At 37.1% G+C, this 140,880-nt stretch overlaps 13 protein-coding genes across 20 annotated transcripts; 10 read left to right on the top strand and 3 right to left on the bottom strand.

Moving 5' to 3' along the window:
* Positions 1-11,911: 11,911 nt before the first annotated feature.
* Positions 11,912-16,190, top strand: LOC133871691 (neutral ceramidase 2-like). Its single transcript, XM_062309112.1, has 9 exons — positions 11,912-12,237; positions 12,392-12,600; positions 12,703-12,996; positions 13,107-13,368; positions 13,501-13,759; positions 14,410-14,535; positions 14,950-15,013; positions 15,277-15,446; positions 15,645-16,190. Exons 1-9 carry the CDS (start codon positions 11,912-11,914, stop codon positions 16,188-16,190), a joined length of 2,256 nt encoding a protein of 751 aa, XP_062165096.1.
* A 31-nt stretch (positions 16,191-16,221) lies between these two features.
* On the bottom strand, positions 16,222-22,997 carry LOC133871690 (alcohol dehydrogenase-like 7). Its single transcript, XM_062309111.1, has 10 exons — positions 22,619-22,997; positions 20,443-20,582; positions 20,277-20,323; positions 19,136-19,461; positions 18,618-18,700; positions 18,460-18,535; positions 18,048-18,112; positions 17,429-17,524; positions 16,932-17,099; positions 16,222-16,675 (listed from the first exon to the last, which is right to left on the bottom strand). The coding sequence occupies exons 1-10, from the start codon at positions 22,995-22,997 to the stop codon at positions 16,559-16,561; spliced, it is 1,497 nt and encodes a 498-aa protein (XP_062165095.1). The 3' UTR covers positions 16,222-16,558.
* A 1,552-nt stretch (positions 22,998-24,549) lies between these two features.
* LOC133871890 (alcohol dehydrogenase-like 7) lies at positions 24,550-28,712 on the bottom strand. Its single transcript, XM_062309345.1, has 10 exons — positions 28,555-28,712; positions 28,314-28,450; positions 28,190-28,236; positions 26,892-27,217; positions 26,596-26,678; positions 26,415-26,490; positions 26,159-26,223; positions 25,833-25,928; positions 25,048-25,212; positions 24,550-24,964 (listed from the first exon to the last, which is right to left on the bottom strand). Exons 1-10 carry the CDS (start codon positions 28,604-28,606, stop codon positions 24,848-24,850), a joined length of 1,164 nt encoding a protein of 387 aa, XP_062165329.1. The 5' UTR covers positions 28,607-28,712; the 3' UTR covers positions 24,550-24,847.
* Positions 28,713-47,710: 18,998 nt separating this feature from the next.
* LOC133870479 (ubiquitin-like domain-containing protein CIP73) lies at positions 47,711-61,696 on the top strand. Of its 3 annotated transcripts, none has more exons than XM_062307616.1 (18): positions 47,711-47,931; positions 49,097-49,243; positions 49,363-49,480; positions 50,277-50,384; positions 50,482-50,600; positions 50,698-50,781; positions 52,583-52,756; positions 52,841-52,910; positions 52,987-53,135; positions 56,635-56,799; positions 56,880-56,951; positions 57,493-57,613; positions 57,732-58,037; positions 58,149-58,309; positions 58,398-58,619; positions 59,747-60,382; positions 60,973-61,128; positions 61,304-61,696. In XM_062307616.1, exons 2-18 carry the CDS (start codon positions 49,115-49,117, stop codon positions 61,373-61,375), a joined length of 2,862 nt encoding a protein of 953 aa, XP_062163600.1. In that variant the 5' UTR covers positions 47,711-47,931; positions 49,097-49,114; the 3' UTR covers positions 61,376-61,696. The 3 variants fall into 3 exon arrangements, with proteins under 3 accessions (XP_062163600.1, XP_062163601.1, XP_062163599.1); XM_062307617.1 differs by having other exon boundaries at positions 50,479-50,600; positions 58,404-58,619; XM_062307615.1 differs by having other exon boundaries at positions 50,479-50,600.
* Positions 61,697-63,193: 1,497 nt separating this feature from the next.
* On the top strand, positions 63,194-68,624 carry LOC133870720 (cytoplasmic tRNA 2-thiolation protein 1). 2 transcript variants are annotated; one of them, XM_062307920.1, is made up of 10 exons: positions 63,196-63,560; positions 64,030-64,144; positions 64,966-65,108; positions 65,696-65,815; positions 66,069-66,181; positions 66,260-66,352; positions 66,456-66,496; positions 66,773-66,839; positions 66,950-67,061; positions 67,998-68,624. In XM_062307920.1, exons 1-10 carry the CDS (start codon positions 63,459-63,461, stop codon positions 68,160-68,162), a joined length of 1,071 nt encoding a protein of 356 aa, XP_062163904.1. In that variant the 5' UTR covers positions 63,196-63,458; the 3' UTR covers positions 68,163-68,624. The 2 variants fall into 2 exon arrangements, with proteins under 2 accessions (XP_062163905.1, XP_062163904.1); XM_062307921.1 differs by lacking the exon at positions 65,696-65,815 and having other exon boundaries at positions 63,194-63,560.
* A 345-nt stretch (positions 68,625-68,969) lies between these two features.
* LOC133870721 (uncharacterized) lies at positions 68,970-73,489 on the top strand. 3 transcript variants are annotated; one of them, XR_009900775.1, is made up of 3 exons: positions 68,971-69,387; positions 71,134-71,183; positions 73,363-73,489. XR_009900775.1 is itself a non-coding variant. In XM_062307923.1 (2 exons), exon 1 carries the CDS (start codon positions 69,031-69,033, stop codon positions 69,370-69,372), a length of 342 nt encoding a protein of 113 aa, XP_062163907.1. In that variant the 5' UTR covers positions 68,970-69,030; the 3' UTR covers positions 69,373-69,387; positions 70,639-71,022. The 3 variants fall into 3 exon arrangements, 1 of the variants encoding a protein (XP_062163907.1); XR_009900774.1 differs by having other exon boundaries at positions 73,353-73,489; XM_062307923.1 differs by lacking the exons at positions 71,134-71,183; positions 73,363-73,489 and adding an exon at positions 70,639-71,022 and having other exon boundaries at positions 68,970-69,387.
* Positions 73,490-75,984: 2,495 nt separating this feature from the next.
* Positions 75,985-82,145, top strand: LOC133870882 (L-ascorbate oxidase homolog). Its single transcript, XM_062308139.1, has 8 exons — positions 75,985-76,326; positions 76,415-76,524; positions 78,006-78,276; positions 79,278-79,380; positions 80,281-80,626; positions 80,783-81,148; positions 81,283-81,361; positions 81,656-82,145. Exons 1-8 carry the CDS (start codon positions 76,174-76,176, stop codon positions 81,866-81,868), a joined length of 1,641 nt encoding a protein of 546 aa, XP_062164123.1. The 5' UTR covers positions 75,985-76,173; the 3' UTR covers positions 81,869-82,145.
* A 1,745-nt stretch (positions 82,146-83,890) lies between these two features.
* On the top strand, positions 83,891-98,805 carry LOC133870509 (T-complex protein 1 subunit beta). 2 transcript variants are annotated; one of them, XM_062307668.1, is made up of 12 exons: positions 83,891-84,051; positions 84,356-84,413; positions 84,521-84,577; positions 84,769-84,834; positions 84,943-85,054; positions 85,333-85,461; positions 85,748-85,819; positions 86,126-86,241; positions 86,410-86,486; positions 86,833-87,318; positions 88,057-88,372; positions 98,503-98,805. In XM_062307668.1, exons 2-12 carry the CDS (start codon positions 84,408-84,410, stop codon positions 98,647-98,649), a joined length of 1,584 nt encoding a protein of 527 aa, XP_062163652.1. In that variant the 5' UTR covers positions 83,891-84,051; positions 84,356-84,407; the 3' UTR covers positions 98,650-98,805. The 2 variants fall into 2 exon arrangements, with proteins under 2 accessions (XP_062163652.1, XP_062163651.1); XM_062307667.1 differs by lacking the exon at positions 98,503-98,805 and adding an exon at positions 89,725-90,125 and having other exon boundaries at positions 83,893-84,051.
* On the top strand, positions 91,331-94,863 carry LOC133871949 (enoyl-CoA hydratase 2, peroxisomal-like). The gene is made up of 11 exons (XM_062309423.1): positions 91,331-91,523; positions 91,634-91,656; positions 91,747-91,852; positions 92,240-92,304; positions 92,467-92,539; positions 92,864-92,903; positions 93,215-93,287; positions 93,356-93,506; positions 93,672-93,742; positions 94,312-94,485; positions 94,626-94,863. The coding sequence occupies exons 1-11, from the start codon at positions 91,467-91,469 to the stop codon at positions 94,711-94,713; spliced, it is 921 nt and encodes a 306-aa protein (XP_062165407.1). The 5' UTR covers positions 91,331-91,466; the 3' UTR covers positions 94,714-94,863.
* A 9,923-nt stretch (positions 98,806-108,728) lies between the features above and the next one.
* On the top strand, positions 108,729-112,323 carry LOC133871236 (enoyl-CoA hydratase 2, peroxisomal-like). Its single transcript, XM_062308635.1, has 11 exons — positions 108,729-108,931; positions 109,043-109,065; positions 109,156-109,261; positions 109,649-109,713; positions 109,876-109,948; positions 110,273-110,312; positions 110,611-110,683; positions 110,752-110,902; positions 111,068-111,138; positions 111,708-111,881; positions 112,021-112,323. The coding sequence occupies exons 1-10, from the start codon at positions 108,875-108,877 to the stop codon at positions 111,841-111,843; spliced, it is 795 nt and encodes a 264-aa protein (XP_062164619.1). The 5' UTR covers positions 108,729-108,874; the 3' UTR covers positions 111,844-111,881; positions 112,021-112,323.
* A 2,886-nt stretch (positions 112,324-115,209) lies between these two features.
* Positions 115,210-124,496, top strand: LOC133871235 (uncharacterized). Of its 2 annotated transcripts, XM_062308633.1 has the most exons (16): positions 115,210-115,543; positions 115,972-116,315; positions 116,675-116,795; positions 116,910-117,027; positions 118,798-118,943; positions 119,423-119,494; positions 120,454-120,522; positions 120,613-120,693; positions 120,769-120,888; positions 120,970-121,044; positions 121,200-121,280; positions 122,263-122,336; positions 122,433-122,493; positions 122,963-123,018; positions 123,892-123,998; positions 124,058-124,496. In XM_062308633.1, exons 1-15 carry the CDS (start codon positions 115,361-115,363, stop codon positions 123,974-123,976), a joined length of 1,686 nt encoding a protein of 561 aa, XP_062164617.1. In that variant the 5' UTR covers positions 115,210-115,360; the 3' UTR covers positions 123,977-123,998; positions 124,058-124,496. The 2 variants fall into 2 exon arrangements, with proteins under 2 accessions (XP_062164617.1, XP_062164616.1); XM_062308632.1 differs by having other exon boundaries at positions 123,892-124,496.
* A 488-nt stretch (positions 124,497-124,984) lies between these two features.
* On the bottom strand, positions 124,985-130,508 carry LOC133871234 (uncharacterized). Its single transcript, XM_062308631.1, has 12 exons — positions 130,137-130,508; positions 129,618-129,837; positions 129,323-129,523; positions 129,132-129,202; positions 128,609-128,771; positions 127,267-127,860; positions 126,744-127,124; positions 126,561-126,636; positions 126,427-126,490; positions 125,744-125,879; positions 125,394-125,507; positions 124,985-125,258 (listed from the first exon to the last, which is right to left on the bottom strand). The coding sequence occupies exons 1-12, from the start codon at positions 130,439-130,441 to the stop codon at positions 125,193-125,195; spliced, it is 2,391 nt and encodes a 796-aa protein (XP_062164615.1). The 5' UTR covers positions 130,442-130,508; the 3' UTR covers positions 124,985-125,192.
* A 4,054-nt stretch (positions 130,509-134,562) lies between these two features.
* On the top strand, positions 134,563-135,627 carry LOC133871689 (uncharacterized). The gene has a single exon (XM_062309110.1). The coding sequence runs from the start codon at positions 134,563-134,565 to the stop codon at positions 135,625-135,627; it is 1,065 nt and encodes a 354-aa protein (XP_062165094.1).
* Positions 135,628-140,880: the final 5,253 nt, after the last annotated feature.

Raw genomic sequence — 140,880 nt, 5'->3', positions numbered from 1 at the left:
ATGCTATTTTTACAAATTTCATTAAATTCCGATCAACACTTTAAACCTAGTAATTTTTTTAATTTTTTTTTGGAGAACTTTACTTAAGGGTACTGAACTATCGGCCTATTTGATTTAAGGGTACTGAACTTCAAAACATCTAAAACTAATGTATCCAATTTTTCAAACATCTCAATTGCAAGTACTCCGTTAGATTTTGCTGTTAAATCATGCCAAAACTCAAAATACCCCTCATTTTTTTTTTAGGAAAAAAAAATTGCTAGGATTTAAGTGTTAGTCATAATTTAACAAAATTTGCAAAAATACCAATACCTAAATCTTTGAAATTTTTTATAATTTTTTTTTTTTTTTAAAAAAAAAACAAAACAAAAAACACATGGGTATTTTGAGAATTTTGACATGATTTAACGACAAATCCTAACAGAATACTTGTTATCGAGACGTTTTGAAAATATGATACTCTAGTTTAAAACGTTTTGAAGTTCAGTACCCTTAAGTCAAATAAGCTGATAGTTCGGTACCCTTAAGTAAAGTCCTTCCTTTTATTTTATTTTTTCCTAAAAAAAAGGAAGAATATTTTAAAAACTATGACAAGATTTAATAAAAAAATTTAACGGATTTGAAGTTGAAATTTTTTTTGAAAAATAGATTTTATAAATTGGCACGTTTTAAAGTTTATATACCCTTTTACAAAAATGATAAAAGATCATAAATTATAAATATAGTTTTTTTTTTAAAAAAAAAAAAAAAATTGTTTAACTTTAACGGAGCCTTCCGCTCTTCCATCCCCTGGAAGATAAGAGAGACGTGAAGAAGTCTTATGGCTGATTATTTGATGAAAGGGGCGGGCACATGAACATAGAGGATAACAATTTAATATACAGCTAAAAGAAAGGGACGAAGCAGCTGGAAGTTTCAGTCGGTTGAAGAGATCGAATCGACAAATAGAGGAAGAGTTGTTGCTGTACGTCTTTCAACATTATCATGGGACAAGGGCACGTGGGGTTGAAACTTTTGGGAAGGTTTACATAATCAAGCCGAAAGACACTAATCAACAAAGAGGAAAAATACAAACACTAACCCATCAACACCAAAATATGAACCTCCCAAGCCTTAGAGTGGTTCCGCCCCTGCTGTCAACAACTTCAATATTTAGCTTCTGTTCTAACAGTAACAGTAAATGACATTATCCATAAACAGACTGCTTTTTATTCTTTGTCACCATGCACATTATCGTGTTATTAAATTGATCGCCTTTTCTCATTGTTATGGAAGCATTTCTACTTTTCTATTCCTTTTTTTTCCTTCTATTGTTGAAAATTGTAAACCACACACATTAAGAGAGAGAATGAAAAGGAAGAGAGACAATAAATTGAGAGAATACTTTGTATTTTTTTATTAAACTTGATTAAAAATAACTTGCTTGTATGAGTATTTATAGGATACAAATGACCCTTGTAATTAAGTTCTTTACATTAACTCTATTCATTTACATCTCAAATAACTCTCATGTAATTCCTATGTAAAATAACTCTTGAAAACCCAAAAGACATAACATCTTCAAGTCACTTCTTAGTAACTTACAAGAATAACAAAGAACTCAAATAAATGTTATTAAAATTAAGTTTATTATTCAACACCCCCTTTTAAACTTAATTTCAAGTGACTCCAAGTTATTATCAATATTGTATCCGGCCCTTTCTCCGTATATCGTATACAATATTACAAAGAAAAAAAGAAGAAGAAGAAAATGACAAAAAAAAAAAAAAAAAAGTAACAAAAAGACCAAAAATCACCATCAAAATTCAAAAGGACCCATAAACCACCGACCTCTTCTCCATCACCGACGACGAAAACGAGCTTCTCCGGGTGTTGGTGATCGAGTCGTGCGTCTAGGTGGGGGTGAGTCGTCGTCTGCTAAGAAAAAAATACAAACAAAGTGAGAAATTTTTTTGATGAAAAATGGGGAGAGACGAGAGTAGAAAAAAATAAGAAAAAAAAAAAAAGAAAAAGAAAATGAGGAGAGACGAGAGATAGAGAGATTTCAAAAAAAAAAAAAAATTAAGAAGCCGGATTTGTCGCCTTTCCGACTTTTAAAAAGAAGCAAAAAAAAAAAAATTAAAAAATTGAAATCAAAGAGAAATTTAAAACAAACGAGAGGCACGGGACCCTTCCCCCCAAAACATGCAAATGGCAACGTGGTTTATTTCTCACGTGGCCTATTGGCCAGCAATGTGGTCATAAAGCACGTTGCTAAAATTTTAAATTTTAAAAATATTTTTAAAAAATTTTATTTCTTGAAAAAAATTATAAAAAATAAGATTATTTTAGCCATGTGGTTTATGTGCCACATGGCCAATTGGTGACATGGCCAATAAATTACATGACTAAAATTTTAAATTTTTTTAAAAAATAATAACAATAATTTTTTAATAAATAAAAAAAAATATGAATATTTTATCCACGTGTCTTATTTGCCACATAGCTAATTGGCGACGTGACTATTATACACGTGGTTAATTATACACATGTGTATTAATCTACGTAGCCATGTGGACACGTTTAATTAATACATGTTGCGAGATGGCCACGTGGATCTATTGCACGCGGCAATGTTGCCACGTGTACTAAATACACATGTCCACGTGGCTAATGTCTTGTTTTTTTTTTTTTTTTTGTGTTTCACTAGAACTTCCTCTCGAAGATGATGATGATGGTGTACTAAAATTTGTTGGTGATGGAGAAGGCGTAGCAAACTCTTCGTTTCTTGGCTCTTCTTCTTTTTTTTTCAAGAAAATGAAAGAAATCATATTTTTCTTCCTCTTGAGTGCTCCAATCCCAAAAGTCTTGTTCACCAAACTCCACATCTCTACTAATTACAATTTTGCCGAAATTTAGATTGTAAAGCTTGTAGCCTTTAGAACTTGAATCATAGCCGATGAAAATGTACCTCTTGCTTTTATCATCAAGCTTGGCCCGCTATTGATCTAGTACGTGTGTATATCCAATACTTCCAAAAACTCGTAAATGAGAAACACTTGGCTTTTTTCCGCTTCATGCTTCTTGTGGTGTTTTGTTCCATAGGCTTTTTGTAGGACAACGGTTTGATAAATTGACAGCACAATCAACAACCTCCGCCCAAAATTCTTTAAGCATTCTCTTTGTCTTCAACATGCTTCGAGCCATATTGAGAATTGTCATATTCTTTCTTTCAACAACACCATTTTGTTGTGGTGATCTCGGAATCGTTATTGGACGATGAATTCCATTTGCTTCACAAATTTTTTTAAATTCATTAGATGTAAATTCGCCTCCTCTATAAGATCTCAATGATTTAATACAATAAACACTTTGTTTTTCTACAAAGACTTTGAATTTTTTGAAAATTTCAAAGACTTGAGATTTTTCATTCAAAAAATGAACCCAAGTTTTTCGACTAAAGTCATCAATGAAAAGGAGGAAGTAACAGTTTTTTTCCGAATTGAGATGGCTTAATTGGTCCACAAACATCCGCATGAACAAGTTGAAGTGGCTCATTTGCTCTTGTAGTAGATTCTTTTGGAAAGCTTTTCCGGAATTGTTTGCCGACAAGACATCTCTCGCAAAGTTGATCCAGTTGATTAATTGAAAGCAAGCCATTCATCATCTTCTTTTGTGCCAATAATTTTAATCCGCCAAAATTTTCATATCCGAACCTCAAATGCCAAAGCCAAGATGAATCTTTCAAACAAGTCTTGAGACATTTAGCCACATCCGTTTGAATATTTAATAAAAACATTCTATTGCTTGTCATGGAAACTTTGGCTATCAAATTCTTCTTGTCATCTCTTAGTAAAATACTACGATTTTTCATGTGAATTTCATAGTCTTTTTTCAAGAGTTGTCCCAAGCTCAAAATATTACTTTTCATACTTTGAACAAAATAAATGTTTGTAATAAATTGATGTTCTCCATTTTTCAAGTGAATTAAGATTGTACATTTCCCTTTTATTAGAACTTTAGACAAGTCTCTAAAAGTAACATTCCCACTCACCGATTCAACAAGCTCCACAAAATTGTTTTTGTCTCCATACATATGGTTGCTTGCCACGTTATCCAGATACAACGAGTTCTTCTCTCCTCTTTCTTCTCCGTTATAAGTAAGCAACAAAGTGAGCTCCGCTTCCTCGTTTTCAGCATAATTAACTTTCTCTTTAACATTGTTAGTATGGCTTCCACACTCCCAAGCATAATGACCATGTTTTTGGCAATTATAACATTGAACTTAAGATTTATCATACTTTCTTCCACATTCCTTCAAATTATTTCCTTGTCCTCGTCCTCTTGATGCTTTATCTCTCTTTTCGTAATTGAAACTATTACGTTCGCCTCTTCCTATTCCTTTACCACGGCCACGACCTTGTCCATGTCCACATCCTTGTCCTCTTTGACTCATTTCTTGTTCTTCTTCCTTATCTTTGAAACAAATCTTTGTAGCTAGAACCTGTTATAATAGCTCTTATTTCTTCTTGTTGAGCCTTTCTTCATGAGCTTGAACAGATCCCATGACTTGATCAATACTCATGGTTTCTAAATCTTTTGACTCTTCAATAGCGACAACGATATAGTCAAATCTTTGTTGCAAGGAATAAATGATCTTTTCGATGACTCGAACATCCTCCAATCTTTCTCCATATCTCTTCATTTGATTTACCATGGCCAAAACCCTTGAAAAATAATCCGCGATCGACTCGGATTCTTTCATTCATAAAACTTCAAATTCGCCTCTTAATGTTTGAAGGCGAACTTTCTTCACTTTATCAACTCCTTGGTAATAGTTAGGAGAATCTCTCATGCTTGCTTGGAGGTGGTTGCATCCGCCACCTTCTCGAACATATCTTCATCCAAACATTGACAAATAAGAGTGAGAGCTTGTTGATCCTTCTTTCGAAGTTTCTGCAAAGTCTCTCTTTGATTCAAACTCAAAGGAGCTTCATCACTAGGCTCACCGTAGCCTTTTTCTACAATCTCTCAAGTATCTTGTGATCCAAGCAATGCCTTCATACGAATGCACCATTTATCAAAATTGTTTTTAAAAATGTGAGGGAATTGAAATGGAAAGGTTGAATTGGCCATTTCTCTAGGATCGATAAGCTGTGCTTTGATACCAGTTTGTTGGAAATTGGAAACCACATACACACTAAGAGAGAGAATGAAAAGGAAGAGAGACAATAAATTGATAGGGAACTTTGTATTCTTTTATTCAACTTAATTAAAAATAACTTGCTTAATTACATTAGTATTTATAGGATACAAATAACCCTTTTAAGTTCTTCACATTAACTCCATTCATTTACATCTTAAATAATTCTCATGTAACTCATATGTAAAATAATTCTTGAAAATCCAAAAGATATAACCTCTTCAAGTCACTTCTTAGTAACTTACAAGAATAACAAAATACTCAAATAAATGTTATTAAAATTAAGTTTATTATTCAACATCTATTTGGATCAAAAGTGGAAAAGACATCTTCTATTCCCCTTTTGCTTCCAAAAAAAAAAAAAAAACGTAGTTATAACATCAAGTCCATAAAAAGGTAATAAAATTGGAGGAATGCTGCATGCACTTTCAAGTCTACACTCCTTGACGTAGCAGTAAAAATTACTAATAATTTCAAAATTCGACGATGATACGACATCTAAAATCTAATTCTGAGTTTCCCTGTAACCACAGAAAATATGCACTTAAAAAAGGATATGGCATTCCTCATAAAATTGATTGTTCAAATTGCATTGAATTCGAGCTGCCATCATAGAAAGGGAAACTGCAGTGCCTTCCTGCGCCCAAGGTGGAGCATGTGAGCAACACATCATCCTCTTTGTGCCCTTGTGGGACTGCCTGTATTATGTGCAATGAAGACAGATAATTGTAGGGATCCCGATTTCCATAAAAGTCACAGTAATTAGTTATTTTCTGCACAATTTGCCACCGATGAGTACTGGCCTACAGGGAGGTCATGTAGAAAGGGCATAATTGGCTATTGAAGCTACATAATACCCATTGTTAATGGACAAAAACAAACCTAGTCCATCTCACATAGGGAGAAAACCTAAAAAGCTACATAATATATATACATTGGTAAAGAAAGAAGAAGGTAGAAGAACAACCAAGGTAAAAGCAAAACTACATTAATTTTGTCTTGTTTGTATTGCATACTTTGGTGAAGAACAAAAATCATGTTATACTCAAACCTTAAACAGTCTAAATCTATCATGATCAACAATTAAAATGTGTTAAATGACAAAATAAACATGAGCAATAGCTTCCGCGGGAGCAACGTAAATATTTAACGCAGTAAGGGCAGCAATGTAGAAACTGAACAAGCATGGCCGCGGCAGATCAATTTTTGCATGGGCAAGCCTTCAAGTACCTTTTCAATCTCCATTCCACTGATTTTTATTATTATTATTATTATTTTTTTAATCTAATATTCTGTCATGATATTTCCTAGTTTATGCGTTGAATTGAAGCCACACAGTCCACACCGGCCACTTTGTTCTAGCTGTAGGCCGGCTGTAATGACATTATGAGATTCGTGACACAATCACACCATTTTGTTTTACCCCATTTGCTTTTCTAAAAAACTGTTGATCGAGATATTTCGTAATAATATTCTTATTTGATAACTATAGTTGTTTGATTGCATATATACAAAAATATTGTTTTAATTTTTATTTGATAACTATAGTGGAGAGTAGTTTTTAGTTCATGAAAAACAATATTCAAACGAATTTATTTAGTTGCATTTGGTTTGTTGAAATATCATTTTAGGTCTATGCACTACAAAAAAAAAAGGGCTTTTATTGGCATTTATTATGTGTCAAGAAGTAAGTATTAAATGTCAAGAAACCATTCCTGACCTTTAATTCCTCACCTATTTCTAATGTCGCAGCTTTGTAGTCGAGAAAGTTTGTTTCCTGTCACATAACTTGTGTGACAGGAAAATTTCTTGACACATAAGTTATGTGTCAGGAAATATGATTTTTTGGCACATGATATATGTGCCACGAAATTTGGTTTCCTGGCACATATTGTATATGTAGGTTTCTATTTGTTTTTTGGCACATAATTTATGTGTCAGAAAACCTGTTTTCCAATTTAAAAAAAAAAAAAAATGATTATACTGGAATAATTCCAGCATAATCAAATTTTATGAAACTTGTTAATATATATATAACACGAAATTGACAAAAATCAAGGGAAAACATGTCATATGTTTAATTAAGATAACAAAAGAACAAAAAACAATCCTAACTAATAATTAAGAAACATCCAAGTACTATACTAGCTACTACAAAAAATTAAGGAGAAAATCCCATAGTCAAAAACAAGCTACAAAATCCCAGCATGTGAAGTCTCTGCCGTCCTGATGATGATGTATCACTAAATCTTCCCTGAATTTAGAAAGAAGAAAAAAAAAAAAAAAAAAAAAAAAAAGAAAAGAAAAGAATGAGACATATAGGAACAAGATATACTAATAATGCATCATCGTACTTCTGACAATGAAACTAAGACTTGCCTTCAGTACTGGACGTATCTTAGTATAAGCGTCGAATTTCTGCTGGTCAATAAAAACTGATAATTTACCTCACAAAACATGGCTTCCACTTGATGTACAAGCTAAACATGGGGAGACCATGTTTAATTTCAAATACCCAGTATAATATAAATTTCAAGCGTTAAAAAAAAATTTATAAGAAAAAGCTTGCCTTCATTATGTCAGGATTATTCCATGGGCCTTTATTAGATCTAAGGCACCCTCCTTCTGTGGAACAAGTATATGAACAACCCAAGAAGTCTAGAAACTGACTGAAACGAAAAGTGTAAGCAACTATTTAACAGATACTAACTTTAAACGAGGGCAGCGCTGCATCCCAGAGGAGAGAGAGAGAGAGATATAAGTGAGAGGGAGAGAGATGATCGTCTAATTATCATAGTAAAGAAAGATATAATGTCAGTTATTAAAAGAAAAGTGGGGCTAGTTAGAATATCAAGCGCCAAACAAAAATTAATTAGGCAGGATTTCAAATTTTGCAAAAATATTCCTGGCATATGTGTAAATGACAGGAATTTTAATTTATATGTCATTAAATTATAATATTCTGACACATATTTAAGTGTCAAAAAAAAATTTACAATTTTCTTGACACATAAAATTAAGTGTCAAGAAAATTAAATATTCTGGCACTTTGTAAAAGGTCAGGAATGATTTTTTTTGTTTCCTGACTTTTTTCAACAATGTGTCACAATAAAAAATAGGATACTGATCATCGATCAGTCTCATCTTTATAAACTAAGATTTTTCTTTAGAAAAACTTGGTGACTGATCGATCAGTAGTAAGAATTTTTCCTTATTCCTAATGTTCCATCCGGCCATCCCTCCACACTTTTGTATAATCCTATTAATTGTTTACTCAAAATTAAACACTACAAAGTTGAAACCCCTAGTGATCATTAATTGGTAAAAATTTATGAAATCTTAATCTTCGTAGCTCTCTCGCTAGCTCTCAAGCCAGCGCCACCCTAGTTTTGTGTTTTTCAAGTATCCACAGTCTAGTGTGATTATGTAAGAATTGGCATAACCAGTTACAAAAATCTAAATTAAACAAGGAGTATAATTTGTGATTTTTTTATTTTTTTTTTCCAATTCCTTCGGTTCACAAGTTTTGGCAGTCATTTAAAATGTATATGATGTGATCTAACAAAAACATTAAATGTATTTGCTTAGAAAAATAATAAATACATTTCACTTGATCACAACAAAATCATTCAAATAATATTTGATTCATATATGTATAAATATCTTGTAGTTTTATTGATAGATATGGTGAAAGTTTTACAATGCTAAATTTTATTTAGATAGTTTTTTGACACAAAATTTCTACTTACAAACTTGATTTATTGGAGGAAATCAAATGTTTGTATGGCAATTTCAATGCAAGAAAGTCATGAGCCAAAGATTCGAGAAGAAGTTGTAGAGTCAAGGGAAATATTTATAAAATCCTTATAGAGCTATATATACTCATCGGAGGATAGTCCCCTCCTATAAAAATTTATGGCTAATTTAGCGTCGCTTGTACAAACGATGCTAAATAGTGACGTTTAGTCCCAAACTACATTAAACTTAAGTGACGTTTAGTCCGAAATGACAATAATTTAAAATTTTAGTGACATTTAGTCCCAAATGTCACTAAAATCACTAAAATTTAGTGACTAAAGGTGAAGATGTCTGGCCTCTTCCAGCTACTCCAATTCTCCCTGGAACGCCTGCAAGTTTTAAGGAAATTAAAAATGCATGTCAGTCTTTGGGTGTGTTGGAGCCATCTCAATCCTCCAAAGGCATGTCCTTCAGCTCCATAAGGAATTGGATGCCACAAATGCGGACTTGATGCGCTATGCTTGCAATGAAATGCCTACATCAACGACATCCCAGTTTGGAAGAAGGATATAGGTCATGAAGGAGGTTCTTTTGGGAATTGTTAATGTGGAGGATAAGAGAAGAACCGGCATTCCTGTTGGGTAGATATACCGAACAAATCTCTACCTGAAATTGGACGACATTTTTATTTCTACTGTACACAACCTTACTCCTATGTGACTTACCAGGTTTTTCTGTTCATTTTTTAGGGGACATCCTATGTAATATTCATGTTAACTGACTTCCTCAAATGCATAGATTTGGCCGCTGTTTTGGAGGTGAAATTAGTTGGTGGTTAAGATTTGCAGAATATTGACCGTCATTGCTAGTCAAAGAATTCAATCCCACAAAAAGCAGCCTCTAGATTTTTATTTTTTTTTGGATTAACTTTCCAGTTTCCAATCAAGTTGTTCAACTTCATCATTCAAAACACATGCATACATCAGGGGTGAAGAAGAAGAAAAGGCAAAGGAAGAAAGGGAGAATTTTTTTTAAAAATAAAAAATGAAAGAGAGAATCTGAACATTTTTTTTTTTTTTTTTTTTTTTGAAATTACAGTTTAATGTCGTTTGACCCTTATCACAAATTCTCGACCGGCCCTACGTTTAGTGTCGTTTAATAAACGATAATATTCAAATGTCACCATACGGTTAGTGTCGTCTTTTTTTTTTTTTGCCATTTACAATACTATTCACTGTCACTAAATCTTGGTTTTTTTGTAATGTCAATTTAATTTGGCACACCGTCATACCACAGAGAGAACACAAAGCAAAAATGTAGATTTTGTCGCTAAATTTAACACAAAGTAATGCAATATGAACATACAGAAAAGCTTGAGAAAACTAAGTAAATTTAACACCTGCATGTGGTCCAAAGGGGTGGTTACTACATTTTTTTTTTTTTTTAAAAAAAAAAAAATCCTTAAAATTAAAAGAAAAGGAAAAAAAATTGTAGCCACATCAGTGCTGACGTGGCACTGACGTTGCATCTGAAGACAGGTATTGCATTATCACACCGACACTTGTCCGATGCCATGGCCAGACATTAGTTTTGAACGAAAAAATGAACGGAGGTACTATCTCCATCTTTTTCCATAGCACAAGTACTATCTGGTGACACAAATGAAAGCACATGGGACAAAAAATAAAATTATCAAACCATAGGTATGAATAAAGTGTTTAACCCATGTATTTAATTAGTAGGTGTATACTTAATGTGTTTAGTAGCTGTGGGTTAGGTAATTGGAGTTGATTGTTCCCGCCTACTGCCTCCAATTTTTTTTTATAAACTTTTTTTAGACTTTCATTCTCATTTTAATTTTTTTATACATTTATAGTTTTAATATTTTATATTTTTTATTATAAGGGACAAGTATCATATTTTTATTGGCTTTGACACAGTACACTAACTCATATAACCCGTCAAGTTTTTAACAAAATTTGACAATAATGAATAATTTGTTATTTACGCATGTAACAGAGAGCTCTTAAAACATTTTGATACCACGTGGAGTTTATTGCAAATCAAGTAAACTATATCGTCTGATTTTACATTTTTTTTCCCAATTTCTTTCTTTTTTTCTTTTCTTTTCTTTTCGGCATAATTTTCCACCAATGAGTGCCCTAAATGTAAAGAGCATTCGCATCTAGCTTCGCAAATTTGTTCTCAATTTTAGCTGAAAAATTACATATTTCTATTTTAGCTACCTAATTTTTCAAAGCACATATATCTATTCTCTATTTTAACTACTCATTTTCACTATTTTATTTAAATATTATTTTTTAATAATTTCTTTATTCTTTATTGATAGAAAAAAGAATGTTATAAATTAAAAAATAAATGTTTATCAAATATTTTTCTAATTAAATTGACTAGCTAGATGTAAACACTTTTAAAAATGATATTTTGCTATCCAAAAACACAACTATTGACTTTTATTGATTAATTTTTTAAAGAAAAAACATAAAATCAAACTCCAACCCATTTACATGATTTATGATTTATTGTTTAATAAAAAAGCTAATAATTATGTCACGAGAGGACAACATATCATGTCTCAAACGCTATGTGCTTCGATTTTAGCGTACGTCTTGACAAGCGGAAGGAGAATAAGGTCACGTGTAGAAACTTTTGTTTGTGAGGGCGTAAGCGATTGAAGCTACATAATACCCGTTGTTAATGGAGAAAAGCAAACCTAGTCCATCTCACGTACGGAGAAATCTAAGAAATGATGCACTTGTGCCAACTCAGACCCCTTGGCAAATAGACGAAACAATCCAAGAATTCTCCTTCAATTCTTTTCTTGGCCGGGTCCAACACATGCAAAGAATCTCGTCACTAAATCCTAAGAAACAACAACGTTAAAAATCACAAGAAGTTAGTTCAAACTTTACGCCGGCTTTGTATGCATCTTTGCCCCCAAATCAAATTTGTTGGACATCAAACAGGATGATGGGTAGCACAATGCATCATCAATGCCCACATTGTGCGTTACTTGTAATTGTTCTCGGCGTTTTTTGTGGCGTGTTTGGTGCCACAAATGGGGAATACTTGATAGGGGTGGGGAGCTACGACATGACTGGTCCTGCTGCCGGGGTGAACATGATGGGTTACGCTAACTTCGACCAAACCACCGCCGGTATCCATTTCAGGCTAAGAGCTAGGGCTTTTGTTATTGCCGAGAGTTCTCAAGGTCCAAGGTTCGCTTTTGTCAATCTTGACGCCGGCATGGCTTCACAGCTTGTCACCATAAAAGTGGTAGAGAGGCTAAAATCAAGGTAGACCAATTAAAGCCAAGCAAAGTGTAAGAGCACTAGCAACTGATGCTAGTGCACGGAATCCCCTACGATCTTCGACTCGAGGCCCGGAGTCGATCGTAACTGTTTGACTAATGCATATATGATATTTTTTTTTTGTTGGGTATTTTTGAAGGTTTGGAAATTTATACACGGAGGAAAATGTAGCAATCAGCGGCATCCATACTCATGCTGGACCAGGGGGTTACTTGCAGTACTTGGTTTACTCTGTTACTTCTCTAGGTTTCGTGCAACAATCATTTGACGCCATTGTTGACGCAATCGAGCAGAGCATTGTTCAGGCTCACAATAATCTCAAGCCTGGTTCAATTTTCATAAACAAAGGTTAGCACTTTCCCTACTGCAGTGGGAATATACACTATTCCGTAAATTTTTAACATGCATGACACGAACTTAGAATAAAATTAGTGCGTTAATGTTTTGTAGGGGACGTGGAAAACGCGGGGATAAACAGGAGCCCAAGTGCTTATTTGTTGAACCCAGCAGAGGAGAGAGCACGGTACCCAAACAACGTGGATACCCAAATGACTCTTCTCAAGTTTGTTGATGGTGCAAGTGGAAAGGACATTGGAGCCTTCAGTTGGCACGCAACGCATGGAACTTCCATGAGCAGAGACAACAAGCTCGTCAGTGGGGACAACAAAGGTGCGGCTGCCAGGTTCTTCGAGGACTGGTTCACTTCCAACGCTAAATCTTCCTCCACACCAATCACCAACCCCGCTAACACATCCAGTAAGTTCATCGATCTCTATATATGTATATAATCTCAAGTTTTATGATATGAATTTATGGTAGTCGTGATAAAAAAACTGTTTAATTATAATTCCCGTTTGAGATAGATACTGGCACACTAGTTGAGAAAGCACAAACAATCAAAGCCACGGGAGGAAAGCCTTGCAGCAAAACAAGCAGCCAAGGTTTTAAGGTGAAGAACGATGGGTCACTATTTGTTGGAGCATTTTGCCAATCAAATGTGGGAGATGTGACCCCAAATGTGCTAGGCGCCTTTTGCACTGACAGTGGGAAACCTTGTGATTTCAATCGCTCCTCATGCCACGGCAATGACCTGCTCTGTCTCGGCCGCGGCCCGGGGTATATATTGACACTGTAATTTAAGAAAAATGTTAAATTGACAATTCTTTTAGGACTTGCTGCTCATATGTCTAATAACATGCTAACAAGTGTATTTATTTCTTAAAATTGGCTTATCTTTTTGTGAAACAGATACCCAGATGAAATTGTAAGCACAAAAATCATAGGGGAGAGGCAGTTCCAAAAGGCTGTTGATCTATTTACGTCCCCCGCAGAGGAACTGACCGGGAAGATTGATTATCGCCACGTTTATCTAAATTTTACAAATATTGAAGTTGATTTAGATGGAAACAAGGTTGTCAAAACATGCCCTGCAGCCCTTGGTCCAGGTTTTGCTGCTGGAACCACAGATGGGCCTGGTGTCTTTGGTTTTCAACAAGGTGATACAAAGGTCAGCGTAATTTTTAGGGAAAATTTTCTGCCACCCCATATACGTGATTTTACTTCTAGACTCTAATTTTTAATTTGATGAATTTAAGGCTGCAGTTTACAAAAGTTTTAAATTTTTATTTATTTTTCTGCAAATAAATAACTAAAACAATATAAAAAATACATTATGTCCTTATTAAATATTTTAAAAATTAAATAAAGTAAATTTTTTTAAAAAAAAAAAAACAAAAAAACAAAAACAAAAAACAGAGCGGTGTGGCTAGAGGCCACCCAAATCTTTTTATTATTATTCTTTTTCAAAAAAAATTAATTGAAACGGTATTATTACATTTTTCATATAAATTTTAATTTATTTGAGAAAAAAAAAAAGGGGCGAAAGTATTAGATTTAAAATCCTTTTAAATTTGGAATTTAAATTGTTCAAATAAAAAAAGGCAAAATGGGATAACGTATATGGAGGTTTTGGAATAATTTCCCTTACATTAATACAGTACTATTATCTTTTCAAAAAAATAAAATAATAAATAAATACAGTACTATTATAATATTATTTTTTTAGCTTTATGCTTGGGCCTAATGGGCTTGTGCCTCACAGATCCAAGCCCATATGTGGCCCTGGACTCTGCCTCTCTGATGTCCCAATGTTTGCAGATCAACAAGTTATGGAAACAGTTGAGAGATTTGCTGAAAGAACCAAGCCAATATCAAGTGGACTGCCAACAGCCCAAAACTGTTTTGCTTGACACTGGCGAAATGTTTGAGCCATATGCATGGGCGGTAGGACTGAGTGCTCGTTAATATTGATATTATTATTGCTACTATTATGATTGAATTGAAATTCAATGCAATATCTAATGCAATACATTTTATTTGAGCCGTTAATTGAGATTCAATGCCACTTTGATGATCGGTTTAAGGGTGGCCGGTCTACTCTTTTAATCAAGAGAATAGTTCGGCCACCTTCAACTGTCGATTTTGAGTGTGGCTGAACCACTCAAATTTTAAGTACTTTTTTCTTTCAACTATCTTAACCATTCATTTAAAATGAACGACCCCAATAAAATAGTGAGATATCAATCCATTATGATTATTATTATTACTCATGGATCTATCACCATTTGGACCAAGTTATATCTTGCACGTACAGCAGATTTTTCTCATGGATGGTGTGTTTTGTGGATACAAATGCAGCCGGCAATTCTTCCAATTCAAATGCTAAGGTTGGGAAAGCTAATCATTCTTTCCGTACCTGGAGGTTTGTTTTTCTCTCACAATGCCTCATTTTGATTTGCTGATAGAAGATGCTCAATATTTAGTGTGCACGAGGGAAACTATGAAAGTATTAATTAAATGCATCATTTCTTACCTTGAGATAACTGATGATTCAACTGAAAACGAAGCCTAAAGGGAGCCTTACATATAAACTACTGAGTTCTTCGATCCTTTGTATGATTTACTAGGATAAAATCTAAACTAAGCATCAATAACGATCTCTAATTAAGCTAGTAAGAATTGCAGAGTTCACAACAATGGCGGGGCGGCGACTAAGGAAAGCAGTTAAGGAGACACTAATAAGTAATGGAAATGGAGAATTTGACGATTTCACAGATATTGTAATAGCAGGCCTCACAAATACTTACTCTCAATATGTTGCAACTTTTGAAGAATACAAGCAACAGCGATACGAGGTACGTGTATGATCAGCGATAACTTGCACGCAAAAGCTATGCTTTAGAATAGTACTTAAGGATATATATGTCAAAGTATTAATTAAATGATTAAATTCACTTTTTTCTATAAACTTAAGCTTTGATTTGAATCTGAGCATCGCTTAAGCTTAAGAATATTTAAGGAGCCAAAACATAAGATATTTGCGATGTGTGCAGGCTGCCTCAACCATCTATGGTCCATACACACTATCAGCATACATCCAAGAATTCAATAAATTAGCCAAAGCCATGGCAAAAGGAGAAAAGATCATAAACAAGGGTCCCTCACCACCAGATCTTTCCTCCGTACAGCTCAGGCTCGTACCTGACCCTTTTGGAGATTCGCCTCCTCCTGGCATAAACTTTGGAGACATGAAACAAGACATTATTGGTGGCACATTCAGAAAGGGAGACAGGCCAAGTGCCACATTTTGGAGTGCAAACCCAAGATATGACTTGCTCACAGAAGGCACATTTGCAGTGGTAGAGCTGCTTCAAGAGGAGCGATGGGTGCCTGTTTATGACGATGACGATTTCTCTCTGTATTTTAAGTGGAATTTAGACAACAGTAGTTTCTATGGCACGGCAACCACTGAGTGGAAAATACCTAAGGAGGCAAGTTCCGGGGTGTACAGGCTAAGACACTTTGGTTCTGCAAGGAAAACAAAGGACTCCCCCATCAACTACTTCACTGGGGCTTCTGCTGCGTTTGCAGTATCATAGAGAGAAGCATACAGTATTTCTTAGTGCATTTAACACAAAAATAATAAGAGCTGTCCACGATTTACATATGGTTAATTAGGGAACGTACAGACTTTATTTACATATGGTGCACTTAAAACTTGAATAGCCACACGCTAACATAAAAACAGTTTCCCACGAGGGTTAGCTCGAATGGTCGACTCGTTTGGTTAATATTACGAGATCGGTTGTTTGAGTCATCACTCAACCGATACACGGGTATTGCAGACGGAATTGTGTATTCGGAGTTTATCCAACAAGGATGGGTCATCATCAAAATAAAATAATAATAAATAAAAGCAATTGCTGTGAAGTTTAGCCAATCTGATAGTAAGAGCTCACACATTCGGTCATTTGTCCATCCAAATCACACATCGAAGACTCTGTCCTTCTATGAGTAAATCAAAAGCTTTGTTGATGTCTTCGAACTGAATTTCATGTGTGACAAATCCATCCAACTGCAGCTCCTGATGTTCATTAACAAAAAGAAAATTAGAAACAATAACAAAAAAAGAATGAACAAAGCTTTCCACCCATTTGGGCTCAACCCGTCTGTCATTAAGAACATATATCACATGTTCTGTTAATCCTATTAAAAATACATGTGATTTCGAATTTGGTGCATAAAATTCAATCCGGGTTTTGGTTTGCAAGCTAATTACCATCATCCAAATAAACGCTTGCAGATATATATATATATATATCTAGTAACTGTTAAATCACCTTGTCCAGGTAACGTTTAAGGAGAATAGGAATATCAGATTTAGGTTTGAGTCCTCCAAATATGGATCCCATGATGCTTTTCCCCCCGGCGTTAAGAACATCGTGAAAGCTAAGGCCCAATTCTGACCCTGGCCTGGCCACTCCTACCATAACAGTTTTGCCCCAACACTGAAGGTAAGGAGAAAAAGAAAGAAAGAAAAAAAGGTTATAATATATATCATTCATTGCTTTTAGTGCACCATAATGCATACATACAACCTGCAAATTTAATATCTGAAAAATTACACCAGGGCAGAGGATATTGTGGCACATAATAAGCAATCATTTAGTTCAATCTATGAACGACATATAATGTTAAAATATTAACTAAATAATTAAAAATTCACTTCTCTATCAACTTAAAGTTTTGAAATAACTGATAAATTCAATTAATAAACACATAATTAAGCTTATGCTCATCTGAAGTTCATTTATGGGAGGGAGAGAGAGAGAGAGACATTTCGGCAGCAAGCATATGCTTCATGCACCAAGGATGCCGATCCAATGCATTCAAAGCAATAGTCTGCACCCCCATTTGTCATCTCATTGATAACCTGCACAATGAGATAAAAAGAGGCTGAAATTGATTAAAAACAGATGGATGTAAATTTCTTCATCCTAATTTTTTTCCACCTTCCACCCCCCTTCCCCCTTCTTTGGCTTCATTCATCATTTCTTATCGGCTTAAGTTTTGAGGATAAACGGTAATTTAACATGATATCAATAATGGTCTTAAGTTCCAACCTTATTTTCATCAATTTACCTCACATTTAGATTAAATATTCCAACTTCCAAGGGGGTGAATTGACGAAGACAATATTCGAATTCATGGCATTTTGCTCCAATATTATGTTAAATCACCACTTATTCAAAAAGCTTAAGCTGATAAAAAAATGTAAATTTAATCATTTAATCTCTACTTTAACAATTATAAACCCATCTAAAGACAGAGTAATACATATATGGAGCTCCTTAGGCACAAGCCCATATGCCACCGAAAGGCATGAAGAATAGATAGAAGTATGAAATCAAATAACAGTGACTAAATAATTATCACGTAGGGATTAAGAGGAAAACCTGGCTCACAGATTTATCTCCACAATTTCCAGCATTGACAAAGTCTGTCACTCCAAATTTTTTCCCTGTTTTAACAACAAAAGAGGAACATCATCCATACCTCACTCATATTTTGATCACAACACAAGATTCTTTCAGTCAATTAGTTGACTGGAAATGAAGAATTTTTGCATTGATCACATATGCTCCTCATATAAGAAAGGGATGTCATTTATTTCATAAAGATAATTTCGGTATAACTAATACTATTTAATAGACTACTATATGTTTGCCATATAATTGGGATAGCGTGGCAGTGAAAATTAATCCATTTTTTTTAACAAATGTTGATTCTCACTGTCACATCGTCAAATTATATAACAGTCGTATAACAGTTAACTAACAAGTAACTCCAGATATAAAATATACTTACCGATTTCATATTTGTCAGGGTTAAGATCCACACCAATTATTGTAGTAGCTCCACATAGTCTAGCTCCCTCGGAAACCTAGAAAACCAACAAATAGCCATGAGCTTTTTCTAGGGTATCAAAGATTAAGTGAAGGAAGAAAAGTTGTGCAAGTTCATACAGCTAATCCAATAGACCCCAGCCCAAATATAGCAACAGTTGATCCTGCCTCCACATTTGCTGTTTTCCAAGCAGCGCCAACCCCTAAAACCCCAAAGTTAAACTGCATCAATATGTTTTCTGAGTCTAATGCAAGCTTCCAATCAATACTAAAATGCAGCATGAAATGTGCTTCCAAAAAATACAAAGGAGAAAGGTGCACAAAAGAGGTTATTGTTATATGAAAGGCCAACTTTCAACTAGTAGACCTGATACTCAAGTGTACGTTCTTCTGAAATGTGGGTTTTGAATAGTGTGTTTTTAAACAAAATCGCAAAACTTTTCTTGTTCGGGAATGAAAAATGGCAGTTGTAAGTTGTAACGTTTTCATAGAGTAAGTAAGAGTGTTTTTGAAAAACGTACGATTTTAAAGACCGAACCGCGTTTTCACACGACAGGTATCGTATATATTACAGATTTTATCAAACGTCTACCTGCATTTTTAAAAGTCATGTACTTTTCAAACAGTGACGGAATTACCTGTTGATACTCCGCAGCTGAAGAGGCATGCCCTATTTGGAGGAATTGAGGGATCAAATTTGGTCACATGGGCAACGTCTACCACTGTATACTCACTAAAGCTGGACACAAACATAAAGTGGTATATAACCTCTCCATTGAGGTCAGTGAATCTGCTGGTCTCATATCTAGGCATCCATTGAGATACAGTGAAAGGGAGTTTTGAACACAGATTGCTCTTCTTTGATCTGCAGTTTTCACATTCTCCACAATCTGAGACGAATGTAGGGATCACTGTATCTCCTTCAGTCACTTCATCTACATCCTCCCCTACGCTTTCCACAACTCTACACACACACAAAAAAAAAAAAAAAAAAAGACAAAAAGAAGAAGCTTGTAAATCATCACAACAAAATGATTAAATTATGTTTGCATTTTGTTAATATTTTAACATACGTGTGGGCTTATATTTTCTCTTAATAAGAGATTTACCCGTTTGAAATTTCCTTTCCTTTCCCCTCCCCTCCCCTCTCCTTTGGAATTTTTTTTAATAATTGAAAAATAAGATTGATGTGATATAAAGTTGAAATAATTTATATGGAAAAGTGAGAAAAAATTGTATTGTAGTGAGTTTTTTATTTAAAAAGTATTAAAAAATTGTTGATGTGATATAAAAAGTGAAAAAAAAATTAAAAATGTTTTGAAATTGATATTTTTTTTGAGAGAAATAAAAAGAATGGGAGGGGAGGAGAAAGGGGATTTCAAACAGGGCCTTAATAAGATATACACCGCACGTATGTTAAAGTATTGGCACCATTTGACAAACCATTTCAATTTTTTTTAAAAAAAGTCAAACTAAAAACATTCATATTTTTTATATCACATCAATTACTTTTTATTACTATTTAACCAAAAAAATATATTAAATAAATAACTTTTTCAATTACAAAATTAATTATTAAACATACCCATCATATTGTATGTGTTTTACTTGTTGAGAGCGTGTGAGTGAAAGTGTTAAAATATTAATTAAATTTACTCTTTTTTTATAAACTTAAAGTTTTGAGACAATTAGTAATTTAATAATGTGAAAGTCCCCAACAAAAAAAAAAAAAAAAAAAAAAATTAGTAGTCAATAGACAAAAATGTAACACGTACTAACCCGATAGCTTCATGACCAAAAATTCTTGGAAAAATTCCAGGAGGATCCTTCAAACATAAAAAAAAAAAAAAATTGGCATATATGTGTCAACAAATTTCAAGATTTTATGAACGTAAATCTAAAAATACCAAAAGTTTGAGTTCCATAAAGAGTGTTTTAAAATAACAACCTTCAATTTCCATATACTAACATCGGTGTGACAAAGAGAGCTGCATATGATTCGAATTCGAACCTCTCGAGGCATCGGCGGCGCCACCATGATCTCCTCAATCACTAGAGGCTCACCTGGTGCCCGACCAACCGCAGCTACATTGTATACAACATGAACATATCAGTTTCACTTCTAAAAAAGTAATAATAATAAAAAAAAAATAGTGCAAAAAGGTTTTATCAAACAGATTTTGGTGGCTGAGCAACCACCTGGCTCCTCCACTGAGGGAGGTTACACAGGTACACAAATATAGTTTTGCATCTGAATATAGGCCCTACCAAAAAATATTTCTCACCCACCAAAAAATTATTTTCACTTTTATATCATATCCTCGTTTAAAAAAAAAAAAAAACAATTTTCAAAACCACTATTAACCTATCCTTATTGAAAATATCATATTTACAAATTTTCATATATCTAAAAATAAATTTTAAAAAAAGTTTTTCCAAGATTATCCCAAGAGATACCTCTACATCGAATGGGCTTCCCACTAGTTGCCATTTTATCACCGTGCTACCACTGGTTTCCGTTTTATCACTCGTGCTACCAGGATTATGAGCCTGATTAAGATTGCGTTGAAAAATATAGCTTTTATCTATAGAAACAGCTTCATTTTCAAGCTTCTCCCAAAACCCAGTTTTGGACTTTTTAAGACCAAAAGAATGCTTTTTAATTTTTTTAGCAAAGGGACCAATTTTTTGCTTGTCACAATTTTTTTATGTACTAAAAGCACTTTGTAAGCTTCTTAACACAGTCTCAAACAGACTATCTCTCTCTTATTATCACTCAAACAAAGTGGCAATGTAGAACTCGTGACATGGTTGTTGGTGGGTGAGAAATGCTATTTATAAGGTGGGCAGAGAGACAGTTGCCTAATGAACTGCAATAGCGTCTACATGTAGGATTAGAGGATTATTAAGAGATTATAGAGACCAAAACACTACTATACATAGATGTTGATGAGCAGTCTGAGACATTCCATGAAAATTGGAAGATAAATTGTGGAACATTCTTTTCCGATTATATCTCACAAATCAATGCAATAATTAACTTATTTGATTGATGCTTATATGATTGATGCTTATATGTGGGGTCAAAGGCTATTTTTTAAGGGAATGATAAAAGAGATTAGGGATGACAGAAGATAGAAATAATATTATTTCAAATGAAATGGAACATATGAGATAAGTTATCTCTTAGCTTTTTGATTGGGCCAAGCTAGCTAAAGGATTATACTGGTTAACACACGAATAAACTCCGAACACTTGAATTATTCCTCATTGTTATGAGAAATTGAGGCTGTAAACTGAAATTGGTCATGGTTAACAAATGTTCACAAGTCAATTTCAACTAAAACCATGGCATGACTTACCTTAATGTTCTTGTCAAATACTTCTTTTTGTTTATATGTTTTATTTATTTATTTTGGTACATTAAGGGATATATGCGTATAATATAAATTTTAACAATAGCCACTCTAGTAGCATACCTTGTGTGTAGTTACTCAAAGCCTGGAAGCATGGTCTGGCAATCACCCAAAAACTCTTGTAATTGTTGCCTTGTTACTAATTAGGAACATTGAGTTTGTTTGTTAAAGTATTTGTCTTGAGGGAAAATAAATAAATAAATAAATCTTCATTTTCCTTCATTTTTTTTCTTTTTTTTTTGTTCTCTTTATTTATTTATTTATTAATTTTAATTAGTGAATCATATCCTCTTTTTCCCTACTAACATGGGTGTGAACTCTTAAAAACCCCCCATTTTCCACTATCAGCTATGATGCACCGCCTCACTCTTATAAACATTAATTTGTTGTAAAACATTTGGATGGTGCAAAAATTCTTGTTGATACTAAATAATATTAATAAAAAAAATTAATACATTTTCAAAATGATTGACCATATAATATCACTGCAATTGTCTTTAATCATTTTATTAATATTTTCACTTTTATATCATATCAAAATACATTTTCAAAAAAAGAAGAAGAAGAAGAAGAAGAGAGAGAGAGAGAGAGAGAATTTTCAAAACCATTATTAACCTATCCTTTTTAAAAATATCATATTTACAAATTTTCATATATCTAAAAAAAAAAAAAAAAAAAGTTTCACAAGATTATCCCAAGAGGTACCTTTGCATCGAATGGGCTTCCCATTGGTTGCCGTTTTATCACCCGTGCGATAACTGGCTGTTGTTTTATCACCCGTGCGATCACTGGTTGCAGTTTTATCACCCGTGCTATCACTGGTTGTCATTTTATCACCCGTGTTATCACTGGTTGCCATTTTGTCACCTGTACTATCACTGGTTGTCGTTTTATCACCAGTGCTATCACTGGTTGCCGTTTTATCACTTGTGCTAACAAGATTCTGAGCCTGTTTAGGATTGCGTTGAGAAATAGGGCTTTTGTCTATAGAAACAGCTTTATTTTCAAGCTTCTCCCAAAACTCAGTTTTGGACTTTGTAAGACCAAAAATATGTTTTTTAATTTTTTTAGCAAACGGACCCATTTTTGCTCGACACAACTTTTTTATACACTAAAAACACTTTATAAGCTCCTTAACGCAATCTCAAAACATGATATCTCTCACTTATTATCCCTCAAACAAAGTGGCAATGTGGGACTCGTGACATTGTTGTTAGTAGGTGCAAAATGTTATTTATAAGTGGGCAGACAGACAGTTGCCTAACAAACCGCGACAATTGGATTATTAATAGATTATACAGACATGACCCGTTTAGGACCAAAACATTACTATACATAGATATTGATGAGGTGTGAAGGCTTGCAAATTGCAATGTCGGAGGCATCCCATGAAAATTGGAAGATAAATTGTGGAACATTGTTTTTAGATATAATCGTTGAATGCTGTCTCACAAATCAATACAGTACTTAACTTCTTTGATTGATGCTTGTATGCACGGGTCAAAAGGCTTTTTTTAAGGGAAGGATAAAAGGGATTAGGGACGACAGAAGATAAAGATAAGGTTATTTCAAATGAAATGGAACATTTGAGATAAGGTTACTTATCTTATAGATTTTTGATTGGGCCAAATGAGCCAATCCAGCTAAAGTATTATACTGGTTAATGCATGGATAAACTCCGAACATTTAAATTGTTCCTCATCCGACTATTAAGAGTTGAGAAATGCTAGAACATCTCCCAGTGTTCTCCTGGAATGACATAAATGTAATTAAAAAATTATATCTATGTCATTTTGGATGGCACAAATGCAATTTTTTAATCAAAAAAAATTACATCTATGCCATTCCAGGAGAACACAAGAAGATGCTCTAGCATTCCTCATTAAGAGTTTATTTGGTTTTGCGATTTTAAAATGTGTGATTTTAAAAAGTGATTTTTAAAAACGCAGTTAAGTGTTGGGCAAAATCGTGGTTTAGCCTTTAAAATTCTGCGTTTTCAAAAAAGTATCATCTTACATGTGATTTGAAAAAACAGATTTTCTGCGTTTTCAAATCATAATTGTTAAAAATGTAACTCTCAAATAATTTATGTTCTACGATTTAGTTTAAAATTGCACTTATTGTCTACGAAATCACAATCTCAAATGTACCCCAAGTGAATCAAGGGATTTAAACTTCGGTCAATAATGTGAGACAGTCTCAAAAGACAGGTTTTACAAGTCAATATATGAGGTTTCTACATTTTACACAACTCTTCTTCTTTCTCATGGAAATAAATGATGTTGGGATTTAACTGGAACTGTGGGTTCCAGTTAAAGATGATGGATTTCTCATTGTATTCTAAGCAGAAATTAGATAACAGCAGCTTGTATGGATTAATTAGCAACCATTGAATGGGAAAAAACCAAAGGAGGCTCGCTAATCAATGCTTCTCTAATTGGTTTTTTTTTTTTTTCCTTTGGTTTTCTCTTCAAAAAAACAATTAAATTAAATTAACAAACAACCCAAATATAAAACACTCTTAAAAATACAAAAACAGTTTTTATCTTTATGTCACGTCAAAACACTTTTCCAAACTTAAAAAAAAAAAAAAAAAAAAAAGGCAAATACACACAAACAAAACACATTATCAAACATAGTCAAACTACTCCCCCAACAAATACTAGAGGCATCTACTGCATTTGCTGTGAAGCATTCAGTGCTCAATTGCACGTCATTCTTACAAGAAAAGGAAAGAGCTGTCCAATGTATAAGATATGTTTAGCAAACAAACGTGGCGACAGCTATTATTTGGTCGATAAGAATACAGCATGTGCTAAAAAAAAAAAAACCGGTTGGCGGTTGCTAGTGAAAGGCTAGCAAAGTCCATAGCAAATCAATAGTTTTATTGTTGTCATTGAGCCTTCACCACTATCAAATTCCATAGGAGCTTACTCATTTGTCCATCCAAATTACACAACGAAGACACTGTCCTTCAATGAGTAAATCAAAAGCTTTGTTGATGTCATCAAACCTTACCTCATGCGTGACAAATTCATCCAGCTGCAGTTCCTGACAGAAATCAAAATGAAAGAAGGCAATTAGAAAAAAGAAAGAAGAAATGAAAATATAATCATTAATAACCGTTAAATCACCTTGTCCAAGTAGCGTTGAAGGAGGACGGGAATATCAGATTTAGCTTTGAGTCCTCCAAATAAGGATCCCATGAGGGTTTTCCCGCTATGAAGAACATCAAAAGAGCTAAGGTTCACTTGTGAACCCGGCTTGGCCACTCCTAACACAATTGTTTTTCCCCAACCCTGGGAAAGAGAGATAAGATTACATTATCAATTATTATTCAGTGCACCATACCACACACACAAAAAACGAGATCTGAGACATTTTAAGGAAAAAGAATACAGGGGGCCATCGGTATGTGGTACAATAATCAATCACCCAATTGAATTATTCCTATGTGCTGCATGTTCTTTTGCTTCAATTTTCTCTTCAACACGCCACAACTTCAATCAGTGATTAGATAAGCGCAAGCGCATACCACAAAAAAATTCATCTAAGCTTGTCTTTTTACTTCTCTTACTTTTCACAATTCAAATCAATAATCTTTCATATGTGTGCTCAAGTTCACCAAGCTTGAGCCCATCTTGGGTCATCAGTCATGACCTCATTTCTAAGGTATGGGTATAAGATCGATTTTGACAAGCACTACTAGTGATACTTGGTTCATCTTGATGAAGATTTGAGATGTGTGATGCTGGGGCTAGATTTGATTAACTATGCCATAACTGAAGTCAAGTAAAGCAGTTAGACCACACAAGATCTCCATAATGTAGAGAAAATCCTTGAATTCAAAGTGAAATGGAGAAAGGTGATGCATCGCCAAGGGTGTTTGTGTGTGAGAGAGAGAGAGAGAGAGAGAGACCTTTCGGCAGCAGGCATATGCTTCCTGCACCAAGGATGGCAATCCGACACACTCAAAGCAATAGTCTGCACCTCCACCACTTATCTCATTGATCATCTGCCCAATGAGATGAAAAGAAACTGCAACAGTTAAAAAATAGGAGCATGTAATTCATGTATACATTAATCATTAATAACTTTGATACTACAAGATATTCGTGGGTAAATGTTCAAGCCACCAAAAAGCATGTTTACTTTACAAAGCATAAACAGTTTATCCCAAGGTTAACAAAGGATAGAAGTATAAAACTTAGTAATAGGAATCATTCAACAATTATAAGAGAAGACCTGGGTCACAGATTTATTCCCACAGTCTCCAGCATTGACAAAGTCTGTGACTCCAAATTTTTTACCTGTATTGAAAAAAAAAAAAGCAAAAGATAATCAAGAACCCAATTAGAGCTTACTCGGAATCTGATTACGATACAAGATTTTTTACACCGTTATATTAATCAATTTCTGCTTAATCTGACTTATAACTACCTGGAAACATAGATAACATTAGATTTATTAAATTACTGTACCTCGAATAAAATGTACTCACCGATTTCAAATTTGTTTTGGTTCACATCCACTCCAATGATTTTAGTAGCTCCACATAGTCTAGCTCCCTCTGCGACCTAGAAAATCAACGGATAACCATGAGCTTTTCTATACAGCCTGTCAAGGATGAATGCAAGGAAGAAGGTAAAACAATACTGATACTAAGTTCTGCAAGTTCGTACTGCTAATCCAATAGACCCCAGCCCAAAAATAGCAACAGTCGATCCTGCCTCCACATTTGCCGTTCTCCAAGCAGCCCCAAACCCTAAAACACAAGTATGACAGAAGTTACTATTATGTGGAAGGTCAACCTTTAATGAGTTGATCTGATGGGCTCATATGTTCTCCATACTATGGTTCTCAACTCTGATTCAAGCTCAACTGCAGTACTTCTCCACTATGATTGTTAAATTTGTTCAAGTTAATGAGCATCAAGTCAAGTGACACTTTCATATATAACAAAGTTCATGCCAATTACCTGTTGATACTCCACAACTAAGGAGGCATGCCCTGTTTGGAGGGATTGAGGAGTCAATTTTTGTTAAATGGGCAATGTCTACCACTGTATACTCGGTAAAGCTTGAGACAGAAAGAAAATGATATAAAACCTCTCCTTTGAGGTCAGTGAATCTGCTGGTCTCATATCTGGGCATCCAAGGAGAGACCTTGAAAGGGAGTTTTGAACATAGGTTGCTCTTTTTTGATCTGCAATCTGCACATTCTCCACAATCTGACAAGAATGTAGGGATGACAGTGTCTCCTTCAGTTACTTCATCTACATCCTCTCCCACACTTTCCACAACCCTTCAACACATAAAAATTGGTGGAACACATATCATTAATTCCAAAATAAAAATTATATTTGTCATACCTCCATCCCATGAAATAGGATCCTCTCCATTTTATGGTTAAGATTTAAATTTGGTTCATCTAACGGAGTATATGAAGTCAATGTTGGAACGTCTTTAAAAAATTTAAATAATGTGGAATCATGTACACCGCTAGATGCACTAACTTTGAATTCTGATCATGAAATAGATAGAAATGGAGAGGATCCAAATGCCAATGGTAGAACCAACAGCTGATAGGATGAGATTGCATTGATTAAGTTGATTTAGTCTCTTGCAGATGCAATACAGAGCATTATCTGCAAAAGTAGTTGGTCACTTCCATATTTGTGTGTCTCTACATGTTAATATTGCAATTCCTCGTTGGCATTATGTATAATGCAAGACAAAAACCGAGGAAACAAATTACTTGAGTTCAACTTTTCTAACTTTGACAACAAAGGTGAATGGTAAACAAAGTCACAATACACAGTCAACTTAATTTCAGTAACATTCCCTCAGAAGTAAGAACAAACCTCAAGAAATTTTACATCTCATGGAAACTAGTGGGTAACTCTTGTTATTCACAATAACCCCAAAAAGTTTTGGAATCCCACCATAAACATAACTGAATTCATCAGGAAAATCATCGGAAGCTAACAAGAAAACATAGAGAAACTCTCTTGATAAATTTTACTTAATAAACGACAATGAAAACAAATCCATAACATGGCTATGAATCCAAATTCTAAGACTATTATAAATCCTAACACAAATTAGATAAGGATAAGAATTCCTAATTATTACAAATAAAGCTAAAATACCCTTAAAACAACTAGCAAGACTCAACAAAATTCATGAAGGGTTGGTCTTTTGTCCTACGTCATGGAAAAATGGAAAAACAAAAGGAAAAGGCAGAGTAACAAACGGACAAGACTGTAACACTAACCCGATCGCTTCGTGACCGAGAATTCTTGGAAAAATCGCAGGAAAATCCTAACAAGAAAATCAAGAATTTATAAAAGTAACGTATAGTTTTGAGTTTCAGAAAGAATATGCTTTGAGATACCAACCTTCATTTTCCAGAAAGTGATATCGCTCTGACAGAGAGAGGTGCATATGATTCGAATCCGAACCTCACGATCCATCGGCGGCGCCACCATGATCTCCTCGATCACCAATGGCTCACCTGGTTTGCGACTTACCGCAGCTAATATGTATATATACACATACAAAACATTTAGAAATCAGTTTCAGACACTTCCAAGTGTCAAGATAGTTTAAGAAATTAGTTTCAGACTCTTCAAGAGCTACCTCTGCATCTAATGGGCTTCCCTCTAGTTTCGCTTGACGATTTCCCATCCATGGCGACCAAGACTCGCACTCTCTCTCTCTCTCTCTCTCTCTCTCTCTCTCTCTCTTACAATGTGAGAATCTGCGACAACAGGAGTTGGGTAGGAGTAAGGTCAAACGTGGCTCTGTTGGACAAATGTCAGCGTCTATAAATTTTTTTTTTTTTAAAAAAAAAAGGGGCATCCAAATGGATTGGATCGGATAACAATGCGATATTTCCAGGAGGGTCGCCGCCATATTCAAAAGGCGGGGTTGCTTTCTCGTCACAGAAAGTCAAAAGTGTTCGTTGTTCAGCTGAGAAGCTGTACCTGTACGTCAGGAGTTTCTCTTCTTATTTGATATATAAAACACAAGTATGCCCATCAAAGGGCCCTATTACCTTTCCATTTTTAAATAGGCTTCCGTTTTCGTTACTCCACTTTCTTCTCCCAGAGGCCAGTAGGAAAGGTTATCCCACTTTTGCTCCACAATTAAATTGTTCTTTTGGTTTTCTTTAGTCCACATTTTTTTGTTTGTTCTATATGTTATTCTCTATCTTATGTATTATATAGTTTCTTGCCCTTTATTTATTGTCTCTTTATAAATAAAGACCTATATAATATTATTATATGTATATTTTATTATAATAAAAATTTTGTTCATTCATCTCTTTACGTCATCACTCTCTTTTTTATCTTTCTCTTTCATATATTTTCTCCAATATAGTTAACAGCAACAAAGAAAAACAAAAAAAAATAACAATATCGTCTTGAAACGAAGAGAAAAACAGAGTTATCACTCTTCTCAGTAAAAGTGAATTTTATTTGTATTTTTTTCTTTTATTTTCACATTTGAATAACTCTTTTTATAAAAGTGAGATTTTAATGTATTAGGATTTTGAATTTTTTAGTGGTTTTCTATTTTTATACTTTTTTTTTATTAGTGAATTTATTTATGATTGTTAAATTATTATTTATTTTAAAATTTTAAACAAACAAAATATAATTAAGTTAATCATTTCATTAATATTCGATTCATCTCTCTGAATTCCTTGAAACATGCAAAAGTTAGCTGGATTATGGGTGGATAACTCTTATCACGGGTGATGTGGATCTAATGATTATTGCAATGCCACTCAGCAATAGTAATTTGGATGGTACCAACTACCAAGCATGTGATGAGCATTAAAACCATGTTTTCATTCGTTTCTCAAGATTAGGGTTTGTTTGGTAAATGTTTGTACTAAACATAGTAATAAATTGTTAATTTTAAAAGCAGTAAAAAGTAATAATGTGATATAAAATATAAAGAATTTATATAAAAAAAATTTATATTGTAGTGAATTTTTTTTTATTTAAATAATAATAATAAAATTATTAATGTAATATAAAAAGTAAAAAAATATGAATATTTTGATGTAAATTATTATTAAAAAATATAAAAAAGTGAGAAAAACAATGAGAATAATATGCCCCACTAGACCACTATCATGTAATAGTATGTTGTTTGTCAAGCGAGCCTTGCTACATAGGGAATACTCTTTGTGAATCTCTTTTTAATAAAAAAATGTTTTTTTATTATAAATGGGTGTTAGGGGACGAATAAGTGTTCCCCAGCAAGCATTTCCCTTGTCAAACATACCCTAGATGTTGCTCATGAGTTGCAGTTTTGAAAAGGCATTTTATTATGCTACTTTTTCAACTTTTGTCCAATTCTGATTTAACATTTACTTAAGTCGAAGCATTAAATGCATTTTCCTAAATAAATTATCTAGAAAAATGCTTAACTACGATAAGAACTTAGAAGCTCCCACAGGGAGAGTAGCACTCAGGAACGGGGTTGGGATAGCCAATAGGGACCATGACCTCTTAGTTCTTTTGAAAAAAAAAAGGAAATAAAAGAATAGTAAGTATAGTTTGATTTTCAGTATTTGGCCTTTATTTATTAAAAATTTTGGTCTTATCCGTTAAAAATTTTGGCCCATTTTTGTTGGTAAAGTGCAGAGGAATAAACCTTTTAGAACTTATCTGTGTCAATTGGTTCTTTGTGAAATTGTCTATAATTTATGGAGAAATTTAAATGAATTAAAGTACAGGTGCAGGCCGAAAACATATGAGCAAATTTCTCAGCATATTTTTTTGGAGGTTCATTCTTGAGTGCTGAAAACTTAAAAAGATGAAGATTAAAAAAAAAAATCTTAAGAATATTGATCTTTGCAGGAATTTGAATCTTAATGAATAAATTTTAGATTAATAGGCGGTTCAGCTACGCCGTGAAAAGCATCGATCACTTCACCATATTGTGACTGATATTACCTATTGAATAAAATGAAATATTAGTTTATGTTGTAGATGATATAGTGTAAAGTTGAAAAGAAATAAATAAGAAAATGTATTGTAGAAAATATGCATTTTTTTTTTCAAGCACACAAGAATGTGTTAACTTTCAGATAGTAAGCTATTACAGAAGTTGTAAATCAACAACAGAAGATGAAGAACAAAAGATATTTGGAGAGAAATTGAGAATTGCTTTCATTACGTAATTATGAAAAAGAAAACAGAATACAACTTATATACTGTATGATTACAAAGGTAGAGAAAGAAAAAGATCTACTAAGTTACATCTGTAATCCAGAAACAGTCTAGATATTAAACACGTGTTCTAACTTTCTAACAAGAAAATACAGCTCATATAAGCACGTGTAAAACATTTATGCTAATCATCTAACTGAACTTGCAAAAGTAACTGTGAAACCCCCCCTCAAGATGAACCGTATATATTTAAGAGGTTCATCTTGGAAGTGATTGCAGAAAACGGAGCAAAGCCAAGAGGCTTAGTGAAAATATCAGCAAGCTGATGATCAGATTTGACATGAAAAGTTCGAATAACACCCTTTTGAATCTGTTCACGAACGAGGTGGCAGTCGATGTCAATATGCTTTGTTCATTCGTGGAAAACGGGGTTGGCAGCAATGTGTAAGGCAGCTTGTGAGTCACAAAAGAGCAAAGCAGAGTGAGGAGAATAAACATGAAGATCCTTAAGCAAAGAGGAAATCCACATGATCTCACAACAAGCCACAGCCATGGCCCTATACTCAGATTCAGCAGATGACCGAGACACAGTCTGTTGCTTCTTGGACTTCTAAGAAATAAGAGAATCACCAAGGAATAGACAGAATCCAGTAACCGATCGCCTAGTGTCTGGACAGGCAACCCAATCAGCATCACAGAAAGATTTCAATTTGAAATCACATTGGGCAGAGAAGAAAAGACCTTGACTGGGAGCAGACTTAACATACCGAAGGACTCTAAGTGCTGCATCCAGATGAGGTTTCCGAGGAGTAGACATAAATTGACTTAATACTTGTACCAAGTAAGCCAAATCAGGTCTAGTAATCGTTAAGTAAATCAAGCGACCAACCAGGCGACGATAGACAGAAGGATCATCCAAAAGATCACCTTCAAGCTTTGAAAGTCTAAGGTTACTATCCATAGGAAAATTTACAGGTTTAGATGCAAGTAAACCTGAATCTTCCAAAATTTCCAGAGCATACTTCCTCTGACACACAGAAATTCCAGTGGACTTTCGAGCAACTTCTAAGCCCAAAAAATACTTCAAATCACCCAAATCCTTAAGTTTGAATTTCAGATTCAGTAATTGAATAAAAGATGCAATGTCTGCAGAATTGTTTCCGACCAATACTATGTCATCAACATAGACAAGAAGAATAATAAAAGAAGTACCAATATGTCTTGTGAATAGACTATAATCAGATTTGGATTGTAGAAAACCAAGGCTAAGTAAAGTGGAAGAGAATTTAGAGAACCACTGTCTAGATGCTTGTTTCAATCCATAAAGTGATTTGGTGAGCTGACATACTTGAGAACTCTTAGAAGAAAAACCAAGAGGCTCCATGTAAACCTCCTCATGCAAATCCCCATAGAGGAAAGCATTGTTAACATCCAATTGGTGTAAAAACCAGTTCTTTGCCGCAGCCACTGCAAGTAAGCATCTCACAGTTGTCAACTTAGCAACTGGAGAGAAAGTTTCATAGAAATCCAATCCTTCACTTTGGATATAACCCTTAGCAACTAACCGGGCCTTATATCTCTCAAGACTACCATCAGCTTTCAACTTAACCTTGTAAACCCACTTACAACCAATAGCATGCTTACCCGGAGGAAGATCAACCAATTTCCATGTATGGTTGGCAACCAATTTCCATGTATGGTTGGCAACCAATTTCCATGTATGGTTGGCCTCAAGGGCATCAATTTCAGCTCTCATGGCATCACAACAATGAGGAATCTTAGCCGCTTGATGATAAAACCAAGGCTCAAAGTAAGATGAAACAGATAAGCTAAAACATTTATGAGTAGAAGAGAGTTTATCATAAGAAAGATAAGATGATAAACCAAAAGAAGGAATACCTGAAGAAAGAACCGGAAGTGGCATGGTTGAAGATGGAACCGGGAAAGAAGTGGCAGTCAAATGACAATGATAATCCTGCAAATAACTTGGTTGACACTTAGACCTGGTAGATTTCCGAATAGGAATGGAAGGAACAAAATGAGAATTTGAAGGAGAAATAGATTGTTGTATGGTACTGCTAGGAAAATCAGTAGGAATATGAGATACAGAAGGAGAAGAGGAAGTAGGAGAAATAGTAGAAGATGGAAAAATATCAAAAGAAGAAATGGACTTAGGTAAAACAAGTTGATTAGAACAAGAAGGTGTTGAAGAAATTGAATGTGGAGAAGAATAAGGAAAAATTGTCTCATGAAATACAACATCCCGAGATATGAAAAATTGTTTAAGAGTAATATCATAGAGCCGGTAGCCTTTGACACCAGAAGGGTAACCAAGAAAAATACAAGCTCGGGCCCTAGGATCGAATTTGGTGCGATTTCTGGAAAGTGTGGAAGCATAGCACAAACATCCAAACACTTTAAGATGAGAATATGTGGGAACAATGGAATACAAACGTTCAAAAGGGGTTGTGTTATTGAGTAAGGGAGTTAGGGTGCGGTTGATGAGGTAGGCTGCTGTAAGAATACATTCACCCCAAAATTTAAGAGGCAAATGAGCCTGAAATCGAAGGGCACGGGCAACATTTAAAAGATGTTGATGCTTTCTCTCAGCCACTGCGTTTTGTTGAGGAGTTTCAACACAAGTGCATTGATGTATAACTCCTTTGGAAGAAAAGAAATCAGGCATATGAAACTCACTGCCATTATCAGATCTTAAACATTTGATTTTGACATTGAATTGAGTCTCTACTAAAGAAAAGAATGAAGTAAGAAGATATCGTGTCTGAGATTTATGAGACATTAAGAATACCCAAGTGAATCGGCTAAAATCATCAACAATAGTGAGAAAGAATCGGGAATTATTTGAAAAAGGTGTTGAAAAAGAGCCCCAAATATCACAATGAATGATATCAAAAATGCATGTGGAAGAAGTAGTGCTAATAGGAAAAGAAATGCGATGTTGTTTAGCTAAAGGACAAACTGAACAATTTTTATTTGAAGTACTAGACAAACCAGGAATTACATTGTGAAGCAAATGTAATCTTGAATCAGACAAGTGACCAAGCCTAGAGTGCCACACATTGGCAGAAATATGTACAGAATTATTTACAGAAGTAACTGAAGGTAAAGTGCTACCAATGTGTGATACAGGTGTTATTGAAACAGAATTCAAAGTAGGAACAGACAATGGTAAAAGGTCATCCAAGTTATGCCGGAGAAGATGATAGAGGCCACCAATTTCCTTACCCAGCCTAATCGTCTTCCAGCCGGACACTTGCTGAATGAAACAAAATTCAGACAAGAAAATGCAACAGCAGTTAAAGAACTTAACTAGCTTGCTTACAGAGATGAGATTAAAAGAAAAAGAGGGAACACACAAGACATTAGTCAAAATTAAACTGGCAGAAATTTTAACAGTGCCAATGTGTGTGACAACTGCAGAATTGCCATTTGGTAATCGGACCTTTTTAGTGACAAGAGAAGTAATAGACGTAAGAAGTGAAACTGAGCAAACAATATGATCTGTGGCACCCGTGTCAATGACCCACGGATACCTATGAGAATTATGCATAGCTAATTGAAAAAGAGATTGTGAAGAGAAAACCGAATGTTTTCCTTCAAGATTATGTGTTTGAAAAGAAGAAAAGCAAAAAGGAGTACCTGTCATCTCAGAGAACAAATGATCTTGATTATCATTTGGAGCAGGTGGAACCGAAGCATCATCAGCAACCTTAGCCCGCAGTAGTGCCAATAGTTGTTGACACTGATCAGAAGTGATAGGAAGCTGAGGCTGAGGCATGGAACATTCAGAAACTTGATTAGCTGAAAAAATTTGCTTGCCCTTTGTGAATTTATATCCAAGAGGATATCCATGCAACTTGTAGCATTTCTCAATTGTATGCCCAAGGAGACCACAATGAGTGCACATGGGACGCTCTTTACGAGGGTACTGTGTCCTTTGACCTTGGAAAGTTGATGGCTTCGAAGAATTGCATCTCGTCACCATAGCAGCTGGAGTAGCACTGATAGGTGCAAAGAATGTAGAGGTAATCTCTCTCTGCCTCTCCTCTTGAACAATCATGGAAAAAATTTTGTTTATGGATGGTAAGGGATCCATAAACAAAATTTGCCCACGGATAAGACTCATTGAGTCCCATTAAGAACTGCTACGCATATTCTTGCAGCTGAAATTCATGAATTATTCGGGAAGTCCCACAGGAACAGAGAGGCAAAGGACGATAATTGTTCAACTCGTCCCAAAGACCCTTGAGAGCAGTATAGTAAGAAGTAACAGAGTTGCTATTCTATGAAAGAGCAAATATAGCCTTCTGTAGTTGGAAAATGCGAGGTCCATTGGATTGAGAAAATCGCTCTTTGATATCGTTCCACATCTCATGAGCGGATTCCATGAAGATGATACTTGCAGAGATCTCTTGAGAAACAGAGTTGAGAATCCACGAAAGCACCATATTATTGCATCTATTCCAAGCAAAGTACTCAGGAGATTCGACATTAGGTTTTACCAAAGAACCGTCTATAAAACCTAACTTATTCTTGGCAGAAAGTGCCATTACCATTAATCGTTTCCAGGTATGATAATTGCTTCCAACCAAAGGCTGAGAAACAAGGAGAGTCCCTGGACTATCTCCGTGATGAAGATAATAGGGATTGGAAAATTCTGCAGCAAAAGGCGCAGAATTTGATGTAGAATTTGGTAGAACAAATTCCACGAATTCGACTTCATCATTAGAAGTTTGAGGATTAACAGAAGGCATTTTGAATCAGAATATTGAAAAGAAGATCAAGAAATTCAACTAAGAACAGTATGAATTGAATCAAAGAAAAACAGAGAATTCAATGAAGATCAATAAGAGAACATAGAACAATCAGAGAAGAACAGCGATGATCAATACCTGCTGCTCTGATACCATTTCAGATAGTAAGCTATTACAGAAGTTGTAAATCAACAACAGAAGATGAAGAACAAAAGATATTTGGAGAGAATTTGAGAATTGCTTTCATTACGTAATTATGAAAAAAGAAAACAGAATACAACTTATATACTGTATGATTACAAAGGTAAAGAAAGAAAAAGATCAACTAAGTTACATCTGTAATCCAGAAACAGTCTAGATATTAAACACGTGTTCTAACTTTCTAACAAGAAAATACAGCTCATATAAGCACGTGTAAAACATTTATGCTAATCATCTAACTGAACTTGCAAGAGTAACTGTGAACAACTTGAAGATGAAGAGATACTAATTAAACCTACTCAGTATATTTTGTATTTATATTTTAACTACATATTTTAATTTATTTTTTGTTTAGCCTCCTTTTAGCTAAATGTATGGCTCCGTCCCTAATAACACTTGTACGCAGTGGTACTGTGGTAGTGATCCACAAAGGGAACTGGAACTGTGGGTTAATTCCAGGCCAAAGAAAATAAAGACCCTCTCAACAAATCCCTGGGGGCATCTAGTGCATTTGCAGGGTCATAGAGAAGCATTCAGTATTCGATTGTACCCCATTCTTACAGGAAAAAAAAAAAAAACAACAAATAAATAAATAAATAAGAAGAAGAATAAAAAATATAAGAAAGAGCTGGCCAATGTATAAGATATGTTTAGCAAACAAACGTGTTGACAGCTATTATTTGATCAAACATTGGAACTTGCACAGATCGATTAGAATACTCAGCACATGCTTAAAAAAAGAAACAGGTTGCCAGTGAAGGCTAGGAAAGTGCATAGTAAATCAAAAGATAATGGGTGTGTGTGTGTGTGGGGGGGGGGGGGGGGGGGGCTCTTAATTCTTTTTCCTGCATCCAAATTACACAACGAAGACTGTGCCCTTCAACGAGTAAATCAAAGCCTTTGTTGATGTCATCAAACCTTGCCTCATGCGTAACAAAAAAAATTCATCCAGCTGCAGTTCCTGATAGAAATAAAAAAGAAAAATTAGAAACAAGAAAAAAGAAAAGAAAATTATCTATATATGTACATAATTATAGCAAGGCGGTCCGACTGTTAAATTCATATATGATATCGTGTATGATATTCTGTTGTTTTACTTTACAGCAGTACTTGAGGCATAAAATAAGATAGTCAGTCAAAGAATTTGAATATCTCTTATGTTTGTAATAAATGATAAGAAATAATGAATTTAATTATTTAACTAATATTTTGACACCTAGCCAAAAAGTTGATCATGCATGCATGCAAATATACTATTACTATTACTAATTACCATAATTATCAAAGAGCAGCACCTTCCAAATTCGGAAGGTATAGGCCATAAAATATATAATTGTTAGTAATCGTCAAATCACCTTGTCCAATAGGTAGTTCAATCGGCTGAAAATCATGCCCCATGAAGCTGAGGTTACTAGTTTGAATCCCCCCTCCTTCCTCTTGTGTGGACATGTTTTAAAAAAAAAAAAAAACCCACCTTGTCCAAGTAGCATTTACGGAGGATGCATGGGAATATCAAATTTTGATGGTATAGGCCATATATGCCCCCACCTTAATCTCTAGCATTGACAAAGTCGGTGACTCCAAGTTCTTGTTTTTTTTTTTTTTTTTTCAAGGTTTTCAGTTTTACCTATATAGCCTGGAAGTACTTTTGACTGCTGTCTCACATGAAGTGGTAGTCACTAAGCATAGCGGCTCAGTCAAAATCTACCATACTAATCTTCGGCCCAATACTCCATGCCCCTAAAGATATTGAGCCAAGATAAAAGTAGCATATAAGAAGTTTCAAACTCAAGACCATAAAGCCTCAAACACTGGGACAACCCTGCATGGGGACTCCAACTTCTGCAAGTCTAATCCAACAGACCCCAGCCCAAAAATAGCAACAGTTGACCCTGTCTCCACATTTGCTGTTCTCCAAGCAGCGCTAAACCCTGAAACCCAAATATAACATAGGCTATTTGTTATGTGAAAGGCCAACCCTCGTTGAGTTAACCTGATGGACTCATTTGTTTTTCAAACGATGGGTTTTTTTACTCTAATTCAAGCTTTCAAACTTAAATGCACAAACATCAACTCAAGTGACCCTTCCATATAGAAAAGAGTCCATACCAATACCTGTTGATACTCCGCACCGAAAAGCATTCTCAATCGCTTCCTTATAACTCATTATCTTCATTACATATACAAAAAAAAAAAATTCACAAAAAACCATTCACATCAAATACCTTATCGGTTCTTTAAGTATTGAGAATGCTACGGTTCTATCCATTGCGTAGGAAACTAAAAGAGCTTCCATATTCATTATTTTAATACAAAATATTTATCTCTCATTTCTTTGCCTTTCATTCGAGATAGTGTTAATGTGAGGATAAGTATGAACTTATATTTTGTAAATAAATAATATTTAATTGATATAAAAAAAAATGATAATGAAAACTATTGCGAACTGTATTTAGATATAGAAATAAAAAGTAGTTTAATTTGTTCTCTAAATTTTTAAAAAAATAATAAAAAAAAAATTGTTAGGAATGCTCTAAGGCGTGCCCGGTTCAGAGGGATTGAGGGATCAATTTTTGTTACATGGGCAATGTCTACAACTCTATATTCAGTAAAGCTTCATGAGGCATTTGCAAAACGATATACAACCTCTCCTTTGAGGTCAGTGAATCTGCTCGACTCATATCTTGGCATCCAAAGAGATACTTTAAAAGGGATTTTTGAACATAGGTTGCTCTTTCTTTATTTTCAATCTACACATTCTCCACAATCTGAGATGAATGTAGGGATGACAAGTGTCTCCCCGACACTTTCCACAACCCTACAACACAAAATTTGTTGGAACAAATACCAGCTCGATCTCACAACCTTAATGCTTGAACATTGAATAAGCTCAAACAATGAAACTATTTCATGGTTCATATCATTTTTTAAATTAATATAGATCATGGAATGAAATCTTTCCATTCCAAGTAAAATTGAGAAGATCTCATATTTTTTTATTACAATCATTTCACACCGACTATGATGCTCCTTTATTTTACTCATGAAAAAAAATTCATTTCACACCGACTGATGAGTAACGTAGCGTGTGTTAAGTAATCTTATTTTATTTTTTAATCAACTAATACGAGAAGTCACTTAAAATTTATTACGTCAGTAAATATGAAATGAGTATGATAAACGTGTATAAAGAGTAACTTCACTCGCCACAAAAACATTTAAAACTATTTTTATTTTAAATTGCATTAGAATACCTTTTCAAAAAAACAAAAAGTATAGAGCAATTTTTAAAAAATATTAAGGATCCGTTTGGGTTTGCGATTTTAATGTGCAATTTAAAAAATAATATTTAAAAACACAATTAAGCGTTTGACATTTAAAATCGTCGTTAGTTTAGCCTTTAAATTATGCGTTTATTAAAAAAAAACACCATATTGCTTTGCAATTTAAAAATGTAAATTTTATAAATTTTTAAATCATAATTTTTTAAAAGTATAATTTCAAACAATTTAATTTATTTTTTTTGCGATTAAGCTTAAAATCATCTTCTTTATCTACAAAATCACAATTTCTATTGCATTCTATCAATAACAAAGCTAATTGGTCACAGCTAGTCAAAAAGGATAAATAGGCCCGCGATGTGAAGGCCTGCAATATTGAGTACATTGAAATAGGTACCACATTTTAGAGAAATACGTGGAAAGGTTCGAATTCACACGTTTACTCTTACCTTATATTACCAAACAAATCATTAACTTATCTTCAAAATTATTGTTTGCTTGTGGGCCGTGCGTCCAAGAGGCCGCAAACGGATAAACTTTTAGTGACGCCATGCTGCAGAGCCGTCGCAATAGCTCTTATCCGCGAAATTATTTGAATTTACGAGGTGTCGAGCAAAAAAAAGTTTTCAATATTTATATATGATTAAAAAATAAAAAATAAAAAGTTCTGAAAACGTCTTCTTGCTCATTCTAATGACGTCATATTGTCGCGTAAATTCATATTATTTCCAAATTTATACACAACTCCAAGAACTTCAATAGTAAAAATATATGCTCCAAAAAAAATATATAATAAGATTAAAAATTATGCATTATTTACGAGTAGTTCACAAACTCCTAACTCTTACAATTCACAAAGAACGTTTATAATATTGAATTTATTAGATAGTTTGTTTTGTAGAATAAACTTTTAACTCTCCCAAGTCCCATGTAATGAAGGAATTGAAATTGCAAGGAAAAACTTTTTGCTCTGTAGCAGTTATTTTCTTAGAGAGAGCAAAGAGAAACAGTCTTGTTTGTTGAGGAGGAGGGAAGCACATGGTGTTTTGTATTTGCATTTTTAGATATTAGTAGGCTGTTTTCTCTCTTAGGACGACGTCGTCCCCTTGGAGGAGAAGGCAGCTAGTTTTGTCTTGTCCTTTTATGGAATGGAGATTTTGTTTTTATGTCTTTGTCTGTGGTTTTCTCTCCTTTGGAGTTGTTTTCTCGATGAAGATTGTATTGTGGAGAGAGATCGATGGTTTTATGTGGAGGACTCTGATTGCACGCTAGGAGGTATATGCGGTTTGACCATATCTGTGAATCAATTCTATTTGATCGATTGGAGTATTTTCCTCATATAGGAAAGCCCCGATTTCCAATGGCGCTGGCGACGAAGACAAGCAAAGTGGAGAAAAATCGATCCCAGCTTGCACCCGTCAACGGAGGACGCTATATGGTGGATCTGCTCCAGATCCACCTGGCTGTCGGGAAGCCATATCACAGGTACCGGTGCCGACAAATCCGGACCACCCATTTTGAGTAACCGTCGTGCTAGAATTTTGCAATGGGGTTCCACGATTTTCGACCTGATCTGTGCGTCCATTTCGGCGATGATCGTTCCTTGCAGTTCCATGGAGTGGGAATCCAATCTTGGACGCATGGCAATTTTGGGCAAGTGATGCGGTTAGTCACTTTAGGATGCATAACCAGTCGTTTCATCTTGGTGACGTGTCCTTCATGGAACAGTTCCCTTGAGTTTTGAAGATGGGCCTTGATTCCTACGCAACAATACTACAACAACTCCACAACACCCCCTCACATGGGGGTGGGGCCAGTGTGTGGGGTCCACCCCCATGTGAGGGGGTATTGTGCAGTTGTTGTAGTGTTGTTGTAAATTTATCATTTTCCTTTGAAGATATAACTGCTATGAGACATATCCAACGTGGCGATTTTTCGGGATATCAACAGACAAAGAGTCTTTTTCTTTTTTGTCTTGATTTGTTTGTTCTATTTTTTTTTAGCTCAAAATGTTTGCCCTCTCCTAGATCATGTAGAGGTTTATGTCACGTAGAGACACCATTCTGTTCTCTAGGTATAATTTATAGCAATTATAGTTTGTAATTGTTTGAGTCTGACTTTGTCTGGGTGGATTAAACTCTACTCTTGTGCCTCTAACTTGGTTTATTAGAGAATCTTTGTAACCTTGGAAATTTGACTGTTTGGTCTCTTTTATATATGTTGGAATGAACTTTAAATAATAATAATAATAATAATAAAAAATCCCATGTAATGAAGATGTATTCCATTAATAAGTACATTAGCAAATAAATGGTTATGATTTTCCATGAACAATTTACATCAAATGGAGGTTAAATGGGGTTGATGACTACCTCAAAATTAACCTTGAGGGATCCAATTGGAGGGAGAAACGGGGATCCAAAATTATATGCACTGAGATGGGAGTTGGCAGTGGATGAGCTTCAAAGTGGCTCGTGGATACTCTTTTCTACGGTCTATGATTCAGATTTGACAATGCTTTTACCGTTTTAGCTTTATTTCTGTTGGTACAGTTTCCGGTATGGTGTGAATCTGCACGTTCCTTTGATGTTCTTCACGCTTCTCAATAACTCTGCAAAACAACAAAACCTAGGGACCCTTCCGGGGGTCCCGCTCCGATGCCTAAGTTAGCTTCTGTGAGAAAATTATGCTTTGTGCATAAAATTGAGTCTTCTTTTATACCTGGGGTATGGGCTTATTTATAGGCATAGAGGTGGAGTCAAACCTGGATTAGGACTCCTGCTCCTTGTTGATCTAGAACTGCTGTCCGAGTTCTAATTGGACTTCAATCCTTTACTAGACTTCTAATTGGATATCTTCTTAGACTTCCAATCTGATATCTTCTTAGACTTCTGATCTGACATCTTCTTAGACTTCTGATCTGATATCTTCTTAGACCTCTGATATGATCATTATTCTTATCTGTTTGGACCTATTTGACTTTTGAATCTTCTCTTTGGATCGGGTTGAGTGGGATTTATCCCCAACAATTTCAATAATTGATGTTGTTTTCAAGTGAAGATCAGACATATTCGCTTTAATCTATGCATCGTTTGCTTTTATAACCATTCGCTTTAATCTATGCATCGTTTGCTTTTATAACCATTGTTTGCGGCCATATTGAGATAATCATGCTACTTGTTTATCTAATTTCTTATCGTTTGTTTGCATTTTTGTATTGTTGTTTTTGTTTTGAGTCTATTGTTTGAAGAGTTCACCCCTTTTTTAGTTTGTGTTTGTTTTTCTTTAGGATCATTCGTTCTCTATTCCTTTCAAATCAATAATGTAATGATCATTTCTTGTAATTTTTTTTTTTTTTTTTTGAATTCAATTAGAAAAAAGTAGGGCATGTAGATCTGGAGGAGTGCCTAGCATAAGGGCAGGTGAGCATATTTGGGTAAATGAGAGAATTGAATTTAAAAATGCTGATTGAAGAATCATTTTTCTGAAAGAAAAAAAAAAGAAAAGAAAGATACTTCAAATATCCCTTAGAGCACTATCATTAGTCTTCCAGCCATTTTTTTTATATTTATTGGGGTTAAATACCTTTAAGGTCCCTGAGTTTTGACAACTTTATTTTTTAGTCCTTCAGTTTCAATTCGCATCACAGATGATACATCAATTTTGGAAAATGACCAAATTAGTACCCTGGTTAACTTCTCCGTCCAAAAATTAACGGTCCGCCACGTGTCAACCTCAGAAGTTGACACGTGGCACTATATAAAAAAATAAAAAATAAAAAATCTTTAAAAATTAATTAAAAAATTTTTTTAAAAAAATGAAAAAACTAAAAAAAAAAAGGGGGTGGCTGGCCACCATGGGGGTGGCCGGCCACCCCCATTTTGGCCAAGGAGGTGGCCGGCCGGTCTGGGGTGGTCATGTGGTGGTTCGGCCACCCCCTGGACAAAAAAAAATTGGGTTTAGGGTTTTGCCCTTGGGGTGGCCGAACCACCCCCAAGCCCCTTGGGGGTGGTTCGGCCACCCCAAGGGCAAAACAGGAAAAATAAACCCTAAAAAAAAAATTTCCGTTTTGCCCTTGGGGTGGCCGAACCACCCCCGTGCCCCTTGGGGGTGGTTCGGCCACCCCAGACCGGCCGGCCACCCCCATGGTGGCCAAGAGCCACCCCCTTTTTTTTTTAGTTTTTTCAATTTTTTTTTAAATTTTTTAATTAATTTTTAAAGATTTTTTATTTTTTTATATAGTGCCACGTGTCAACTTCTGAGGTTGACACGTGGCGGACCGTTAATTTTTGGACGGAGAAGTTAACCAAGGTACTAATTTGGTCATTTCCCAAAATTGATGTATTATCTGTGATGCGAATTGAAGCTCAGAGATTAAAAAATAAAGTTGTCAAAACTCAGGGACCTTAAATGTATTTAACCCTATTTATTGAACAAAACTACTTTTTACTTACCTATAAAAAAACACACAACAGTAGATTCCCTTAATTTTCACTATATTAATTAAATATTCTTTTTTAGTCTTTTTTCTCTTTCCTTTTTTTTTTTTTTTTTTTTTTTTTTTTTGCGTTTTTTGTTTTTATCTTGATTCCAGAACCATCGTCTCTCTTCACCTTAGGTCCTCAGCCCAGTTCTCTCTCTCTGACACACACATACACACACACTCTCTCTCTCTATCTCTCTTTGGTTCTATAAAATCAAATGGCTATGAGGTAGTGATAGTGATTTTAGCATGTAGAATCAGGCACTGGAAAAACGACATCGTTTCTTGGCGGGGCGACTCCGAGCATCCTGTGTGAAAAATGACTGTTGGGAGGTGGGTATGGACCAGCAGTGGGAGATCTGGTGGGCGAGGAGGTGGTGGGGTGGATATGGCAGTGGCGGCGGGTATGGGCCGACGGTGGCAGTGGCGGGGCAACGAAAAATCCATCAACCTTGTCGTCGACGCTGCATCTTGCTCTATGTGGTTGTGTTGGGTTGCAGGACAAAGGAAAACAAGGGAGCTGGGAGGACGCGTGTGAAGGAGAGAGGAGAGACGTTTTTATTTATTTATTTATTAAAATAACAGGTTGAGAATCTACAGTAACCATGTATGTTTATATGGTTACTGTAAATTCCCAACCAATATATATATATATATATGGTGTATGATGTGGGGTGTTTTTGGATTTTTTTTTTATGAAATTTTCCCTATTTTATGGAAGAGAACCACTTATAGGGTACCTGCTACTAGTGCGCTTAATCATACATAGTGATGCAATTGCACTAAAATGCTCAGGATGGGTGCACCTTGTAACCTGTCCAAATATATGTGAGCAAACTAATTTTAATGAATCCTCGTCCCTAGCAAATACGAACAAACCAAATAGATCAATGCGGAACATATCTTCCCGTACTTTTTTACTTTTTTTGACAAGCTCTTAATATTTTTTAGATGGTGTTTTTTTGTTTGATAAAATGTTAGGATGTACGTTATGTAAAGATAAAAATAATTTGGAATAACTTCACATAAAGATATCAAACTATTGCGCGTCTTCAATTAAGGGTACCGAAGTAGCAAAACTGTTGATTGAGTGTATGCATTTATTAAAACCATGCAATGTCGGGTATTCCGTCAGGCTTTGATGTTAAATCCTAACGGAAGTGAAGTCATGTGACTTCCACGTGATTTTTAAGGGCGTTCTTCCTGTTATGCCCCTTAAGACAATTCTCAAATACACAAAACTACAAAAAGATATCCCATGTTCAAAACGTCATCATATCAAACTTCACTAAGGGTATCAGACTTGATGCTCCTTGTCAACCCGTCCAAGCCCCTGGACCCAAAAAGCCATCTTTGGTGGAACACCCTTCCATGACAACGAAGATTTTGATGGCGACGAAAATCTGCGAAGCGTCGGAGGACGGTGATGACGAAGATTTCGAGCTCCTCTGGAGGAAATATTTAAGGGACTTAGGGTTCGTGCTCGAAGAAGACGACCACGACGTCGTCTTGTGGCTCTCAATTTTGGGGTTAGTGTTATGGTATAGCCTATTCAGCCTTAAAAGCTCCTTCCAACCACTTGAACATCTCGGGGCTTTTGGACAGAACTGGTATGGGTCTATACCGAAGATTTTGGACGGGAGCATAGCGACCAAAACTTCAAGCCTGAACTTGAAATCTTCGGTCGGAGCTTCCGGATCTGGCTTCTTTGACGAGTAGTCGGCCACCAGAGAGGGCTTTTTTTTTTTGTAGGGTCCGGGGAGGTTGGACGAGTCTTCCTCCTGGCTGAAGGATGTGATCTATTAGCACAATGAAGACGTTAATTCTCGTCCGAAGAAGAGTTGGAAAAATATACCCCATTCTTAAAGCAACCAAATTAATAGAGTATATACAACGGAAATTAAGAATTTGAAGAATATTTTCCTGCTGAACAACGAAAATTAACAAGGTCTTCCTCGTGGTTGAAAGACGTTGTTGGCCGGAGGTTTTGACGGCAAAAATCTCTAATAAACCACTACCCAATTCCTAAATGGCAAAATCTCTAATCCCTAAACGGCCCAAAACAAAATCCCATAGATTTTGACGGCAAAAATCACAATCACGTTCTCTCCCTTTCTTCCTAACAAAGATTTTGACGGCAAAATCCCTAATCACGGTCTGTTCTCATTAGTTTTTAATAGATTATTAAAAGATTAATGAATATATATTTTTTAATAGATTTAAATGAATATTTTTTTAATAGAGGTGCATAAAGGGAAGATTTGTTTAAAAAATCACGTGACAGACACGTGATGGGGGTTCCGTCAAGAATTAACAGCGGAGCCTGATGGAATACTCGACATTGCACGGTTTTGATAAATGCATACACTCAATCGACAGTTTTGCAGTTTCGGCACCCTTAATTGAAAGCGCGCGATAGTTTAATACCCTTTTGTGAAGTTTTCCCAAATAATTTGTTATATTTTGGATTGTTTGTTAATACTTTAATTTATAAAAGAGAAAACAAAAATAAGAAGAAAATAGTTTTACCCAACAAAGTAATATTGATGCTCCGTTTGTTTCATCGTAAAATGTTTTCGACTTTTTTTGGTATTTGGTGGGGGAAAATAATGGTTAACATAAATTATTTTCAATTTGACTGTAAAAGCTTATTTGATTTTTAGAAAATGAAAACTGTAAATTATTTTATGGATTTAAACTATTCATTCTTGTACGCATGTTTGTGTGAATCCGCCACAGCCGGGCATTGGAGTTTGTTAGTAGCCCGACTCTACTGTTGAAGATCTCCGAATTTTGGTATCTGATTGCTAAAATTCGGCGGACCATATTCTAGCCAGTACAGCCGGATGGAGGCTGGAATCCGGCAATAATAGCCGGTGTAACGATCCAAGGAAAAACGCTAGCCACATCTGCGCTATTACCTCAAAAGGACTAGTCAATTTGAAGCTTCCTTAGAATCCATTATAAAACCCAGTTTCACCTAGTAATTAGGCAATGTGGGACTTAGCACCCATGAATATATATATAAACCACTCACTCTATGTGAACTATTCATCTCTTCCCAATATGGGATCGGGAAGTTAGAAACTCCCCCCTTAAACCTCTGACGTCATCGTCAGGGCCATGTTATGCGGTGCTCTAGTACCACATGACCTGGCGTTACTAGATGGCTCTGATACCATTTGTAACGACCCAAGGAAAAACGCTAGCCACATCTGCGCTATTACCTCAAAAGGACTAGTCAATTTGAAGCTTCCTTAGAATCCATTATAAAGTCCAGTTTCATCTAGTAACTAGGCAATGTGGGACTTAGCACCCATGAATATCTATATAAACCACTCACTCTATGTGAACTATTCATCTCTTCCCAATATGAGATCGGGGTGTTAGAGCCGGAATCCTGCCGTCAGTGACCGAATTTCGTTGCCGGTAATTTTTCGCTGGTAGTATTTTTTTGTAAGAGCCAAACGCTAAAAAATATTGAAGAGTGATTGGTGCACAACAGTTGCAATTGTTGGGCACCACTTTAGAGACATAAGATGTGTCTCACGTGGGACCCATGTGGTAGAACCCACCACATAAGACCCACCTCATGTCTTTAAGACCTTGCAAAACATGTTGTGCAAGAGTTATTTTCTAAAAATATTTTTAGAAAAAATATTTTTTTTTTGAAAAATGATTTTGTTGAAAAACATTTTGTTCTCTATCTCTCTCTCTCTCTCTCCCTCTCTCACAATATATATATATATATATATATATATATATATATATATATATATATATATATATATAAATTAATTATTGATATTAAGTACCCCCTTCATCTCTATATATATAAATTAATTATTGATATTAAGTACCCCCTTCATATAGAATCCTTCTGGAATTGCTTTCATAAAACAGACCAGACTACCCAGCCTAGCTCTGCGTGTGCACGAACCTCTAAAAACCTAATAAAAGTTCCCTCTTTGCTTACACACCAAGTCATCCGTACACTGCCTTTGCACTTTTTCGGCGACCAAATCAAATCCACACCCTCTCAAGTCTGCTCTCATCTCCTCTAATTCCCGGCCATCCGCGCGAACAAGGTTAGTTTACATCTCTCTCTCTCTCTCCCGCACACAAATTTTCTTTCTCTTCGAATTTTCCTAAAATCTCTAATTCGATTCTTGGATATATTTATCGCGACTGGCAGCGTGTTGACCTAGAAATGCTCGCAACAGTTGATTGTGGCTGAGATTTTCAGGATTCGTTTCCTTGATTTTATATTTGTTGAATTGATTATATTTTTGGATTTTTTTTTTATTGGATTGTTTTCGTACAAGCCCTGGCTCTTTAATGATAGGGTTGGGTTCTGGATTTGAGACAAACTTTAGGTCTGGAGTATGTGCATTCGCGTGGTTATTGAGCGTTAGGGTTTGATAATCTCATTTTGCTAGAAACACTTGGCAAAAATGTAGCTTTTGAGATTATCTAAATTCAACCGAAAGAGAGCGCAATCTAAGTGATATTTTGGAATTAAAACCCCTCTATTTTTTGGGCGGTTCCCTTCTCAAATGCATTGTGTTCTATGTGTTTGCGATCGTGATACCTATATGTGCTGAATGTGGTTGCGGTGGGGTTAGTGGAAAAGAGACATTTTATGAACCTGTAAGTCTCACTATATAGATGTGCCAGTTGCAGTTCCAAAATATGGGAGTTTAGTACGGGGAAGTGGGGCAATGAAGTTAATGTCCATTTTGAGTCGTGGGTTTGGTATGTGATTTCTTACTGTGATGTGTATGTTGTGAATCTTGATTATGTTTGTGCAAATGCATTATCAGGTTCAATGACTATTTTCTTGGCAAAGTCTGTTCGTTTTCACAAGTTAAGAGAAGAAAAGGACGTTTAGCTAGTAGCTATAAAATGGAGGTTAAAAGTTGGCATCTTAATGTATTTTCATATGCTGCTGTGCACCCCCCTTCATCTGCAAGAAATGTCATATAGCTGTGTTGCATTGGGTATTTTCTCCTTTTATGGACTAACAAGAGATGTGCATGCTATTCAGATTCTTTTTTATGGTGGGTCTCAATGTGAGACACCGGGGATTATGTTTTTCTTGAAAATATTTTTGCTTCCCTCAAAACTTCCTTTTTACCCATTAGTTGCCTAGTAAAGTCTTGTTTTTATATTATGCCACATATGCTATGTATTTTGCACTGATCCTATAAGAATTTTGTGGATAGCATTGACTGACTACATTCTGTGTTTTAGACTTACATTTGATATAGCATGGCGGGTCAGTACTCTAGTGAAGGTTCCAGTACTGGAAATGTTTCTGGGGAAAGCTCAGATTCGACTGTTCAGCTCAATATCAAGACTCTTGATTCCCATATTTACAGTTTTCAAGTGGATAAAAATGTGAGCTCCAGTCTACTTTATTCACAGTTATGTTTTGCTTTATGCAAGGCAGCATCGGTTTATTTGTGACTTGCATAAATTTTATGTCTAATTCTTTTGTCGTTATTGAGTTATTTCAGATGCCTGTTTCATCATTTAAGGAGAAAATAGCCAATGAAATTGGCATCCCAGTTGGTCAGCAACGGCTGATTTTCAGGGGAAGGGTCTTAAAGGATGATCATCTCCTCTCTGAGTATCGTATCCAAACACACTAACTTATCACATTGTGTGGTACTACCACAGGCATTTATTAATACCTCTTCATGTGTATTCGATTGAAATTGGTTGGATATTTACAACATATCATATTAATTTGCTATATTAATTTTTAACTTTCTATTTGTCTTCTTACGCAGAATTTTTTTAACTTTCTATATGGTTGGACTGCATTTTTTAACTCTCTATTTACACGGTTTTTTTTTTTTGGTTTTCAGAAGATGCAATATCAGTTATTACTAGGAGTTTATATGTGGTTGCTTGTTAAAAGAGCACTCGCTTCTGGAGACCCAAGCATTTAACATAAGGAGAACCATAATAAGTCAAAGTCAGTAGTTATATAGTTAATAGTTATAGCTATATATCTTATCAAAAATAGTTATAGCTATATATAAGCAAGTCCTAATTATATGGTTTATAAAGGGCTTGGATGATCACTGACACATGCCTGTGTTTGTGAATACTTGTTGGCTGACATTAATGTACTTGGAAAAACTTGGTCTGTTGTTCTTCTCCAAAATCCATTTATCAGCATTTAGTTTGGAATTGTTTATTTACCATATAATTTGTTAGAAGTATTCTACTGTTTAAAGAAATTATATGTTGTGATTTAGTTTAGTTTCTCTCTCATGTTTTAAGTTTTGAGCATACTGGGACTGTGTAAATCTGATAGTCTGTGGTTATGTTGCTGGTCTTCATTGTTTGTAGAATTGGTTCATTTTATGCAACCGAGCAATTTATCGCTTTGTTCCAGAAGTAGTTCCTTAATTGGTTGTAGATGTGGAAAATGGGCATACATTGCATTTGGTAGAAAGGCAGCCAGCGCAGTCACAACCTTCATCTGGTACAGGTTCTGGAGAGACTACTGGGAATAATGGAAATAGAGGTTGCTTGTGCAGTTCATTGGTTTTGGACCATTTCTAAAAAATGAAAATAGTCAATTGCAAGTTAAACTAATAGTGGTTTTTTACATGAGTTAGCAGGAAGTGATGCCAGTACTGGCAATCCTCGTAATCGTGTTGGGCAAATTTCACACAGTGTTGTTCTTGGGACCTTTAATGTAGGGGATCAAGGTGAAGGCATGGTTCCCGACCTTTCCCGGGTGAGTGTTTTGCTCTCAGAGTCTTGCTTTAATTTTTGTCTTAGTTTATGTCGATTAGTATGCCAGAAGGCAATATGCGTTTTTGTTTGAATTGTAGGTTATAGGTGCTGTTTTAAATTCTATAGGACTTGGTGGCCAGACTACAGCTGTTGGAACTGGTGGCACACAGTACTCTACTTTGGTAAGTAATGCATGTGTGTTGAAATTGTGATTGCATTTGTTTATTTATATGTTGTAAGCATTTTGTATCTCAGTTCTCACAGAGGTCATTTTTAACATTCTGTCTCTATAGACAGCTGCTATAATTACAACCTACGGCTTTTGGTTCATGAGTCATGTTAATGATATGACTCTTTTGAGGTTCATAGATGAATTTGTTTTTCTTGCTACCTTATTTTATCTCCTTTATGGTATTTTTACCTTCCTTGCAATCCCTGTTTGAACCACATTAATCCTGCCCACTGGCTGTAAATATTATTCATTGTCTCATTCATTAACTTATCTTAACATCTCAAATTCCTTTTTACTTGTTGACTGCGTAACACTTTGGTGAACTAAAAAAATGCTGAACTTATAGCTTTTGTATCACCTCCTCCCCCCTCCCCCTTTGTTTTAGTTTGATAGGTATAAATTGGATTACTCACCTTTTGTCTTATCTACTCCACATTAATATTGACTGTTGCATGCTCCTTAATCTTTCTTCCGCTTGCATGATAGGACCTTGATAATGGATCATCTGCTATTGGGCATATTCTCTCCTATTTTAGCCACTCCTAGTTTCGTATCCACCTTTAACTTAAGGCAATATATTAAACATATTTGGAGCCACATGATTTGGATGGCAACTAACATCTGATGAATGTTAGACTAGAGTTGCCTTGAGGTTCTTGAGAAGAAACTTTGATTTGGCAGCGGTTCTGACTAAGCTTGTCTTTCATTAGAGACTTTAGGGCATGGTCGGTTTGCAGAATAGACATTTGGTATGGAATTACTATTTTTTTTGTTTGGTTGCACATCATTCTTAAGAATAACTATTCCTATGGGAATAACTATTCCCCTACGAAGAGGCATGCCTATTCCTCTCCTTTTTGAGAGGAATAGCTATTCCTTGAGGAAATGATTGGGTTTTCCAAAAAACCCATTAATTTTACATTTTGTTTTTCTGCAAACCTAAATATGAAAAAAAATAAGAAAAAGAAAAAAAAGAAAATAAGAAAACATAGATTAGAAGCCTGAAAGACGTGCCGATTCCAATCGTCCCATCCCCAACACCACAAGTAAAGGACCCAGAATTCCTATCACCATTTTCCCACTGAACCACCACAGATTGAGCAGATTTCGAAGACTGATTCGGGCCATGGCTTGACCTTCTGTACATGGATAAGGTAATCAACCTGAAATGAAACACTTTTTCGACTCTTTGATCTTAGCCCAAGTACCATTGTACTGAAAAAACGCAGGCTTAGCCCTCAGCCGGTACGATCAGTCACAGTGCATCTATGCTTATGAAACCATAACACAATGAAAGATTACGATTAGAGCAAATCAAAAAGTGGAGCATGAATAGTTGAATCCAGGTGGTGCGGTCACCCTTTGGGATGGTCGGCCACCAAATAATTTTTTTTTAGTTTTTTTCCTTATATATATATATATATATATATATATATATATATATATATATATATATATATTGGGTATTTTAGTAATTTTGGTCAATTCCAATGAGAATAGATGTGTTGTCACCAAATTAAATAATATGAATAGTTACTCAATTCCATCTTCTTTCATTTCCACTAATAGCTATTTATTTTCTTAATGGAATAGCTATTCTGCATATCAAACGTGCCCTTAAAGTTAAAGAAAGTTTGACCCTATAAGGGTTAATTGACTTTTGTTCTCATGTAAAGTATATTACACACACATACATACACACTTTTTTTTTTTTTTTCTTTTTTTAAAAATGCCCAACTGCTCTTGGTCAGGCTCCCCAAGGAAACGAAGCAGAAGGGACGCAAGGTAATGTTGGAGGTCAGCCCCAGGTAGGAAATCAAGCACAGTCTGGGCAGGCATTTCCTAGTCAACCATTCCCATCTTTACCTCAAGTTGTGCAAATCCCTGTGGCTGCAGCAGCTGTACCTGTTCCTTCCCTTCATGTGGTAGTGACATATTCCATTGTTGATGGTCCACTTGCATTTTGCATTTAACTTCTCTTAAATATATACCTGTTTTTCCCATTTCAGCCTATTCCTGATTCTTTGAGCACTCTTTCCGAGTTTATGAATCGCATGGAGCATACACTCTCACAAAATGGTGATTATTCCAAAGCACCTTCTGATCTTGTAGTTGCAAATAACTCCAGAAAATTAACCAGTTCTCCTTGATGTAGGTTATCAGCCATCTTCAACCAACACTGGTAATCTACCGAGGGTGGAATTACCTACCAATGCACAAGGGTTGCGTACACCTGAATCATTGAGCATTGTCCTGCGTCATGCGGAACGGCTTCTCAGTGGTCATGCTGTTGCTGCACTATCTGTAATCACTATATCACATTGCTTACAATTTTGCTGGTTTTGTTTCCTTCCTCTTGGGGTTTTGACCTTTTATATTAAAGTCTTGCATCATAATTTTGTTTTGTGTATATTTGTTGTCTACCTCTTTTTGGGCTTTGTGTTAGATAATACTCATTATGTTTGGTAAGTGTTTTGATTTGAAAAGAGTTTTTGATGTGATAGAAAGTTGAGAAGTGTTTGCAATGGCGTCCACATTTGAAAAGTGTTGTCTGTGGGATCAAAATTGTTTGGTAAACTTTTTGAAAAGTGTGTTTTAGTGTTTCTGAAAAGCCAAAAAATTGAGAAATGTTTTCAAAACATAAAAGAAACAAAATCAAAAAATTATAAAATCATGGGTGGTCTAAATAGGAAAAAAAAAAAAACACTTATTTGGCCACTCATCTTGGCTACTGGTCACGTGGCCACCCCCCCTCCATCTTGTTTGGGGGTGGCTGTGCCTCCTCCATTGAGGATGGTCACACAGCCACCTTTCTAATTTTGTGTAATATTTTTAGTAGTTTTTATAAATAACAAATCAGCATTCACATCTGAAAAAATAAGCATTTGCATTTTCAAAACATTTTTAGGAAAATATCTAAAAATTGTTTATTTTTTATTTTTTTAAAATTGTTTTGTATTTTTGTTTGAAAAGTGTTTCATTTTATTCATAAAAAAAGTGTTTCGTTTGATAACTTATTTTCAAAGTAGTGTGTTTTTGTGTTTACAGAGAGCAAAGTCTTTTCAAACAAGTTACCAAACAAGCTTTTTTTCCTCTTTTGTGGATGCGATCAACTTTTTAGCTTTTGTGTTTGTCCGTAACTTTTGGAACATTTTATAATGAGGGAAAGAGAGAAGAGGCTTTCATTATTATTTTTTTGTTCAGTAGACCCACTCTGAAATTCTTTTTGGGAATATATGTCAACAATAAGAACTCTGAATGGATTCCCGAGTTTCTCTAATCTCCTTTTAGTCATGGGATAAAAGAGGAACATGGTTTTGCCTGCAGAATACATGTTTATAGTGAGAATGAAGAATGTAATATTATTTTTTTCTATAAGAAAGAATGTAATATTATACAGTCGATGACTTGAAATATATAAACCATGAAGGAGACATATGTACACTTCTAAAAATATGCAGCTGTATGATGGAACATGGCATTTTATTGTTCAACCCTTGATATATCCCTATGGTTATACTCTCTTGTGGATTCATCACTTTGACATATCATTATGACATTTTATTGTTTAACCTTTTGATATATCAAAAAAATATCATTATGGTCAGTCAGTGGCTATAGGTTAGAAATGTAAGGTTTTCTTGGACGGCAGCGCTTGGGAAAATCCTTACCTTGGACAATCTCAGAAAGAAGCGTGTCATTGTGATTGATAGATGTTGCATGTGCAAAATGAACGGGGAGACTGTGGATCACCTTCTTCTTCATTGCGAGGTTGCACGCGCTCTTTGGTATGCCATCCTTAGTCGCTTTAGTCTGTCTTGGGTGATGCCTCTTTGGGTGATAGACTTATTCGCCTGTTGGTGGACGGGTGGACGCTCTCGGAGTGCGGTCGTGTGGAAAATGGTTCCTTGTTGCCTTATGTGGTGCTTGTGGAGGGAACGCAACGATAGACAGTTTGAGGACAAAGAAAGAACCATAGAGGAGCTCATTTCCTTTTTTCTTCATTCTTTGTACTCTTGGACGGCTGCGTATCTCGCACCTCTAGTGATTAGCTATAACGATTTCCTTGTTTTGTTTTCTTCTTCTTCTTAATTGCCTTTCTTGTATACTCCCCTGTGTACTTGATTGCGCTTTGCGTTTTTTAATAAAACCTCTCTTACTTATCAAAAAAAAAAAAGTTATTAAATCTCATGATCCGAGTTTAGCGTAGAAATAAGAAACAAGAGTTAGAATTGGGGTTTAAAGAAGGTTAGAAAAGGCTGAGAGTTGGATTGTTCTGGGGTTATGAAGACTGCTGAGAACGGTAGCAACATTGTGTTGGGAATTTGTTGACAGTGTTGTGTGCTTGATGGGGGGATGTTATGGGTTATTCTTTCAGTGTTCCAAAAATTGCTGGAATATTGATCAGGAGTAGGAGACATGAGGACTCTCCTTTCTTGTTGACAGTCGCCGCGAGAGGTGCTTGGCTTTTCTGAATGAGATGGTAGCTCGCCAAAAGTCCAAGGCTAGAGGGAGCTTTCGAGGGTCTTGAGGTGTTTTGTTATAGGATTTTGGGTTTTCCTGTGGGTTGTTTTGTGGGTGTTCTTTTTGGGCCGTGGGTTTTAGCTTTTTTGGGCTTGTTTGTTTTATTTGGTTGCTTTGGCCGTTCCTTTGTATACTCCCGGTGTACTTAGGGGCGCCTTTTTACTCTTTTTTATAAATCTCTTTTACTTATAAAAAAAAATATATATATATTTTTTAAAAAATAAATGCTTAAATTCTCATTAGTAAAAGTGTCAAATTATTTGGAGCACCGTTGAACTCTTCCCTATTTTTTGGGAATAGTGTTTTAATTACAACCTACAATCTTTTAGAAAGTTTGAGCCAATTAAAGTTCTACATGATAGAGGCCTATTAGTATCTAATAGACCCTAGTTACACTCACGTAGCTGCTGCCCGGTTTTGCATAAATTACCAGATTACCCCTTACAAAATAAATTTAGAATCGTGTTTAGATAGGAACAAACTCTTAAATTACCTTGAGAACTTGTTCCTGGACCAAAAGGAGTAATGGTCTCAGGCTATAACCTGAGTTTTTGGCTTCGAAGGGGATATACTACTACACATGCTTGGTTGTGGCATCAAAACAACTGGCAATATGTAAAACCAACAAATGACTTGTCAAGTTTTAATCTCTGATTGTGAAATAGGTCCTCTTTTTACATAGTTTACATTGCATTTTAGGTTCTGTGAACAGAGAAATTATATTGCAATTCAAGTTTTAAACATATGAATGAAAGCAAGAGAAGGCCCTGGGCTGCATACTTTAATCCATAGGAGTCTCTTTCTGGTCTTGAGTCATCTGCCATGCCCCCACTGGGTCAATTTTAGTGTAGCCAATGATTGTGGCAAACATTATGAAGCATATTGTCGACCAGCTCATTGTATTGTGCCATACATGTTACATGTTCCATTGTGATGGAGACACATGATCCTTAATGAATTAGTGCACAAGCTTTTGATCCTTAATGATACTTACAGTTAAGTTGTGGAGAAAATTAATACATAGCTTTGGTTATATCACTGCACTTTCTGAGTAGAACATTTTAATGTGATGATACATTAATTATTCAATGATTGCTAAATGGCACATTTTGAAATCTGATGAATTCTGTCCTATTTTGTTTTGCATATATAATTCTTATTGCTTCAAAGTGTAACTCGACTCGACGAGTTTGGGGTTCGCTAAGATGTGCCAGTTTTACATTTGTTTACCTTATTATATCTGATTATGTGCTATTTGTAACATGCTGCAACTTCGTAGCATATTGCAGGGCGCTTGGAGCAAGAGGGATCTTCTTCTGATCCCGCCATAAGGGGCCAAATACAGACAGAATCAATGCAATTAGGGCTCGCAATGCAACATTTAGGTGCTCTTCTTCTTGAGCTTGGTCGCACAATTTTGACTCTGCGAATGGGACAGTCTCCTGTATGGGTCTTATCCTTCCTCTGTGCTTTAGTTCATTCATGACTAGAAAGCGTTTAGAATTCTAGTTTTTCAATTTGCAGGCAGAATATGTTTTAAATGCTGGACCTGCAGTTTATATATCTCCATCAGGACCGAATCCTATAATGGTTCAGGTTTGTCAATGACTGCACACTTTATCAATTCATTTACATAGCATTAAGCATTTCAAGTACCCGTTCATCTTGACTAGGTTAGGAAGTTGTGGAATTTGCAAGATATGCGTAAGGCTGATCATCAATAGATTATTGCAAAGTTATAGTGGCAACATTGTAAGTAACTTATTCACAATAGTTGTTGTGATAGGCCTGACTGAATCATTCCTCTCTAAATCATTTGTATTCAGCAATAATAGTATTTCTCCTGAAACTCTATAAGACCAGTTCATGCTGGCTGATGCTTTATGATGTCTAATTGAATTTCATTGATCTTAGTAAGTACATTCAAAGGCATATTCTAAGTCTCCAAGTGGAGAACAAATAGAATAATCTACTAGGTGCGGTGAAATAACTATAACAAGTAATAGACAGACTTATAAGAAAAAAACAAGCTAATAGACTTGGGGAAAAAAGTAGATTAGCTTGGTAGCTATGGCTTCTAAATGACTGCATTGGTTTTTATGTCAATTATGCATTGGCCATCTTGTACTATTTGCAGCCTTTTCCTCTTCAAACCAGCTCCCTCTTTGGTGGTGCTGTTCCTCAATCAAATCCTGTGACTTTTGGTCCTGTTGGTATTGGGAATGCTCCAAGGCACATAAACATTCATATACATGCTGGTAAGAAACTGTTTTCTCTAATAGAATTTTTTATTACTTATATAGAAAAACGATTTTTTTTTTTACTAACCTGCATCACGTACCTTCTATATGGTGATCTGATGCTATTAAATATCAGGTACTTCGCTCGCGCCAATTGTTTCAGCAGTTGGTGCAAGGGCAAGTAATGTGCAAGGAATGCAGGGAGAACATCGTAGTGCTGCTGGTTCTGGTGATTCAGGTGCAACAAGGGTGCCACCTTTGAGAAATGTAATTGCGGCAGGACATAGTGGCGTTGCAAGTTCCGGTGTAGCACAACCTGGTCTAGGTGTTTCTGTTTCACAGCAGGCTGCTGACCATCAACTATCCTCTGCTTTATCTGAACTCCAGTCACAGTTTAGAATTTTGGTTGGTAATATGCACGGAGAGGGCATGGTTTCATCCGGTAGTTAGTCATTTTTTTTTAATTGTTTAATTTATATTGAACCCATGTAGTGTTCAGATGTTAATAAACATAATGCTACTCAACTCACCAAGCTGTTCTTTCTGTATGCAGGTCAAGCAGAGTCAAGGGTTCAAAATTCATCTGTCGAATCTGGTGCACGTAGTGATGTAGGGATTGAACAGCCAAATACCATGACAGTCAACTCAGTCAGTAGAGTTGGGGAATCAGGTGCATCCGTACCTGGGTGCACACCTGGAAGTGAAGGTCAGAAGGTATATTTTGTGCACAATATGGGGATTGTATTCCTACTTATTTTTTAAATTGTTGTTTGAATCTTGTACTGATTTATTCATTAACCAGCACCAGCTTGGAGCTGACCAAGTAAGTAATAATGATGCTTCAAGTGGCTTGAAAGATGTTTCTGACTCCTCTGGAAGTTCCCTGAGTTGTTTAAGTGGAGGAACTGCAGCAAAGTCAGAATATGTACCGGAAAATGCTCTGAGATCTGATCAGAAGCATGATACAACTGAGGGTGCCAAAGCTATTCCAGTTGGATTAGGGCTGGGAGGTTTGGAACGTAAGGTAAGCTAACTGTGTATTTTTATTAATATTGTATACAATAATTTATTCAAAGTTATTTAATATGTCAAATCTCTCTGTAAAGTGTTGCTATATATTCAACTTTACACACATGGTTTAGTTGGTGTAATGTTTCAACACTTTATTGGAAGTGGACATCTGCGGCTTACAGTTGGATCGGTCCTCCGCTGTCTTTGACTGCAATGCTAGTAGTGTTGACAGAACTATGTGAATGATTATTTTTGTGCTAAATTGCAAGGTCAGGTAGTGTGCAGTTTTTGAGCTCGCGTGTAACTTCAAAATGCTTTGCTAGATGACAGGATATTTTACTCAAATTTGTTGTATTTTGTTTTTTTTTTGATAAGTTTTGTTGTATTTTGTTATTCCGAAAAGGAGGGAAATTAACAATCTATGTTCTTTATAGAATAGTTAAAACACTCATAATAACTGAAAATAAACTTTACATGTGAAACTTGCTATAGGGAATCTTAAAAATTTTCTTTCTTTATTCTTGGTCAATTGTGCCTTATATAACCCCAAGAGGTAGCTTAATCGGCTAGGGGCCACATCTCATGAAAAGGAGGCCACCAGTTCGAATCTTCCTTCCCCCCTCCTCTTAGGGTCAATTACTTATTAAAAAAAAAAAAAAATGTCTTATATAAGTTAGTTTGTCCTTTTGCTTTATTTGTGACATTTTTCTTCTTAATGTTAAGATAAATGCTTTTCTCTTGTTCTGGTTTTACTTGTTATGCTATTTTTATTAGTTTAATGTACAGAAAACATTGTAGGGTAGCATAAATTTTACAAAATGTAATGTCTTTATTTTCTAAATGTGTCGTAATTGTATTTTGTATTCTAGATGCCTGTTGTATACCGGGTCTTGATTGGTTTTGGTCAAATGTTAGACCTATTGGCTTGGGTTTGTATATTTTCAAATTAATACTTGCTGATTCTCCCTCGGGCTTGGTTCTCTGTATTGAATGACTGTCTACCATGTGCCACTTTGCTTAGTTTCTATTTAAGTAGTAAGCTATAGGTACATTGCTTAGTTTTCGGGTGCTTTAGGTGACATGATCGAGCATCATATGTTCCATAGTCTTACTAAATCCATTTATTGTTAATGCAATCAGAGACGAGGCATGCAACAAAGAAAGGTGACTGGTGGTGATAGTGGTACAACCAGTTCTTCTGTTGATCAAAATCAGCAGATTAGGACAAGTGGCCAACATATTTTGCAATCTCTAGCATCTCATAGCTCTGCTGTAAGTAGTATGAATGCAAATGAGCAGTCGCAGGGACAACTACCCTCTGCAGTTGGGCAGGTCATGGACAGTAGACCTCTGGGAGGGCAAGGTTCTGATGGCCAGATTGATATGGCAAATATAATGTCCCAGGTTCTGCAAAGTCCTGCTTTAAATGGTTTGGTGACAGGTGTTTCAGAGCAAACTGGGGTTGTCTCTCCTGATTTATTTAGGAATATGTTGCAACAGTTTTCTCAGAGCCCACAGATGAGGAATACGGTCAATCAAATTGTTCAACAGGTCGACACCCAAGATCTAGGAAACATGTTTTCAGGGCTCGGAAGAGGCCAAGGCGGTGGCCTTGATTTGCCTAGGATGTTCCAACAGATGATGCCCATTGTATCCCAAGCCCTCAGCGGTAGGTCAACCCCCTCTCAACTTTTTTCTGCTGTTGAAGCTGAACCGCAGTCACGGTATAATGAGAGGCTGAGCAGTGATGACAAACAAAATGAACAAAACTTCCAGGTTTGATATGCACACATTCACTAAAGAAATGTATTTTTTATTTTTGGCTCTTTTACATTCATTACTCCTTGGGGGCAGTCAGTGAAATCTACTGACTGTTCTTGTTTTGCATGTGAATCTAGTTCCATGGCTTTGTCAAAAAAAACTCTACTGCAATACCTTGATTTGATTTTAGACGGCTACCTCATTGAACTGCGTCAGGTCATTCATGGACGTGTTTCAGTTATGGAGCACTTCTATTTACATACGAAGTTTTGGAAATCAAATCTGTATAGTAATTGTTGTTAAACAAAGGACTAGTTAGATTATGTTAATACCATCACTTTTGATATTACTATTTGTTGTCATGATTATTGTTTTGTGGGCTTTGGTGCTTAATATTAAATTTCATACCTTTCCTATAAGAAATCTGTATTTTACAATGTCCTGTATTTCTGCATCGATTTGGATAATCTGTTACCATAACTGGTAGTTATATGGAACTAGTGTTTGGTGTTGCTATTTTCTTTGGCTGATAATTATTTCTGTAGATGCTTCTGTTTTATGTGTTAACATATTCCGCTGTAATTTTGTCTTTTTCTGTTTTTCAGATCGACCTTCAACAGGTGGCCCAGAGGATTGAGAATCTGAATCCACCAGGAGATGTTTTCCGCTCTGTAGTTGAAAATGCAGTTCAATTATCTGGTAGCGGAAGTGGTTCCAGAGATCTTGTGGATGAGTTGTGCAGCGATGAAGGTCTTGCTAATGTAAGCGTCCAAATGTTTTGATTTTGTGAACTCATAATCAATTTGAACTTGCATGTTTTTGCCTGTGTAAAGGGGAAGGCGAAGGTGGCTCGTCGTTTGACTGCTTTAAAAGCTATGAATCTCATTGTTTGTATATGTTGTACATATGCTCATGAGATTTTTGTGGTTTGTCCAGGAATATGCAGAGATGTTACGACGGGACATTTCTCAACGACTCCCGGGTGACTCTGGGCCGGACAACCGCTAACCAAAGCCCCCCCCCCCCCCCCAAAAAAAAAAATCCCAAGTGGGCATTATAGAATGGTTAGGTTTGCTGGTAATTGTTCACTTTTTCAGGGGTTTTTTCAGTTTGTTTTACAGTTACTCGGAAATCCTTGTACAATGTAGGTTTGCAAAACATGATGTGCTTTGAAATTATAGTTTATCTGCTTGTTACAGACTTGCATCTGGTTCGTAGTATGTGTATCAATTAACTTTTGAGGACCAAAGAGATATGATGCACGACTGTAACGGCGTTCCGTGTCTAATATCTCTAGCCTTTTTATACACGTTGGTCTTGAAGATTTTATTTTGTGCGCGCAAATGCCGCGTAGCAGCTGCCGCTTATTTCTAATACTTGCAACAGTTCAAAAGCAGAACATTCATATGAAAATGCAGGATAACAGTCTTTGATCGTATTTATGAAGGGTTAGGCAATTTTTGACACAAACTTTTGAATTTGACACGAGTTGAGCACAAAATAGCGGGTTAGGATTGATGGGTCTAATACGTTAATTAAATGGGTCGAGTTAAAATTGATTTATATAATTTTATATTTATGTCTTGATGTGACTTAAAATCTGATATATCAACAAGTACTGCAACTCTACGGCTCTTCTTTCTTGTTCTCTTAAAACAAGCTCTTACACGTATTTGCATGTATTCTCAAAGTTGGGAATCCATAGAGCTATTAAAAGAGTAGGAGCCTAGGAGGATTGCTAGTAATACCCAATCTATTGTTAGATAATGCTGTTTGTAGGGCTGATAATTTTAACACGACGAATTCGGTATGAATCTAATGCAAAATCAACGAATTAGAGTTGAGAGATCTTACGTAATTAAATGAGTTGAGTTGAGTTATAGTTGATCAATATAATCTTATATTTATGTTTTGACACAATCTAAATTCAATATATGACATTAGGGTTGTAATTTTTTACACAACCTGCAAACTCGATATTTATCTAATATGAAATTAGTGGGTTAATGTTAAGGGATTTTACTTGTTTAATTAAATATGCCAGGTTAAAATTGATTTATATAGTTTTGTGTCCATACTTCGCCACAACTTGAACTCATCACGCAAAACACAAATGTTTCACCCAACTGATCGTTTCCAATATTACCCGTGGTATGTTGTTATGTGCAACTCCAGTGATTATTTTTCACCCAACTAATTTGACGTTGTTCGATTAATAACGTGATTATTTTTTGTCAATAATTTTAACAGAACGAAAAATAGTTAATTAAAATGATCTGATATTATAAGATGTTATGGACCTGGTAATTTGAGTAACAGGCATGCAATTTTGAGAGTGATTTTTTAGTGTTTTCATCAAATTGGCTCACCAAAATAACAAAAAAACTATTTTGATGAGGCTACTATCTTCTGGACCTCAACTGACCCACTACTAAAACAACATAATTGACCAACTACTAAAATAACTACCCATACCCCATTACATGTAGCCCACTATCCCATTAATTCTAGAAAGCACTAAGGGTGCATTTAATATTACGATTTTGTAGAGAAAAAATACGATTTTAAACCAAATCGCGAAAAATAAGCTGTTTGAGAATTGCGTTTTTAAAAAATTGCAAATTGAAAACGCAGAAAACTGCCTTTTCAAATCGCAAGCGATGGGGTATTTTTTGAAAACGCAAAATTTTAAAAGACCAACTTACAATTTTAAAAGCCAAATTATAATTTTAAAAAACACATTTTAAAATTCGTTATTTTTAAATTACAGATCTTAAAATGGCAAACCCATTCGACCTAAGTCACTAACACTGCCTTGAGATACACATTGCACGACGCCACGACCATAACTGCAATCCATCACTGCACGTCTTCTGCTCCTATCGCGCACTTCTGGCTCTTCTTCCGCACGCACATAGTTCCTTCTTCCACGCCTCATTTCCTTCTCCTTCTTTTTAGCTTCCCACGCACCAGCGCCCATAACAATCAGGCTCATAACATAAGAAAACAAAAGCATCATCAGAATTGCGTTAAATCTATGCAAACCTAGCAGACCCTAAAAGAGCCGACGCGAACAACGGAAGTGGTTGAAATGGCGGCAGTGGAGGCGAAGCCCGTGAAGGCCGGTGGTCGTCTGTGCTGCGTCTGTAACAAGAGAAGGGCCGCCCTCAAAAGACCCAAAACCCTCGAGCAGGTGTCTCTGCCCCCTTATCTCTCTTCTATTGAATTCGCTGTTTATGGAAAGCTTTTGAATCAATTCACCAAAAACTGGTGAAGCTGAGTGTGAAGGCTGACCAGATTGCACGCGTTTTTTTATCAAAAAATAAAAATAAAAATTTGTATTTCTTAGATTTTTGAATTAAACTCGTTCCGAGTTACCATCAAAAGTTCACCAACAAAAGAATTTTGAAAATTTTGAGTTATAATTCTAATTCAGCTGCCTTTATTTGTTCTTCATTAATAATAATAATTCTGTAGTTGAAGGGAAGCCATATTTGAGCTCCGCTAATTGCTTCTTGCTCTCCACTTGGTTAGTGTCAATAGGGTTGAAGGTTTAGGGTGCATACATTTATGTGGATATGTTATTTCAAAAATTTGTACTCAAAATGGAATTGAAAAAGAAAGATTGATGGTAGGGCTGAAAGGTTTAAATCTCTGTGAAGATTTGCAGGGAGTGTTTCTATGAGGTCTTTGAGGAGGAGATCCATCAGGTGATTGTGGGGAACCAGTTATTCAAGCCCGGTGAACGCATTGCTATTGGTGCTTCTGGTGGAAAAGGTGAATGCTTTGCTTGTTTCTTATTCGATTCTTCTATAAAATTGCGGTGACTATGCTTGTTTCCTTATTGTATGTATGTTATGAATCAGGTCCCAGGAGGTACACTAGGTTTACTTCCTGTCAAAAGAAGCAAAAATAGTCACATATCTTATTTTAGCCGTGCAAAATGCAAAATGTTGTGAATAAATGTTTCATAATCAACATATACTAAGGGATGCATCGTATGGTCTATTCGAAAGAATGGAAATTTAATCATGTTTTAGCAGGTAAAATGCTAATGTGTGCATTGCGAGTGTTCCAAGAGCGACAATATTACTTGTTCATAAACAGTTGGGGTATATGAGGATTGATTGAATTGGTCAAGTGATCAACGGATACTCTCCTCCCCAGATTATGACAAGGAATAGACGTCATTGAGTTTTTCTGAACATGTTTTGAAATGGTTAAAATTTCCCTCATAGAAGAAAGAGATATTAGTTGAATCATTTAACCCACAGAATTTTACAATCGCAAGTAGCCCTAGGATAGGGGTAGAGCTGGATCAGAAGTAGAATTTAGTTATGCTTAATCTCTCCACTTTTGGTTCTAAGTAGATGTTCATGTTATAAGTTGTTTTCATGTCCTGTTTGATTATGTTTTCACTTCTTGGTTTCATGTTTTGTTGGTAGTCCATCTTTATCTCTTTTGGCATGTTGATTATACCATAGCAGAGGCTGTGGCACGTCCAGCCATCTTGGTTCAATAAGTTACATGTCAAGTTCAGGGAATTTTTTTTTATTTTTTTTAAGGTTTATTCTCATTATCTCTTCCCACTTTTGCAGACTCCACAGTCCTTGCTTGTGTATTATCAGAATTGAACCGGCGGCACAATTATGGCCTGGATCTCTTCCTCTTGTCAGTTGATGAAGGCATTACAGGATACAGGGACGACTCTCTTGAAACCGTCAAACGAAATGAAGTTCAGGTGAGCAGATATATATTTTTTTTTAATAAGCTCCTGTCATTTTTATTCATATTGTTCTCTCAGTAAGTTTTCACCACAATTTTCCAGGCAGCTTTTTTATTTATTTATTTATTTTTTTTTCCATTTAAATCTGGCTTCCATTTCATGTTTTTATGTTTAGAATGAGATACCTAATAAAGTTGTAATTCTCCAAAAAGATTGTGGTCATATTCTTCCTGAATTTTCGAGAAACATGATGAACAGCTTGTATAGTTCCAAGTATGTGTGCGTGTGTGTACTCGATCATGTGATATTTTTCAACTCATGGTTTATTTTTGCTTGCATCTGGATTTGGAGTTGATCTATAAAATCAATTACTTCTGTTTTTTCCAATGCTTGAGGGCTGTTGCAGTGCCAACCTCTTTGCTTGTTCATGATTGTTATTTGGTGTTGTATACGGTTTGAAGAGCATTCTAAAGCTTTAAGTGTTCGAATGTTTTGACTTGTTAATTTCCTTTCTTGGTGTTCTATATCTTTTTGGACTAGATTTGCTTTGATTTGTTCTATTAATTTGATGACTGGCTCTCATTCTAATTTTTCATTTTCAGTATGGACTACCGCTAAAAATTGTCTCATACAAGGATTTGTATGGATGGACAATGGATGAAATAGTGAAGATGATAGGTTTGAAGAATAATTGCACCTTTTGTGGTGTTTTCCGTCGCCAGGTATAGTACATTACATATATATATATATAATCACTTGTATGTTCATTATAATCGGATAGTCCTACCTTTTTTTGCTGTCGGTGGCTGGCACTTGGCACTGAGTATTAACACTTGGCATGCTTAGCATGATTTGATACTGAACCAAGCACTCTTCTGTATACTTATGTAGTCTTTAAGCACAAGGGTTTAAGTTTTATCAGTAGTGATAATTAAGGCAAAATGAGATGGTTGAATTGATGGGTTTCTTTATAAGGCCCTTGATCGAGGTGCTGCGTTGTTGAAAGTCGACAAGCTTGCTACTGGGCATAATGCGGATGATATTGCTGAAACAGTTCTTTTAAACATCTTACGAGGTGATATTGCTAGGTGAATGCATTTTCAACTCCTCTCTGTTGTTTCTTTTAAAGGTTTGTGCAGTAAACTTATTGGTGCTTTGCCTCGTAGATTGAGTAGATGCACTTCAATAATCACCGGTGAAGATGGACCAATTCCAAGATGCAAACCTTTTAAGTACACATATGAGAAGGAGATTGTTATATATCCTTATTTTGAAATTCTCAATGGTCGTGACAGTCTTCTAATGTGTTGTCATTTACTTAATTTGTTGGTATTACTTTTGAAACCTTAACCAGATGTCCACGTATGCATACTTTAAGCGGCTGGACTACTTCTCCACCGAATGTATGTTTGTTATTCCACTCTTTAATACTTTTTTAGTGACTTGTTGCTACTTTCTCCATTAGTTTCCTTGTGTAGTTCAAAGGGCCTAGGCTTATGCATAAAAAAGTTTTAGTGTATTTTAACAAGTTTGCAACTGGTCTTACCAATATAGAACTGCTTTGGTTAAAGTCAATCAATCACAGTCTCTTCCTTTTAGTGTCCTACTTTTTTTTTTTTGATTGGGTTCTTAGATTGTACTAATTACTGAGATTTTTTTTCCTGTTTTTGAAATTTCAGGCATTTACTCTCCAAATGCATATCGTGGTTTTGCTCGTGAGTTCATAAAGGATTTGGAAAGGATCAGGTTCTTATCTAGTTGAGAATGCTTCGTCAGTGGTTGGCATTTTAGTTGTTTATTAGTTAGTTCAATTATATTCTAAGTCTGGCATATTATCTGTCGTCTTACTGAGGCAGACCTAGGGCCATACTTGACATCATCCAATCAGGGGAGAATTTCAGGATTTCCACTTCTACAAAAATGCCAGAACAAGGGACTTGTGAACGCTGTGGCTACATTTCAAGCCAGGTAAGCTTTGCTTCTACTTCCTTCTGAAATAAAACTTTAAAATATAAAATTAAAAATTGGAGACTTATATCTGATTGAAATTAGTTATGATTTGGACTTATTTACTGCATTTACAAGTATATTCCATGACCTTATGTGTTTAACCCAAACTCAGTTGTACGTTATTACTGCTAATGTCAACTATAGAACCTGTGCTTTTGTCCCCTAATGCAAAATTTTAAGCTTCACTTGAACTTCCCAATTACGAAGAGATCATACAAAAAGATTTACTATTGATGGCCCAAATTAATAATCTGCTTATTAGACAATCATGTTTATTATTGCCTAGGGTTAGAAGGGCATCTGCACTTGCAATATTTTGGGTGACAGTGTGCTCTGGTTTTGTTAGGCTATCTTGCCTTAAGTTAGACTGCCCCATGTTTAGCAGGAAACGATCAATCATTCATCCTATGAAAACATGTCTGCTCCTCTCGCTGGCGTGATGGTTTTATGAGATCAAGTACCACATTTGCTTGTAATTTTCTTCTGAAAACTAGCACTAGTTTTAGAAGTTTTAGGGGAATCTATTTCGTAAGGGCTTAATTCTGAGATTGGACTTGGCTAAATCAAATTGTTGTCATCATCATTATCTGACATTGCCAGCCCCTCCCCTTCTTCTGTGTTCGACTGTTTTTGTGCATGTGTCGGGGTGTTTTGCATGCATATGATTACGAGCACGACATGGGCCCCTGAACCCCTGAAAATTTGTTAAAAAAAAATATGATTTATAGGGATTTTTTAAACCTTTATTAATGATGGCACCCTTCAAAAAAATTCAGTGCAATCCCCTCCACCACCAAAATTAAATTGCTTGTTTTGTCCGTGTGCTCATGCACACGTGTGTGATAACCTAGTAGAGCATCCGAGTATTCATGTTCCTTTTGTTTTATTGTGCAGAAATGGTGTAAAGCTTGTGTTTTGCTTGAGGGACTGAATCGGGGTTTGCCAAAGCTGGGAATTGGGCGGAGTCGAGGTCTTAATAATGATCGTAAGAAGGGAACAAAAGAAAGTAATGCAACAAAAAGTATTGAAAGCAAGCAATGTGGAACTTTGGACTTCTGATGTAGCACCTGTGCATCACTTCTGCCTTTGTGAACTCCCGGGACTGGGTCTCAATGCACATCGTAACAATGGAATTTACTGCCTCCTCAACGCTCTTGGAAGGGTATAATCCATCCAAACATCATGGATTGAATTGAGACTAGTGATTTCATAGGAACTAAAACAGATGGCAAGGTAAAAGAAAAACAAGCCAATTAGAGGAAAGGAGCTCCTCTTTTTTTGTAGAGTTAAAGATGTGGGGGGAGTCTCTTCCATGGAGAAACTTGCTTCAGCTATAGCGACGGCGGAAGTAGCCAGTTGCTGTGTCTTTTCTTTCAGTACAAACCTATTTGTTTTCAGGGGATCAATGGTGGAGGATGATGTCTACTATTGTAGATGGTTATTGTAGTTGTTTTGTAGGTAACTTCGATTGAGTTTTTAATTTTTTTAAGTTTTATTGTTAATTAAATAATTTAGATTTTATCGATAGAACATATATAAATTAAGGAAAAGCTAGAGTGGTTCTAAAAAAAAAAAATGTTTATTGATATGGTGGTGACGTGGCAGTGTCTTGTCGGCCCAAAAAGTTTGCCCTTCCTCTTCAATGGGTTGCAACCGCCCCAACCGAAATTTTGGAAGCGGTGGTGACCGCCTCCCCTGATAGGATGGTTGCAACTAGAGATGGAGGACAATATTTTATGTTAGGGAGTGAAAGAGGGAGGAAAATGGGAGTGTATTACTCGTTAACAAATCCAAAAAATCGGTTAGCACAGCCGGCTCAAAACTCACCGTTTTCAGTTGAAATGACTGTTTACGTTAGAGCCAAATGAGTCTAAAAAACGCTGAAAGCCTAAAATCAGTTCAGTTGGGGTCTTGCAGTCTTTAATCCATGGCTTCCTCAGCGCCACAAAGCTCAGCCACAGGCGCACAAAACCCTAAGAAATCGCTACCCTTCTTTGCGAACGCAAGGAAGCACAAGCACAGCTTCATACAGTTCTTCGCGATGACGGGGATTTTGCTCCTGAGCGTCAGATCGTTGGGCCAGAAGTACCGAATCCACGACCTCCGAGAGGACACGTCGGATCTGAAAGAGGAGCGAGAAACCCTAGCCGAGCGCATGAGGAACATCAAGCGCGACCTCCTCCACGAGGCCTCGCGCGAGCCTACCGGCCGCTTCGCTTCCAGGCTTCGCCTTCTCTTCGGCGAGGAAGATTTGATTGAACCGAAGTGACTGTTGACTGTCCCTGTGAGTTCTTGATTTTCGCGTTTTCTGCATTTAGGGCTTTTGTGAGTTCTTGAGCGTAATGTGGTCATTTTGACCGTAATTTGGACGAAGAGAAACTTGAATTTTGAAAGGCTTTGGTGAGGTGGTTCATAATCTCATGGTTTTTTTTTTTAAGTGTTTTTTTTCCTCTTTTCAAGTCGGTTAATGTGGCATGTCATAGGAAATTTACGTAATTTTTAGGGTTCTTGTACATGTTTCGTGTTCTTCGATTAAGGCAATTTGTATTTTGCTTCAATTCAGGGTTTAGGTTTTGTTGACTCCCTGGTTGGGTTGACAATGACGACGAATCGTTGGTTTGAGTGAGTCTCCCATTATTCTGGTTGAGTTAGGGTTATAGAATTTTATTTAATTTGTGTTCAGATTGATATAGGGCTTTTGAGTATTGGTTCTAATATCAAATTGTAGAATTGTTTTTATAGTGAAAATTACCAGGGAAAAACAGTCTGATGAACTATCCACTAGTAGCTGAATTTTCTGCCCGACTCATTAACTAAGTGGTTAGTTAAATAGGAAAAAGGATATTGCAAGATGGTTGGAGATTTTCCTGCAGGTTCTTTATGAGATACCTGTGCTCCCCGACCAGTTCTCTTCTGGTAGGTCTTAAAGAGTTAGTTGGAGATGAGAAGTTGATGGGGATTGGAGATGGCTCTTTTCAGCGGATTGGTGTGTGTGGGGGTATGTAGTATCTCTTTTTTATTTAACTTGGGTAATAGTTAGACCTACTTTGCAGATATGGCTTCAAATGAAGGCTGATTTGGTTATAAAATAACAGTTTGATTTGTTTCTCATGGTGGCTTTCTGGTTTAATTGCCTGATTGTTTCCCAAGCTTTCTCTGCCCTCACTTTAAATTTCATTTCAGAATGAGTACTAATCTGCGAAAATTGACAAACAGTAATTAAGGGTAGGGCAATTTTAGTGACATTTTTTATTGAATGCTTACAACTAAAGCCGGGGCCTCATGATCACGGTTTATATTGTATCGAGCAATGCTACATTTACAACACTTTTACAACTTGCTAGCACTTGTCAGCATGTGATTGTAGCCACGTCATCCACCAAAAAAATAAAAATTAATACTGTACAATCACATACTGACACTTGTTAACAAGTTGTAAAAGAATTGTAGCTCTAGCATTTTTATATTCTATTAGCTGTTTTAGTACAATTTGTCATCTAACTGGGACCATCAACTTCTTGATTCTATATTGTAGAGTTGGAACCTTAACACTTATTTTATGGGGGGGAAATACCTGGCATTGGGGCATTGCCATGAGAGATAGAAAAGAATCCATTAGTTTTCAGTGAAAATTGAATTTGGATTTTGAAGAAAAAGCAGAGAAGAGTGTATGGGTGTGAAAAAGGTGTCTACGTGAAGAAGGGTCTAATGGGATTGCGGAACGCGTGGACTTGAGTAACTTCCTTGAGCCCATCACCCAACTCTAGTTACATGCACACGACAGTATAATAGAATGGATTAGAGGAAAAACTTTGTTATCGCAAGTTTGTTTTTTTTTTTTCCCCTTTCCTTTTACGAGCAAATGCCTAGCAGGGAAGGGGGAGTTATCACAAGTTGGTATTTCACATTTTTAGATATTTTTTTTATGAAATGATTAAGCTGCAGCATATTTATGTCTGAACAGCTATGTAACGTGATCATTGCTTACCTACCATGTGTGATTTTAGTGTAACATGCCCATTGATTGCAGTGGAAGGATCCTGTGAACCAGCAGCAGACACACCTAACTATACCAGGCAGGTACGTATGTAATTCAATTTTTGGAGCGCGTTAAAAGACATTTTAATATTTGGCAGTCCTTGATATGTCGCGTTTTAGGTCAATATGGCTCCCGAATTTCATGATTTTAAATTGAATATTAAATCATTCATCTAACAAGGCCTTCCAATGATGGCACATGTAATAGAGATGTGATTATTAACCCACCAACTATGAGACCCCCAGGGTGCATGTAATATTTGATTACGTCTAAGCCTATTATTGAAAAATACAATCACAGGAAGGCAGAGGATCCTATTCCATTAGCTAGGCTCTGTGGGATTTCATTTCATTAGTGTCATAATGAAATATGAACAAGTCGTGCATAAATTACATCATGTTCATGCTCATGTCCTTTTCAGTATGTAATGCACGAAAATGGCATGTCAAATCCTACAGAAAACTAAGATCGTGTTGATCGAGGAAGGTCAAACGTGATATTAGGCGTAAGGTTAAAGGATAATGATTAATTGTTGTCTATACTTATTGCTTATTAGTGTGTCCAGTTCATCAGAAACAAAAGAACAAAAGTGATAGGTTTGGCGGTTTCTAGGGAGTCATAGTTTTTTTTTTAATAATATTTAGGGTATTCTACCTAATAAATTTCTTGAAGAGGAATGCTATATGCTATACAAACATCTTACACTTACAAATATCTCATGAAGCTGATGTGACAAGGTGTAATAACCATCGGATAACTCTTGTTAAATATGTATAGATATATATCCAATGGCCCTACTAAACATTGTAACATTAGCTTTATAAGATGTTTTTTAGATGTTTGTTTTAAAATTATCATTAGATCAAATTTAAGAGTGATTTATCTTAAATTTAATGGTAATTTTAAATGCCACGTCAATTTTAGAGAATAAAAAGATGGTTATAACATTACTCTTTGGCCGACATGGACGTTTGTAATAAGTGGGACGTCGATAGTGTCAAATGTCAAGGTCTTTAGTATTGGTTACTGACTTACTACGTGTAGTGTTCGATTCTCTCACATTTGATGGATCGGATCTTGCTCTTTTACCCACTCGTAAATTAGGATTTACTACGTGTAGTGTTCAATTCTCTCACATTTGATTGATTGGATCTTGCTCTCTTACCCACTCGTAAATTAAGATTTATCACGTGTAGTGTTCAATTCTTTCACATTTAATGGATTGGATCTTGCACTTTTACCCACTTGTAAATTAGGATTTGAGATCGCCATGCACCAATAAATTATGAGTTGGGGATTAAGATCCATTAATTTTTTTTAAAAATAAAATAAAATAAAATTCAACCATTATTTTGAAATTCAATGGTTGAGATTTTGTCATATTAGTGATTACCATCAATTATCACTTTTAACAACTCAACAATTACTATCTCAATAGCTACTATATTTACTTATATTTTAATAGTGATAATTGCTGATATGGTAAAATCTTAATAATTGAATTCCAAACAAATGATTGAGGTTTAAAGAAGGGAGTAATATTAAAGACCATCTTTTTATCATTTTAAGTTAATATGACTTTTAAAATTACTATTAGATTTTAGATGGATTATTCTTGGATTTTGATCTAATAGTGATTTTAAAAGCTTCATCAACTTTTGAATGATAAAAATATGATTCCTAGCATTACTTGTCGGCCCGATAGTAAAGACTTACAAAAAAAATGTTATTTTTTATGCATATTTATTACATCTATTTTATATTGTAATGTGTTTGAAGTGACTTTTTTTTATTGCCACTTACAATGTCACGTAGAGTCATCGACCTATGTAATATGGGTGTAGTAAATGTATGTGAAGAGTAGCATTACTCATTGCATAGAGATAATTAGTCTATTAATTGATATTTATTTTTATTTTTGTATGTATTTTTAATAGAATTAAGAGATTTAACATTTAATAGATTGAGTTGAAATTTTTTCTACAATTCAATTTAAAAAGTTTAAAACCGAGTGCAAGACATTATTTTTTTCTAGCTTTCAAAGTCATGGCACCATATTTGCTCTATTGCTGTGTTAAAGAATTGGTTTAATTGAACTCGAGTCTTCTTAGTTCTGAGTCCTGCACCGACTGTTCTATAATATTAAAAGTTTCTGAAAATTCTATTAAATTTCTCATTGAGGATCTAATATGTATTTTCCTTGAAATTAGATGACAACAGAGGTCAGGGAGGAGCTCTATGGAACTGAACCTTTACTTTTTCTGTTTCTTTATTTATTTGTCCTTATTATCTCACGATGTCATCTGTACCTCCATGTGACAGCCAAAAGAATCCTTTATCTTTCTTTTCTTTTCTCTTTTTTCTCTTTCCTATTCAACTTGGAAAAAAGGTTACAATGGGTGCTTTACACAATTTTTTTTTTTTTTAAATACATGAAAAGAAATTATAGCAACAAGGCCGGGCAACCTAAAATAAAAATTAAGTAGGTAAATACGTGATGTCAATACTTCTAAATATGCGGGTAAAATGATTCTTAGCACAGATGCCAAGAATTTAAGGTAGTTTGTGGTGCATAAAGAGTCTGGAGAACCAAAATACCAAGACAGAGACAAACACGAAAAAGTTGCAGAAATAGAAAAGCCTAGAAATACAACGAAAATTAAAACAAATACAGGTACATAAACAACAACACAGATTCGATGGAGGAGAGGAATTGTTAGCTGCTAGAGGCGGCACGCAAAGGCCATGCGCCGTCCCTGAAAAGCCTCTTTCCAGTGGGTATCGCAAGGAACCACTGAGATCCGTCGAAAATCGGAGTGCGTGGCCACACGTGCCAAAAAGGGAGACAAACTCCTTAGCGCGTGCACGCTACGCTCCGATGTGTGGACAGCGGATGGAGACACGGCGAAGCAGAATACACTGGTGAATCTACTGGTGAGGTGCGTGTCGTGCAATATTGGACAGATGAGCGTAGATCTAGATTTAAAGATTTCGATCCTACAACTTATCCAAAAATCACAGAAAACACGGTGGAGGAAGATGGTGGAAGTTGGTGAACACTTTGTTATGGAGACGAAAAGCATAAAAAGCAAATAAATTGCCTCCAATGAGGCGGATAGGGCTAGAAAGAGTTATAGCATGATAGGGACCTCATAGGAAGTGTAAGCAACGAGAGGGGGAAGGAAAAGGAAATAGAAAAGGGGGTAGGGAAGCCTCATGGCTTTTGGTGCAAAAAGGAGAGTAGTGATTTGTAAAGAGAAGGAACCTTATTAACTGATGTGGAATTTATTCATTGGAAATGATCAAAACAATTAATAAAAAAAAATGTTACGGGTACCAATAAATAAGCTACACTTCATCTTAGTAAGACTCTATTTGTAAAAGTTTAAGTACATGTAATATTTTTCAAAACATATATGCCATTATGCCTCTCAATAATTAAAATGTGTTAAAAAAACAAAATAGATTTCAAGTTTTGAATAAGAAAAAAGGTTATATGGGAGGATCATTTCCACTTCTGATCCGAAAGGAAGAATGAGTGGACGATCCTATAAACGAAAAAAGGGGTGGGCTCCCAAAAAATAGACTCAAAACAAATTAAATTAGTACTGAAATAATTACAAAAAGTAAAAAAAAAAGGTTAAATAAGTGACTCGGTCCTCTTAAGGGGTCACACAAAACGATTACAGAAGCTAAATGAGCACGAATTAAGGCGAACCTATCTGAACCCTCACTTGGGAACAATGACAACTACCAAAAAGAGGCTGAAGCAGTAGAAGTACCGTTAAAATCTGAATCCAAGATTACAGAAGAGAGATACTAACACAAATTCAGTTACAAAAGTTTATATTAAAAGATAAAATCACATAAGAACTTAGAGGCAATAACCCATAATGCTGCTGAGCATGTTGACATTAGGCAGCAGCACAACGATTGGCGGTAGAAAGCAGAGAGGTTGAGGAAGGATGCAGGATGGAGTGTGTGAAGACGGGAGTGGCAGAAATGAGCATATCTGGCTTGGAAGAATGAGGTGATGCTGGGCTGGGTTATGCTATGCCGTGGAAGAGACGATGATGAACGAAGGACCAGGATGATGGCATAGATTGATAGTGGTGGAGGTGCGGAGGAGAAAGGCTGGATGGGCGGCAATGTCATAGAGGGAGGAACAACACAAAAACAGTAGATGAAAAATAAAAAAATAAAAGAAAGAGAATGGAGGAAGGCCTCCTCCCCCGAAAAACCCACTAGAAGCGGTGGAAAGCCTCACGAGGGAGGGGGAGTTTTCTCAACCGGAGAGAAGTAGTTTCTAACCCTTCATTTGAATCTTGGAAATAATGGGAAATATAAAAGAAAATCTGTATTACCAGGAAACCAAAATACCTTATCCATGAATTACGATAAAATTTTGAATCTAATAATACTATTCACTCCCATACAAAAAGAAAAGAAAAGAAAAGAAAAGAAAAAAAGAAAAAGAAAAAGAAAAAGGTGTGTATTTACTATTTGAGCACAACAAACATTGAATTGGACAGGAATAAAAGTGAATTCTGTAACAAAGTGAGGGCCGTGCGTGTTAAAACTCGTCACATGCACTCAACGACTCAAGAGTCAAGTCTGGAACTTTCGCGTCCAAACAAAAGCACCCCCTCTCAGTTGCAAAACCCAAAACAAAACGTCAAAAACCCATGTGAGATGTGGGAGACACGCATAGAGGCACGGTTCAAATGTGAAACCATTCCAGTATGCTGGACCCCACCACCGACACCCCCCCCCCCCCCCCCCCCCCCCCCCAAATACATTTTTCATTTCCATTTTCCCATCTATTTATTTTCCCTCCCTTTCGATCTTTACGGCTACGCATCACCACCACCTCTGTACCGCACTTAAATAAGCGCCATCTCTCTCATCATCTCCTTGCCTCATCATCATTCATCACTTCTTCTTTAAAACTCCTTCAAGTCTCTTTCACACTCTCCCAACTATAATACACAAGACGGAGCCCAACCTAGTCTTCAACTCTCTCGTTGGAAAATGCCGCTAAACTTCGCGGCAGGAGCTGCTCTTACTGTCCTGCTATGTCTCGCCGTTTCTCTCTTTGCATTCGTTGGGGCTGAAGATCCCTACAGGTTCTTCGACTGGAATGTCACTTACGGTGACATATACCCACTCGGTCTTCGCCAGCAGGTTTGTAAATTCAGATCTGATCAGATTTTGGTTCAATTTTCATCATCCTCTTCGATCTAATCAAAAAATTACACTAATGCCGTTGTAGGGAATACTCATCAACGGCCAATTCCCTGGCCCGGATATTCACTCCGTCACCAATGACAACCTCATTATCAACGTGTTTAACAGCTTGGACGAGCCCTTCCTCCTTTCCTGGTACACATCCCCCCTTCTCTCTCTCTCTCTAAAGTAGAAAATATCACGTTCAGTGATTTGCGCGCCCTTCGTAAAAAGACAAATCTGCCCAAGTCACCTTAAGGGTACATTTTAATTCTTTGTCCTACTGTAATGGCATATATATATATATATTTTTATATTAAGAGACAAATTTGCTCATGTGCTGGACATTTATTTAGTTTAGATCTGGCTACTTTGGTCGGATCAGATCATTATTTTTCATGTGTTAGCTTCATCGGAGCGGTACTTAAAACGGTAAAACCCCGTGACACAGTTTGTTACTGGAGGTTATAAACATTAGCTTAGCACTGAGGTTTCTATAAACAGAAAGCGACACGTTTATGCTTGACTGACGGGAATAGATGAGCGGATTAATCGGAAACATTTAAATGTTCATAAACCTACTTTATTTAGACTACACAATTTTGTGGTCGGTTCTATTCTATATTTAGCTGTCTTCCACTAGAGGACTTTTAGGATAGACCACCGACTCGAGGAAGGGATTTTGAGTCTCTGACCTTTGTCGATCTATGGGTTAAGCTGTGAAGGAAGCTCCAATTAATTTTTTACTATTTTTTGGTTTTGTTTTTTAAATATTAATTAAATTATTAAAGTTATCACTTTTTATCGGCTTAAAATTTTAGAACAAGTGATGATTAACACAATGTGAGTGTTAAAATAAGAATTAAATGATTAAATTTACAACTTTTTACCGCTTCAACTTTTAGAACAAGTGTTGATTTAATATATTTTATGTTTTCTTTGACACTGTTGGTTTGGGGCGTTTGATGTGGATTAAGATTTCTACAATTATTTGCTCGAATTTGAGAGAATTTAAGCATGTGATTGTGAGAGACCAGTTATAAGACACATCTGACCCAATAAAAATTGAGTTGTCTAACTATTTATTCGGTTAGGTAGTCTCATAAGTAATTTCTCACAATCACCAGTCCGAATTCTCTCAAATTTAAATATATAATTATAAAAAATCCTGATCCGTTTGATATTGGGCTCCCACTCCCTCTACCGCTACCTCTCCCTTCTCTTCGAATTTAATTTCTTGTAATTTTACACTACCTACTTTTAAAAAAAAAAAAAAAAAAAAAAAAGCTCGGGAAATGTCACTCAAAAGAGTGAGACAATCAGACAAAGACCTTTTCCCCTTTAATGTTGATTAGTTATTTTCTTTTATAGGTCATCTTAGGCCAAATTCCCAAGGCAATCACGCATGATTGGGAAGCAACCGGCCCCATTCATTACCCTGCACATGAAAAATCAGTGCTCATTGAACTTGGGCATGTGCAAAAAGTTAACTTTGAATGCACGCAAAAAATATACTCCTTTTTTGTGTTGCCGCATTCATTATTGTAAGAATAATAGTTAGTGATTTGCAAAAGAAATGATCGTTTTCTTGGTTATAATTGTAAATTTATTTCTGTTTTTGTTGGTGGAAAATATAGGAACGGGATTCAAAATAGGAGGAACTCGTTTGAGGATGGCGTGTATGGAACAACATGCCCAATTCCCCCAGGGAAGAACTTCACATACATTCTCCAAGTGAAGGATCAGATTGGGAGCTTTTACTACTTCCCTTCTCTTAAATTCCACAAGGCTGCCGGTGGTTTTGGGGGAATCAGGATCCTTAGCAGGCCAAGGATTCCTGTCCCCTTCCCAGATCCCGCTGGTGATTACACTGTTCTCATTGGAGATTGGTACAAGGCTAATCACACGGTAATTGGCTTCTTCCTTACAAAAAATCAAAAGATAATTTATTCGCAATACATAATTTATTAAAAATACTTGTAAATATCATGTGCTTTAAAAATATAGTCATTTTAAGAAACAGAATTGAGAGAAATTAGTCCGACCCATTTTTTTTTTTTTAAATAAAAAATGTGCTAAACTATTATAATGAAATGACGGCATTTTTTATTAGGAGGCTTTAATGCGATCAGCCACATGGGGCGGGCGATTTGCTGGGATTGTGACCATGAATGATAAACATTTTGACTTTTTAGTCATACTTCTGCACTTGCCAGCTGTTTTCCGGACCCTTCTTGTTGGAAAAACAGCTCAGGATAGGCAGTCGCAATACAGAATGACCCACTATTGATTTTTTGTTCAAAATATCATAGAACATACAGGGATGAGTTTTAACCTCTTGACCATATATGCTTGAAAATTATTCACTGATAGCCTTTTATTTTGATAAGTTTCTCTTTCTTTTTTCTTTTTTTCTTTTTCTTTTTATAAATCACAAGTTGGTATGCGAACCTATTAATGACTAAGCTCTTTATTTTGGACCATATTTACATGCTACTTTTCATAAATGTCTAGCCCACTATGACATGGCTTGCTACTTGCTTCCTGTAAGAGCCCATGTTTTGTGGACCGGAATTTCTAGCAATTGATTATCTTTTGCAACTGTCTGTCTCTAATTGACCGGCAGTTGAGAGAAGCTTCATCGAACAGGTGCAATCCAGACCCAATTCCGATCCATGTTTTGTGGGTCACAATCTCACACATGCTGTCTCCCTAGGTGAAAAAGACCAAAATGGTACTCTTTTGGAAATGGGAATGTTCAAGCGGGGCCTCATAGAACGTGTAGTTCCGTTCCATATATGTCCAACTTGTTGGCCACGTTCAGGACCAGCACGTATATATTATCATTTTGCAATAGAAGCCCAATCTTGTTCGTTTATTGATGGATTTGTGCATGTTTATTCATGCAGAACTTGACGGCTATTCTGGATCGCGGTAAGAAGCTGCCTTTTCCTGATGGAATTCTTATCAACGGTCGCGGGCCTGGTGGTGCCTATTTCAACGTGGAACAAGGTACCATCTCATTCCAAATCTACCAAATCTTGTCATATATGGGAAATTTCTGCTTCACTATTTCATTTTCTACCTTTGTCCAATTGCATTTATTTGCCCTTTTGTAGAAAAAAAAATAAAAAAAAAAATTTGGGACATGCTCTTTGGACTTGGTAAGACTTGCATTCTGCGATATGTGCACACGGGAGGCAAGTTAGGGTTTTAAAAGAAAATGATTCTTGCACAATTCATATATACAACTCTTACATAACCCAAGACATAACGGTGGGACTCATGCATGTTGGGACCACAGGTCCCACCAATGTGTTTTGGGTTGTGTAAGTGGGTTGTGCAACAAACACATCCCGGTTTTATTTAAGTAATTAAAGATGCGTGACACTCTCAACTTGCATTTGACACAAACCAAAGCCATACTGTGCAAGGCTTGGGTAAATCTATGCCAGATTTTGCAATTATAGTTAGATTAGGATTTTTTTCATGGACTTGATTTGGAGGGTTTGTTTGGTAAAAATATTTAGACTTTTTTTTTGGGAGGGTAATATGATATAAAGGTGGAACCGTGGAAGTAGTTTGTGAGTGTTTGTGTTTTGAGTTGTTTGTTAATTTTTTTTTTATTAAAAAATAAAAATAAAGTTCGCTTAAAAAGTGTTGCCAAACAAGCCCATTGATACTTTTGCATTCAGAATGTCCTAAATCACCTTCATTTTATTTGATCCAACAACTTACCCAATTTTTTTTTTTTTTAATTAAAAAAAAAAAAATTCCAACAATTGATCAACAACGCTTGCACCAAATTAATATAATAAGTTTTCTTTGATGAAAATTTATTTTGGCTCATTAGAGATCCATTAAACCCTATTCACGCCTGACCATACATTCTGCTATGATCTCTATTTACAGGAAAAACTTACAGGCTTAGAATTTCAAATGTTGGGTTGCAAAATTCCCTCAATTTCCGCATTCAAGGCCACACGTTGAAGTTGGTGGAAGTAGAAGGAACTCACACCCTTCAGACTACTTACTCCTCGCTTGACGTTCATGCTGGCCAATCTTACTCCGTTCTAGTTACGGCGGATCAGCCTGCACATGACTATTATGTTGTGGTTTCCTCTCGATTCACATCTCAAATCCTCACCACCACTGGTGTTCTTCATTACAGCAACTCCGCCGGCCAAGTCTCAGGCCCACCCCCCGGTGGACCTACCATCCAGATTGACTGGTCTCTGAACCAGGCCCGCTCTATCAGGTACTGTAATGACTTAAGAAAAACGTTTATCATATCACTTTGATTACCCTCTTTAAGAGTACAAAAGAGCACAAATTATTATTTTTTCCTCCAAGCAAATTGTCACAAACTATTTGCTTTTCATGTATATGAACCTAACGAACACATAAATTCCAGGACTAATCTTACTGCAAGTGGACCAAGGCCGAACCCACAAGGCTCATACCACTATGGCCTCATTAACACGACCAGAACTATCAGGCTACAAAATTCCGCTGGTCAGGTCAACGGCAAGCAAAGATACGCAGTTAACAGTGTATCATTTACCCCAGCAGACACGCCCCTAAAGCTTGCCGATTACTTCCAAATTGGAGGAGTTTACCGCGTTGGGAGTATATCTGACAACCCTACTGGTGGTGGAATCTACCTTGACACATCTGTGATGAATGCTGACTACAGAGCGTTCATTGAGATTGTGTTTGAAAACCCAGAGGATTTGATTCAGAGCTGGCACCTTGATGGCTACTCTTTCTGGGTTGTTGGGTAAGCTCACTATCCATGCTTGAGTTTTTGTGTTATATGGTCTTATCTTTTGTGTATGCTTCATGAGGTTGATTTGCGAATCATTTCTTGCCTTTTTCTTGCATTGATTAATATCCAAAAACTTCGTAATGCAGTATGGATGGAGGACAGTGGACTTCAGCTAGTAGAAATCAGTACAATCTCCGAGATGCAGTTGCACGTTGCACCACTCAGGTGAGGTTCAGCACCATTTTTGCTTGGAAAATGTAGCCAGAGAGCCACATTCTCTTGAGTGGCCGTGTCGCGTCAGCTTAAAAAAAATATGTTAAACCTCTTTCTTAGGATGCTCGGTCACTCCAACCAAACTTTTGGATGGTCAAAGCATCCTTGGAGCCATTTGAGATGGTTGCGACCACCTCCAATGAGCCATCACGACCACAACCGACATGCAATTTAGTGGTTGGGAGTGGCGCCAACAAGGAGGAGAGAAAAATTAATATAATAATGTTTGTTGCTTTGTGATTGCAGGTATATCCCAAGTCATGGACAGCTATATACTTGGCGCTCGATAATGTAGGAATGTGGAACTTGAGATCTGAGTTCTGGGCACGACAGTATTTGGGACAACAATTTTATTTACGGGTTTATACTACATCAACTTCACTTAGGGATGAATTCCCCATTCCAAAGAATGCACTTCTTTGTGGTAGGGCTCAGGGCCGACACACACGACCCCTCTGAGCTAGTTGAGCTAACAATAGAAGGATCCACATGCAGTTGGGAAGGGATGGCCCGTCTACCTTTAGTTGGAGTAAGAGTACGGTGTTGCTTGCAATATTATTATTATTATTATTATTATTGGGTTATTTAATGTGATAATGCAAAAGTGTAATTAGGACTCTAAATGACCTTAGCTCAAGGTCACATTCTTTTCTAGAAGTACTGTATCCCCTTTGTTCTCATTCAATTTTCATTCCAACATTATAATTATATTAAGTGAGACAATTCTCTTGTTGCCTTTCTAGTTTTTTCATAATTTGTTCCTACCTTTGGATTGTTAAATCTCCTAAAAGTTTAAATTGATAGGAAATATTTTTTCTTAACAAATGAGGCTTAATACGTAAAATTAATATTTGAACTCAAGACTTATATTCTGATGTCGTATTAAATCACCACTTGTCTTAAAACTTTAAGATCATACAAAATTGTAAATTTGATTATTTAATTAATATTCTAACACAAATATGATGTAAATAATGAAGTATAAAAACTAAGCAAAATATTTGTTATATTTAGTTCATTACAAATAACCTCACCGATTCTCATATTGGAACACGATTTTAATTTCAAATTTTAACCTCGTGAATTTTGGTTTAGTTATATCAATCACTTATTTTGTAATTATATTTTTAAGCTTAACCAATCACGCCATATATGTATTCCAACAATCGATATGAAAAGGTAAAATGTTGTTTTTTTAAACCACCCGGTTAAGTTGTTAGAATGTGACAAAACTTGGGAACTAGATCATTTCCATTTCAAGTAAAATAGTGATGAAACATTTTATGACCAATGTTTTATTTTGTTGCATTTAACAGTATACATTATATCACGTAATGAATATGTTGTTACGTCATTTAAAATTGTAAAATGATACACCGTTAGATGCCAAGATAAATAAATAAATTCCAACCATCAAATGGCTACTCCCTATTTTTATTTGAAATTAAGAAAATCATTTTCCCAAAACTTGGTACTATGTAGCCTTCTCATCCAATTGACATTAGACAGCAAAACAGGAAATTTTGTTTTTAGTCATTTGATTTTTGTTAGATTGAAGGCTTATTTGATGGCATTTAAAAATTGTTAAATCCCCAATTATCTTAAAAATTTAAGTTGATAAGAAATAATAAATTTAATATATTAACGGTTTATTTCATGTGTTAGCTCAAATTTATTTTAAATAAGTAAGACTTAACACATGAAATATTTTAACTAAAATGATAGATAAATTGTAGAGGCAGGGTTCAAAGACTTTTTCTCTAATACTTTGTTAAATTACAAATTCACTCAAAAACTTAAATCGATCAAAAAGTAAATTTAAATTTTTAATTAATATATCAGGTTGAAAAAAGCGAAAGCTTGGAGAAAGGAAGTTAAAAATAATAAGTATAATGCTAGATACCATCCAATATCCCACCACTATTTCAATATGCTAACGTTGCATTGTCAATCTACCATTGATTGTTTGTTTAACAAAAGTTGATCCAAAGGTAAATTGAAAATGAAATAGTGGTGGAATAATAACATAGTATATAGCGTTAGGCTAAAAATAATATTAACGTCTAGAGGAAAAGTTAAAAGGAAAAGAGAATTGCTAGGTGTATTAAATCATTTACCAATAGATGATACCAAGATGATGTGGAGCTTATTAATTGGAGATGATCAAAACAATTAATAAAAATAAATGCTATGGGTACCAATGAATAAGTTCCACGTCATTTTAATACTCATTTATTGGTGAAAGATTTAGTACCTCTAACATTTCTTTAAAAAAAAAAAAAGAAAAAAAAAAGGGAAATCCTTGGAAATAAAATAAAATAAAATAAGTAGGCCCATTTAAGGGGAAATTGGCGAGAAGAGCTCAGATAACATACTTCTCGGCCCACCTTGCGCTTGTCTAGCCCACAGCAATCACACGGTTATTTGTGCGGTTATTTTTTATCAGATGGCCCAGAGATTGGAAGTGGAGCAACGGAGCGAAGATTAACGTAGAGTCCATCAAGATTCAAGACTATTTTACCACCAGAACCCCATAGAACCTAGTGCTTGTTAGTCTTTACTAGAGAGAATCCCCGTGCGACGCCGTACTTAGTTTCGGCGGGATCGAGTCCTCTCCAACCTTCGCTATTCTTCGAGATCAGGTAATGGCGTGACTCAACTTTAGGGTTTCGTTGGGTTTTCTGAAAGTTAGGGTTTTTAGTTCGTTTTTCGTTTCTATTTGCAGCATCGAAAACAAGCTTTAACTGCTAATCTCACTCTTAAATCCATAATAGTAGTGTGGTTTGAGGAGAACTTTCTTTGGTCCTTTTTCGTTTGTTTGTTTCTTGAGAAAATGAAAGAAAGAAAAAGAAAATGCTGAAAATCATCATATATTATCATATGAAAAATTGTATGCTTGTTTGCAAAGTGTTCAAGTGCCGATTAATTGTGTTAATCTTGTTTCAGATAAATTACTTGAGCATTTCGGTTCCAGCTAACATCATTTACAGCCCTTTCCATGGCGGTATGTTAAATGCTGCTAACTCGTTAAACTAATGTTTTTTTTTAGTTATGATTTTGGTATTATTGTTTGTTTTCAATATCTTTGACTTGCTTGGCCAATGTTTGTAGCTCGACAGAATTTTTAAAGATGAAGCTAGTGAAGAAAAGGGGGAGCGTGCCAGAATGGTGAGTAGAATGGGAAAGTGATAGGTGTTCACCTTCTTTTTTTTTTGGAGCTATAATATTGGTTTATGTGTTTAAATTTACTTGGGTAAATTTGGATAAACGTTTTTGTACTCTGAACCATGTGAATCTGTCTTTTGTTTGATGTGTTCAATATGAACAAAATGTCTAAATTGATTTCTTTTTGTATTTAGGCATCATTTATTGGTGCAATGGCGGTTGCCGACTTGGTCAAGACAACCTTGGGGCCAAAGGGCATGGTAAATTTTTTCATACTTGAGTGTTTTGTCAAATGAGATGATGCTGTTCTTTTAGGCCATTAGCTCAGTTTTTAATTTATGGCCTGCTTGTTGATTTGTATTTTTCAGGATAAAATTTTGCAATCAACTGGTAGGGGACGTGAAGTCACCGTTACAAATGATGGTGCCACGATTTTGAAGTCCCTTCATATTGACAACCCAGCTGCTAAAGTTCTTGTTGGTATCCTTGCATTTGTTCTTTTGCTAGATGACATGGCTTGTGATTGTCATGGTTCGGAATTTTTTTTTTTTTTTTTTTTTTTTAGGTTATGATAAATAATCTTTTATGTGTTTGATAAAGATCTTTGTTTGAGCAAATGGTGTGTTTTGTACAAGTATCTGTTGATGGAACTTTTACTAGTGTGATTTACCTTGTCTACATTGAATATGGTAATGTGACAAGTGGGAGTTTATTGATTAAGATATCACTCGTTGGTCATCCTTAATTCAAGCCTCTAGACATTTCAAAAGTTCAAGATGATGAAGTTGGTGATGGGACAACTTCTGTTGTTGTTTTGGCTGGGGAACTCTTAAGGGAGGCGGAAAAGCTTGTTGCAGCAAAGATACACCCAATGACAATCATATCAGGTCTGGGCCAATTGAGGCATGCCCTCATTCTATAGTCTAACTTGCTTTCCAGCTGATTTTTTTCATAAGTGTAAAAATGTTATATTCGGAGAATATTTTGGAAGTTACTTCACTCTGCTGCTAGCTGTGAAAGAAATGCTGCCAAGCTGATCAATCGTTCTCTTTTGTCTCAACTTCTGTTTCTATATTGAACCCTTTTGCATACATTTTTCCATTTCTTCATTTGTTCTTATCATAATAAATATGTCCGGTACCAGAGTTTCTAATAATGTATTTTCTTATTTAGGTTACCGAATGGCAGCAGAATGTGCACGCAATGCTTTGTTGCTGAAAGTCATGGATAATAAAGAGGATGCAGGTACTTTTTATTGTTCTATGTACACTTCTTATACCATTTTGTTTTACCTTCAATGGTTCCTTTATTGTGGCAACTGCTGTATTAGTTATCCTGTTTCCTTGAATCAACTTTTTGTTTTTATTGGGAACTTTTTGATAATATGAACTGTTCTGGACGAGGATGGTTACTTACAGACTAAGCTAGATGTATAAATATGGCGCTTTAAACAGGGACTAGAACTTCTAACTTGTGTGACCAGGCCTTACGTTTCTGCACCCTTCTGTGCATAATTGTATGCTTAATACATTTCCATACTGGATTATGCAGAGAAATTCAAGTCAGACTTGATGAAGATAGCAATGACTACTTTGAGTTCCAAGATTCTCTCTCAGGATAAGGAACATTTTGCGAAACTTGCTGTAGATGCTGTTATGAGGCTAAAGGTAATTATGAGGCTTATGTTGTAGGGAATAGCTCTAAGTTTGTGATCCAAGTCATCCTTTTTTTAAGTTATCCTTGTTGAGTTCTTTTGACTATCTGGTCACATAATATGGTGGCTTTGTCTTTCTATTTTTTATTATTCTTTCTGATATTGCTGTTGGAAATGGCAGGGTAGCACAAACTTAGAGTCCATCCAAATTATTAAGAAGCCTGGAGGATCACTAAAGGATTCCTTTTTAGATGAAGGGTGAGGCATCTAAACTTGCAAGCTTCTCATATTGTAATTATAGCATGTGCTGAGATAAATAGGCATCTTTTGCCTTTGCTAGGCAATTGGCATAAGTTTCCTTATTTTAAGGCTAACACAGGGTTTTATATACCTTTAAGTGATGTAGAAGTTCTGCAAATATCTTTTTTATGGGAAGTTGCTACACTTTATGTTAGAATCCATTTTTCTCTTGTTAATCAACTAATGATACGTTCTGCCACTTTAAAGGGGATGAGTTACTTCCCTTTATCATTTCTTCTTGATGCTACGTTGTAGGTTTTCCCATGAAATGTTTGTTCTGAACGGGAGTTGTATGTTTTTTCAGGTTTATTCTTGACAAGAAAATTGGTATTGGACAACCGAAACGCATAGAAAATGCAAAGATTTTGGTGGCAAACACTGCGATGGACACAGATAAAGTGAAGATCTATGGGGCTCGTGTCCGTGTTGATTCAATGGCCAAGGTTGCCGAGATTGAAGTGGCTGAGAAGGAAAAGATGAGAGAAAAAGTGCAAAAGATTATAGCTCATGGCATAAACTGCTTTGTCAACAGACAGTTAATTTACAATTTTCCTGAAGAACTCTTTGCAGATGCGGGTATACTCGCGATTGAGCATGCAGATTTTGATGGCATTGAGCGCCTTGCTTTAGTTACTGGTGGTGAAATTGCATCAACTTTCGACAATCCAGAATCAGTCAAGCTTGGGCATTGCAAGCTCATTGAGGAAATCATGATTGGCGAGGACAAGTTGATCCACTTTTCTGGTGTTGAATTGGGTCAGGCGTGCACAATAGTACTTAGAGGTGCAAGGTATGTTATTTGAATTACATAGTTTACATTTTGATTATGCGGCTATGTCGTCAAAATTTTGTTTTGGTGTTTCTGTGCATGTTGCTGTGATGAGACATGCACATTATATGGAATGCAATACTTCAGTCACTGGTTTGAGTTATTGTACAAATATTTCAGCATTCATTTACCTACTCCGTTATTTAAGTCTGGAACTTTATTATCAAAGTTCAAACCATAAACTTTCAAGAAACCCCTTCATTAAAGCGGCATGTTGCGTATTCAATTCTGGCAGAGCTACCAGGAAATGGGTGTTCAGTATAAGGGATTTAAGCTGCAAGTAGTTGCACTTGAAGTTGGGTCATGTTTTCCCATGACTTCACCATGAAGCGAATAGAATGCATGCATGCTTCTATTAGTGTGTGCCACTGGTCTAGCTATTCTTTGCTTAGCTTAATGGTTTGTGAGGCAGATATACACTGTTCTTCTGTATTGGTAGATCTTCTTTTATCCTGACCGAGTTCCAGTCTTGGTATTGGTAGTCTAGCATTTTCAACAAGACTAAATTTACTTAAAAAAAGAAGAAGGTAGTCTAGCATTCACACGATTGTTTTCTCCATCAACCTTGTTATTATGTTTTTCTTTGGCGTATTATAGATTAAATTTTGTTTTGACATAGTTGCTGAGAGCCTGAGACTGCTGTTCTTTTGATTTAGTTTATGAATAATATATCCTGTATCGTTATAAACTGTTTTGCAGCCACCATGTGCTTGACGAGGCTGAAAGGTCACTGCATGATGCCTTGTGTGTGCTGTCTCAGACTGTCAATGACAGTAGGGTTTTGCTTGGAGGTGGGTGGCCTGAGATGGTGATGGCAAAGGATGTGGATGAGCTGGCACGGAAGACTCCTGGGAAGAGGTCTCATGCTATTGAAGCTTTTTCACGGGCACTTGTGGCCATTCCAACAACCATCGCTGACAATGCTGGTTTGGACAGTGCTGAGTTGGTTGCTCAGCTCCGTGCAGAGCACCAGAAGGAGGGATGCACTGCTGGGATTGATGTCATCTCTGGATCTGTGAGTATCTAAAATGGAAATTTTTGTTGGATTGTGTGTTGTGCCTATCTGGTATGACGTTTTAATATGGTCTAGCTTGGAAAGTCACGTACATTATGCACTATTGATTGATTCACGAGGGGAACTATTCATTACTTGCTACTCAGGGTTTTTTTTTTCTATTTTTTTTTTGTTTGGGGGGGGGGGGGGGGGGGTGGTTGGGACATTGCTAGGGGTGTGCAAAACCCGCAATCCCCGCCCCGCCCCGCAGCACCCGCCCCACCCCGCCCCGCAGAGGACCGGGTTTTCGAATTTTTTTGCGGGTTAGGATCTTAATTTGAGAAATTTATGCGGGGCGGGGCGGGTTGCGGGTTTAGCCTTTTAAAAAACGCGGGTCCCCGCACCGCCCCGCCCCGCACCGCACAAAGGGGAAGAAAAAAAAAAAAAAAAAAAAACTAGCTCTATAGTTTAATTTCATTGTGTGAGAAATATAATTTTTATGGTTCAATTTCATAGGATGTTAAAGTGTACACATTTTTATTGTATTGTTATTTGAAATAATATTTTCATTACTTTTGGAAAAGACAAGAAAATTGATTACATGGAATAGTGAAATATTATAACTTTTTATTCTTTACATTTATTCAATTATGCTTTGTTGATTGGAGAAAATAGAAATCATGTTTCTTAGAATTTTATCTTATAATTAATAGGGCTTTTAGTTTAAAAGGCTAATTCCATGAAAAATATTCTTGAATGGAAATATAAATTTAATTTTTTATTTAAAAAACTAGTATTTTGTTTGAATTTTTATTTTTTACAAAATAAAATCAAAATTACGTAAATGCCACTTCAAATACCCGCCCCGCCCCGCAATACCCGCAATCCCCGCCCCGCACAAACCCACCCCGCAGTGATCCGCCCCGCACAGTTAGTATTTATCAAGTGCGGTTTGCGGGTTGGAAATTTCCAACCCGCAAAGGTGCGGGGCGGGGCCAAAAAAGGCGGAAACCCGCACCGCCCCGCCCCATGCACACCCCTAGACATTGCCATAGTCATTAGGATATATTGTGAGATTGGCTGCAAGGGATCTGTAACTCCACTTTTTTCGTCTCTTTTTCTAAATGAAAGATTACAAAGGCCGAGACTGATTGAGATTCTAGCAATTACTTCTCTAGTCATAGATCCACAATATTCGATTTCTGGAATTCCCTCTGATCTACAATATTCGATTTCTGATGTGATTAGTACACCATGGTTTTGGCCTATGTTTTCGTTTCTAATTGCTTGGAAAGGTATTGATTGTTGCTTGCTTATCTATGAAGTTGCTTCTTCTTTTTTTTAACTCCCGGTGGCAATTGATGTCATGACAGGTCGGAGATATGGTACAACTAGGAATCTCTGAAGCATTCAAAGTCAAGCAGGCCGTATTGCTCTCTGCCACCGAAGCTGCTGAGATGATTCTCAGAGTTGATGAAATCATCACTTGTGCTCCTCGGAAGAGAGAAGACAGAATGTGAAGATCCAGTGGATCATTTGGCTAATTAAGGACATCTGTGATTTGAATACTGTATTGCTTTGGTGGATGGGACGGTTGTGGAAAAACTGGTTTGCAATACGGCCTGGTTTTTTTTTTGGTCTTTTTCGTTTGCAGGGTTTGAGGGAATTGTTGGAAAGGCTATAATCATCTGGGATGTTTTCGTTTTGTCGGTGAATTTCTCCTTTCTGTTGCTTTGTTAAGCTAATGGCAGTTATATGTGCAATTTTGATGCAATTCTCATTTTGGGAAGGGCCGTGAAATGGGGCTCCTGAGTTCTGTGTTTGAGAATCCAACATCTTAATAGACAATGTTATGCATGCCTCTACTAATGTGATTTAGCCGTCTTAAATGTTGGAATCTTTTGAAGCCTGCGAATTGATAAGAAACCTTTCTCGAAGTTCAGAAGTTCTCTAAGGAGACTCTCCAATGCTTGCTGTAATTCTCCTTGGTTGTTCCATGGTTTGTCTTCGATACCGTAAACCAGCCTGAAAACGGTTTTCCCAATATCCTAACAGGTGACTGCTCTTCTGTATGAATTGCGGACCCTTTTGTTGGAGTTAGAATCTAAGAACTGATCAACTCTCTCTCCCTTTCTAGTTAGGCAAACATGGGTGTGTTAATCTCAGTCACTATCAAATTTAATTGTGTAGTGATTAATATGGTCAATGTTATATGAGCTTATGCGAGAGTTCACTTGATACTTTTATGTCAAATACAAATTAAATTTAATTATTTAATGGCTGATGTTGTAAGTATCACATGTATTTAATCATTCTCTTGTGATGTACCGATTTACAATAAGCTTCATAGGGTTTAAAAAATAGTTTAAAATTCTACGTAGTAAGCATAAATGACAAATAACTTTCCATCCCAAACTTTCATTTAATTTTTTTACCAAAAATTGTCATAATGCCACATTAACAACAATAATAATACATGTGTTCCCTCTACTAAAGAATAATATATATATATATTGAAAAGTTTGTAGGTGGTCGGACCACCCAAATTAGCCAAAGGGAGTAGTCGAATCTTCAATAACTATTTCGGTCAAAATTTCAAATGGAAGTTTGAGACAGTTATTTGTTATTTATGCTTATTACCACGTAGAGTTTTAAGTTGTTTTTTAAACCTTACAGAGCTTCTTGTAAATTAGTGCAATTATGTGAACTGATTTTTTTTATTTTTTATTTTTATTTTTTTTCTGAATTCGTTTGTAAGAAATTTATAATAAAAAATTGTAATATTTCTGACGATCAAATCAATAACCCTATGTGGGCAGCACCGGCCCAGCTTCAGTCTAAGCCCAACACGGGGCAAGTGCCAAGGCCAGGCTGGCTCCGGTGCATATGTTAAGCCCAAATACAAGCTTACGGCCTACACTGTCCAGCAAATAAAATAAAAAAAGAGCAAAAACAAATACACCTCGATGGTCGTTCCGTCAACTTGTCTATCCAAAACCGATAGGAGTACTTTTTTATTCTTATTAGTTTTTGGGAATCCAAACTGAAATTCCATCTGGATACATTTAGCTTTTGCAGCGGTTGGGAGGACTGAAGCACCATCTAACGGCCACCGATGGCGGACACTTCAGAAATTGATCCCGACCTTGTTCGTTCGTACAAATTCCCTGAGGTATGTCTCTTCTCGATCCCTCCTAATTGGTTTGGTTTTCTTGAAGATTGTTTGCTTGTTGCTTAATATTCTTTTTACTTTGTTGCACATGCGGGATCGATGGACCTCAGACGACATTCACCTACACCGAAAGGTGAAGTTCAACTGTAACAGTTCTAAGCGTCTGTGATGTTTATCATTTCTTTGCGATTGGCATGTTAATGGTATATTTGTTTGTGATCAGAGATGTAGTGCTCTATGCGTTGGGCGTTGGAGCGTGCGCACGGGACGCCGTTGATGCGGACGAGCTTAAGTATGTTTACCATGAAGATGGGCAACAATTTGTTCAGGTATTGTTAATTTATCCACTATTGAACTAAACTAGTGCTTTCTAGTTATTTTCCTATGAAATTGAATATATATTATTGTTATTATCACGACTATCATAGATTGATTTTGTTGCTAAGTTATGAAGAGTGTGTTTGGCCCAGGATTTCGCAGGTCTTTTTTTAAACAAAATCGCGAAAAGTGTTTCTACTGGGAGTCCATTAAAAAAATTATATGTATTTTCAAAATCGCGTGATTTTAAATGCCGAACTCTTATCAAACGTTTAATTGTATTTTGAAAAATTGCGTTTTCAATAACTGCGTTTTGAAATCGTTATTTTTTAAAACCAAACAGACACTTAGCATGTTGTTGGTTATTATATAGTTATGATATATATCTTTCTTTGTAGGTCTTGCCAACATTTGCTGCTCTATTTTCGCAAGGATCAATTGGTTTTGAACTGCCAGGCTTGCAGTAAGTACTAATGGCATCTGAGACATTGGAAGGTTTCGCTTTACATGTTTCGAATGTAAAATCAACTTTTTGAGTGATTCAGTATTCTCCTTGTACAGTTTCTAGCGTTTTTGGTACGTGGAGGAAAACTAATGGGCATTTCTGGTTTTTCCTTGCTACCAGATTCAATCCACGTCTTCTACTGCATGGACAGCAATACATCGAATTACACAAGCCGTTTCCTTCAAGTGGTTGTGTATGATTTCTGACTATGACTTGAAGCTGTTAATGATGCTTCATAATATTCCTGAATGTGTAGTACTTTTGGCTTCCTTCTGTCTGGTCCCATGTGATCCGACTCTAGAATTTGGTATAATACAGAATTTGGTGGAAATTAAGCCTCTCTCGTTCCTGTTGGGTCTATATAGTGTGTCCACACAAAATGTTGATAGTTTGTCTTTTATTAGCTATCTACTATAAATTGTAAAATCTTCATTAGTTTTTTTTCCTTGTTATTTCTTTTCCGGTTGTTTCCTTAAGATTATATTGAATTTCGTACGTTACTATATTGTTGATGCAGATATACAATAAAGTCAGTCTTGCAGGATTGCATGATAAAGGTCTGTATGTTAGCGGAAACATTACTAATTTAGCAAGTTTCTGTGTTATACATATATATTTGTGTGTGTGTGTGTGTGGTTTGTATGAATAAGGAGTTGGCCATCTTAAATATGCTTCGGTGCTGTTTATCAGAATTCTTCTATATGAAGTGAGAAATAAAGGTGTGCTTGAGAGAATGGCTGATACTTTTTGTAGCTTCTCTCTTCCTCCCCCCCCCCCCCCCCCCCCTCTTTTATTTTGGTTAAAGAATGTAGTGGTGGTTTCGTAAGTAGTGATCCAGGGACTTCTTCCTTGTTTTAATTCTGTTTAGGTAAAGCAGCCATTCTTGAGATCGAGGCAAAAAGCTATGAGAAAGATTCTGGTGAATTATTGTGCATGAACCGGTAAGTTCTCTTTAAACATCCGGTCAACTCTCCTGTGCAAGTGACTCAGCTAGAATATTTCTTTGCAGGATGACTGTTTTTCTGCGGGGTGCTGGTGGCTTCTCAAAATCATCTCAGCCGTATTCCTACACAAACTATTCATCCAACAAGGTTTCAGCTGTTGAAATCCCAAAAAGTCAACCATTTACGGTGTTTGAAGATTGTACTCAACCATCTCAGGCATGTATCTTTGATTTCATTATTGCTGGAACTGGAGCTGCATAATGGCTGATTATTAATACCTTGGTTTTGTTTTAGTTTATATGCTATAAATTTTGTCAAATCCATTATTCTGAATGTGGAGAGAGATTTATATAATAATGCTATTTTAGTTTTGTTATGCAGGCATTGCTGTATAGGCTCGCTGGTGACTATAATCCTTTGCATTCAGATCCTATGGTTGCAAAAATTGCAGGGTTGGTACTTCGATAGTCCCCTTAATTGCATAACTGATCTTTTATTCAAGTTTTGCTTTCAATTTGGAACTGGTTTTTACACTCACCATTATGATCTTGTTTTTGTCTTTTTGGCTGGGTTTGGACTTCAAAGAAAGCAAATTAACAACGAAATATTTGTTATCTTTATTAGCCAGAAAATCTAGCTGGACTTCAATCTTCAATCACATGAATCAAACCTGCGAAGTTGGTCTCAACCACTCCAGGGACCATTTACGCAGTCAACTAGTGTTCTACATTTATAACTTATTGAAAGACATTAGGTCTATATCAATAGGAACTAAGTTCACTATTTGCTTGTTCGAATCCAATTTTGTCTACCTGATCATTAAAGAGTGTGATTGGAGAAATTATGCATCCACATCGCATTTGAATGAGCCTGTTTCTGTTGTACACTTGAGGGTTTTATTGGGATTTATGAAATGACTTTCTAGCGTGGTTCACCGTCATTTTGTGGTCACGCAAAATATCCAAATGAACCCTGAAGTGTTGTGTTTACCTAACTTCTTTCGTTCTAACATTTTGTGTAGATTCTCACGCCCAATATTGCATGGGTTATGCACACTCGGGTTTGCAGTAAGGGCAATCATTAAATGTATCTGCCGAGGAGACCCAAACTTGGTCAAAAGCATATCAGCACGGTTCCTTTTACATGTATACCCTGGAGAAACTTTGATCACTGAAATGTGGCTTGAAGACTTACGGTAGAACCTTTTTTGTGCCATTCATGAGAACATGATTTTTTTTTTTCCTCTTTTGGTAACCAGCATGGATTCAAATATTAACTTCTATGAGTCTTCTATCTAAATGCATGGGAAAGTGAGATCATTGTTGAAATCTGCAGGGTTATATATCAGGTGAAGGTGAAAGAAAGAAACCGGGCTGTGCTATCTGGCTCTGTGGATGTCCATCGTTTAACTTCAGCATTGTAAATTAGTTTAGTGGATAATAAACATACAGACCTTTGATTCTATTTCCATGTGGTCAAAATAATATGTTCTGGAGTTTGCTGTCGGGATACGAGCGGGATAAAAGCCTAATACTGTTGTTTATAATAGTATGCAAGAAAGAGCTTTTGATAATCTGAGGGCACTCATTTGTCATGAGTTTTTCTCATCTCTTAAAATTAGTGTTTAAAGTTCAATTCCGATCCTCTTTCACAAGTGGCTACGCAAATCATGTCTGTATTTGATCTGTTCATGCCCTTACTGATTTGATTGTATAATCTTCATTTTCGTGTGAAAAATGCTACATGTACTTAAACTTTTACAAAGGGTATCCGTAGCATTTCTTTTTATTAATTGTTTTGATTATCTCAAATGAATAAGCTTCACATCCGTTGATAAGATTTCTTTTGTAAAAGTTTAAAGTACATGTAATATTTCTCTTTTTGTATATGATTGATCCAACTACAACCCTCTCAAGTCCAAGTCATACACGGGGCTTGGATTAAAAGGCCCATCCACATAAGGCCTTCTCGGTGATAAGGCCCACAATGCATGCCCGTTTCGGCTTAATATTTCTGGGGTCCTCTTCTCCATTTGCGGGCCCTCAAAGTAGGAGCTTTGATCCTGTCAAAATATCACATGAGAAATTCCATCCGCAAGTATGAAACTCATTTTGGCTAAAGCTTATAAAACGTACAAGATTTTGGGCAAACAACTTAATTCTATTGAACATCATGGTGAGTGTGTGGTGAGAAACTTCCCGTGCTTGATATGGTCGGGAAAAATAAAAAATAAAAAAAAAAACTCAACTTTTTCAAAATAAAACGTTTTTCATTGTAAAGTTATTTTAATAAATCTAGTGAATTTGATTCTTATCACGAATGTTATAAATCTAGTGGTTCGATACCTTGGTGTTCCCTTATCACCAAAAGGTTGACAACTGCAGATTGTGAGGGTCTAGTTGCTAGGATTTCTGGCTGAATCGATCCTTGGTTGGTCAAGAATTTATCTTTTGCAGGCTGGCTTCAACTCATCAATTCAGTTCTTTTGTAGCCTTCGAGTGTATTGGTCCAGAATTTTCATTCTTCCAAAGAAAATCATTCATTTTTTGGAGCAGAAATTTAATAGATTTCGTTGGAATGGAAAATATGTAAAAGTTAAGGCCAAAGTTTCTTGGGACAAGGTGTGTGCTCCTAAGAAGGAATGGGGCTTAGGTATCAAAAAATTGGAGGTGTGGAATCAAGCTTCTATGCTGGTTCATATTTGGAACTTGTTTGCTAGAGCCGGATCCATTTGGGTGGCTTGGGTGGAAAATGTGTGGTTGAGAGGAAAAAGTATTTGGCAAATACCTATTCCCCATACTAGTTCTTGGAGTTGGAGGAAGATACTTAAGCTAAGGCCTATTGCTAAGAAATTTCTCAGTTTCAAGGTTGGTGATGGCTGCAAAATTTTCCTATGGTATGATTCATGGCACCCGGTTGGTTGCCTTCTAGATAACTACAGATCCAAAGTAGTGTATGATGCAGTCCCTACTATTGGTCCTAAATTGTCCTCTATTATTAGGCATGGTGAGTGGTATTGGTCCAATGGCTGATCTGACAATTTGGTGGAGATTCAAAGTAGATTACATGAAGTTAATCTTGGGTCTGAAAATGTTCCTATATGGAATTCCAGAAGTGGTATTTTTTCTTGCTCTGAAACTTGGGAAAGGTTAAGGGTGAAGTTCCCTACTGTGGATTGGCATGGCATAGTTTGGTTCCCCTTAGCTATTCCGAGACACTCTTTCATTCTTTGGTTGGCATTTGGAGAAGCTCTCACCACCAGAGAAAAGCTGATGATGTGGGGCTTTAATTGCTCTAGTGGTTGTTTATTTTGTCATGGTCACATGGAAAATAAAGAGCACATGTTCTTTAGGTGCAGCTTTAGTCGCTGAATTTGGCGTGCTCTCATGCACGATTCTTGGGTTGTCAATCCGTGAAGTGGTTTCAAGCCGAAGTTAGTGGAAAAAGCTTGTTTTCTGTTATTTGTAAACTTTGTTTTGGGGCTACTGTGTACCACTTTTGGAGACATAGGAATGATCTTCTTCATGGAAACATTCCTCGATCTGAAGAAGGCATTATTGCTAAGATCAAGTGGCATGTGAGGGGTAGACTCTTGGCTAAAGGGAAAGTGAAGATTGTGGGGAGCAATATTGGGATTGTTCATTCCTGGAATCTGCAGAATTTGATTTAGTAGTGTTTGTTTTAGTTGCTGGTCTGTGTGGTTGTGTTTTTGTGTTAGTAGCAGATTATGTTTTTTTTTTTTTTTTTTTTTTTTTTTTTTTTTTTTTTCTGATTGCTGATGTGGTATTTTGTAGATTGTGTAATCTGCTCTTTTGGGTATTCTTTTCGAGGGGCTCTTGTCCTTGTCTAAATTCTGGAATCTAGATTTTTCTGGAGTGTATTGACTCTTTGTTTGGGCTATGAAGGCTTTTATTCATTAAAAAAAAAAAAAGTTATAAATTATCGTCCTATCCATAGAAAACAACTGTATTTTATTTTTACTTTTTTGGGTTTACTTTTTTCCCGAGTATATGGAAAAAAGAAAAAAAAGAAAAAAGAAGAATAGGGGATTGGAAAGGGAGGTGTTGGATGGAGATTCTTGCAATTTTTAAAAAAGTAATTCTATATACTATATCATTATTTTACCAAGATGATGTAATAGTATTCATTATTCTTTGATTTTTTTTCTTTTAGTAGGGTTGATTTAAGCGTTGTTGAACACTGTAATTTCAGTCTAATGGAACCATATTTTTATCTCACAACTATTTTACCCAATTAACGTATGATTTTTAGCACTACTCCTTAAAATTCCAACAATTTGTGTTTAATGAACAACGAATAAAAAGGTCAAGTCATGAAGAAATAAGAGAGTCTCATCAAACTCCAAAAAAAAAAAAAAGAATAAGAAAAAGAAGAAAGAGAAAGAAAGAACAGAGGCAAAATATTTTCGTGCCGTTACCTATAATATGATTGAGAGTAATAGAACCATTTCAATCATGAATTACTCCCAGAACCTTTTTATGAGTAGTTAACCACCTTCTCAGAGTGGCCAAACCACTTTAAGGGGTAGTTGACTACTTTTGATTATCTTTAAAAATCTTAATTAATGTTGATTATCAAATAATGTGTCAATTATAATTGAAATTTACTATTTAAAAAAATGTGTCAGCTCATAGGCCGTCGATATAAGGCTTGAGAATCATTTTGAAAATGAAAAAAATAAAAATAAAAATTGAAAAGTAGAGTATTTTCCATATTTTTATTAGTTATTTCTCTTATGATTAATGATGTGGCTCTTTTTCACTATTGATTGATTCACGAGGGGCACTATTCATTACTTGCTACTCGGTTTTTTTTTCTATTTTTTTTTTGTTTGGGGGGGGGGGGGGGTGGTGGTGGTTGGGACATTGCCATAGTCATTAGGATCTATTGTGAGATTGGCTGCAAGGGATCTGTAACTCCACTTTTTTCGTCTCTTTTTCTAAATGAAAGATTACAAAGGCCAAGACTGATTGAGATTCTAGCAATTACTTCTCTAGTAATAGATCCACAATATTCGATTTCTGGAATTGCCTCTGATCTACAATATTCGATTTCTGATGTGATTAGTACACCATGGTTTTGGCCTATGTTTTCGTTTCTGATTGCTTGGAAAGGTGTTGATTGTTGCTTGCTTGTCTATGAAGTTGCTTCTTCTTTTTTTAACTCCCGGTGGCAATTGATGTCATGACAGGTCGGAGATATGGTACAGCTAGGAATCTCTGAAGCATTCAAAGTCAAGCAGGCCGTATTGCTCTCTGCCACCGAAGCTGCTGAGATGATTCTCAGAGTTGATGAAATCATCACTTGTGCTCCTCGGAAGAGAGAAGACAGAATGTGAAGATCCAGTGGATCATTTGGCTAATTAAGGACATCTGTGATTTGAATACTGTATTGCTTTGGTGGATGGGACGATTGTGGAAAAACTGGTTTGCAATACGGCCTGGTTTTTTTTTTGGTCTTTTTCATTTGCAGGGTTTGAGGGAATTGTTGGAAAGGCTATGGCCCGGTTTGGCAACATCTTTTCCCCAAACCCCCCCTCCCCTCTACAGTAAAACTGTACTAATGTAGGATTTCAAAAGCGACTGTCTGGCACTTGGATTTTCCCATTTTACCCTTTTTCTTTTTTTGCCCTCACTCTTCTTTTGGCAAAAACTGAAACGAATTCAGTGTCTCAGTCGATGACCTTCTTTCCCCCATCCCCCCTGATTTTCCCCCTTCTTCACTGTAGTAATGCCGTATGGAACTCCATTGTCCCATTTGTCCCCGAAATACTGAAGCCCTCACTCACATTTTCAAGAATTCTTTCATCCATATCCCTAATTTCTCCCTAAACAGTGATGTAGCAGATGTCTCCTTTCCGTAAGCATCTCCACTGGGTCCTGATTGCTGCGGTCGAGGAGGGCGCACCATGTGGGTGTGCAGCCGCCCCATCAATGTCCAGCAGTCATCACCTACTCCTTACAGAATGCAGTAGGTTTGCCCTCACTCTTCCTTTTGCAAAAACTGAAACGAATTCCAACTTCACAGTCGAGCATTTCTTCTTTCCCCCATCCCCCCTGATTTTCCCTCTTCTTCACTGTAGTAATGCCGTATAGAACTCCATTGTCCCATTTGTCCCCGAAATACTGAAGCCCTCACTCACATTTTCAAAAATTCTTTCATCAATATGCCTAATTTCTCCGTAAACAGTGATGTAGCAGATGGCTCCTTTCCGTAAGCATCTTCGCTGGGTCCTGATTGCTACGGTCGAGGAGGGCGCACCATGTGGGTGTTAAGCCGCCCCATCAATGTACAGCAGTCATCACCTACTCCTTTCAGAATGCTATAGGTCTGCTCAGTATATCAACCGTGCGATACGGTTCAGCACTTTCTTCGCACCCATCGTCCCACCCATCCCCTCAACCTCTGGGATTTCGATCCTCAGAAGCCTACATCACTGCCCTATAAAGGAACCCATCGTCTTCCAAAAAAAAACAACGACCGATGGTACATAGCTCTTTCAAGGGTTTTCTCCCTGAAATTGCGCCCAGTCGACCCAAGAGCTTTGCCTCCGGTGGTGCATTTCGAGTCAAGCACTCCACGACGCAGACGACAACGGGTCCAGCAACTAGATCACGGTCAAAGGTTAATTTTCACATTCTTCGGTTATTACTTTGATCTCCCTCTTTTAGTGTGTTCATTAGTTTATAAATTTCTTTCTTAAGTTTCGGTGGCTGTATATTTGATGGGATCTGTGATAATCAGTTATTCTACACCTTATTTGCTGGCTTTGATGATGGGTTCGAGTTATTTAGCCTCAAGAGAGGCATTTAATTGTGGGTTTACTTGATTCAGTGGGTTTGGGTTGAAACTTATTTTGTCCTGGAATTGTTTTACGTTTGGATTTGTGTTTCATCAGTAATGTTCTCTCATCATTTCTATTTGTCATATTTATGTATATTCTATGGCTCGGATGGGACCTTGTGGTTGTTGATTGTCTGGATTTTCTGCAATTTGATGGTCAGTTAGTATCACATACAGTACATATCATGTCATGGTCTTCTGCATGTGATTTTGATATATAAACATAACTATTCTGCAACGGTTCTTTTTGGGCTGTTGCCTCATATTGTAGTTTTTTCGGATTTTCACGCTTTTTTTAGATCGTTTTTTCCTCTACTTGCTAGGCTTCTCTCTTGTATACTTCTTGTGAACTTAGGTTGTGCCTTTGCACTTTTTATTGAATTTGTGATTACTTTATATATATAGAGATATAAATAAAAAAAAAATAAAAAAAAATATTATACAACAGTTGTGGTGATGAGCATGTTCACTTCCTTAATGATTCTGGTTTTGTGAAGTCATTCTTCATCACTTTTACTTCATTTCTTTACATTATTGCACTTGATATATCTGCCATCAAATTTGCAAAAGCATTCTATGAAGATCTTTAAAAATACACTTAAAAAGAGAAGAAATTTCGTTAGAAATATATTCTTTGTATTTCTCCTTAAAATTCAATCTATGTTAACATGGGTTTGTCATTCTTGTGTCTCTGTTGACCTGTAGATATGCATTTTCCTGTGTTGTTTGGCTTTTTTATGGTTCTGTTTCTATTCTAATCATGGTTGAGGTTATTGGCTCTGATTTAGTTTTGGAATGTCCCAAATTCATCTTGATCATAAAACAGTTTATCAGTTTCTACCTTTTCAATATTATAAATAACAATTCACCAGTGTTTTGAAGATTTAACAATGGGTGGCATATGGATTTGCATATTTTCACTCAATAATGAATTGCCCAGTCTCAAGTTAGGCCTTTTCAACTACAACAAAACTTGCTTGTTGCTTGCCCTATATGTTCTAACTGTAATTTTTTTTTCTTGCTTTCCCCTAGTCCAACCCAAAAAAGGGTTTTTCTTCTTCTTAGTATATCTTGCTTTTGTAATACAGAAAGGATAACTGCTATATTAAAGCTGTCATGTATTAATGTATTGTTATTCAATATATTGTAGCGAGAGTTCCTTTTATGCCAATAAACCCCCTCAGGGGAGTGGGGGGTCATTTATATTTCACATTGTTAATTTGTGAAAAGGAATTTATTTTTGCTGCAGGGATCGATGTGATTTTTTCTAACATTATTCATTTACATAAGCAGACAGCGTGTTTATAGTTTTAGAGATATTCTTTTGGCATTCCAGTTAAAGAACATTATTGTTTTCGCAACTTGCTCCTTTTTTTTTCTATGCTAATTATAAATGGGGTTAAATACTGTAACCTAATATTGTCATTGTACACTGCAGCACCATCGGTACTTCCTGCGGTCACAATCGACGAACTGCAAGGTATGGAGCTTGTTAAAACCTCTAATCTCTACAGTCGTTCCCTATATTCATGTTGTTACATATTTTTATTCTGAATATTCCTACAATTGCTCAAACTGTTTATAATTAAATAGATGTCGTTTTTCACATCCCCACGGAAGTCTCCTCGAAAACACCCAGAACCCTCCCCGTCCCTTTATAAGCCCCCCAAAGCGATATGGACCCCCGATACAGAGTTGGCTTTGGTGTGCTCCCTCATGGAACTTACCCAAAAAGGGATTTGGCCGTCTTACGCGAGACATCTGGGCACCATCACTGAGCATTTTAACAATGTCATTCAAATGGAAGGGTTCCATTACACCCAGAAACAAGTTGGCAAGAAGATAGATAAATTCAAGGCCGACTGGAAGGATTTCAGTGAACTCCTCGATGGCAGTGTCGTCACCGGAGCTGGTTGGGACGATGTGAAGAATACGTTGTCACTAGAGGAACACCAATGGGACCAACTGAAAGCGGTATATCTCTCGATTTCATATATATAATTACAATCACTAGAGATATTGAAAAATGAAAATATTGTCATTTTCGTATATTACTTACCAATGCAGTTCAATTATACTTACCACGTTAATAAAATTCTGTTGTTTGAATAATATATTTATGAACTTTAATTGTTGTTGTATCTTCTGTTGTTTGAATAATCTGTCTAATTTTCAAGAAAATAAAAATAAAAACAAAAGACAAAACAAAAAAATCAGTATGTATTCTGATGCGGTAGCTATGGATGAAAAATTGGGTTCAATTGATTTGAACAGAAATTATAAATGAGTTTTAATTTATCAATGTTTCATTTTATTTCTGTTTTATATAACGTATTAATTATGTTTAGGTAATTTTTTATTACTATTTTAAACTTTTGACAACCTCAATTACCATGTTCTGCAGCAACACGGGCCTCACAAGTTTTTCAGATTCAAGAAGGGTGGACCCCCAAACTACGCCAAACTGAATCTCCTCTTCACGGGGACTCGGGCTACAGGGCAGTTTAGGCACGCTAGCACCATGGAACCGTCGGACGATCGCAATGTCACTGTCATTGACCTCAATAACATCTCACCGGCTGTAATTGACCTGACAGGGCCGCAAAGGCTTCCACCGCGTGTTCACCGGAGCAAAGGTAAGAGGGCAGCGTCCCCGACAAGCAATTCACCAATGTCGAGCAAGAGGGGGTCCAAGGGTGAAGAAATTATGGTTGGTCTGACGAACACTTTCTATCAGATCAGGGACCAACTTCAGAGTACTATGATCAGAAGCTCGACATCCAGTTCTATTGCGAACGCCGGTCTCAACACCGGCGAACCTCGAGATTGGGTGGTTGAGGCAATGACCCTGATAAACACACTGTCCGCTGATATGGCTTTGTCTACACATGCGGTCCGCAATGCGTGTACAGCATTGAAGACACCTCATGAGGCGAAGATCTTTGTCCTCATGTCCGAACCAGTTCAGAGGGACTGACTGATGGGTTTCGTTTCTAATGATGACGATTGATAGTGGACTGTATTAATGTTTTCTAGTACTAGACCTCGGATATTTAAGTTTACATTTATGAACGAACTTCTGACTGTTTTTAAATATGATATTAAAATTAAATGTTTGCAGTGTAAGGATGAATAGGTTCATCATAACTAGTTTTTAGAGCTCTAACGCAGGTGATATAATCCAACGAAATTGTATTCAACATGGATGGCGGTGGAACCTCTGGTATGAACTCAGACAACGAGAACTGGGGTGATACACCCGACTACCCTCAATATTGCGCATCTAAGGTACCTGACCATGAGGATGACGAGGAAACAAACATGGGTCCATACTATGCTGAGATCTTGGATCTTCTCGATAGGCTGTTCAGAGTGATTGAAGAACTTCACTTTAACATACAACAAGCTTCTCAAGTTGTGCGTATTCCGCAGCGAACGTCCCTTCTGACGGGCCATATGTGGGTGCATTGGGTCTTGACGAACCCCAACCCCAATACATGCTATGAGCGATTCCGGATGTTCCCCTGCACCTTCATGAAACTATGCAGCACATTAAAAAATAATTGTTATTTGGGAAATAGCCGATATGTTAAGATCACAGAGAAAGTAGCCGCCTTTCTCTTAGTTATTTGCCAGGCGCACTCGCAGAGGAGTGTGGCAGACAGGCTGCAAAGATCGACTCACACCATCAGCACATACGTTGGGCAAGTATGCAAAGCCCTATGTAGATTGGGCAATACGCTAATACAACCATGTGCCACAAAGATGCCTCACCCCTACGTCGCCCGTGACAGGCGATACTACCCTTGGTTTAAGGTACGCAACCTTCTCAGGTTTTTCGCTAAGTATATTCCTACATTTGCTCCAATTGATGTTATTCCTCTGTCCATTTTTATTTTAATTTCAGGACTGCATAGGTGCCATTGATGGCACACATGTAATGGCATGCGTAACCAATCACAACGTAGTGCCATTTATTAGTCGTAAAAAAACCCCAACACAGAATGTTATGTGCGTTACGGACTTTGACCTTTGCTTCACGTTCGTATGTAGTGGGTGGGAGGGCAGTGCGCACGACTCCCGAGTTTTCACTTCCACTATAAACGATCCTGTGATGCGCTTCCCAACACCGACGGAAGGTTCTATTAAATCATCACAACTTGTTCATCCAAATTTAATCCTAATGTACTTTTTATATAACGGAATGCTCAAATTGCTCGGCTAACTGTGCAGGCTATTATTATCTGGTGGATTCTGGATATGCTTGCTCGAAGGGGTTCTTGCCCCCGTATCGCAACGAATGATACCACCTACAAAACTTTCGTGACAGTGGAGCCCGACCTCGGGGCCAAAAGGAGATGTTTAACCATAGACACTCGTCACTACGATCAGTGGTTGAACGTACTTTTGAGATTTGGAAGAATCGGTTCCGGATTTTAGATAACATGCCACATTACGAAATCCCGGCTCAACGTTTAATTGTGATTGCATGTTGCACAGTCAACAACTTTATCCGCAAGGACTGTGCAGACATTGATCCATTATTTAGAACTGCTTTGCAAGAGATGTATGGTGAACGTTGGATCGATGTATCGCAAAGAGCCGTTATGCCAGGACTATCGTACGTATCACCTGGACAACGCCCTGATCAATCACAGGCAGGCGCAACGTATATGGGGATGTACCGGAATTCAATGTGTTATGACATGTGGCGCGCGGTTAATGGCGATTAAACCAATATTGTAACTTTGTATCTTATATTGAACTGTCAACTACTACTTTTATTTATATTTGTATGGGGCTGCATTAATGGAAATGATGGTTATTAAAAATTTCAAAGTCGGTAAATTTCAGTGGTATGTTTGGTGTAAGCTGATATATCACATTTTGATTAATGTGAGTTAAATGTATGCATGTGTATCACATTAATGTAATTACCAAACTTCATTAAAAAGATAACCCTAAATACATAATAAAACGTTTTACAGCATAATTTTTTTGTAGTTCAAAAGCCGATACATGTTGCACTACGGGTTTACATTTTATACATTTTGTTTCTATTAACATCATTTTAGCATTAAGTAACTAACTCTCGAACCACTGAAACCACTGATATACAGTACAAGGACGAAAACAATCACGAAGAAGGCAGCCCAAAACATCTTCCTGTTGCTGTCACACAGACCCAACTCAGACCGAATCTTAGCATATAGTTCCTGGTTTCTGGATAGCATCAAGTTCTCAAGTCTGACCATATCAACCGATATCCTATTCTCAAGTCTCCCTATGTCGGCCTGCCTCCCATCCTCCATGCGTTTCAAATATTCCACAAAGTTCTTCTCGTACGTACTCATCTCGTTGTCAGCCCACTGGAAAAAATCACAGTCCCCATCTTCCTGCGTGGACTTTTAAGAATTAGTCGTAAAACTAGTAACGCACAAATAAAACACAAAATAACATAATAGCACTTACCTTATACTTAACACCTCCATACCACTTTCTTGTGGGGTTCGAACTAGTCCATGAGTGCCTTACACGTGCACGCACTCCACAGTAGCACAACGGAGGTGGTTTCGACGCAGAACTATTGGCCGACATATTTTCTGGGCCTACGCAAGAGATGGGTTTAAAATATAAATAGACTGTAGCAAATTCCACAAGTGAACAGATAGAGGATTCCCTATATTTGTTTGACTTGACATTTTGAATGGCCTATATATATATATATATATATATATATATATATATATATATAAAAGCGAGGTTGCACTTAGATTAATTTTTTGGAAGTGGTGTTTGTGTATATAATCTGTTTTCCAGTTTGTCAGGAATCTAAACTCATAGACATAGTACAGTTGTCGTTCTAATAGCAGTTCGAGGGTAATTAGGACGTTGTATCAAACGTTGACAAGCTTTAGTTATGAGTTATAATTGGCATCGGCTAGAGAAAGGGATGAGGTTAGCATCTTCTACTTCTTTGTTCTTATGTTCTAACTTATCTGTATAAATATGTAGTCCATCTCTTGTTATAGATACTGTTATTATCATCGTAAACATATTTCTCAAGCTCAAAGGATTTTGTATGTGTCTGGAAGGCACTATTTCCGCATCTTGCAAATATTTTGTTGCTTAATTACGGGACCTAATTAACTAGATTTGTCATCAAAATTTACAAACCTTCTTTATCATGGTACTTACTGTGATTTTAACCACTATTTATATATATATAGATAGTTCAAATCCAAATCCATCCGGAAAAGGCCCAATTAACTTATATTGGGAAAAAGCCCCTGCAACCTCGGAAAATTACAAAAATTCCCAAACAGCAACAACCACGAATTCGGTTCGGCAGTTCTGAAACAAACTCTAGGCTTCAACAAAACCCAACCTTCAATTGTCACTCGGAAGAGAGAAATAGACTTATCCAGTTCCTTAGCTACCAACCGCTCAAACAAGAAATAGGACAAATAGGAACAAACCAATAATCCAAAAACAAGAGAGTGAAAATACAAATTACCAACCCAGAAGCAAAAACAGCCAAGCAAATTAGGGGAAAAAAGAAACGCATTTATAACAATTTGAAGACAACCCAGAAGCAAATCAGCAAATAAAATAAATGCCCATCCCAAAACACGAATCACAGGAAGAAAAATACTGTATGAGGAGCTCGATCATCAAAGGGAAAACCACAAAAGCCCAAATCAACCTTCAATATTCGGGGACGAAGCCTAGGAAAACAACGCATTCGGTAGATCTGAAACTAAGGAGAATACGATATCGAACCAGTATTTGAGGAAAGTATAGAAGCTTACCTCGACGTTCTTGGTGCTGTCTTACGGGCTATCGCCAACCGGGACCTTGTGGGGGACGTGGATGGAGTGTCGGAATGAGTTGTTGAAACGGAATATCGGCTTGGCGCTGGTGAGGGATGCTCGGCAGTTCACGGGCTTTTCCACGGGGAGTGTTAGGGTTTCAAGTGGTAGAGCATCTTAGGTTTTAGGGCTTGAAGAAGAGGAATCCCTTTCAGAGGGAGATGCCCGTGAAGAGTGGAAGAAGAAATGGTCGTCGACTGAGACACTGAATTCGTTTAAGTTTTTGCCAAAAGAAGAGTGAGGGCAAAAAAAGAAAAAGGGTAAAATGGGAAAATCCAAGTGCCAGACAGTCGCTTTTGAAATCCTGCATTAGTACAGTTTTACTGTAGAGGGGAGGGGGGGTTTGGGGAAAAGATGTTGCCAAACCGGGCCAATCATCTGGGATGTTTTCGTTTTGTCGGTGAATTTCTCATTTCTGTTGCTTTCTTAAGCTAATGGCAGTTATATGTGCAATTTTGATGCAATTCTCTTTTTGGGAAGGGCCGTGAAATGGGGCTCCTGAGTTCTGTGTTTGAGAATCCAACATCTTAATAGACAATGTTATGCATGCCTCTACTAATGTGATTTAGCCGTCTTAAATGTTGGAATCTTTTGAAGCCTGCGAATTGATAAGAAACCTTTCTCGAAGTTCAGAAGTTCTCTAACGAGACTCTCCAATGCTTGCTGTAATTCTCCTTGGTTGTTCCATGGTTTGTCTTCGATACCGTAAACCAGCCCGAAAACGGTTTTCCCAATATCCTAACAAGTGACTGCACTTCTGTATGAATTGCGGGCCCTTTTGTTGGAGTTAGAATCTAAGAACTGATCAACTCTCTCTCCCTCTCTAGTTAGGCAAACATGGGTGTGTTAATCTCAGTCACTATCAAATTTAATTGTGTAGTAGTGAGTAATGTGGTCAATGTTATATGAGCTTATGTGGTAGTTCACTTAATACTTTTATGTCAAATACAAATTAAATTTAATTATTTAATGGTTGATGTAGTAAGTATCATATGTATTTAATCATTCTCTTGTGGATGTACCGATTTACAATAAGCTTCATAAGGTTTAAAAAATGGTTTAAAACTCTACGTAGTAGTAAGCATAAATGACAAACAACTTTCCATCCCAAACTTTCATTTAATTTTTTTACCAAAAATTGTCATAATGCCACATTAACAACAATAATAATACATGTGTTCCCTCCACTATATATATATATATATATATATATATATATATATATATATATATATATATTGAAAAGTTTGTAGGTGGTCGGACCATCCAAATTAGTCAAAGGGAGTAGTCGAATCTTCAATAACTATTTCGGTCAAAATTTCAAATGGAAGTTTGAGACAGTTATTTGTTATTTATGCTTATTACCACGTAGAGTTTTAAGTTGTTTTTTAAACCTTACAGAGCTTCTTGTAAATTAGTGCAATTATGTGAACTGATTTTTTTTATTTTTTTTTTTATTTTATTTATTTTTTTTCTGAATTCGTTTGTAAGAAATTTATAATAAAAAATTGTAATATTTCTGACGATCAAATCAATAACCCTATGTGGGCAGCACCGGCCCAGCTTCAGTCTAAGCCCAATACAGGGCAAGTGCCAAGGCCAGGCTGGCTCCGGTGCATATGTTAAGCCCAAATACAAGCTTACGGCCTACACTGTCCAGCAAATAAAATAAAAAAAGAGCAAAAACAAATACACCTCGATGGTCGTTCCGTCAACTTGTCTATCCAAAACCGATAGGAGTACTTTTTTATTCTTATTAGTTTTTGGGAATCCAAACTGAAATTCCATCTGGATACATTTAGCTTTTGCAGCGGTTGGGAGGACTGAAGCACCATCTAACGGCCACCGATGGCGGACACTTCAGAAATTGATCCCGACCTTGTTCGTTCGTACAAATTCCCTGAGGTATGTCTCTTCTCGATCCCTCCGAATTGGTTTGGTTTTCTTGAAGATTGTTTGCTTGTTGCTTAATATTTCTTTTTACTTTGTTGCACATGTGGGATCGATGGACCTCAGACGACATTCACCTACACCGAAAGGTGAAGTTCAACTGTAACAGTTCTAAGCGTTTGTGATGTTTATCATTTCTTTGCGATTGGCATGTTGATGGTATATTTCTTTGTGATCAGAGATGTAGTGCTCTATGCGTTGGGCGTTGGAGCGTGCGCACGGGACGCCGTTGATGCGGACGAGCTTAAGTATGTTCACCATGAAGATGGGCAACAATTTGTTCAGGTATTGTTAATTTATCCACTATTGAACTAAACTAGTGCTTTCCAGTTATTTTCCTATGAAATTGAATATATATTATTGTTATTATCACGACTATCATAGATTGATTTTGTTGCTAAGTTATGAAGAGTGTGTTTGGCCCAGGATTTCGCAGGTCTTTTTTTAAACAAAATCGCGAAAAGTGTTTCTACTGGGAGTCCATTAAAAAAATTATATGTATTTTCAAAATCGCGTGATTTTAAATGCCGAACTCTTATCAAACGTTTAATTGTATTTTGAAAAATTACGTTTTCAATAACTGCGTTTTGAAATCGTTATTTTTTAAAACCAAACAGACACTTAGCATGTTGTTGGTTATTATATAGTTATGATATATATCTTTCTTTGTAGGTCTTGCCAACATTTGCTGCTCTACTTTCGCAAGGATCAATTGGTTTTGATCTGCCAGGCTTGCAGTAAGTACTAATTGCATCTGAGAAATTGGAAGGTTTCGCTTTACATGTTTCGAATGTAAAATCAACTTTTTGAGTGATTCAGTATTCTCCTTGTACAGTTTCTAGCGTTTTTGGTACGTGGAGGAAAACTAATGGACATTTCTGGTTTTTCCTTGCTACCAGATTCAATCCACGTCTTCTACTGCATGGACAGCAATACATCGAATTACACAAGCCGTTTCCTTCAAGTGGTTGTGTATGATTTCTGACTATGACTTGAAGCTGTTAATGATGCTTCATAATATTCCTGAATGTGTAGTACTTTTGGCTTCCTTCTGTCTGGTCCCATGTGATCCGACTCTAGAATTTGGTATAATACGGAATTTGGTGGAAATTAAGCCTCTCTCGTTCCTGTTGGGTCTAGATAGTGTGTCCACACAAAATGTTGATAGTTTGTCTTTTATTAGCTATCTACTACAAATTGTAAAATCTTCATTAGTTTTTTTTCCTTGTTATTTCTTTTCCGGTTGTTTCCTTAAGATTATATTGAATTTCGTACGTTACTATATTATTGATGCAGATATACAATAAAGTCAGTCTTGCAGGATTGCATGATAAAGGTCTGTATGTTAGCGGAAACATTACTAATTTAGCAAGTGTGTGTGTGTGTGTGGTTTGTATGAATAAGGAGTTGGCCATCTTAAATATGCTCCCGTGCTGTTTATCAGAATTCTTCTATATGAAGTGAGAAATAAAGGTGTGCTTGAGAGAATAGCTGATACTTTTTGTAGCTTCTCTCTTCCTCCCCCTCCCCCCCCCCCCCCCCCCCCCCCCCCTCTTTTATTTTGGTTAAAGAATGTAGTGGTGGTTTCGTAAGTAGTGATCTAGGGACTTCTTCCTTGTTTTAATTCTGTTTAGGTAAAGCAGCCATTCTTGAGATCGAGGCAAAAAGCTATGAGAAAGAGTCTGGTGAATTATTTTGCATGAACCGGTAAGTTCTCTTTAAACATCCGGTCAACTCTCCTGTGCAAGTGACTCAGCTAGAATATTCCTTTGCAGGATGACTTTTTTTCTGCGGGGTGCTGGTGGCTTCTCAAAATCATCTCAGCCGTATTCCTACACAAACTATTCATCCAACAAGGTTTCAGCTGTTGAAATCCCAAAAAGTCAACCATTTATGGTGTTTGAAGATTGTACTCAACCATCTCAGGCATGTATCTTTGATTTCATTATTGCTGGAACTGGAGCTGCATAATGGCTGATTATTAATACCTTGGTTTTGTTTTAGTTTATATGCTATAAATTTTGTCAAATCCATTATTCTGAATGTGGAGAGAGATTTATATAATAATGCTATTTTAGTTTTGTTATGCAGGCATTGCTGTATAGGCTCGCTGGTGACTATAATCCTTTGCATTCAGATCCTATGGTTGCAAAAATTGCAGGGTTGGTACTTCGATAGTCCCCTTAATTGCATAACTGATCTTTTATTCAAGTTTTGCTTTCAATTTGGAACTGGTTTTTACACTCACCATTATGATCTTGTTTTTGTCTTTTTGGCTGGGTTTGGACTTCAAAGAAAGCAAATTAACAACGAAATATTTGTTATCTTTATTAGCCAGAAAATCTAGCTGGACTTCAATCTTCAATCACATGAATCAAACCTGCGAAGTTGGTCTCAACCACTCCAGGGACCATTTACGCAGTCAACTAGTGTTCTACATTTATAACTTATTGAAAGACATTAGGTCTATATCAATAGGAACTAAGTTCACTATTTACTTGTTCGAATCCAATTTTGTCTACCTGATCATTAAAGAGTGTGATTGGAGAAATTATGCATCCACATGGCATTTGAATGAGCCTGTTTCTGTTGTACACTTGAGGGTTTTATTGGGATTTATGAGTTGACTTTCTAGCGTGGTTCACCGTCATTTTGTGGTCACGCAAAATATCCAAATGAACCCTGAAGTGTTGTGTTTACCTAACTTCTTTCGTTCTAACATTTTGTGTAGATTCTCACGCCCAATATTGCATGGGTTATGCACACTCGGGTTTGCAGTAAGGGCAATCATTAAATGTATCTGCCGAGGAGACCCAAACTTGGTCAAAAGCATATCAGCACGGTTCCTTTTACATGTGTACCCTTGAGAAACTTTGATCACTGAAATGTGGCTTGAAGACTTAAGGTAGAACCTTTTTTGTGCCATTCATGAGAACATGATTTTTTTTTTCCTCTTTTGGTAACCAGCATGGATTCAAATATTAACTTCTATGAGTCTTCTATCTAAATGCATGGGGAAGTGTGATCATTGTTGAAATCTGCAGGGTTATATATCAGGTGAAGGTGAAAGAAAGAAACCGGGCTGTGCTATCTGGCTATGTGGATGTCCATCGTTTAACTCCAGCATTGTAAATTAGTTTAGTGGATAATAAACATACAGACCTTTGATTCTATTTCCATGTGGTCAAAATAATATGTTCTGGAGTTTGCTGTCGGGATACGAGCGGGATAAAAGCCTAATACTGTTGTTTATAATAGTATGCAAGAAAGAGCCTTTGATAATCTGAGGGCACTCATTTGTCATGAGTTTTTCTCATCTCTTAAAATTAGTGTTTAAAGTTCAATTCCGATCCTCTTCCACAAGTGGCTACGCAAATCATGTCTGTATTTGATCTGTTCATGCCCTTACTGATTTGATTATATAATCTTCATTTTCGTGTGAAAAATGCTACATGTATTTAAACTTTTACAAAGGGTATCCGTAGCATTTCTTTTTATTAATTGTTTTGATTATCTCAAATGAATAAGCTCCACATCAGTTGATAAGATTTCTTTTGTAAAAGTTTAAAGTACATGTAATATTTCTCTTTTTGTATATGATTGATCCAACTACAACCCTCTCAAGTCCAAGTCATACACGGGGCTTGGATTAAAAGGCCCATCCACAAAAGGCCTTCTCGGTGATAAGGCCCACAATGCATGCCCGTTTCGGCTTAATATTTCTGGGGTCCTCTTCTCCATTTGCGGGCCCTCAAAGTAGGAGCTTTGATCCTGTCAAAATATCACATGAGAAATTCCATCCTCAAGTATGAAACTCATTTTGGCTAAAGCTTATAAAACGTACAAGATTTTGGGCAAACAACTTAATTCTATTGAACATCATGGTGAGTGTGTGGTGAGATACTTCCCGTGCTTGATATGGTCGGGAAAAATAAAAAATTAAAAAAAACTCAACTTTTACAAAATAAAACGTTTTTCATTGTAAAGTTATTTTAATAAATCTAGTGAATTTGATTCTTATCACGAATGTTATAAATCTAGTGGTTCGATACCTTGGTGTTCCCTTATCACCAAAAGGTTGACAACTGCAGATTGTGAGAGTCTAGTTGCTAGGATTTCTGGCCGAATCGACTTCTGGCTTCAACTCATCAATTCAATTCTTTTGTAGCCTTCAAGTGTATTGGTCCAAAATTTTCATTCTTCCAAAGAAAGTCATTCATTTGTTGGAGCAGAAATTTAATAGATTTCGTTGGAATGGAAAATATGTAAAAGTTAAGGCCAAAGTTTCTTGGGACAAGGTGTGTGCTCCTAAGAAGAATAGGGCTTAGGTATCAAAAAATTGGAGGTGTGGAATCAAGCTTTTATGCTGGTTCATATTTGGAACTTGTTTGCTAGAGCCGGATCCATTTGGGTGGCTTGGGTTGAGAGGAAAAAGTATTTGGCAAATACCTATTCCCCATACTAGTTCTTGGAGTTGGAGGAAGATACTTAAGCTAAGGCCTATTGCTAAGAAATTTCTCAGTTTCAAGGTTGGTGATGGCTACAAAATTTTCCTATGGTATGATTCATGGCACCCGGTTGGTTACTATTGGTCCTAAATTGTCCTCTATTATTAGGCATGGTGAGTGGTATTGGTCCAATGGCCGATCTGACAGTTTGGTGGAGATTCAAAGTAGATTGCATGAAGTTAATCTTGGGTCTGAAAATGTTCTTATATGGAATTCCAGAAGTAGTATTTTTTCTTGCTCTGAAACTTGGGAAAGGTTAAGGGTGAAGCTTCCTATTGTGGATTGGCATGACATAGTTTGGTTCCCCTTAGCTATTCCGAGACACTCTTTCATTCTTTGGTTGGCATTTGGAGAAGCTCTCACCACCAGAGAAAAGCTGATGATGTGGGGCTTTAATTGCTCTAGTGGTTGTTTATTTTGTCATGGTCACATGGAAAATAAAGAGCACATGTTCTTTAGGTGCAGCTTTAGTCGCTGAATTTGGCGTGCTCTTATGCACGATTCCTGGGTTGTCAATCCGTGAAGTGGTTTCAAGCTGAAGTTAGTGGAAAAAGCTTGTTTTCTGTTATTTGTAAACTTTGTTTTGGGGCTACTGTGTACCACTTTTGGAGACATAGGAATGATCTTCTTCATGGAAACATTCCTCGATCTGAAGAAGGCATTATTGCTCAGATCAAGTGGCAAGTGAGGACTAGACTCTTGGCTAAAGGGAAAGTAAAGATTGTGGGGAGCAATATTGGGACTGTTCATTCTTGGAATCTGCAGAATTTGATTTAGTAGTGTTTGTTTTAGCTGCTGGTCTGTGTGGTTGTGTTTCTGTCTAGTAGCAGATTGTGTATTGTGTTTGTAGTTTGTTTGTTTGTTTGTTTATTATTGATGTGGTATTTTGCAAATTGTGTAATCTGCTTTTTTGGATATTCTTTTCGCGAGGGGGGGGGGGTCTTGTCCTCATCTAGATTCTGGAATCCAGATTTTTCTTAGAGTGTATTGTCGTATTGACTCTTTGTTTGGGCTATAAAGGCTTTAATTCATTTTTTTAAAAAAAAAGTTATAAATTATGGTCCTATCCATAATAAATAAATAAATAACTGTATTTATTTTTACTTTTTTGGGTTTTCTTTCTTCCAGAGTATATGGAAAAAATAAAAAAGAAAAATAGAAGAAGAGGGGAGTGGAAGAGGGGGGGAGGTGGTGTTGGATCGAGATTCTTGCAATTTTTAAAGAGTAATTCTATATACTATATTATTATTTTATCGAGCTGATGTAATAGTACTTATTATTCTTTGATTTTTTATTTTTTTAGTAGGGTTGATCTAAGCGTTGTTGAACATTGTAATTTCAGTCCAATGAAATCATACTTTTATTTCACAACTATTTCACCTACTAGTGGAAGATTTTTAGCACTACTCTCCTTAAAATTCCAACCATTTGTGTCTAATGAACACAGAATAAAAAGGTCAAGTCATGAAGAAATAAAAGTAGAGTATGATTTGAGAACCATTTTGAAAATGAAAAAATAAAATAAAATAAAATAAAATTGAAAAGTAGAGTATTTTCCATATTTTTATTAGTTATTTCTCTTATGATTAATGATGCGGCTCTTTTTCAGCCGTTCATTACATACAAACGGCTTCAATTTTAAGAATTGCAAAAAAAAATTAATATCAGCCTTGTTTGTTGTACTATATTGCATGTGCAGCATACATTACTCTTTTAAGGCTTGCAAAGAATCTTAATCGAACGACTTAGGAAAAAAGAAAAGTACGCGAATGATCAAGATCCTGTGGTCCCATACAACACCTAAGACTTCCCCATCCACTCTCCTCGACTAAGCTCAGCCGCCATTGCCCTCTGGGAGAGCCGTTGTGAAAGTGGAATGGCGAACGACACCGAAACGGCGCAGGTTAGCCTCGACCCTCACCCTGACTCTGAGGCAGCGAATGCAATCTCCACCATCGTGGAATGCCAGGAAAGCACCAGCGATAGACATGCGCGGGCTCTCCACGGCGTCGGACAAGGCTTGCCTTCACACGTCGTGAAGGACTTGGTGTCCATTGGGGTTCGTTCTTTTACGATTCTTAGGGTTTCTGAGTTTTCGTGATCGATTTTTGAATTTGTTTTCCTTCTTTGAAGCTACTCATAAAAGTTTTGTTGGATTGCTTTGAAGAGAAAATAAATTTGTAGAATTTAATTATTGAGCATACTTATATGGTTATGAAAGCCCTGATACTTAATGTCGTTGTCTACATAATAGCTTTAATGCTCAACAGAAACTTTACGAATGTGAAATTACTCGGTGAAATTGATGACAGTCGGTTTTGATGTCTAGAATTGCGAAAACCGCATTTATAGATTGTGTTGTTGATGCCAGTGGATCTACCATTTATAGATATTAGTTCATCACTCTGCGTGGAAATAGATTAAATGTCGTTTACAGGAAAATTTTCAATGATTTATGCGATTTTGTGATATTTTGTTGCATTGTAGGTATGCGGCCGATGCATATTTCGGCTGTTTGGGATCCGAGAAAATATTTATTCTTGCTCCTCGCTCTCACCATCGATATTGAGTCCAGTTCTTGGAGAACATGAAGACTCGAGCAGAAGGCCTACTTCTGTGGAATTGGAAGTCGAGGCAGTGCTTTGCACCCTTTGTTTAGGTATATTGCAGTTCACGTATTGTGATGACAAAGGGATGGTGGTGAAAAAAAGCACTAATGATATGGCTGTTGCGGTTTCTGAGCTGGTAAAGCGAGAGGGCCATCAGATTGATAGCTTTTCCCTTGAAGTGTCCATTCCTCCAATTATCCTTGAAAACGAACACTTAATTTGGTAAGAATTGTTGACATGCTGAAGCTGTGTAATCTCTAATTAAAACCCCGGAGCATGTGTCAGTAGTGGTACCTGTCCTGTTCAAATTCAAAAGATGGGTTGCTTAAACTTTGGTTTGTCCTTTTTGCTTTCAAAAGAAAGAAAGGAAGAAAGTCTTATCATGCTATTATGCTTGTCAGCAACCTTTTAAAGTTTTATAGGACTGAAATGTTCTAATACTCATGGGGGGTTCTTTTCAATATGATTTTCTCCCTGGTAATTCTGATATCTGTTTTGGTACATTTTCTGGCTTGTTTTTTGCCCAATAGTATAACTATTTATCACTTGGTGACAATTGTTTCAATTTCCAATTTTTGTAGGTTGTACATGAAAAGCAAGTATGGGTCTGAACTTTGGTTCCAAGGAAGGTCACTTTCTCAATGTATATCTGCAAAGGATGACTTAAAATTCTACTTAACAAAACCCCTTGAAACATTGTTGGTGAGTAAAGATTCACCTCCTAGTACTGAAATTTCCTAGGATTCAAAAGGGTAGAGAATATATTGAATTCTTGAATTTTGCATCTATATTTTATGAAAATTAAAAGTTTCACAGGATTGTAAATTAGGTATAAGCGTGTTCCGGATCCGTTTGACATACACTCACCCTAAAGCATCGAAAATGGTTCAGAGTGTTGCAGTGAGCAAACAGGATTGCAAGAGAATAAATACAGGCATGTAAAGATTTATATCAACCCCAAGTGTTCTTGTTGGTTCATTATGAAAGCCATAAGTAAAACCCTGCAATTTTTTATTACTCAATGTTGTTGCTCTGTTTTCAAGCTTGAAAGCCATCTAATGCCATGCCCATGTAGTTCTATTTTATGTTCTGATTTTATTGGGAAACTACGATTGAAGATTGAGATCTTTCCTAACTATCCATGATGAGAATTTATCTTAAACAAATTGCTACATTAAGGTATATAATTATACAAGTTCTGTTAGAATTAGATTTTCAGGTTCGGAATTGATGTATTGGGAGATTATCTGATTCTGAAGATTTTGTGGAGAATTAGAACCATGATTGGGAAAGATACATGCTTTCTATCTCCTTTTCAATTTGAGATGTTTAATATTACGGCTCCTTAAGGTGTTATAATGGGGACTAATTTCCAAAGGACATAAATTTTGTTTGGCGGCATCCCCAGGGCAATTATATGGAAGACATTTCTGTTGAAGTAATTCAATTTGCTGCTTCTGGAGGTAGGTGGTGGTGTTGGTAGGAGGTGCATCCATTGAATGACTAGCTAAAAGAAGTAAATTATAGGGGTTTACAAATTACTCTCTCTTTATGTGAATATGAATGATTACTTATCTGGAAATTGAAATTTTGGGACAAAGATCAGGGCCTGGTTGTTAGTTGAACTGCATTTTTTTTTTTTTCATAATGAGGAGCCCCTCCAAGGCATGACCACTTTGTGTACCCACCCTTGTCAGGTATATCTCAGACTCATATAAAGCGCTCCCTCCACATGGATCAGGTAAGGTTCCAGCTTCGCCGGCGGGCTAGCCCTTAAGAATTGTTTGCACCCAAGGGGATTCGAACTTTAGACCTCATGGGACTACCACAAAGACCAAGGCTCTTACCACTTTAGCCAACCCCTTGGGGTTGTTAGATGAACTGATTATACCAATTTAAACGTACATGGTATCAAACAGAGCAATCTGATCAAATGAATTCAGTGATCTCTATGCTTGTCGCACTAAGGGTCCGTTTGGGTTTGCGATTTCAAAAAATGCGATTTAAAAATAACGATTTTAAAATGTGCGATTTAAAAAAGTGATTTTTTAAAAACGCAATTAAGCGTTTTGCAAAATCGCAGTTTGACCTTTAAAATCGCAGTTTAGCCTTTTAAAATATTGCGTTTTCAAAAAAGCACCACATTGCCTGCGATTTGAATAAGCACTTTTCTACGTTTTCAAATCGCAATTTTTTAAAAATGCAGTTTTCGAACGGTTCATTTTCTGCAATTTGGTTTAAAATCGCACTTTTTCTTTATGAAATCGCAATCCCAAACGCACCCTAAGTGCTAAAGCTAAAGCCTGGTGAATGATAGGAGAGACGTGGAATTCCAACTTCCAAGTCATTGTAATTAATGTAAAATTTGTAGAAAATCCACTTTATGCCATTGCATGTTTGTGGTTCAAGGTTCTGACCGATTTATATATATTAGTCATTGTAATTACTGTAAAATTTGTAGAAAATCCACTTTATGCCATTGCATGTTTGTGGTTCAAGGTTCTGACCGATATATATATTTTTTTTTTGATAAGACCGATATATATATATATATATAGAAGAACACTATAATCCTCTGGCTAATATATTTCAGATTAGGTCCCAAAACTATGACTGATGTCCAAATTTATTCATTTTAATCACTAATTTATTTGCATTTATACCTCGACTACAGATGCTCAATTGACTTTGCTAATTGATACAGGCACCAGAAACAGTACAGACTTTATTGATGATTGTGTAGTTGGGGACATTGAACGCTCTGGTTTAGCTGATGTGACCATTGAAAGATCTTTTGATGGTTTGCAAGATAATCGGTCTTCTCAGTGCTTTAAATTTCCACAAGAGAAGGTAATTCTTTTGCTCCTTATGGCGTAGAGCTTCACTATTAGGCTTGTGTTTGGTATGGTTTCTACCAACTCAATATATAAATGATCTTAATGCTTTGAGCACTATCTATCAAGTTTTTGAATTAGTTGTTGAATTCCCTTCTATTTATGACTTGAAATAGGAGAATGCTTCTCTTACCCGCTGATATCATGGTAATTCTGTACTGATTGATGTGGCAAAGGCAGTTTGAAATTAATGGTTAAAAGACGATCATTTTGATTTCATTATAAGAAAGAGAGAAGATCTGGGCGATCTTAGTCTTTGTACAAGTTGGTATAAACGGGTTGCCTTTTTAATATCAATCATCAACTGGATTTGAAGTCGTTGCGGTTCATGTTGTGCTGATTGGTTTGTGTTTGATCAAATTTAGACTATTTTGCTTTGGTTCGTTGTTGGATTTAATATGGTCCTGACATTGTTTGGGTTTTCTAATTGTCTAGGTCAATGAAGCCTGCCACTTGGTGCTTCTTTGCTACAGAACACCTATCTACTTTGGTGGGAGATACCTGAAGGTAAACTATTGGTATAAAGAATTTTGTTTGTTCTTTAGGAATATTTACTTTAGCAATTAAATATGTGAGATTTTAGTGTGTTTGGTGTCTAGTCTATCAATTTTAACCTCATGGCGTCTAAATCTTATGTGTTACATTCAAATCTTGTTTATGTTGCTTGATTTATAATCTTTTTGGTTTAATAAGGAAACAGTTTCTTTCCTTGCTGCTTCTACAATAATAAGAAGCATATTGATGAGGTTGAAATTGGAAGAAAAGAAGAGAGGAGGGAGTTGATGTAGTACAAAGGGTAGTGAAATTACTAGTCAACAAGTAGCTTACCATAGAGATGCTCTGAAGGTGTAAGGATTGTTCCCAGTTTTTGCATGTTGTGGAGATAATGATCAACTGCATCATCCACCGAAAGTGTTGAAGAGCAATAAAATCAACGTAACCCCACAATGGTGGAGTAAGACCCTTTCTGTTCGTAAGGAGTTTAAGTCGTCCAAATCTTAAATATAGGCCGAGAAAAAGAAAAAAGAAAAAGAAGTATATAGAGTGGGTATGGCATGTTTTACTTTAAATAGTGAGGTCAACATCCTACATAAACATCATGTGGTCACATTCCTTACATGGAAGCAGATGCCTTGGCAAGAGAACATATTGTGTTAGGAAGCCGTGTGTGGATATGATCTTGAATCATCCGTTATGATTCACTGTTATGCATCAAGCAAAGTTCCTGCAAGAACATTTATCTATTAAAGCTGGCCACATACATCATGATATTTATTGGTACATTGTGGAGCATCTTTTTTTACAATGTTACTCGACACTTGAAAGTTTATTCTTAGTGGCAAAGCAATATTTGATGGTTAAGTTTTGAATATGAAAGGTGTACACCGTGCAATTTACAATTCATGCTATTAGTATTTGTACTGCAGTACCCACAGAATGTCAATATATTACTCTTTGTATTGCAGTACTCGAGAAATGTGAGTCAAACACGATGGATCATTGATGATGAAAGAATGGGAGAAGCATCTGTTGAGGTACCATCTATTCTTTCTGTCATGGCTGTTATATTCTCGTTGAGGTTGTTTTTTATGGAGCGGTTTACAGAGTAATGTGCTTATTTGTAGGAGATAATAGGTAGCCACATCCTTCCTATGTGTAAAGGTGACAATCATAAGTTTCATGCTGCTGGGAGAGAGGATATCGATGTAAAGATCTGCTTTCCTTACTTCAATGTTGAGCTAAATGAATGAAGTCCTGAATTATGGAACTTCTCTTTTCAGGTTCGAATGTTGGGTTCAGGTAGGCCTTTCCTGGTTGAGATACAAAATGCCCGCCATATACCATCCGAAGCATTTGTTAAAGAAATAGAAATAAAGATAAATGACTTGGAAAATAAATTGGTAAGTTCAATTCCGATTTGATGCATTACTTTTTTATTGTTATTAACAATTGTGATAACTGTGAGCACCTTTTGGATGCAGGTTGGGGTAAAAAATTTGAAAGTTGTAGGCAATGAGGGGTGGGCCCTGATACATGAAGGAGAAGCAGAGAAGCAGGTTTGTGTTTATATAATTTTCTTTTATATAAATAATACCAATTCATTGTTCACTATATTTTCATACCTGTTATGTTTATTTGCATGATGTTTTGAAATAAGTTTACAAAATTAGACCTGGATTCTTATTTTTACTATGTCACCTATCTTGTGCAGAAGCAATATGCTGCACTAGTGTGGATATCACGCCCACTTGAGGATGAAGACTTGGAGTCTATATCCTCATTCAAGGACTTAGTGAGTTGTTTGCAATCTTCATATCTTTATAAATCTTTCCTTTTTCACTTCTTTTTATTGTGTTAAAGTTTTGAACATGATATCCCTTGTGATGCTCTACTTTAATGGAATTTTGCATGAAGCAGTGCAAGAGAAAAGTATCCTGTTGGAATTAAGGAAATTACATGTCCTGTTCATCATTTCCGTTGTACAAACACATTAATCGAGCTCATCAATGTGTCCAATCAATTTTTTTGATAAGTAATAAACTTGTCTTATTAAAAGCATAAGGCATATGTGTCCAGTCAATTGACGAAGTAATTGTCTGGAAAAAAGTAGGAGATAGGAACAGGCGAAAGGGCTAGTACTTGCCAGTAATGCAAACATGCTTCTCTCTCTTGAAAATCATCCTGTGCCTCGAGCGGGGGTTGGCCTATCAAGAACATGCTGATTATGGGAATAATGCCTTGCTATTTTGGAGTTCCAATAAATATTGTTAAGACATTATTCATTCTGGAAACCCCACGAGAAAGGATGCATTAGTTGCTTGTTTGTGTCTAGAAACAGCCATATCTTCAGTTACTTTTTAGCCTTACCATGTATGTTGCAATAGAAGAGATAATTAAAAATAAGAGAGTTGAACTACCTTCTCAAAATCTTCATTAGTTACTTTTATAAGGATTTCTGCTCTGTGTCTGGAAAGGCATCAATCTGCTCCATATTTAAGTATATATTCAAGAACTATGGGGCAATCGAAGTGAGAGAGCTACAGGTCCTTATGAACATTTAATGATCAGGATGTCTCTGAATTTACATATGGAGCCTTTAGCAATATTCAGTGTTTGTCCTTGTTGAATGACAGAATCTTTTTATCTGCTTTTTTTTTTTTTCTTTTTTTTTTTTGTTAGTTTCTTCACTACTGGAATTGCTCTAGATAAGGCTGCCGTTACAAAGCTTATTTTCCTAATGAAAGTTACTTGTAATCTGCTTTTGTTCCATACAGAAAATTTTGCAGAGGACCCCAATAAGGGTGCTTCATCGGCGAAGTCCATTAGAACGTGAAAAGATAATACATTGGTTGGAGCCTTACCAATTATGTAGCATAGCCTTTTTAAGATCTGCTGTTTTGGCTATATTCAGAATATCTAAATCTTCTGTCTTTTCAAAATTTAGGATGAAAATTGAGAGGATTGGTGGAAGTTCTCAATATTTTCTTTTGCATCTATGCACCCAGGTAGTCTAATTTATTTTACTTTGATATCAATATACTTTTATTCCAACATTATATTTGTGATTTTATCCAAATCGGTGAATGATGTTTAACCAGAGCCATTTGGGATTTGATGAATGATGCTTAACCAGTCAGTTTAACTGTAATCCCAATCTCTGGTTATACAACGTACCGTTGAATTTTGTTGTTTCGTAATAGGATATGTTGTTAGATTTTAATGGTTTGGTTTATAATTAAAAAGAAATGCTGGGGCTTCTTAAAGGGTGCTTAAGCTTTTAAAGAGCAGAAGCTACCATTAAAATCTTAAGCTATATTATTTCTGCTTTACAAATGGCATGTACAATAAAAGGACTTGACTCAGATCACAACGAGTTTTATGAAGAGTTTGACAACTCTTTGTTGCATGAAAGACTGATTTCCTGAGTTCATATATGATAAACAGAAAATACTAATGCTGTTATTTGGAATTCAGGCTGGAACATATATCAAGGAGTTTGTCCATGGGGATCTTGGGCGTACACATCCTAGGTAAGAGATGTAACTTTTTATATTGAATCAGAAAATGATTTCACTGTATTACCTATCACGTCAATTGCTGTACTATGCTAGTATGCTTTATGTCACTTCAATTTAGCTGTGTTTTAACCTTCAAAGTAACTCAATCAGTTAGAAATCACGTCTCATGAAGCGGAGATTCCTAGTTTGAATCTCCCCTTCCCCTTTCATTGGGGTCAATTACTTAAAAATAAATAAATAAAGCCAAATGGACTATTCTATGGCATTTTGGCTCTGCACAATGCCACCCTCCCTGGTGCTGTTGATTTGGATATGATAATATTTATAAGGTTAAAGTACGATTTTGGCCCCTGAATGTATCAGATTTTAATTTTGTCCCTAATGTTACTCTTGCCTTGCCTTCCCATCGCTGGCCCAACAGAATTGGCTTGTTGATTAATGGTTTTGTACTGCCTCTTCTTGAATTGCTGACATGGTCCCCATCGTCTCTGATTTTATAAATCCAATTGTGGCTTAACGTGTCATCTTAGCAATGCAAGTACAGGTGGGACAAAGCCATCAGCCAATTCCATAGGCTAATGATGGCAAGGAAAGGTTAACATTGGGGTGTTTTTCATAATTTTGAGGACTAATTTACAGAATCGATAATTTAGGGACTAAAATCGTATTTTGACCTATTTCTAAATTGCATCTGTTTATAATGTTACAAACATCCAACTTCCTGGGATCATGGTTTATCATATTGGTACCAGATACCTGCTATAACATTTTCTAATGCAATTACTGAAGAAAATGTGAGAGTCAAAGACATTGGTAGTGGTTTATAATCAAGTCTTTATTTAAAGAGGTTTGACTCTCTCCTTTTTTTCATTTTCCGTTTTGCAGCATCGGATCCATCCTAGGTTGCAGAACAGAGATACTGCAACTTGATGTTACAGATGTGAAAATGGACTGTTTTCTGTCAGAATGAGGCCCTTTTTTTATGTGGTTTTAAGATGGTTTATTGGGTGTCTAAATCAATTCAGTGAGTTTCTGCTACAAATAGCTTTTTGCAACTGATCACAAGAGAGAGGTCTCCACAAATTTGCCAAAAGCATGCACGCTTCCCCCGTCCTCTCTGGTGTTGTTCAGACTAGGACAAGCCCCAAATGAATATCGTTTTCAGTTGCAGAATAGAATGGAATACTTATTTCAGTTGATTGCCTCGGATAGCAAAGGAGAGAGTCGCACATATTCCTTATTCATATGAAGCAGGGCATGAACCGCTTCTCATCCTGTTGACTGAGTGCTTGTTTTTTGATCCCCATCACAAGAATTGCCTCGACAGTATTCAGCATTCGTTCGTTATTGCAGCTCAAAAAATGTACACCCAATCCAACATTTTGTTATTCCTACGTTGCTACATTTTATTAGATTAACATTCTGTCAAACTTACTTACTGATGGTTTAAAGTAATATTACATCTTTTATGTATCATTTACTACTTGTTCCATGAATCCATATTCGTAGGTTATTTCATATTTATAGGAAAACTACGCTTTACCCCCTAAAGTTTTATTCAAATTGTAATTTTGCCTTTAAAGTTAAAAAAAAAAAAAAAAAAGTTACAATGGACCCTAACCAAGTTTCCTAATTTTGCAATGTAGCCAATTCTTTCGAAAATACTCCTAAAAAATAAAAAAAAATAAAATTTTAAAAAAAAATAAAAAATAAAAAACGACTAGAAAATATCTCCAAATGCTCCATGGGGTGGTTTCAGACGCCCACAATTTTTTCCTTTTTCTTTTTAGTTTTTTTTTAAAATTATTTTTTTAGGAGTATTTTTAGAAGAATTGGCTACATTGTAAAATTAGGAAACTTGGTTGGAGTCCATTACAACTTTTTTCACTTTTGAGGCAAAATTGCAATTTGGATAAAACTTTAAAAGAGGTAAAGTGTAATTTTCCCCTTTCTATTCATAATATTAACGCATGCAAAATTTTCTTAAATGAGTAGGAAGTGAAATTAAACAACTACTTCCAAGTCAGTTATTGAATGGCCAAAAGAAAAGTTAAAGATAATTCCTAACAATCATAGTATAAAATGTCAAAAAAGACTACAGCATCATTTCCTTAATTTCCTTTGTCGTGGTTGTTGAATCATATACAACCTCCCGCCAAATCTTCACTTTCTTTAACTAATGACATCTATTCAATCCATGATGCACCCAACATCTTGGCCATAAAACCATACCGGTCAGCAGCTTCATCAATCTGTAAGTAGAAGACCCCACGACCGATAATTAAGAAGCAGACAATAACACTTCACTACTATAGGAAAAAAAGAAAGAAAAAAAAAAAAAAAAGAAGAAGAAAGGAATGGAAAAAATATATATAATTAAATGTTACCAATTTCTGTGTAGGACGTCCAGCTCCATGCCCTGCCTTGCACTCAATGCGACCAATGATAGGATTGATCTGGGGGCTTTTCTCCAAGCTTGTGCACAGAACATATTGCATAGTCTGACAACGAATAGAAACCATTTTCAGAAGAGGAAAAACAAGAAAAGAAAATTAATTAACACACGTGCAGGGTACATATCTACAAATTCCAACCAGTTGGGTAGAGAGGAGAGCGAGCTAGACATGTATCGTCCATAAATGTCCAACATGATAAAATGGAATCATTCTTACATTGCAATTAGAGAAGAATAGGCTAATAAAACTTCAAAGTTTTCTGCTAAAGATAAAGGACTAACCGCCAATAACTTCAGTGAGTGCAATGGCACAACCCTATCATCATGATCAGCGGTCAATAACATTGTGGATGGGTACTGGGAAGGTTGATCCGGATGCTGTTCCCAAGGTCTCTTGACATTATGCAGTGGAGAATACCTAAGAAAAAACCCAATAAAATCAACAGTGAGTAACATCCATACTCTCCTATGTGAAGAAGCCTGGCAAAACAATTCCATAAAATAGTGTTTCAGTAGAACCAAAATGTAAAATAGTCGTTTTATTAAGTAAAAATATGTCAAAAGCGCAAAAAGGAAGCAGTCCAAAACAGAAAGGTAATGATACGTACTAATTGACAAATATCTAATACAATCAAGCTTCTTTGAACATAAATAATCATGGCAAATAACAACTGAACAAGGTAAATTATATCTTAAAGCATTGAATCAAGAAAGAAAAATCAATATGGATAATGCTAGAACTATGAGGTAAAAGTGAGCACACACGAACACATGTACTGAATTGAATAACAATGAATAAATTTAACTTTCAAGTCCAACATCACAAGATCAAGAAAAGTTTATAGTTTTCCAGGTTCTCACATAATAATATGTGGTACAAAATTACAAATTAGAGATTTGAAGTATTGATGTGAAGTACGGTAAGCTTCCAATCAGATACTTAACATAGGATAAAATTTACTCACTTGATCATCCAATGAAACTCTTCCTCCTTGTCTGAACAACCATAATCAGAAGTCCATGCATGGCCTAGAAAGCAAGCTAATTTAGTACATGATTCAAAAGTGGTAACTAGTGAATCCAACAGATTTAAACTAACCTATTGTAAACTTATGGAATCGCAGCATGTCCATAACACCAACATGAGCCAAAGCACAACCAAAAAGATCAGGTCTCTGCAAAAAAAAAAAAAAGTAATTTAATCAAAGCACTCAAAATGACTATGGCGAGAGATAGAATCAAGAATACAATCGAGCAATAGCACCATCTAATACAGCAATACCTGATTTATGCAAGCCCCAACAAGAAGCCCACCATTGCTTCCACCTTCAATACACAACTTTTTGGGTTGGGTATAACCAGCAGATATAAGGTATTCAGCAGCAGAAATGAAATCATCAAAGCAATTTTGCTTCTTTGAAAGTGAACCCGCTTTATGCCATTCCTCTCCATACTCTCCACCACCACGAATGTTTGCTACGCAGAAAACAGCACCTAGATGCTGTGTGAGTACGATACGACCAACGCTGAATGATGGTGTAAGACTAATGTTAAATCCACCATATCCATATAACAAACAAGGGTGTGATCCATCCAAAAGAATATTCTTTCTGGCCACAATGAACATCGGTATCTTGGTACCATCCTTACTAGGCACAAAAACCTGGAGATGAGAAAGCCATTCAAATAAACACATACTCCAGAGGAGTAGAGAGACAGAGAGGAGCAGCTGCCCCTAACCATCGAAGTGAACATGAAGAAGAAGCAAATTAAAGTGATAAGGGCATCAAGAAGATAAAAGTTACCTGATCGACATGGAACTCTGAGCGATCAAAACCAGGAACAACAATTTCACGAAATATCTTCATATCAGGAACCTCAGATTCTAAATTACACTTATAAATTATACCAGGGGCAAGAAAGCTAGTAAACCCAATAAAAACCACCTTGTCTTCACGCCTTGCAGAAATCCCATATACTGTCCCTATGTCAACGGGTAATTGATGCAGCAAGGAACCTGATTTCAAGTCCCTTATCTGCAGAACATACTTAACATCACTCAGGTAACTCACAATCATTTGGTTACCATTAACAGCACTAGCTGATTCAAGTACATCCTTTTCAGCCTCTTGGATAACATCAGTCCAAACAGTTGGTTCCTTCAAATCTACTCGGACTAACTTATATTTTGGAGCGTCTTTATTTGTCCGAAAAGTAAACACGGTGTCATCATTTGCAATGGCAAGATACTGTGCATCGAATTCATCAATAAGTCTAATAAATGGGAGCAAATCATTTTTCCCCTTCAAACCTAGAAGGCCATTAGGAAGTGCAGACAAGTCACAGTAATAAAACTTGTTGACAGGGTCACAACCTTCCTCAATGTCCAGAAGAACATACTGCACAATAAGATAAAAGTGGATTCAGTTCAATGAAAATCCAAAATAATAATAATAAATAGTTTAAAAATTTGCATTTGCATTTCTTATCTAAACCAAATTATTTAGGCATTCTAGCTCATGTGTGCACGAACGTGCATATAGGCACTATAAATGGACCTTAATTATTCACATAACTAAAGACACTGTTTAAGTAGAAAGACTAACAACATGGCATAATGATGGTGCTTCATCCGAAAAAAAATAAAAAGGGTTTAAAGCTGTTTCAGTCTGCTTTCAGTGCCATCGGGTTGCCGCAAATTACCTTTTACAGCACAACTTTGCACTGATGCTCACACTAAATAAGCAAATCAATCCTCTAATTACTAGTAAAAACCTATTTCTCATGTAAGTCTGCCATCGAGTCCTTCCCGTGTACAAAAAGCCTTTGTTCTAAATGGGATTTTTTTCCTGAAACCGTAGAGTGAAATTCCAGTTTTTCTGGGCACAAGCTCAAAGGCAAGCTCATTTCTAATGCTAAATCTGAAACAATGTTCAGGGATAGAGGAACTCCAAATCTTACTCTTGCCAGAGGAAATAGAAACTATCCAAAAAAAACAATCGACAACAATGAAAATGCTTCATCACAATGTGTTTACTTTATTAAAAAAAAAATGTTGAGAATCATGAGGTTAGATTGACATCAATAGAAGAAAGCAGATACAAATCCAACATAACCATAAAAGCCATGAAATGAGAGATGAATTACCTTCCCATCATCCGTAACACTGCCTGCAAACAGGTATTTAGGGTTTTCAGGATCTCTCCAACATAAAATATCTTCGGATTGATCCGTACCCAAGAAATGATAGTATAGCTCATGATTAAGGTTAGAATTAGTCTCTGTCCCAGCATCTACATCTTCTCCCTCTCTACAGCATAATACCACTATCATGATGGATTCAATATAACAAACCAGAAAATCTCAAATATGATGCACTTAATCCAATTAATCCTGCTCAAACATATGCAATATCATTACAGTGGTTCATGATTGACAAATAGTCTAGAGATTCCTTCTTTTCTCCACTCAAATTCAGGTAAAATTGGTTTTAAGAAGTTCCAATATCCTCTTTAACTTCCCCAAATTTATTTTCTTCAGATGTTTTCCAAAAAAAATTTCCCCCTAAAAATTAGTACGCGCAATTTTTAAAAGCCATGATCAGCCAAGAGGCACAGGTCAGAATTTTAAAACTTTGCATAAATGTGAGAACTTGATGATGTTCACGTACTTGGGAGCAGGATATCGGCTGTAGAAAAACCCTTTGCTGTCATGGGTCCAACTGATAGACGAAAATTTAACCTGCAATGATATATATATATAACCCCTTTCATTTGTCTGTCTTCTCTTTTTATCAAAAAAGCCACTCTCTCCTTTTCTTTTCATTTTTTCGATGACTAAGACAAGCACAAAGACACTTACCCATGATAAAGTTTCAGCTTCAACCTTCTTATCCTCAACCCGCATTACATTGATTGTCACCCAATCGCTACCGCTCGCGCTAAGCCCGTAACCCAAATATTTGGCATCCTCACTAACCGAGAGCGTGTTCAAAGAGACAGTTCCATCTTCGCTAAGCGCATTTGGGTCCAGCAAAACCTCAGGTTCTCCATCCAAACTATCCTGAATGACAAACATAGATAACCTGTGAATATTCGTAACCAAACAAGGCGCATATGGCATATAGCTATATTAAATCCAATTGCAGCACACGAACCTGTACGTAGAGGACGTTCTGGGCTTGAAGCCCGGTGTTGTGAAAGTAGAAGTACTTGTCCCCTCGCCTGAAAGGCGCATCGTAACGCGGGTGGTCAAAGAGCTTCGTGATCTTCTCCCGAAGCTTCTCTCTCGTCTCGCACTTCTCGAGCACCGAGTCTGTCAATTTCACCTGCTTCTGCACGAACTCTTTCACTTCCTTTGCGTCAGGATCCTCAAGCCTAACCAATTGAGAAGAAACAAAAAAACAAAAAGTAGTTCCAATCAAATTTCATCGAATGTTCCTAAAAATAACTTATCTGTTTGCAAAATTTCCCGGTAAAATTTACAAAAAAAGAAGGAAAATTTGAAACACTTTTCGAGAATCTTCGGTGAAAGATAACACAAATTTCTTCTTGTCGAGCTCATGGATCAAACCTCCAGTTGAATCGAAAAATAAATCTTGGAATCATATTCACACATTTTCCATCTAAGCAACCAAGGCTTTTTGCAAAGTGAGAAATCCATTTCGTTCAATTACCATCGATAAGGGTCGGCAATGTTGACGCCGTGGTAGTCTTCGAAGACGGACTCGTCTCTGCGAGCAATCGGGTACTGCAAGGACTCGTCTAGGGCACAAAGCGATCCCATTGTATTTGTACGGGTCGAGCACGAAGAAGAGCAACGAGAAGATTTGAATGATTTGAAATGTGGTATGGTACTGCGTAGACGCGAACGGTGACTTAATACAGATAGACTTGGGAGGCGGCGTGAATATCGGGGTATTACGACAGCGAGGGAAGTGAGAAACTGAGAATGGCGAGCGCATGAGAACATTTTTGTCATGCACTCACGCTGTTTGCCCGCTCGGGCTTAAGCGGGTTGGCGCTGTCGCGCATAAAGTGGGCTGACGGTGTTGCCATTTTGTGTTAATTATGTTGCCATGTTTTTTTCTAGTATGTTGCCATGTTTTAGGACTGCCTCTAAAGTGGGTGCTAGTAAGAGGCTGCCCTCGAAGTTGTTACCATGATTCGTGGTCCATGGAGCATGAAATGTCCTCACTTTCTTTGCTTTCTTTTATCATGAGTCAATACTACGCTCCCCTCGTACTCCAATTTCACTGAATTAATGTGGCCTTGCTTATTTTGTCTTTGATAAAAAAAAAAATATATATATATACTTATTTTTTAAACTACCATCTCATTGTTAATGTTTCTCAAATTATTAATTGAGTCAATATCTCCTCAAACTACTAAAAATTATTAATGTCTCTCTCATGACAACAATACAATTATTATTGATTGTCATGCCCCCCCTCTTGTGTGGGCATTTCAAATATATATATATATAGGTGGCCAAGCCCCCTCCTAAAACCTCATTTTTTTTTCCTTTTTTTTTTTTAATTTATATGGGTATTTTTGTCTTATTGAAAATGTTTTATGGTCATTTATGTCTTTTTGTTGACGTTAGAGAATATTGACAATTTTTTTTTTTTGTAGTTTGAAGACCAAGCATGCTCTGAGAGCCGGTTTGAGATTACATTATAAAGCTTAAAAAGTACTTTTATTACCTAACAAGTTGTGTCAAACAAAAAGCTAGTCTATTAGGTAAAGATTTATGAAAGTACTTCTTTAATTTTTTTACTATAAATAAAGCCAAAATGCACTTTTGAAAAAAGCTTAAAAAAGCTTTTTTTAAAACTCTTTTTGACTCTAAAAGTTATAGGGGTAATTACCTTCTCCCCCCATGAACTACCGGCCTATGTCATTTTGCCCCCACGAACTACCACTTCGACCAAAAAATAGCATTAAACTACCATCTTTACTACTTTGCCCCATTCCGTTAGGGAATCCCGTTAACTTGGATGGAATATGCCATTTTTTACCGTTAAGTTTGATTTAAATACCAAAATGCCCCTACAATAATTAATAAAAAATATTAAAATTAATATATTAAAAAAAAACTGAAGGAAAAGGGGTGGCGGCAGCCACCCCAGAGGTGGCCGGAGGGGTGGCCGCGCGGCCACCCCAGGTTCTGGGGAGGTCTTGCGGCCACCCCTTAGGCTAGGGTGGGCCGCGAGCCACCCCACTTTCCTTCAGTTTCTTTTTTTTTTTTTAAAAAAAAAAAAATGAGAATATTTAAGTAATTTTTGAAATTGAATTAGAGCATTTAAGTCTTTGCATGAATTAGACTGATAGAAGGAGGCAAAGTATGTAAAGATGATAGTTTGATGCTATTTTTTTGTCGATGTGATAGTTTGTGGAGGCAAAATGACATAGGCCGGTAGTTCATGGGGGCAAAAGTAATTACCCCAAAAGTTATATTGCTCAACTCAATTCCAATCGGGCTCTAAGCCATTGGGACGTTCTTAGCTACTTTAGATTAAAATAATAATAATTTAAAAGTAAAAAAAAATAATTGAAAATTAAAAAAATAATAATAATAATTAGAGAATTCATTATAGATTCTCATCGCTAGGCTAATATTTGTTAGCATAGTTAAGAGAAATATTATATACTACATTTTTATTCCATAACTATTTCACAATGGTAATATGACAGTCCCGACCAATCATTTGATATATAATGGTTGGTTGAGACTGTCATGTCATCATTATAAGATATGAAATAAAAATGTAGTTTTTAGTTAGTTAAAGGATAAAAAAAGAAAAAAAAAAAAAAAAAGAAAAAAAAAAAAAGAAAAAAAAAAAGGAATTATGCTAGAAATTATGGCTCGTTTGCTAATTTTTTTAGGATTGCATTTTGATTTTTAGCAAAAAAGTAATAGTATTAACAAACAACTCAACACATAAAACACTCAAAAAATACTCAAAATTATGTCACACTACAACAAAAAGGCAAAAAATGCCATCTAAAGTGTTAAGGAATTTCCCGCCATTGATTAAAATGATAGAGAGTTGAGCTGGAGTCTACAGCTAAGAGAGGAGCTGTTTGAAATGAAGTGGGAGATTCTCCCTAATTAATATTTTTGTCTTATTAATCGATGATTGCCCGCCGCCGATCAGAGATTCGGTATAAGCGCCTGGGTTCATGGGCTCAAATTAATGAAGGAAAAGAAAAGCATATTCGAGTAATAAATGTTGACGTGAAGGACATTTAAGGGGAGCAGACATATAAAAGGTTTGGGGCTGATAAAAAAGGGAGGTATCTTCTTCTAAAAACACACACGAATTTCTTCTTTCTAAGGAGGTTTTCTCCCACCAATTCTAACTTGATCGTCGGAGGAGGCGTTGCCGGGACACCCCGACGACCCCTTTGAATTTCCCGCCATTGATTAAAATGATAGAGAGTTGAGCTGGAGTCTACAGCTAAGAGAGGAGCTGTTTGAAATGAAGTGGGAGATTCTCCCTAATTAATATTTTTGTCTTATTAATCGATGATTGCCCGCCGCCGATCAGAGATTCGGTATAAGCGCCTGGGTTCATGGGCTCAAATTAATGAAGGAAAAGAAAAGCATATTCGAATAATAAATGTTGACGTGAAGGACATTTAAGGGGAGCAGACATATAAAAGGTTTGGGGCTGATAAAAAAGGGAGGTATCTTCTTCTAAAAACACACACGAATTTCTTCTTTCTAAGGAGGTTTTCTCCCACCAATTCTAACTTGATCGTCGGAGGAGGCGTTGCCGGGACACCCCGACGACCCCTTTGTTTTGCAGACAACTTGAAGAACACTCATTTGAATTTCGTCAACCTTGTGAGCTTTGGTACACGGTGACATCCGGGATTCCAAGTCGTCAACTCCAGAAAATTTGTTAACACTTTGGCGCCGTCTGTGGGAACGACGTGGTCACGTGTTCCTGTGAATACGAGAATACTTGGAATCTTCTATGGTAAGTACGCGGTTAACCCGAAGAAGCATGGCTGAAGAAAATGTGCACGAGGGACCAGGGACTTCACATGACCCCCAGACTGAGATAGCCCGCTTAAATGAGAAAGTGGCGCAACTCGAGAGGGAGCTGCAGGAGCGAGATCGAACGGAGCGGCCGAAAGTTCAAGAAGACCTGCCACAGGGTGATCAGGTGAATCTTGAGGGTGAAGATGGGCGTTCGGAAGAGGTGGTCGGAGGTGAGGACGAGTCTGACAGTGATGCCGAACTTGTTGACCTCATGGGGAAGAATAAGAAGGTGAAAAAGGAGTGGGCTCGAAAATTGACTAAATTGGAGCGACAGTGTGATTACTTGATGGGATCCACGCAAGCGGGAGCTAAGGGGAAAGCTCTGTTGACCGACAGCTTGTTTTCTACCACAGTGTCTCCTTTCACTGATCGTATAATGTCATGCCAACTCCCAAGTAAGTTCAAAATGCCCGAAATACCCGTATATACAGGATTGGGGGACCCTATTGAACATTTGGCCAGTTTCCGTGCGCACGTGGTGCTGCATGCCACTCCGGACGAGGTTGCGTGCCGAGCTTTTCCCCTTACTTTGGTAGGGGGAGCTTGAGAATGGTTCAAAACTTTGCCTCCTCGTTCAGTCTCGAGTTTTGAAGGCCTCGCCAGGAAGTTTGCGTCTCAATTTATGGCAGGCGTTGTCCGGAAAAAGCCTGCTCAACAATTGATGACCATTAAGCAAGGCCCCCAGGAGTCATTGAGAAGTTACTTGCTCCGCTTCAACCAGGAGAGGTTGGCCGCGGAGACTCAGAATGAGCAATTCATCCACTGTGCCATTTATCAAGGGATCAAGAAGGATGGTGCCCTCATGGCGGACTTAGCAAGAAGACCGGCAGACAGTTTGCAGGAATTTTATGATCGGGTGGAAGAGTTCGTGAACCAGGAAGAAACCCTCCGTGCGTTCCGAGGGGCCAAGAAAGGAAAACCCTGTGCCGAACAGGAGATCAAAGTCGAGGACGGCCCCGATAGGAAGGGAGGTTGCAGAGCGCGGACCCGCTAAGAGAGTTGAAGGTGATCACTGGACGCCCGTGAATGCTCCGGTGAAGGAGATTCTCATGGAAATCAGAAAGGACCCGAACTACAGGGATCCCTCACCAATAAAGGGCCATCCGCCTCCGCACAACCGGCATAAATACTGCCACTACCATGGCTCTTTTGGTCACTATACAGACAATTGCATTTCTCTGAAAGAGGTGATCGAAAGGTATATAGCTGATGGCAAGTTGAAGTGTTTCGTGGAGAGACGAGAGGGCACCTCGGACAAGCGCCCTGCGTATAAGTTTGCCGGGAACCAGGGATCGTCCGGGCGTGATGCGCGCCCGGAAAAGCAGCAATACTATCGGGAAAGAAGACCGCCTCAACAGCCCCGCAGGGATGTCCGAGCGGAGAAGTCGCCTCAACGTGAGCGGAGCAGAAGCCGCGGGAGGCCGCAGGACTCGGGGTGCTTCCCCGAAATCCAGACTATAGCTGGAGGCTTTGGAGGGGGAGGCGAGACTTATTCGGCTCGCAAGTCTTACACGAAGGAAATGCGAGAGGTGTCCATTTACGCGATTACAAGGCCGGAAAAAGCGGCGAGGCGCGAGAAGTTAACCATCACCTTTTCAGATGAAGATTACGAGGGGGTGTACTTACCCCATTCGGATGCCCTGGTGGTAACCATGGTTATAGGAAATCACAGGATTCATCGGGTCTTGGTGGATAATGGTAGTTCAGCGGACATTCTCTATAAGTCGGCCTTCGACTTGATGAAAATTAGTAAAGATAAGCTCTCTGCCTTCAGATTTCCCCTGGTGGGGTTCGCAGGAGAACAGGTGATGCCACTGGGGTCAATTGAGCTTCAAGTTACAGTGGGCAGTTCCCCGACAGAGAAGACAATTCCGGTAAGGTTCCTTATTGTCGATCAACCCTCCGCTTACAACGCTATATTCGGGAGGACAGCTCAGGCTGAGTTGAAAGCGGTTACATCGATACCCCATCTTAAAATGAAATTTCTGACGGACGACGGAGTAGGAGAAGTCCGAGGGGAGCAGAAGGCAGCCCGCAAGTGCTACAATGTTTCCCTGGGGGGTCCTTCCCGCCAGGCACACCCCGGTCAGGGGACAGGTCCTGTGACTAAATAGCAATTACAGGCGGGGAGTCCGACCGGGGATCTAGAGGATGTGGAGGTCGGACCCCAAGGTAGGAAACTTCGGGTAGGCGCACAGCTTCCAACAGACGAAAAAGGGAGGTTGGTGAAATTTTTGCGGGACCACCTGGACGTCTTTGCTTGGGAGCATGATGAGATGCCAGGAATAGACCCCTCGGTTATCGAACATCGGCTGAATGTTGACCGGAACTGCAGACCGGTGAAGCAGCGGAGGAGGACTTTCGCCCCAGAGCGCAATCAGGCAATTGCAGACGAAGTGCAAAAGTTGATTAAAGCAGGATTTATCCGGGAAGTTGATTATCCGGAATGGCTGGTCAATGTAGTGTTGGTAAAGAAAGCAAATGGGAAGTGGAGAATGTGTGTAGACTTCACCGACCTCAACAAAGCTTGTCCGAAAGACAGCTTTCCTCTCTCCAGGATAGACCAGCTCGTCGACTCGACGGCCGGTCACGAGGTATTAAGCTTTATGGACGCATTTTCCGGTTACAATCAAATACGCATGGCGGAGTCCGACCAGGAGAAGACGTCGTTCACGACTGATCGAGGGCTGTATTGTTATACGGTAATGCCCTTCGGATTAAAAAATGCTGGTGCTACATACCAAAGACTGGTGAACAAAATGTTCCAAACGCAAATCGGGTGGAATATGGAGGTTTATGTTGACGACATGCTTGTCAAAAGCCTGACTACTGGAGGCCATATTGCCGATCTGGCGGAAGCATTTAAAAATTTGAGGAGGTACCGAATGAAGCTGAACCCGCAGAAGTGTGCTTTCGGGGTCGACTCCGGAAAGTTCTTGGGGTTTATGGTGTCACATAGGGGAATCGAAGCGAATCCCGATAAAGTGAAGGCTATTTTGGAAATGCCCTCCCCCCGGACGATGAAGCAACTGCAACGATTGACGGGAAGGTTAGCCGCTTTGAATCGCTTTGTTTCCCGGTCGTCGGACAAGTGCTTGCCCTTCTTTAGGGTGTTAAAGAGGGCTTTCAGCTGGATGGAGGAATGTGAGAGGGCCTTTGCGGAGCTAAAGACCTATTTATCCAATCCCCCACTTTTGAGTCGCCCGGTGGAAGGAGAGATCCTCTATTTGTATCTTGCGGTGTCCCGAACTGGAGTCAGCTCAGTATTAGTGAGGGAAGAATCAGGCAAGCAGAGGCCAGTGTACTTCACTAGTAAGGTATTACATGGGGCGGAAGAGCAATATCCTCGGATTGAGAAATTAGCGTATGCTCTGGTGATTTCAGCGCGAAGGTTAAGGCCTTACTTTCAAGCCCATGCGGTACGGGTCCTCACTGAATACCCCATTCGGAAGGTGCTGCAGAAACCCGATTTGTCGGGAAGGCTAGTCAATTGGGCAATCGAGTTGGGGGAGTTTGATATCGAGTACCATCCTCGGACAGCGACAAAGGCACAAGCCTTGGCTGATTTTGTAGTAGAGATGGGTGAAAGTCCGGATGAGGAAGGGCCGACGAAGGGACCAACTTGGGTTGCCTACGTTGATGGTTCCTCAGCGGGGGGAAGAAGCGGAGCTGGAGTGGTGTTCCGAGGGCCCGACCGGGAAGAGCTCAGGTATGCTCTGAAGTTTGATTTCTCTGCCACTAATAACGAAGCTGAGTATGAGGCTGTGCTGTCGGCCATGGAGATCGCGCGGCAAATGGGAATAATGGATATAGAGATTCGAAGCGATTCGCGAGTAATTGTTGAGCAGATAAACGGAAGTTACGCCACGCAGGAAACAAGGATGTCCGAATGCCTCAGAAAAGTACATCAGTTCTACTCGTACTTTGACAGGATCGTCATAGTTAAAATCCCCCGGGAGAAGAATGGGTTGGCAGACGCTCTCTCGCGAATCGGATCAGGATCAGACCCCGCGGTGTCAGTGCGCGGCTGCAAACTCCTGACCAAAGCTCACCCCACGGTATTCGTGACAAAAGAACTGATGCAAATAGGCGAGGCGGACCCCGAATGGGCTACTGAAATTGTACGGTATTTGAGGACAGGTGAGCTCCCGCCGGCCAAGGAAGATGCTCAGAAAATTGTCCGTCACTCGGCGCGTTATGTTTTAGTTGGAGGAACTTTATACCGACGGGGGTATTCTTTTCCCTTACTAAAATGCCTGCCGAATGAAGATGCGGATTATGTGTTGAGGGAAGTGCATCACGGAGTATGCGGAAACCATTCAGGAGCTAAGGCTCTGATGAACAAGGTTGTCAGGGCAGGATATTACTGGCCGACGATGAGTAAAGATGCAGCGGAGTTAGTAAGAGTCCGTGATGCGTGCCAGAGATTCTGTCGTATCCCCAGGAGCTCTCCGGAATACCTTCATTCCATTACCTCTCCCTGGCCATTCGCCAAGTGGGGGGTCGACATTGTCGATCCCCTACCAACGGGAAAAGGTAACAAGAAGTTTGTGCTGGTTGCAGTGGATTATTTCACTAAATGGGCAGAGGCCGAGGCACTTGCGACGATCACAACCGAGAATGTCATTAAGTTCCTATGGAAGTCGATAGTGTGCAGATTTGGGATACCTTATGCCATGGTGACCGATAATGGCAAACAGTTCGATTGTGCCCGTTTCCGTGAATGGTGTTCCGAGCTGGGCATACGGAAGAGTTTCTCCACCCCTGTCTTCCCTAAATCGAACGGCCAGGTGGAGGCCACCAACAAAACATTGATCCAAACGTTGAAGAAAAAACTCGGCCAGAGGAAGGGAGCATGGGTCGAATACCTCCCGGAAGTGCTCTGGTCCTACCGGACTACGGTCAGAACTGCAACGGGAGAGACCCCGTTTGCCCTCACCTATGGGATGGAAGCAGTAGTACCCGTTGAGGTGGGGTCACCAAGTTTCAGAGTGGCCCACTACAATCCGGGGTTGAACGAAGAAGGCATGAACCTGCATTTGGATTTGTTGCAGGAACGCCGGGAGGATGCTCGCACAGCATGTACGGCCTATCAACGCCGTGTGGCCAAGTATTATGATAAGAAGGTTAGACCCAGAGAGCTTCAAGTTGGCGATTGGGTCCTGCGGAAGGTCAACCTGATGACTCAAGAGCCTACTGATGGTAAGCTGGGACCGAACTAGGAAGGACCGTACAGAGTCGTTAGCTCCTATGGAAACGGGGCCTATCGCTTGGCTACGGAGCAAGGGAAAGCGCTCCCAAGGGCCTGGAATGTAGAACACCTCAAAAAGTATCATTTTTGAAATTCTTGTCTTGTAAAGTGAAGCTTTTGTTGTATTAATTCTGAAAACATTTGGACTCCCTGTCTCCGGACAGGGGGGTAATGGAGCCCGCCCCCACGAGGGGATGAACGGGTGGACTCCCTGTCTCCGGACAGGGGGGTATTGGAGCCCGCCCCCACGAGGGGATGAACGGGTGGACCCCCTGTCTCCGGACAGGGGGATATTGGAGCCCGCCCCCACGAGGGGATGAACGGGTGGACTCCCTGTCTCCGGACAGGGGGGGCATTGGAGCCCGCCCCCACGAGGGGATGAACGGGTGGACCCCCTGTCTCCGGACAGGGGGGTAATGGAGCCCGCCCCCACGACGGAATGAACGGGGGACCCCTGTCTCCGGACAATAAGATAACGTTTGACTGCTTGGTTTACGATCACTTCAATTTACCCCTTTCACATTACAAATCCCTCCGTTCCTACTTAGTAGCAACGCATAGATTTGGAGGGGAGAGTGGGGTAAGTGATCCCGCCTCCTCGGACGTTCGTATGTTCTTATTAGGTACAGGAACAGCATCTAAAGGAGATATTTAAAAAGAGAGAAAAGAACATGCTTATTGATAAAATACACAGTTACATGTTGCAGAATATTTGGACTGGCATACATGAGGGTGAATCGGGCGCCAACAGGTCATCGACCTCTTCCGCTTCCTCCCCATGAAGGCGTTGTCAGGAGGCGACATCCCTAGTAGACGGGAACCCAGCGGTTCAAAGGCACAGGTGGCCAATGCAAAGTTGGAGAGTGGCGAGAAGTCGGACGATGGGGTCCACTGAACGCCGGAGTGGACCCTGAAGCAGGCGACTCCCAACTGGGCATGGCAAGCAATGGGATATCTCCGGCGTAAAGCCGGAGATCGCGCCTCCCTTGCTAGATAAAGCCGAAGATCACGCATCCAAGTGGGTTTAAATGCTGGAATTGGGACACTCCTAACTCCATGCCTAAGTACTGGAACCGCGACACGACTCCAAATGAGAAAAGGCAAGTGCGAGAGCTTGAGATGAAAGTATGATGGACGGGAGGTCCAGAGGTACATACATATATAGGTGCGAAATTGTTTAAATGCATTCACTATTCCCATAATGGTAGGTATACCTAACGCTGAGAAGTTAGATTGAAAATCAATTCGGGCCGGTAGCCATTAATGGAGTGAGACCAGACGAGATGTTCATTAATGGCAGTCATAAATGAAATATACGAATCTCTTTTTCATTGAAATAATAAAGCAAAGCAGTACATCGGTATTTTCAAAAAAAGAGAAAGGAGTTATCAGGGGTTGCCGGGGGCGCGACTGGAGGAAGGAGCCCCTTCTCCAGATGAAGAGGAAGTGGACCCCGACTCTGAGTTTCCGGCCGGGGCGGGTTTAGAGGTCTTCGGGCTCCAATCGGTTACATGAGGGAATTGGTCGACCCCTAGCTTGGCCATGGTCTCCAAGGCCTCGTCCGGGATCTAGATGGTGCTGATGTCGAGATCCTTGAAGGACTCGTCGTCGGGAGGGGCACTTCTGGCAACACCTCTTAAGTGTTCGAAGCCCCAATTGAAGCCTACGGCCCATGATGTATCTCGGAGCTCCGGAACCTGGGAAAGCTCCCTGGTGAGCTCAACCACTTGAAGGTGGAGCTCTTCCATCCTCTCCACCGCTTCTCTCCTTTCCTGGTACGCACTAGTCTGTTCGTCGAGAGCTTGCTTCTTGTCAGCGATGGCTTGTTCGAGCTCCGACGTAAGCCGGTCCCTAGCAGTGAGTGCTATCCCCTTCTCGGACAATGCTTGATTTCTTTCCTCGGCAAGCTTTTCATTGTCGATCAAGGCTTGGTTTTTCGCCGCTTGAGTTGATTGCAGCTCGGATTTCAACTCCGAATTCTCGGCTTGTAGGGATTGGACAGTTGCCCGCAAGGAGCCAAAAGATTGAAGCTCTACCCCCAATGTGGCCTCGAGTTTGGCCTTCTCGGAAAGAGCATCTTTTAGCCGAGTTTGGGCTGCGGATAGATTGCTCTCAA

This window comes from Alnus glutinosa, chromosome 6 (genome assembly GCF_958979055.1).
Source record: "Alnus glutinosa chromosome 6, dhAlnGlut1.1, whole genome shotgun sequence".
In the NCBI taxonomy this organism is placed as follows: domain Eukaryota; kingdom Viridiplantae; phylum Streptophyta; class Magnoliopsida; order Fagales; family Betulaceae; genus Alnus; species Alnus glutinosa.
Note: the sequence above shows the minus strand (reverse complement) of the source record. Positions and strands in the feature narration are given on the sequence as shown.

Bases quoted from the DNA above. Each gene is read 5' to 3' on its own strand.
- LOC133871691 (XM_062309112.1), top strand. From the start codon at position 11,912: ATGGGTAGCACAATGCATCATCAATGCCCACATTGTGCGTTACTTGTA. The intron at 12,997-13,106 runs CTAACACATCCA...TATAATTCCCGT, and splicing joins CACACCAATCACCAACCCCG to TTGAGATAGATACTGGCACA. The intron at 13,760-14,409 runs GTCAGCGTAATT...CAATGTTTGCAG, and splicing joins TTCAACAAGGTGATACAAAG to ATCAACAAGTTATGGAAACA.
- LOC133871690 (XM_062309111.1), bottom strand. From the start codon at position 22,997: ATGGGTCCGTTTGCTAAAAAAATTAAAAAACATATTTTTGGTCTTACA. The intron at 20,324-20,442 runs GTTATTTTAAAA...TTATGTTTGAAG, and splicing joins GTATATGGAAATTGAAGGTT to GATCCTCCTGGAATTTTTCC. The intron at 16,676-16,931 runs GTGATTTAACAG...AATGAACATCAG, and splicing joins TTAAACGTTACCTGGACAAG to GAGCTGCAGTTGGATGGATT.
- LOC133871890 (XM_062309345.1), bottom strand. From the start codon at position 28,606: ATGGATGGGAAATCGTCAAGCGAAACTAGAGGGAAGCCCATTAGATGC. The intron at 28,237-28,313 runs GTTGGTATCTCA...TTTTCTTGTTAG, and splicing joins TCACTTTCTGGAAAATGAAG to GATTTTCCTGCGATTTTTCC. The intron at 25,929-26,158 runs GTCTTCTCTTAT...CTCATTGGGCAG, and splicing joins GGAATAAATCTGTGACCCAG to ATGATCAATGAGATAAGTGG.
- LOC133870479 (XM_062307615.1), top strand. From the start codon at position 49,115: ATGGCGGGTCAGTACTCTAGTGAAGGTTCCAGTACTGGAAATGTTTCT. The intron at 50,385-50,478 runs GTTGCTTGTGCA...TACATGAGTTAG, and splicing joins TGGGAATAATGGAAATAGAG to CAGGAAGTGATGCCAGTACT. The intron at 50,601-50,697 runs GTGAGTGTTTTG...TTTGAATTGTAG, and splicing joins TGGTTCCCGACCTTTCCCGG to GTTATAGGTGCTGTTTTAAA.
- LOC133870720 (XM_062307920.1), top strand. From the start codon at position 63,459: ATGGCGGCAGTGGAGGCGAAGCCCGTGAAGGCCGGTGGTCGTCTGTGC. The intron at 63,561-64,029 runs GTGTCTCTGCCC...ATCTCTGTGAAG, and splicing joins GACCCAAAACCCTCGAGCAG to ATTTGCAGGGAGTGTTTCTA. The intron at 67,062-67,997 runs GTAAGCTTTGCT...TTTATTGTGCAG, and splicing joins GTGGCTACATTTCAAGCCAG to AAATGGTGTAAAGCTTGTGT.
- LOC133870721 (XM_062307923.1), top strand. From the start codon at position 69,031: ATGGCTTCCTCAGCGCCACAAAGCTCAGCCACAGGCGCACAAAACCCT.
- LOC133870882 (XM_062308139.1), top strand. From the start codon at position 76,174: ATGCCGCTAAACTTCGCGGCAGGAGCTGCTCTTACTGTCCTGCTATGT. The intron at 76,327-76,414 runs GTTTGTAAATTC...ATGCCGTTGTAG, and splicing joins CACTCGGTCTTCGCCAGCAG to GGAATACTCATCAACGGCCA. The intron at 81,149-81,282 runs GTAAGCTCACTA...TTCGTAATGCAG, and splicing joins TACTCTTTCTGGGTTGTTGG to TATGGATGGAGGACAGTGGA.
- LOC133870509 (XM_062307668.1), top strand. The intron at 84,578-84,768 runs GTGAGTAGAATG...TTTTGTATTTAG, and splicing joins AGGGGGAGCGTGCCAGAATG to GCATCATTTATTGGTGCAAT. The intron at 88,373-98,502 runs GTGAGTATCTAA...ATGTCATGACAG, and splicing joins TTGATGTCATCTCTGGATCT to GTCGGAGATATGGTACAGCT.
- LOC133871949 (XM_062309423.1), top strand. From the start codon at position 91,467: ATGGCGGACACTTCAGAAATTGATCCCGACCTTGTTCGTTCGTACAAA. The intron at 92,540-92,863 runs GTATGATTTCTG...TTGTTGATGCAG, and splicing joins CGTTTCCTTCAAGTGGTTGT to ATATACAATAAAGTCAGTCT. The intron at 93,507-93,671 runs GCATGTATCTTT...TTTGTTATGCAG, and splicing joins ATTGTACTCAACCATCTCAG to GCATTGCTGTATAGGCTCGC.
- LOC133871236 (XM_062308635.1), top strand. From the start codon at position 108,875: ATGGCGGACACTTCAGAAATTGATCCCGACCTTGTTCGTTCGTACAAA. The intron at 109,262-109,648 runs GTATTGTTAATT...CTTTCTTTGTAG, and splicing joins ATGGGCAACAATTTGTTCAG to GTCTTGCCAACATTTGCTGC. The intron at 110,684-110,751 runs GTAAGTTCTCTT...ATTCCTTTGCAG, and splicing joins GAATTATTTTGCATGAACCG to GATGACTTTTTTTCTGCGGG.
- LOC133871235 (XM_062308633.1), top strand. From the start codon at position 115,361: ATGGCGAACGACACCGAAACGGCGCAGGTTAGCCTCGACCCTCACCCT. The intron at 116,316-116,674 runs GTAAGAATTGTT...CAATTTTTGTAG, and splicing joins GAAAACGAACACTTAATTTG to GTTGTACATGAAAAGCAAGT. The intron at 122,337-122,432 runs GTTGGAGCCTTA...TTCAAAATTTAG, and splicing joins CGTGAAAAGATAATACATTG to GATGAAAATTGAGAGGATTG.
- LOC133871234 (XM_062308631.1), bottom strand. From the start codon at position 130,441: ATGACAAAAATGTTCTCATGCGCTCGCCATTCTCAGTTTCTCACTTCC. The intron at 129,203-129,322 runs GTAAGTGTCTTT...ATATCATTGCAG, and splicing joins AAGCTGAAACTTTATCATGG to GTTAAATTTTCGTCTATCAG. The intron at 125,508-125,743 runs GTTAGTCCTTTA...ATTCGTTGTCAG, and splicing joins ACTCACTGAAGTTATTGGCG to ACTATGCAATATGTTCTGTG.
- LOC133871689 (XM_062309110.1), top strand. From the start codon at position 134,563: ATGGAAATCAGAAAGGACCCGAACTACAGGGATCCCTCACCAATAAAG.